The 144,179-nt window shown below is 34.1% G+C and overlaps 3 protein-coding genes across 3 annotated transcripts; 2 read left to right on the top strand and 1 right to left on the bottom strand.

Moving 5' to 3' along the window:
- Positions 1-30,398: 30,398 nt before the first annotated feature.
- On the top strand, positions 30,399-44,805 carry LOC145291364 (synaptosomal-associated protein 47-like). Its single transcript, XM_080137138.1, has 3 exons — positions 30,399-30,516; positions 38,098-39,079; positions 44,369-44,805. Exons 2-3 carry the CDS (start codon positions 38,110-38,112, stop codon positions 44,641-44,643), a joined length of 1,245 nt encoding a protein of 414 aa, XP_079993264.1. The 5' UTR covers positions 30,399-30,516; positions 38,098-38,109; the 3' UTR covers positions 44,644-44,805.
- A 13,872-nt stretch (positions 44,806-58,677) lies between these two features.
- On the bottom strand, positions 58,678-100,590 carry LOC145291365 (dynactin subunit 2-like). Its single transcript, XM_080137139.1, has 13 exons — positions 100,463-100,590; positions 91,244-91,315; positions 86,826-86,922; positions 86,409-86,476; positions 84,955-85,053; positions 82,692-82,852; positions 82,417-82,573; positions 77,649-77,714; positions 75,575-75,613; positions 73,006-73,155; positions 63,389-63,491; positions 60,886-60,977; positions 58,678-60,216 (listed from the first exon to the last, which is right to left on the bottom strand). Exons 1-13 carry the CDS (start codon positions 100,496-100,498, stop codon positions 60,130-60,132), a joined length of 1,227 nt encoding a protein of 408 aa, XP_079993265.1. The 5' UTR covers positions 100,499-100,590; the 3' UTR covers positions 58,678-60,129.
- Positions 100,591-127,125: 26,535 nt separating this feature from the next.
- Positions 127,126-140,437, top strand: LOC145291366 (partner of Y14 and mago-like). Its single transcript, XM_080137140.1, has 3 exons — positions 127,126-127,257; positions 135,913-136,009; positions 138,962-140,437. The coding sequence occupies exons 1-3, from the start codon at positions 127,206-127,208 to the stop codon at positions 139,530-139,532; spliced, it is 720 nt and encodes a 239-aa protein (XP_079993266.1). The 5' UTR covers positions 127,126-127,205; the 3' UTR covers positions 139,533-140,437.
- The last annotated feature ends 3,742 nt before the right edge of the window (positions 140,438-144,179 follow it).

The raw sequence follows: 144,179 nt of genomic DNA on the forward strand, positions 1-144,179 counted from the left end.
TTTTAATCTTATTATCTCAACGAAGGACTTTCATCTAACATGACCTTTTAATCTTAATAACTCCTCAAAGAATTTTTCACCTACTTTGAACATTCTAATCATAATGATTTCTCAAGAACTCTTACTGATCGAACTTTGCTTGTTCATCTTGTTATTTTTGTTGAAAAATAAATGTGGTGCATTTTAAACGAGAAGGAGGTATTTTGTTTTATTCCTTTTTTTTTATTATTTTGTTTGGTGCAGAGAAATTTAATTTCACTTAAACTTCCTTTCCCCGACACAATGCATATATGTTCATATGCGATAAAAAATTAAAAAAACTTATTTAACATCAAAAAAAAAAAGAAACTACTCACACTTTGAGCTTTTTACAGAAAAAAAAAACAGTTCTGGGTCAATGCAGAGAACGTTTGTGTATTTTCTTTGCTTTGTTCTTTTCTCTTTTTTTAGAAGCAGAAGACATTTTTTTTAGCTGTGAGATTTTCTCTCACAAGGTTTTTGCCCTCAGCAGAATGGAAGAAAACCAAACAGAAATTACAACAAGCTCACCTAAAAACTTCAACGTAAATTTTATTAAAGTAAAAAAGGTTCATGTTGCAAAAGATGCATTATCTTCAGCTATCTGCCACTATGGGCTGGTAACGTTCCTGAAGGGAATAATAGTTCGTCTTCGATAAAGGCTGGGTAGAATTCCAGCTGACGAAGTAATGTGTAGGTTGGAGATGTTGAGGTGACTTCCAAGATGGATGCTGCTAGCCGGGCATACACGAGGAGTCCTGTACAGTTAGTGCAATGGCGGACAAAGCAGGTCAAACCATAGACATTAATTTTGTCTTGACAGACATTAAATTGTAGCACAAGCGTGCTGATATAAATTCGCCCTACTTAAGGGCATTGGTAATTTCAATGATAATGTTCCACTCCACATTTGAGCATTAAAACATCTCAAAGCAACAAAGTATTTTTGCTGCCTCGATTCAAGTGAGAAATCCAGTTTGTCCAACTCTGCGTCTTCTCAGATTCTGATCTGAAAAAGGGAATTTGGCGCCGAGAACATTCTCGGCAGTTAGTTATAACATGCAATTTGATTAGTTAAAACAAATCCGTGGGTGGAGAAACCGTCCAATAAAAAGCTTGCTTAATTCTGTAGAATTTCTTACACACTGCCAAGAAAAGGAAGAAAAAGTAATGGATAATCATTACTTTTTTAAACAAAATAATGATGTACTTTTAAAAACTGTCAATAAGTGATGGGTAAGAATTTTGTCCTGAGGGACTTAACATTAATACAAATAATAGCAATGAATTCAATGTGTGTGTCTGCTGCCAAATTCAAAATTATAACAAGTCATTCTAGTCTAACTAGAGAAATTTTCAATGATAAGAAAAAGTGACTTTAATTTGAGTTGGCGACCCCAATAATAGAATATAAGAATTTATTTTGACATTTTGTCCATACAACTCAGACACACCCACTCACCTACGGTGTCCCGCTGGTCAACCCCAACACAACTGAAATGATACCAATTATCGCATAAGTCGTAACACACTATAGGTGTTGTTCCATCATTGGCGATTGAACATGTAGGGCAGAAGAAGGGGCTTCCGTCTTCCGTAAATTCTGCTATTGTAGATTCAGAATTGTGTTTTAACTCTAGGGGATAAATATTTTTTAAAGAATGAACTTGAACACACCCATCCTTCAAAACTGAAGCAGAGTGGACCTTATGGTCATTACCGACTAATAATTTTATTACTTTGCCCAAACCCCAGAAAGGTTGGGACTTATTCAGAGATTTGATAAGAACAATTACACCCTCCGAGACCTTCGGGGGGGGGGGGGGGCGTGATCTTTAATGTTGGCGTCTACTTCTCTAATTGAGAGCAAGTAGTCATTGTGCCAAATACGTCTAAATTTACTGACGAATTCATCCCTCAGTTCAAGGGAATGCAAGAGCGTATTTCTATTGAGAGGTTCTGGGGGAAAGATCCTCTGAACCACAATTATTGATAAGCAGGCGGGGGTGATATCCCATCTTCAAAAACTAATTGGGGGTCAAAATATCAAAACTTTTATCTGAAGCTGAAATAAATGTTAGTGGCCTATCATTTATGGCCTTTTGAACATTCGAAAGGGTGGTTAGGAAATCGAAGTAACTGACTTTCCTCCTACCCAACAACTTTGACAGACATTGTTTAACAGTTTTAATCAATCTTTCCTATGCTCCACCATGCCAAGTAGAATAAAGGGGAATGGTATAATAAACAATAGTAGTTGATTTGAAATGTTCTTTAATTTTGTCAGAGACAAGTACATCTGACAATATAATACCTGACATCAAGAATGATTTAGCATTGTCGGAATACATGTGAGTGGGCACACAGAATAAGTTGGTGAACCTAATAAAAGCTAATAAGAAAGAGTGTGTGCTCATGTCTGGCAGTAATTCCAGATGTAAAGCACGTAAACTCATACAAGTAAACAGTAAGTAGGGTTGGATCAAATACAATTGTATTTGTATTTCAATTGTATTTAAATACAATTTTAATGTAACTGTATTTGTATTTTAACATCACAAGAAAAAGTAATTTGTATTTGTATTTGTATTATGGCATCCAGGAAAATAGTATTTTGTATTTGTATTTATATTTGAGAGAGAGAGCGAGAGAGAGAGAGAGAGAGAGAGAGAGAGAGAGAGAGAGAGAGAAGGAAACTTTCAGAGCTCTAATGATAATAAAATGCAATGAGGACATGATATAGAATGTAGATGTCAAATTTGGAAGGAAATATTTCTTTTCTTTTTCTTCTTTTTTTTTTGCATATTTTCAGATTTCTTTATTACTTTGAAAAAAAAGTTTAAATCAGTTATTGTATTTTTATTTGTATTTTGAGATTGAGGAATAAAAGTATTTGTATTTGTATTTTTAGACTTAGGAATAAAAGTATTTGTATTTGTATTTCTGGTAACCTAAACGAAAGTATTTGTATTTGTATTTCAATTGTTAAAAGTCAGTATTTGATCCAACCCTAACAGTAGGATGTACATTTTGACATCCTGATTATTATTTTTGACAAAAAAAATGTCCAGTAAAGTCCACACCCACATATTTGAAGGGCCGGACAAAATTTACCCTATGAGAGGGCAGTTGAGACCTGGAAGGTGCCTTGTATGGTAAGGAATTGATTCTCCTACATATGATACAGCTACAGAGAATAGATTTCACCGCTTGTCTTCCCTGGGGGAGCCAAAAACCAGATAGCCTCAATTTGCTAAGGGTAGAACTTGCTCCCATATGACAACAATTCAAGTGAGATTCAATAATGACCAATTTGATCAGGTGACTATCTTTTCCTAACAGTATAGGAAATTTTACATCATATGGAAAAACATCGGAGTTCTGAATGTGTCCATGGGTCCGCATCAGTCCATCCTTATTCAGAAATAAGCCAAGGACCGTCACCCTTGGGAGTGCAACTTTATGGACTTGCTTCAAATAAGCCAATTCTAAGGGAAAAGCTTCATTTTGCATATGAGAAAAAAAGCAACAATTTAGCTTTTTTAACGGTGTCAGTCTTTCGGTGTCATAATTTGTCACCGAATCTAGAAACTTTTTCTAAGACATTAATCGCCTTAGTTAATGTGGAGAAATCAGATATTTTAATTGGTAAATGACTCTCGTTTGAATCAGCTTCATCCGAGAACATACATGTTATAATTTTTTCTTCATCAAGAGAAGACAACTTTTTTGTTTCGTCAATACCAATGGAGTCTAGGGATAAAAACTTTCCACTCCACGTTCGACGGCAGAATCATTGAAAAAGGGTTGAAATGCATCTTCGTAAGTAGCTACAGGATATAACACGCTATGAATTAAGTAAGAATGGCATGTAGGTAGTGCTTTAATAACTTGATCAAAGGCCGGTAACTCTTCTTTAACCTTTGCATTGGAATTCAAAAATTTAGACCCCTCGCCGAAGAGAATTATGTACTTGGGGAGTTTCCATGCAGAACCTCCCAAACATTTAATTAACCGGAGATTATCTATCCGTGGAATAAGGTCCAGACCAATTATGCCGTGAATAGCAGACCCATTCAATTCAGAGTATCCAGGACAAAGACGAAAACCCTCTTTAGTCAATTTTGACGTGATCTCATCAAATTTGTCCACTTGAAACTTTAACCTCAAATCATCTGCAAACAAGGCAGAAAAAGGAAAGGGACACTGATGTCCCAATTTAAGAGACTTTTCCAGCTCCCTAACTTTTAATGAATTAGTCCCCACAAGAGTATTAACAGGCATTTCCACTATCCCTGGTTTTAATTTATTCCCGGGACTTAAATGGTTTAGTATTACATCAGAAAAGAAGGATTTCTGGCTACTCGTATCCAAAAGACAGTAAAAATAGACTGGGCACCGTTTCGGCTTCATTGATATTTTGAGTATAGAAAATATACATTTTTCCTGTCCCGATAATGATGTACGTCCCACAAAGGGTTTGGGACTTTGGGAGCACATGATAGAAAAATGGTTCTTAAAGCTACAAACGGCACAAGGATAAGGAAAACCCTTTATTCCCTTGCAGACAGTCTCAGAGTGCTGACCGAGGCACCTGATACATAATTTGAGTTCTTTGGCTCTTATAATTTTTGAGTCAAATTTTAGTCGGGTGATTAGTAACCCTACATAATTTACAAAATTTATTAATCTCACCATTATTAATGAGAGACTTAGAGTTATTATTACTCTTTTTTGAATTAATCTGTTTAGGCTCGGAACTCTTCGCCATATTAGATTTTGAATCCGAAGAAGAAGCCAACATTTTTGGCGGGCTATTTTCCCGCCTCGGCACAACTATTGGTGATGCCATCAATATATCCAAAATGTCGAAAGTGTACAACATGATGGAAGAAAGAGAGGGGAAACGTTCGTTAGATTTGTTCATTAGCTGTCTGCGCACACTGTTCAGAAATTTAGCAAACAGAATGTGCGCAACCATAATTTCAAATGTAGAATTATCCGAAAAAAAATCTGTACTAACGGACTTGTCCATCTCAGTCAATTCAAGCTTAACATGCTCGAGAAGAATTTTAAGGTCTTTAATCAATAAAAATTTCTCTGGTTGAGGAATAATATCCTCAAAAATTTGATTCATAATTAAAGATGGATTTAAAAATTTCCCCTTCAAACAAGCCAAGGCCTGTTCATAATTTTTCATAAATTGGATACAAGATCGAATGCCTTTCCCGTCAATTTAGATTTTAATAATAGTAATTTATCTGCGTCATCCAAATTAGAAGTACAAAATTCAAATTTTCTAAGGAAGCTACGAAATTTGAATTTATTTGAAGTCAGATCCCCACTGCATAGAGGGCACTCTAATTCCATTTTCATAGGAACAATAGCCTTTGACTTTTCCTGGTCAGGTTCGAAACAAACTAAATTTTCCCTAACTCTTGCCATAAATTCCACCGAATCTTGACAAATATTGAATTTATCTTCAACTGAGGATTTTAAAATCAACTGGTTGAATAGGTTGTCCAGTTCGGACATCTATTTCTGAATATCCAGAAAAAAATTTTTTTTAATTTCTCATCTAGCCTTTCTTCCATCCAAGTTAGGGTTGTTGTTATTCAAAATTTCTTTGCTTCTATTCGAGAAAGCAAATTCGAATTAGTCACGATGCAACTGATAATCCAATTAATGAAAAATCAAAATGGCCATTCCCACGTGGAATAATAAAAAAGGTGCGAACTATAAATTACAATTTTCCGACAACGTAAAACTATAGTCATCAAGAAAGAAAAACGAATGAAAATTGGAAACCGAAAACCGGCTAAATAAAATCCAATTAAAGGTGCAAGGGAGGTAACCATGAGGCCTTCGCCAACCCGAGATAATAAATTCGACCACGAAGGACATTAATTTAAAATGAACACATTTAAGCAACAGACAACACTTGAAAAATATCTTCACAAAGAATTAGAATAATGAAGGAAGAAAAAAGATGTCTTTTTTTTCAAGTTACGATTTAATAAGATGACATTTTGTTTTTCTCAGTTACAATTTAAATAGATGGACAATAGTTATTTGTTTATTTAATAAAAGGATATGGTCTTTGTTAATCATTACAATTTAATAAGATGGATGGTGTTTGGTTGCTTACAATTTACAAATTCAAGAACGTCAATATAAAAAAAAAAACAACAGTCCGACAAAAGAAATGTTGACATTTATTGCAAGTTAATGATATGAGAATTTAAACTACAAGTATAAACCAACGTGACTCTTGCAAGAAAAAAAATGAAGAAGAAGGGGGGGGCTATTCTTTAGCAAAAAACAACGATTAGAAGGGGGAAAGAAAAAATGGCAAACTTTTGCAAAAAAAAAAAAAAACGATTAGAAGCGGGGGGGGGGGAGAAAAACTATCTTTTACAAAAGGAAAAAAAAGATTAGAAGGTGGGGGGGGAGACTCTTTTGCGAAAAAACTATGTAAGATTTTCTCTCACAAGGTTTTTGCCCTCGGCAGAATGGAAGAAAACCAAACAGAAATTACAACAAGCTCACCTAAAAACTTCATTTAAATTTTATTAAAGTAAAAAAGGTCCATGTTGCAAAAGATGCGTTATCTTCAGCTATCTGCCACTATGAACTAGTAACGACCCCGAAGGGAATAATAGTTCGTCTTCGATAAAGGCTGGGTAGAATTCCAGCTGACGAAGTAGTGTGCAGGTTGGAGATGTTGAGGTGGCTTCCAAGATGGATGCTGCTAGCCGGGCATACACGAGGAGTCCTGTACAGTTAGTGCAATGGCGGACAAAGCAGGTCAAACCATAGACATTAATTTTGTCTTGACAGACATTAAATTGTAGCACAAGCGTGCTGATATAAATTCGCCCTACTTAAGGGCATTGGTAATTGCAATGATAATGTTCCACTCCACATCTGAGCATTAAAACATCTCAAAGCAACAAAGTATTTTTGCTGCCTTGATTCAAGTGAGAAATCCAGTTTGTCCAACTCTGTATCTTCTCGGATTCTGATCTGAAAAAGGGAATTTGGCGCTGAGAACATTCTCGGCAGTTAGTTATAACATGCAATTTGATTGGTTAAAGCAATCCGTGGGTGGAGAAACCGTCCAATAAAAAGCTTGCTTAATTCTGCAGAATTTCTTACATAGCATAAAGATCTTTTTGGGCTTTACAATAAAGGATGCAAACAATTTCTTTTATAAAAGAGTTTGTTTTTTTCTTTTCTTTTCTTCTTGAAATTTGATGAAAAGTCTATTGAAAATAGTTCTTTTGGCTTCTTTTTTCTTCTTTTCAGAAATCTTGGATGACTGAGGAAATTTTATGAAAAAAAAACAATTCAGGGGCATCCTTTTCTTAGGAAAAATTTGTTAAGAATCTGAAAGGGGAAAATGCTGAAAAACAAAGCCTAAATAGCTAAATATAGCCTTTAATTGTTTTTTTCTTTTAATTTATATTATGAATTATAATTTATATTATGAATAAAAAATTCATTTAAGCTCTAGAATCCTTTCTTTAACTTTCTTTTTAGAAAATACTCTGAAACAATCTTCTTGTTTCATTCTCTTATATTCTTTTGTTATTATTATTCATCATTACGATAAATAATTAATATTCTTTTTTTATTATTCATCATTACGATAAATAATTAATATTCTTTTTTTGTTATTATTCATCATTACGATAAATAATTAATATTCTTTTTTTGTTATTATTCATCATTACGATAAATAATTAATATTCTTTTTTTGTTATTATTCATCATTACGATAAATAATTAATATTCTTTTTTGTTATTATTCATCATTACGATAAATAATTAATATTCTTTTTAACAATTTAGTCACACAGACTACAAAATGTCAGATTTTCTATCCGAAAGATAAATAGTTCCCTCTGGGAAGGGAACCTCCATTCAAAGTTTACTGAAAATATTTTTAATATTTTGGATCTCTTTCAAAATATTTTAAAACAAATATTGCAATATAGCAATTCTTAATATTTTGACTCTGTCAAAATATTCAATTAACTTCCAGGTAGAAAGTTTTTTTCTCTACAATATTTATTTTTTAACCCTTTTTTTTGTTTTGTTTTGTTGGCCATTCTGGAAAATCACCATAAATTAAGTTTCCACACTTTAAAATTACACAAGTTGATAGAAAAATAATTTTTCTTGCATTTGGTATACGCTATTTGTTGTATATTTTGTTTGTTTTAGATTTCTTGACTGTTAATTATATTGCATGATTGCCAGAATTATTTTAGTCTAGGAGAATTTATTTGGTATTATTACACCGTACGCTAGATGATCTCTCCCCCCCCTCCTCCAACATTGAACTCATAATTCTTTTAGTCATTATATGTAAACAGCCTAAAAAGCATAGCAATAAAAATAAATAAGACAACAAAAATCAATAATTCTAGAATGGGAGATCAGTTTTGCATATAAATTTACTGCAAAATAATTAGCCACTTCCTGACCAGATAGCATACTTAAGGACATGTAACCAATTTTGCTTTTTAGTCTTCATTATTTTCTCAATTTCTTGTAAATCAATTGTGTTTGTTGGGGAAATTTTTTGTGTATAGCTATCTTGACTTAGAGTTAGTAGTAGAATTAAGGGAAATCATGTCATAATTTTTATTTTTTTATTTTTATTCCCAAAATTTTAGACTGTTTACATGTAATCCTATATTTCTGAATCATTAACTTTCAATCAATCATTTTTTAGAAATCACTCTTTTCATTTCTTAGAAATATTTTATTATGTACATTATTTAGTCATACATGTAGATTCATATTGAATATTACTGAATATTCAATATTGTGTTCTTCTGTTGTGGTGTGGCATTATAGGGAAAATGAATTGTTTTGAGGAAGAGATGAACAATGTGTGTATTGAATTAAAACTAACTAGAATTTATTTCATAAAGAAACACATGAAAGAAAAGGGTACAGCATGCGTTTAGTTTGGTGTGCGTCTAACATTGTTCACTGGTGAGAAGGAAAGTGAATTGTTGTGAAGAGAGAGAGAGAGTGAGAAAGTCAATCCAGTTTGGCGTGCGTCTCTCGCTGTTAGCTGGTGAGAGGGAAAGTCTATTATTGTATAGAGAGAAAGAGTGAGAAAGTCAATCCAGTTTGGCGTGCGTCTCTTGCTGTTAGCTGGTGAGAGGGAAAGCCTATTGTTGTATAGAGAGAGCATGAGAAAGTCAATCCAGTTTGGCCTGCGTCCCTCGCTGTTAGCTGGTGAGAGGAAAAGCCTATTGTTGTATAGAGAGAGCGTGAGAAAGTCAATCCAGTTTGGCCTGCGTCCCTCGCTGTTAGCAGGTGAGAGGGAAAGTCTATTGTTGTAGAGAGAGAGCGTGAGAAAGTCAATCCGGTTTGGCCTGCGTCCCTCGCTGTTAGCTGGTGAGAGGGAAAGCCTATTGTTGTATAGAGAGAGAAAGTGAGAAAGTCAATCCAGTTTGGCCTGCGTCCCTCGCTGTTAGCAAGTGGGAGGGAAAGTCTATCGTTGTATAGAGAGAGAAAGCGAGAAAGACAATCACAGTGGAAGTGACGTTGCCCATGTATGCATACATGTACGTACATGTGTGTACGTTAGTGTGTGTGTGTATGCACGTGAATGTGGGAGTATTTACGTGAAAGTGAATATATCTATGTGTGTGTATGTGTGCGCGTGATAGGGATGTCCTGTAATTGTTTCTTTGTTATTGCGTCTGTTGTGTGGGAGAGAATATGTATAGGCCTATGTGATTTTGCTCCTCGCGTTTGTTGCAGGGTAATGTCAGGAAACTGTGAAAAATGTTTGTTAAGCTCGAATTTTTCTTTATATTCGGTATGAAGTTGACAGCTCCGTGTTTATTTTTCTGCCGAGTCTGACGAGGGGTTTCGTCATTGTAGTTCACTTGTTTTTCTTTGTTGAAACGTTTGTTTTTTTTTTGTTTTTTTTTGTTTATCAAGTAAAATGCGCATCTCGCTCAAAAGAATTCATTTAAAAAAAGTGGGGTCACCATGCGTGTTCGTTTCACGTCTCGTCGTGGTCGCCAGTTTGTTGCGAGACTTGTAGTATAGAAGGAAATGCGTGTTCATCTCACGTTCGGGTGTCACCAATTTGTAGAAATAGTGCAAAATAGGAAAAATGTATTGTTTTTAGGAAGAGACGAACAACGTGTTTATTGAATTAAAACGAACTAGAATTTATTTTGTAAAGAAACACATGAAAGAAAAGGGTTCAGCACGTGTTTAGTTTGGCGGGCGTCTCTCACTGTTCACTGGTGAGAAAGAAAGTGTATTGTTGTGGAGAGAGAGAGTGAGAAAGTCAATCCAGTTTGGCGTGCGTCTCTCACTGTTAGCAGGTGAGAGGGAAAGTCTATTGTTGTAGAGAGAGAGAGAGTGAGAAAGTCAATCCAGGCCATGGAGATAGAAAACATGTAAGGTGTACGTACTGTCTGTTGACTCTTGCCCCACACAGTAGCAGGTGGCGTGAGCCGTGCGGGTGCGTGCTCCCTGAGAGGGAGGCAGCTGGTTCGCCAACCGCTCAGCTCGGAAGGCGAGTCGAAAAAAGGGAAGGAAACAGCTTGTCTCTTGCTTTTATAGTTGTTTCCGGTGGTCTTTTGCGCATGTGTGGATTTCCTTCAAAGGGGAAGTGACGTTGCCCATGTGTGTGTACGTGTGCGCATATGTGTGCGTACATGTGTGTACGTTAGCGCATGTGTATATGCACGTGAATGTGGGTGTATGTATGTGAACGTGAATATATCTATGTGTGTGTACATGTGTGCGTATGTTTGTGTGCGCGTATGTGTATGACAAGAAAAATGGCTTGAGGTGTGAACACGTGTTTTACTAGAAAAGGCTCACACACTTCTATGTTATTGTAGTGCAATTGTAAAATTGAAATATGAAATTTCAAGTGAAACTAATGGTATCTACTGAATCGTCATGTCACAATTATGAATATATCTAAAAATTATGAAAAATGATGAGGTAGAAAAGTAGTTCTTAATGAAAATAGTTTTCGAAGAGAATTAGCAAACATTGAGTTTTGCAAAAACAGAAACTGAAGAGTTCTAATTGTAACAAAAGGGAGGTAAATATTTCCTGAAAACTGAAAATATTTGGTCAATTTAGCAAAACTTAATTTCTGCTAATTGTCTTCAAAAACTGTTTTCATAAATAATCAATTTTCTACCTTATTGTTTTTTGTGATTTGGGGATATTTTCATTACTGCGACATGACAATTCAGTAGATACCATTGGTTTCACTTAAAATTCAATAGTTCGATTTTCGAATTTTGCTACAATAATGAAGAAGAACCATTGTTGTTGTCTCACAAAAATTATCTCACTTTAACAAAAAATATTTGGTCATATATTCTTAAAACACTATCCGGTTAGGAAATGGGTTATCATTACCACCTGATGAGTGGGAAATCATGGTTTTACGTTAAATTTATATGTGAAATTGATCCCCAACTGTAAATTTTAATATATTTTTCTTTACTTTTCATGGTTTAGCCAAGATTTTCAAACTGTTTTACATGTAATAATCACAGAAAAAAAGTAAAATCTCACTTTTATTTGAGGGTGAATTAGCATGTGATGTAAGTATACAGAATACTATTTCTCCTCCTCTGAGTGCAGAACAGATACTACACGTTGAAATATTTATTGGTACAAAATATATTTTTTTAAATTTACATTTAAACATTTGAACAAATTAGGCACAAGGCGATTTAAAAGTGTTTGAAAATGAGTGTCACTGGTTATCCTTTGTCATGATAGCCAGAAAATGTCTATCTTACTATAATCATTAATCACCAGAATACCACATTTACTCTCGGAGCCATTCTACTTAAAATTTCCAAAATCATTCAAAAACTTTTACTGAAAATAAATAAATATGTCTATTTACAATCATTTCATTGGTGAGATACTACACTTGGATCCAAGCCCAAAGGCTGGAAGCAAATCTGCTGCTTATTATAGTAGACATTTTTTTTTTAAAGTAAAGAATTTAAGAGATTTTTCCGTCCATCACCCTAATTTTTTAAACAAAATAAATATGTTGCGAAATTTGATTTATTTTGAAATATCAGAGATCTTAATTAATTTTAGAAATAGAAATTTTGCATTAATAGTAAATAATAAATTTCCAAGAAATGAAGCGGATGACATAACCATATACAGAAACCGAAACACTGCAATCTTCAGTTTCTAGGTTCTACTAACTGACCTATTTCGACTTTCTTATAAATAGAGCTTAAAAAATTACCTTAACAAAATAATTATAGCTTTGTCATGACATCATAGATTTATGATATATGTTATGTTTCAAAACATGAACTCAAACATAAGCAATAATAAAAAATAAATGGTTAAACATTATCTGTAGTGTTGAAATTAATTTAATAGTTCAAAACAGGTGATTTTGATTTATATTGGTGTAAAAAAAAAAAAACAATTTAATATTCAATGTATACTAGAATATAAAGCCCATAATTCTCATTACATAAAAAAATGTGAAAGAAACCGATGTTCGATTTGTTTCCCTTTTGGGGGATCTGGACTTGTAACAGAGTGTGGCTGCATGTATGCAAATGTATGCGAAATGACGTCACAGGTAAAGAAAAAAGACTTTAAAAAAGAGAAAGAGGACAATCACAGGAGAGATGGGAAGCACGTTCAAGATCACGATGGAGGCATGGGTAACACTTGAAAGCACAGTTGAGAAGACAATCACGTGAGTGATGTCACAGCGGTAACAAAAGAATGAAGAAATAAATGTTGCTTTACGAAAAAACTAAAAACACGTTGAAGTTCTTTTCTATTCTTTGACTACTTTGCAACAATGTGTTGGGTAACATTACAGATTTTTCCTACATAAAAAGATTACCTCATCTAAAATCTAAATCTGCTGTCAGCAGGGAGACAAGTAAATATTAATAGAGAAAAAAAAAAAACAAGAATAAATGAAGAACCAAATTATTAAGTAAACGTAACATTATTACATAGTAGGGAACCAGTAAGTTGCGATTAAGTTTGCTAGTGTGAATTTGAACGAGGGTCACTCTTAGTGCATGTCAGGATAACCCAGCTCTGTAAAACAGAACCGTTCTCAGGGTTTAATGAAAATGGATGACACTGCAAGAACAAGAGATCAAACTCCATAGACAAAACATAGTCAAATGATATGAGAATATATATATATATATATATATATATATATATATATATATATATATATATATATATATATATATATATATCATGTCACGTTTTTGCGAGAAACAAAGCTTTTCAAATCAGATACAGAGATAATCACAGCAAATGTTTCTGATGCTTGTCCGTCTGTGTATAAATTCGTTTTGTTTGATAGAAAGTAAGTTTAACAAGTAAAGGGTTAGTCATTAGTCTCTATATCTCTCCTAAGTTAATTCTATTAAATAAAACCTTGAAGAACTCAGCAAACGTCTGCCTTGTGGCTTTCTTGCATGAGAAGTTTTATTTGTCTTAGTTTAACAGATGAGATCATTGAGAACCGCCAGACAAAACAGTAAAACAGGAAAGATGCGGATAAATAAAAGAGCATGTATAAAAACCGCACAAATACGCATAGAGGCTTTATTTTTATTTCGTTTATTGTTTGCTCGTTGACAAGAATGTAATGACGTTACACTATCGACATGAGAATATTACCTAGCACAGGATTTGCACTTATATTAAAGTAGAGCAGAGTTCTGTTCAATCCTTAGAGACTATTCTCCTAGGCATTATCTTCAATAAGGTTGTTATTTATCGCTGGTCATCTGAGTTCCAATCATAAAATTCCAGTGGGGTTGCTCAGGACAAATTTTGTAATGATTTAGCATCCATGGGGATTACCCTAAAGTGACAATGAATGACTTGTGCCTTGATAAAGAATCCTGTCAAACTTTTGGAACTGACCTTTACCTTCGACTTGAAATGGAAGACCTACATCAAATCCATTGCCAAAATCACTGGAAAGATGGTTGCATCATTCTACTGCTCCAGAAAGTATCTCCCTCCCAATGCAATCTTTTACCTGTACAAGAGTCAAATATGAGCTTAGATCGAGTACTGCTGTCACATCTGGAGTGGAGTTCCTAAGTGTACCTTTTCCTGCCTTGACAAGGTACAAAACCATTTTGGAAATTTAATGGATGATAAATTTTTCACCCCACCCCCTCACAGAAGGGATGTTGCGAGTCTGTCTCTACTCTATCATTACTTTTATGGTAGGTGCTCAACTGAGTTCCAGCCTTGATAAGTGCTGACCCTGCAAGTAAAAAAAAAACACCAAAAAACTTAGAAACTGGAAGTGATAGTTTGAGGACAACTCTTGACTAAAATAAGGATACAGAAAGATATTTTGGGGGAAACTCTTTATCATCACTATTGTTTATCATAGACAGAAGTAAAAGAGAAAATTGCAACTGACAAGACAAAAAAATATTAGAAACTAAATTATATAGTAAAAACCATATAAAAGGAATAACTACCTGGGTAAGATAATCTGAACCATTCATAGGTAGGACAAAAGAAGAACTCAAATGCCTGAAACCAGAAGACTAGGAAACTAATGACCATTCGCAATGTACTACATCCAAAGGATAATGCTGACTGATTCTATGTGAGACAGAGAAAAGAGGGGAAGAAGACTAATAAGTATAGAAGACTATGTGGGTCACACACACACACACACACACACACACACACACACACACACACACACACATAAAAAAAAAAGAACTAGAAAAATGCATAACCTAAAACAGACAAAGGCTGATGATTGCAGCAAGAGGCACTACCAAAATAAACAAAGTAAGGAATCACAAAACTGGAAACAGAAAGAAGAGAAAAGGAAAATGAGAGAAGTTGGATGGGTGATTTATAAGATTGACAAAGGAAGAGATTCATGAAAGCATTTAGACATGACTAAAAAAAAGAGAACATTTCAACATAGAAACAATCGCTGTTAACAGCTGCACAGAACCATGTTACCAAAATCATAATATCGAAATTAAAATATACAAAACCCAAGAAAACAGTAAATATAGATTCTGTGGACAAAGAGACAAAATGGTCAATCACATAATAAGTGAATGCAGCAAACCAGACTAAAAAGAATACAAAAATGTGACTGTGCAAGAAAAGTAATTTACTGAAAACTTTGCAAATCGCGCTAAACACTTTCTCACATCTGAGGCTATTCTCTATTTCTATAAAGCTACTATCAAACCATGTGTTGTATAGCGGTACTTATTGGGCACACATTAACGGGAACTCAGAACAGATGACGATGATAATGAGCGAGACATTTATATCAAACTGGGATGATTCTTGTTAACACATATAGAGAAGGGGAGATACATTATTGATGATGGAGGAGGCACATTACTTGTAAGGGTTGTACAAAGTTCATTACAAGATGATGATTAAAACGCATTTACTTTTTTGGTTGTAAGGAATGATGACATTAGACAACAGTTACAAACATAGTTGGTTTCTTTATTCTTCAACCGGCCGATTGGTGATGTCAGGAATTCAAACTTTGATCTACATGGTCTATTTTCTTCCCTTCGCTTCTAAGGGGCTTTTGAAGCAGAAACAAATAGAACTCTTTTCTTGTGCATCAGTGCCTCCCCTGACTGTGCGATATGGCACATACTGACCAATCAAAGGCATAGCGCAGGGATCTTCCTTACCCCCTTAAGGAACTATAACTGCTTCCGTCCCGGACGAGAAAAACTCAACCCTTTTCCAGCGAGACGTCAAAGAGAGCGGACCTGTTTCCTCACATTCTCTCTCTGCCTACACCGGTGATTAACTACCGGGCAAAGGCAGACGAGTTCTATCCTAGCTATATCTAAATGGCATCATGTCCTTGCTTCAACCTTTACCTTTTCCTTGCAAGTTTACGAAGTCGTTTGTTCGTTTATTCAGTAGCTTGTGTTGAAATATTTATTTTATTAGGGAGTGCCCGAAAAGCATTAACTCAACTCTCTAAACTTTCCTCTCGATTTCTCCTAACTGACTCTCTCTCGTCAACTTTCTAACTTCGAACCCACAGATTCCTATATTGTGAAATCTCCTTTGTTTATGACATCAGAAGTGTGTTTACCAATGTAACTACTATCACGTGGATTTACAAATGTTTGTCCAAACAAACTTTTGGCAAGCAAAGAAACCTCAGTCTAATTGTTTAATATCTAACACGACTGAGACAATTTTTATTTTTGTCCCTTTTCTCCACGTTAAAAAACGACCCTGGTGTCTAACTCTGTCCCATGGGGAGGCATTGTAAATAGGAACAATATTTAACTATTTCTAATTTATAATTAACAATGGACTGAATTTCTAAGATTCCAAATTCCATTATCTTTAACGCCTACAGGGTTCGATTCTATCATTTTCCTAATATCATTTTCACTTATCTAGTATCTCTTCTTACTTACATGAGAAGGGGACAGCCCTCTCATGTAACACATATATGGAGTACTGTTGTCATATTTGGGCTGATGAATTACTGTCCCATTTAAGAATTCTTGGTAATGTGAAGAAATTTAATTGGCTTCACTCTTTCTTCTTCTCTGCAACTTCTCTTTCACAGAAATGATGTTGCTAGTCTCAGTCTTTTCTATAAACACTGTTATGGCATGTGTTCTTCAGAATTTTCTGATCGATTCCCTGCTTCTTTTGCTTCAACTCGTTTGACGCGTTGGTCTCATTGGTTGGCTAGTGATCTTCATCAATTGCCTGTTTTGTTAGCTCATTATAATACAACTTTCCATTCCAGTAGTATTTTTCTAAGAATTGCAAGTTTGTAGAACTCTCTTCCTGCTGACTGTTTTCTCCATACTTTTTAACTTGATCTTTTCAAGACTAAGGTCAATAAGCATCTCTTGTCTTTGCGATAATCATCTTTTGTTCTTGTTAGCTCCTTGCATTAAGTAGCTTCATGCCCTGTCTTAAAAAAAAAATGGTTTTATGTTGAAGATGCAGATAAATGCATAGACACAAACTGGAAACAGTAGTGGAAAACGAAAGGGAAAAAATTGAGACATGGAAGTAAAAACTGGTAAACTCATTCAAGCAAGGAGACCAGATTTGATAATAGTCAACAAGAAGAGAAAATCGTGCCAAATCATATATGTCACTATCAGCAGTTCACACGGGGCACATCAAACAAGGATAAAAACAAAACAAATGAATAGGACTTGCTAGAGAACTGAAATGGATATGGAACATGAAGGAAATCAATATAATACCAATAATTGCAGTAGTACTGGGAACAATCTTCAAAATCTGGTACAAAGGCAAGGAGAAATTGGAATCAAAGGGAATCTCATAAACTGAACTTCCTCTTTTTCTACAATAAAAATATAAAAAACAACACATATGCACACATACACACACACTCACACACAATACACAGACACATACATGCAGGTGACACCAATCTTGGCTGAAACTACAAAAATGGTTATGGGCCAAGGAGGGAGAGCACAAATCAGATCTTTGCTGGAAGAGTGGGGAGAGTAGTAGAAAACTTCTTGTTGACTATTATCAAATCTGGTCTCCTTGCTTGGATGATAGGTTTGTTGCCGCTCAAATTCTAGAGAAGACCAATAGTCTTTAACAGCGAGAAGTCAATGGTAAACAGCTGTTGCAATAAGAAAAAAAAATTATCCAATTATTAGATAAAAGTACAGAATAGTTAACAATGGCTCCCCCTGGATAGTAAGAATGTTGTTTTAATGTTATTATTTCAACACAGTCCATAAACTGTACGTGCGCAGCAGCAGCAACAACAACAACAGCAGCAACAACAACAACAACAACAACAACAGCAGCAGCAGCAGCAGCAACAACAACAACAACAACAACAGTAACAACAACAGCAACAACAACAACAACAACAACAACAGCAGCAGCAGCAGCAACAACAACAACAATAACAAAAATAATAAGAAAAAGAACAACAATAATAATAACAACAACAATAATAACTTAATCAAAAATAATTCTTAAATAATGGATGAAACTTTTATTGAAATGGAGTAATTCTTTATAATTTAAAAATAAATCTGCTGTTTTTGTTTTTTTCATAATGTTTGTTCCAGAAACATCGATCCTTACTTGCGTTTAAGTGTACCTAGATTTCAATTATTTGTTAGTCTCTTAACCGACGATGTTAGAAACCGAAAACGCTAAAACTAAACTATGCACATAGCGTCAGCATTTATTTTGTCTATTTTACCTCATGCGTAAAAATGATGTGTGGCGTTCATTCATTCCATCACAAGACACCACACAGTCACGTGATTACAAGTAGGATGAAACCTAAAAATAGCACACAACCGATTGATTGGAAATTACTGCCAGAAAAATATGAACAATGACAAGAGTTGAATATTGGCCGATTACAACATTTCGTTCTTTTTCCCCCTCTTTCGCGCAGTTCTCTCTTTCTTTATTTCTTTTTGTCCCTCCCTTCCCTCTTTCCCTCCCCCCCTCTCTCTCTCTCTCCCTCCCTCTCTCTCTCTCTTTCCCTTGCCCCCCCTCTCTCGGGTTAAACATATTGGTAAGTAAAATAACAAACTATGAATAACAAAGAGCATATAAATGCAATGCTTGTTGTGTAAACAAGTGGAGCTTCCGGCGTTTGACAATGTTTATCATTGCAATTTCACCTGCTTTAGCAGCAGCGAAATGACCTAGAAGTTATAAGTACCGACTGTCGTCTAGTGAAACAATCTGTCTGTAGATGGCTATCTATTATTATATTAAAACTCTGCATTTGTTTATCACCGTCTCAAATTTGACGCCATGACGTCCTTTCTAGCAAACTTTTCAAACTTAACCAATAAGGCTGGAACGATATATATTTTGGTTTCGATTCTAGCTGATGGCACTAAAGTCAAAATTCATATATATATATTTTTAACTTTTGAAGTCACTACTATATATTAGGTACAATATAATAACCAAGAAAGAATTGCTAACGGAATTTGGAGGTCGTTACCAAAATCCGTTTTCCATGGTAACAAAAAAAGAAAAAAGAAAAGAAACATATAAAGAAAATTTCCCGGAGATGGGAAACTAATAGAAATGAACAAAAGAAATACAAAAAATAGAAAGCAAAAGAAAGAATAAAGACCCTAAATGTGTTTGAAATGATCCAAATTTACTCAAATAAAAGTTATGAATTGCCTTTATTTCCCAAAGCTAGGGTTTAAAAAAAAATCCCCTTAAAGAAACATTTAAAATGAAAAACAAATACAAAAAAAAAAACGACAATTCTTACTTGTAAGAAAGGCTGAAAAGAAAAGAACATATAAAAAACAGAAAATAGTTCTTTTAAGTCCTTGTTTTAAGTTCAGTCTTTCTTTTAACAAAATGTTTTTTCTTTCTTTCTCGAAAGGAATCACAAACAAATAAAGTCTCTTTGACTTTAAATGGAAGAAAATAGATAAAATATTTTTCCTTTCTGAAGGCTCAGATACCTTTAAATTCAAAGGAAAGAAAAGAAAACCATAAAGCCGCTTTGATAGGCTTTATGTGTACAAATAAAATAATTCTTACGTCTGTGTTTCTAGACTGTCCAGGATATCGTGTCTTCCTTACACAAGATAAATTCTGGTATTAATGTTTTTGGGGGGTTTTTTTTCTTTTAAAATAAAAAAAATGGTGTTCTGTGAAGAAAACTTCAGTTGAATGGTCTTCCAAGATGGCCTCTTTCAAGTTCCTTGAACAAAGAGGGAATTTTCTTTCCTGGCGGTCACATGTGCCGATAATCTACTCATCTTCTTCTCAGCAAGCTGGCGAAATTAATTTCTGTCTTTTACAGAAAGGAAATCCCCAAAACACAACCGGTTTCTTCCACTGGTCTTTTTGAGACTAATTTTCCAGTCGATAAAACCTTGTTGCTTTTTAATAACTGGGAATGAAATTACGTTGAAAGTTTAGTAACTATCAAGTTAATTCAGGTGATCATTCATCTCCCTCACAGTACAGGCCAATAAGTCTCCTGTGCGTCATGAGTAAGTTGCTGGAATCTGTGTTAAATAGAGAAGTAATCAACCATCTCAGCAAAAATAACCTGTGTTAGTAACACGCAATATGGTTTCCGTTCTGCTAGATCTACAGCAGATGTGCTTACAGTTATATCTCATAAGATTAGCGAATCTCTCGATGGAGGCTACCTTTCTAGGGCAATTGCTCTTGACATATCAAAGGCCTTTGATAGAGTATGGCATAAAGATTTACTTCACAAGATTTCCAGCTACGGTATAGCTGGAAATGTCTTCTCAATTATTAAATCATTTCTCTCTGATAGGTTCATAAGAGTAATGGTTGATGGGCAGAAATCAGAAGCTCTTAGTATTAATGCTGGAATCCCTCAGGGGTCCATCCTAGACCCAACTCTCTTCCTGATCTATATTAATGATCTTCCAAATCACATCCCTACATCATTCATAGACATCTATGCTAATGACACTACTATCTATGGTAGCACATCTAAGACCGTAAATGACCAAGTTCTCTCATTCTCTCTCCTCTGATCTTGAGCAAGTGGTACAATGGGGAAAGAGGTGGCTTGTTACTTTTAATGCATCTAAAACCAAGCTTTTATCTTTACATCATCAATACTCTGATATCTATTTGGCATCAATTGAAATGAATGGCTCTCGTGTTGGGGAGGCCTCATGTTTTGACAAGCTTCTGGGCCAGATACGTCCAAGGATGGAGTACTGCTGCCACATCTGGGCAGGAGCTGCTAGAAAAGACTTATCCTGCCTTGATAGAGTTCAAAATAGACTTCGTAGCCTTGTGGGGGATGTCCTTTTCTCATCCCTGCAATCTCTTTCTCACAGAAAAGATGTTGCAAGTTTGTCTCTGCGTTATCTTTTTTATTTTCATGGCAAGTGCTCCATTCTATGGTCCCCCCTCGCCAAACTTTCACAAGAAACACCCATCTAGCAGAAAACACTATCACTAATTACCCCCACTCTTTATCTGTGCTTAAATCTAAACGTAGATTCCATGAGCAAAGCTTCTTTCTTAGAACTGCATGCCTATGGAATTGTCTTCCGTTTTTCTGCTTTCCAGCTGACTACAATATGGTTGTCTTCAAGTCTAACGTAAACAAGTTTTTGATGAGCCATTCCATATAAGTTAACAAATTTACCGAATTTCCATTACTAACGGTTACTATATTGTCCAATTTCTACTGTACACTTTTTAACTCTTATCCTCGAGTGGCCTCTTGGCCTTGATAAGTGGTGATGCCTATGTAAAAAAAAACAAAAAACTATCAATGGAGTTCCAAAGAAACGTCTTTTTCTGAAGGAGAAAAACCAGTAACATTATATTTAACGTCAAAATCTTTTTGACGGAGAACGAAGTAAGCCGCCTCCTCGAAGGCCGAGAATACTCGAACTGATGAAAACAAGGAAAGGTCCTTTCTTCCTCCCTTCCTCACCCCCCTCCAGAAGGTGGAAGAGGACGTGACTGCTGGAAAGGAATGATGATGATGATGATGATGATGATGATGATGGAAGTGACCTGCAAAAGGCCAGTACAAGAGTGCGTTCCTTTCACTAAATGTTGAGATGTGGAATATGTGTATATAAAAAATAAATAAAAATTATTTTTTATTAAAATTTCAACATTGGCTTTATAATAATAAATACAAAATCTGCATGAATCAAAATATCATATTTAAGTGCATTTTACAACTGGGTCACACTGAGGAGGGACGCTACTATATATTGAGTACAATATAATAATCAACAGAGAATTATCTCTAATAATATATACGAAATCTGCATACATTAAAATATCATATTTAAGCATATCTTATAACCGGACAATGCTGAGCGCCCTTCTAGTATATATATTAGTGGCCTGACAAGGTTATAAGGTAGACAACAGAAGTAAAACTAAAGCTCACCTGCTAGTACACTAAATGTAGGCAAATTTGGACATATTTTATTGGTTTGAAAATATAAGTTTTTTTTTTACCAATTGTCATAAAATAGAATAGTATTATAATTTTCAAAAAGCCTGCAAATTTTCATGTAGTTTCGTCCCATAGAATTAAAGATATGAGCATTTCAGTATTCAATTTGGTTATGAGTATATATATATATATATATATATATATATATATATATATATATATATATATATATATATAGAGAGAGAGAGAGAGAGAGAGAGAGAGAGAGAGACATCACTTTTTTGGCAATTTTATAAGTTCGAAATCTTGGCGACTATTGATTAGAATTTAACAAATGAAGGTTCGTTTGAAAGCTAATGACCTGAATTGTGCAGTGAGCTATGTGACATTTGATTTTAAGGTCGTATTATTGTTTAATCAAGAGAGGGATCATTTTTCTATATTAATTTAACGTAAAATGAGCACCCACTTTATGGCAACCGTGGCTATTAGTGGGTGTTCATTTTACATTAAATTATTATAGAAAAATGACCCCCCACTTTTTAAAACTATAATTTATTCATATCATTGAAATTACTCGTTTCCGGAGATTAACTGTTGTTTTTTTTGGGGTTTTTTTTCAACACCCTCGAAAACCTATAATAGGGGTAATTTTAAAGTTTTTTGTGGGTGAAAAGATACTGCATGTTTACCAATATTTTAATCATAGTCATTTGTTTTCATAGTTTTGCATATGAATTACAAAATATATCATATTTCCCCAAAACCTCTGGCCTTGATGAAGGGGAGACTAAAACTTGTTGCTATGCTTTCAAATGATCTGAAATAACAGAAAGGGGAGACTTAATTCCAAATATTTCTCGTGTTATGTCTCCCCTCTTTAGTTTTCATACATAAAATAAATTTCACAGTGTATAAGGATTATTTGACACTGGAGATATTCATAATCGTATGCTATTTTCAAAAGAGGGGAGGTATAACATATGAGAAATATTTACCATTGATATGTATCTGATATAAATATAAGAAAGAATAATATAAAGAAATTTTAAATGATATAATAAAAGTTTTGAATCAAATCTCCCTTTTGCTGTTAGTTCAGATCATTTGAAATCATACTAGCAAGTTTTAGTCTCCCCCCCATCAAAGCCAGAGGTTTGGGGGGAAATATCAGATATTTTTGTGATTCATATGCAAAACTAGGAAAAACAAATTACTATGATTGAAACATTTTATGACTGTGAAATGGGGTATATAAATTTGACAAAAAAATTATAAAAAATTTGGAAAAAAAATGGACGTTCTCCTTAATATGTGACACAAAGGGCAAAGTTTACACTTACTATTAGATAAATTAAGCTAAAGGTTGTTCACAAAACCTTAGTTTGTAAGAATCTAATGATTGCTTGCTTATTTCTAAAAGATTTTTTTAAAAAGTGCCAAATATAGGCTCTGGATATTTCCTTTCTACACCCACGCAAATTCAATGGGCATAAAAACTGAAACTCTGCCTTTTCACGCAGATGTCTTCCAAAGCACCTTAGGTTACAAAGATGTTTTTTTTTTTGTTTTGTTTTGTTTTTATCCAATCGGATTATGAAGAAAGCAACTTTCAAATATATTTTTTCTGACAGTTTCTGTGGAGCCGGTTTGAAATCTATAAAAGGGGCAGTCGATGCCAGTACAGCACGCCATAAACAGACAGTTTGACTCCGTCATCGTTGACGTTAAACTCGTGTCCAACCATCATTTGATTCTCGAAGTGGAGATGGACTTTTTACCCTTTTCTGATTCTTGGCTGAAGTAAGCGATGGATTTTTATGTTGTTTGATTATTCCTAAAAAGGACTGGTTATTTCTAACCGAGAACTTTTACTTTTCTACCTCATTTCATTTTATTGCCTCAGTCGCAGGAACTTTTTCTATTTCATTAAGAAACTTTCTGGTCTTCTCTTTTCACTTATTTACGATTTTGAGAAAATAAATTTTGTATAAAATTTATTCTCCGCCTCGGCCATTTTTGTTTGATTGTTCAACTCTATTTTACACATTATTTTCATTTTTTTTTTTTTTTGAGTTTGCGGGACTAACAACGACTTTTTGGAGTAGCTAGACTTTTCCCACATAAAAAAATCATGTGTGTCACTCTGCCCTCGTAGGGAGGTAAGTAAATGGGTCTTTATGATATTGGTATACATATAAAAAAAAGCATTAGGTATTACGTATATTAAAAATAAAGATTATTTTATTTATAACTAGCCTGGGTGCCCAGCGTTCCCCGGGTGTTTGAAGGTGCGTGTTGAGCAAAAAAAAAAAAAAGATGTAGAAGATAGGAAGGCTCGAACCTGCATGATGAAGGAGGAAAAGAACATGAAAAAAACATGCCGCCTTTGCTGTCGCAGCCATTGTCAAACTGGAAATGATATAGGTTTAAATTAAGACTAGACAATCGAAAAGAGGGGATGACTTTTGAAAATATTGGCGAAAAAAGCAGCTATTCCCTGTACAAAAGTGTCCAGTTGAAGGTGAAGGAATTAATGTTCTAAGCGAATTTTTCAATATTTTTTATCCGAAGGGTTGAGCTCCAAAATGATACCGATCTCATGAAAATCCATTGCCTCTGTCGAAAGTTTTAGGCAGACATATAAACAAACATACATACATACATTTAAAAAGACAAGTGAGATTTATATTATAGACTAGCGGGATACCTGGGGTTGCTCGGGTGTTTGAAGGTGTGTGTGATGTTAAATAAAAAAGAAACCGGGGGATGGGAAGGGTAGGATCGAACCCGAAGCCCTGAGGCGAAGTTTGAAAATAAAATTGGCCAGCCAGAATGAGTTACTGAAAGATGTTTGAATTTATTTAAGTAAGAACCAAATTGACAGGTGCGTGCACAGAAGTCGTCGCACATTACGCCGACACTGACATTCAGTAAATGAGGTCAATCACCAGGTTTGTTTGTTATAATCCAAGTAAAAATAGAAAACAACTTTAAAATTTAAGCGGTGGAGGGGGGGGGGGTAATCAAAACATCGAAAAAAAACACAAAAAAGACTAACGTAAGGCAAACGAACGATGTTAAATGTAAAAATCGAAAAAACAAAAAAAAACCAGAAAAACAAACACGTAAAAAATGGCTTAAATAAGTCTGTTTCGATATTAAAATTTAAAAAATCAGTGGGTACCCGGGTGTTTTTAGGTGTGTGGTCGGGGATGGATAAGCGAAGTAAAAAAAAAACAGAAAAACAAATGTTACGTGAAAAAGTTGGTAGGATCGAACCCGAAGCCCTGAAGCGAAGTTTGAAAATAAAATTGGGCAGCCAGAATGAGTTACTGAAAGATGTTTGGATTTATTTAAGTAAGAACCAAATTGACATGTGCGCGCATGGCTATTCAGCAAATGAGGTCAATGACCAGGTTTGTTTGTTATAAGCGAAGTAAAAATAGAAAACAAAGTTAAAACTTAAGCTGGGCGGGGGTAATCAAAACATCTAAAAAAACACAGAGAAAACTAACGTAAGGTAAACGAACGATGTTAAATGTAAAAATCGAAAAAACAAAAAAAAAAAAACAGAAAAACGAACACGTGAAAAATGGCTTAAATAAGCCTGTTTCGATATTAAAATTTAAAAAATCAGTGGGTACCCGGGTGTTTTGGGTGTGTGGTCGGGGGTGGATAAGCGAAGTAAAAAAAAAAACAGAAAAACAAATGTTACGTGAAAAATGGCTTAAATAACACTGGTTCAATATTTAAATTTAAAAAATCGAAAAAAAAAAAAAAGGAAGACATCTCACACCACGATTCGAACCCAAAACGATTAGATAATGAACCAACGAGCTAACCAACTGAGCTAACGCAACGTACATTAAGTTTAGTCAGTTTTTCAAGTATTTAAAGTAAATCAGGTGATGACGTCATTTGACACATGCCTAGAACCGGTCGTCGTTCCGAGAGGACCGTTTTTGTTGACCCCCCCCCCTGTTGAAAGTTGACGATTTCAGGGTGAAAAAATGAACGTTTTTGGCCAATTTTTCGATATTTTTCGAGCGAAGGATGGAGCTTCGATATGATACTGAGTTTGTGAATTTTCGTTGTGACTGTCGAAAGTTTTTAACAGACACACAAACACACATACAAACATACAAACATACATACATACATACATACGTACACACACACATTTTCGCTTTTATACATATAGATTATTATTATTATAGTGAATCAAAAGAACAGGTGACTGGGAGTCAATAGTAAACAGTGTTAGATTGTAGGACTCCAGGAGGGGGCATTACCAGTTGTAGGTACTGACCGTGGAGTTACTAACTTGTAAGGGTGCGAGTTGGATTTCACCATTTAATAATCAGGATGTATCAATTTTTAAGACTGAGGTTTCAGGTGCTGGAATCTTTTGAAGTCAAAAATAGTAGAGTATCCAAGGGGCCGTTAAAGATAAATTTAACAAGATCGCTGATTAATAGAAGGGAGTCACCAGATGACATCCTCACATACATAAAAATAAAAATATAGAAATAACTCCGGAAAATAACGATACCTGACAAAGAACTCAAAATCACTGAATTAATATAAAATAACATTTATTTACATGTTAAAAATATTATTTCAAATTCGTTCCAACGTAAGTGTTTTTGTCATAAGTGTTCATTATGCAGAAATAACAAAGTATGGACTTCGTGTAAATCGCACAAGATTTGAAATTACTGATTTTTATGGTCAGAGTGTTACGTGTGGCTTGGAATTAATGTGATTATTTTCTGAGAAAAAAGTCTGTCATCATGAAAGTGAAAGCATACATTTGTGTTCATCTCGTAAGAACAGTAGGTTGAAATAAATTAAATTCTCGTTAAATGTGGTAACTTTCCATAATGAGTGTTGTTGAAGAGAAAAACTGAAAAATTATTTTTGGGGGGAATTCTCGATGATGCAGTTTTACATCTAAACAGACGGAGTCCAGTGTATGTGATGAGCATGGATAGTGGTGATAGTTACTTGTAGAATTGCATCCTGGACTGTTTGAATTTTGGCAGTTAAATCCTTATATAGTGATGTTCTGGAAAGTTCGAGCCTGTTTGGTGTATCTCTACTAGTGATGGGACGATTCCAATATTTTTGCTGATTCTAGTACAATCACCAATTCTGTACAAAATTCCCAATTCCAATACAATTACCAATTCCAATTCTATAGTTAAATATTTAGAGATTTATATCTCTAAATATTTAACTATAAATTGCTTATTTTGCCCTGATTAGCGTAAAAACACATTAAATGCATATATTTTTTCTCAAACACGCGTGTAAGGGGGATAATCTATAGATTTTAGTTTTACTGGAAGATTAAATCAATAAATCTATATATTAATAGGATAGCATATGTGTTATTTACTTATTTTCTGTGTCACGCTTACATCCGAGTGACTGTCATTTAATTGTTATGGACTTCTATTTCTTGTTATAAATAATTTTATCAAGAATTCTTCATAAGTTTTGGTTTCGGTTTCGATTATAGCTGATGGCACTCAAGACATTTATTTTTTATAAATAATTTTACCAAGAATTCTACATAAGTTTTGATTTTGGTATCAATTAATAAATTAACACGTCATATCTAAGTGTATTTTACGACCGGACTACACCAGGCATCCCTGTTAGCTTGGATAAATATTTTAGCAGTTTTAACAAAAGAGCTACAATAATCAGTGCGTCTCTATTTATACTGAACATCTACAAAATGCCAACATCAATATATTACATATGAAAGAGTATGCTGTGGAATTTCTACAGGTCACACTAGTATTTATTATTTTATTATTACTACTACCAGCAGTGAAAAATCTTTTGAAACAAAATCAAATAAAAAAGATAATTAAAGGAATAGTTTTTGGCATCAGAAGATCGGCACAAATTTTTCCAATTCCGATCTCGATACCCCAAAAAGTTCCGATTTTTCTGATTCTCAATTCTGATTCCGATTAACTGTCCGACACTAATCTCTACACAAGGAAACGTAACATACTTCCTTTGTTCCATGTGTGCGGGTGGTTATATCACAACATTTTGTGCTTGTGCATTCTTCATATGCATAAGCATTGAAACGGTGATTTATATGAAAGTGTTCTTACTGAAGATTTGGACCGGCTGTATATAGTGGTCATTACAAAATAAAAAAATTCGAATTATACTTAATTATTTTTTGCATAAAATAAAAAATAAAATGTTATTGTTGCATTGTTTTGAATTTGTTTTTAATATTATAAAAAAAAAAAAATATTTATTGATTCCCTTTTTTTTTTTTTTTTAGAAAAATAAAAGGTGCTTGTTAACATACATTCGACAGATTGATATTTTTAGATATGTTGTTTTAAGCAAAAACAATATTACATACTTAATTGTCATACTGAAAATAGTAATATATCCAAAAATTATGAAAAATCATTAAGTAGAAATTTATTTCTAGTTAAAAGTAATTCAAATTGGAATTTGCTCAAACACAATGAATTTTATAAAGTTTATGTTCATCCACCACGCACTGATAGAAGTGTCAAGCGGCAGTTGCCAAATCATTACAATACAATAAGTATAATTCTATTCTTTTTACATCGTATTCCGAAATCATCCTACACCAGCACTTTACATTATCAATATTTAATTATGATATTACTATGAGTTACCCTTTGAATGGTAAAAGAAGAGAAAGGTGTAACAAAACGTTATAGTCTCCAATAAGTGGTTTATCTATGAAACAAAATCCTGCTGTCCTTGGGAACCAAAAGTTTTATTCGGTCCTGAATTCTTTCTTTTCATTTAAAATGTGATATAGAACTCCAGCACTTCTGCAATACTGTGTGGTAACCACATTTTTTTTGTTTTCAGTTTGAAGAATATTATTATGAGGACACATTTATTTGATCATCAGTCTCCAGCACTTTTCTCAAATCATCTTCTTTTCATTGACACTGGTTCTATAATTTTGAATAGATATCTTCAATTGCACAAATTACCATGTGGCTAGATGGTAAATTCAATTGGTGACCTAATGATTAAGATTTTTCCAGATAGTGTTCCAAATTACTTCAATGTTTGATGGCTTCATGAAAGAGCAATATTGGCCCCTAGACATGATGCTGTTAATATAAGCAGTTATAATCTTTTGCAAGCGTTATCAATCCATTGATTGTGTTATTAATGAAGATCATGCAGTAGAATTTCCTGTAGAATTCACTACAACAGTCTGGAATGCCATACCATAACTTGGTATTGAATGAAAGAGCTCCCGTTATATTATTAAGAAATATTGATCCACATAAACTGTGTAATAGTGCACGGTTAGCAATAAAATCTTTGAAAACTAAGATTCTGGAATCCATTATAATAACTGGAAATTTTAAAGGTGGAACTGTTAATTCCTCGAATTCCACTGATTCCTTCTGACATGCCATTTCAGTTCAAGTGTTTACAAGTCCTAATAAAAATGAGATTTGCCATGTCTATAAATAATTCTCAAAGACAAAGCTTCAAAGTTGTTGGACTTAATCTTCAGACACCTTCCTTTTTTCATGACCAGTTATATGTTGGTTGCTCACACATTGGAAGTCGTGAAAAACTCTACATTTACACACCTGTTAGAGGTCACATCCAAAATGCTGTTTATGTAGAGGTTCTTCAAAATTAATTCTAAAGGTACATTTACCAGTGTTCAGATATGCACTGATCAAAACTAAATTTTAATTATTTCATTAACAGAATAGTCATCTGTATTTTATCTTTATATATATTGTACATTATACAGTTAAAATAAATAGAGATTTAACAGTTTTCAGATATGCATTATGATATAAAATAATAATTGCAATTCTTACATCATATTTTGAAAGAAGAAAGACTAAAAAAATTAAAAATTAAACTAGAAAAGAAGATTAGGGCTACTGGCGAGACCTCCATAAAATAAAACGCATCTACTGCTCCTACCTCATGGGGGAATGGAAAATAAAGCCTTTATGAATTAATGTTTTGTTTAATCAATATGAAAATTATGTATGAGGACGAAATATTCAAATATATCAAATAGAACCTGGCAACGCCAGGTACTTCAGCTAGTCAGTAATAATCCACTGAAAAAATTTGAAAAAAAAAAAAAGAGAAAAATGTACAGAGGGGGGGGGGCTCGTTCAGGTTCACCAAGCTCTTCATTCACCTGAATGTTTTATGATATAAAAAATCTTTACTTTTAATCTTTATATAGAAAAAAATCTTTATTCTTAATATTGAAATGTTTTATTTTATTTTAAAATGCTAACTTGTGTACATGAAAACACTAAAAAAAAAAAAAGATTGAACAAATCACGTCATCACCGAAAATAGTTGAGATCCGGAATTTATTTAATGAGGTCACTATTTTGCATTGTCACCGCTTTCACAATCCTTTCCTCGTCATTCTTGTGAATGGTTTGCGTTGATGGCACATTTAACTTGGATTTCAGGTTTGTCATATTTTGTAATTATCACCAAAACTTCACGGATATTCTGTTGTAAAAGATGGTATTTTGCTTTATAATAATTTTTATTTTTAAACAGATCAACTCTATGATTATCATCACTGATCGCATTTCTCATCTTGTTCGTGTTGTTATTGTATTTCGCAGTTCATTTTCATTCATGATTAGTAACTTTAATAGTAAAAAAAACAACAACAACAAAAAAAAACGATTACCACATAGATTAATACTATCATTATTAAAAAGAAAATAAATGATTTGAATTTTAGAAATTATTATTATTTTATTGTATTTTTTTTTTCATTCATAATTTGCAATATAATTAAAGTAAAAAACAATGGCTTTAATGACTCATTTTTAAGGTTTCTGGTTCATTATAACTCGTTTTCTATTTTTTTTACTCCTTATTTTAATAACTTTTTCAGACAACTCATGTGTTTCTCGCTTCTGCGTGACTTGCACATTATTATTTTATTATTATTAACTATTAATGGATGTTTTTAAAAATTGAAATAAAAAAAATCTATTTAAAAAAACAATTTGGTTAATTTTTACGACGTGCCCCAAAACCACCCCCAACCTCCCCATGTTAAGAACGGCTTCCGAAATAGCCATCCCCATGTTAAGAACGGCTTTCGAGGTTGGGGGATGTTTATTCCGAAATCCGTTCTTAACATGTGGAGGTTGGGGTGTTTATAATACGCCCTGGGGCACGTCGTAAAAATTAACCAACAAATTAATTACATAATTAAATCCACCAGAATACATAGTTTTTTCTTTTCATGAACAGGTCAGACATTTTAATTTTTTGTCGAAAAAAAAAAAAGAAAAAAAATTTTTTATGCGGGATACCTATCGTGCTAAAACCACAACCTTGTTATTTAGAAACCCATTCTGAACATAGCGAGCGAGCGGCCAGTGGGATTTGTTAACTATTCTGTACTTTCACCTAACAATTTAATAAAGGAAAGATACAGTAAAAATTGAATTTCGTTTTAAAATCCTGTCTGGAAAGAAATATCACTGTCCATATTTTGCAGAAATTATTAAAAAATAAAAATAATAATGACTTTGTGATCCTTCGAACTTTGAAAGGAATTTGTAAGCATTTAAACTATAGAATAAAAACTTATTTACTCTAGATTTAAAATTCATTGCAAATTCTCATTTTAGTGAATGCTTAAAATTTTTGTACATCGAATAATTTTTAAAACTACTCTTTACAAAAACTAGCTATAGTTTATTTTATTTTGAATGCCCAAACGATATTTTTATCATTAAATTTAATTTTCAAAATCTTTTAATTTAAATAATAATGATAATTTGATTAAAAAAGGTATAATTTAGGAATATATATATATATATATATATATATATATATATATATATATATATATAAAACCAAAAGTGAAAGTAACAAAACTCCCGTGCAACGTTGTCGTTGGGGACGGACAATTTTTTATTTATTTTTTTTTTCTAAAAAATAAAAGCTAATAAATTCTATTTAAAAGAAGAAATGTGTAATTTTTATCTAAATATTATAAAATAAGTCGTAAACGAAGAATTTCGACTTGTAATGTCATAACCAAATCGAAAAATAATGAATGAAAAAAAAAGCCATTTTGATGGCGTAATCATCGATATTTTACGATTATCAATATTTTATGATTTCTTTTTCATTTTCTTTTTAAAATGTTAAAATTATAAGAAAATACATTTTTTGCCTATCAAAAATCTTTTGTTTCTTATTCGTTTAAAACCAAAGATAGTAGCAGAGTTGGATGATGTAACACATTTTCGTGGGGGGGGGGGGCAAAAAAAACAAAAATTTTGATTCCTTGTTTCATAGAATCGATTGGACGAGTATTTCTGAGATTTCGTTTTTTTTTTTGTTTTTTTTTTTACCCCAACTCACATCGCAATGTTTCACACTTTATTTTATTTAAAATAAATAATACATTTATATCTTTTTCTTTCTTTTTTTTTAAATAAAACCGCTAAAGTCGTTTTATTTTTAAAACAAAATAGTAATTTTTTGTACTTAAGCACGATACAGACAGTGCCAATATAATAACGTTATAATTTAGAAACCCATTCTTAATATGGGGAGGGGGTGTTTTGTAACTCTGTGCTTTCACATAACAATTTGAATAAACAAAAGATACCGTAATGTTTGAATCTAACTTGAAAATACTATTAAAATAAATAGCACGTTACCTTCTCTGCCTAAGTACCATTTTTTTTTTAATTCAGAAAAAGAAATTCCAATATTTTTAATTAAAAGTAAAAATTTCTAATTTCATTTATAACACTTTATATGGCTAAAAAATGTAATGATTTAATTAAAAATGTTTCTGTGATATTAATTATGGTTTTGGATATAAAATATAATTAGTATCTGCAGTTTACGAACCGTTCTGAAATAATGGCATTATTATTAAGAAACGAAACTTTCATCTCCCACCTTAATAAACAAAGGATACCATAGAAATTGAATTTAACTTGAAAATCCTATCAAAAAATACATCGGTTTGTAAAATGCAGGAATACCGATTAATTTTCTGCTTGTATCAATAATTATATCCTTTGAATTCGTTTTACTTCGAATTATTTTATGAATGGTGCCAAAGTGATGAGGATGGGGTTTATCCGTAGTCGATTAAAACCTTACAAGGTCACGTAGTAACTATTTTTTTTATGAATGAAACAAATTTTTTTCTCTCTCTCAACGTTTCTCTTAATTACTGTAAATCGTTCCGACAAAAAATATCACTGTTCAAAATACCTTCGTCTTCAGAATAATGAAAAATATATTTTAGAAATTCTTTTGACAAGAAATCATCGTTCATGACGTGATTTTTTTTTTTTTTTTTTTTCCGTGGTTGATTTTATTTTTCAATTTATTTTGCGGAAACTTTGATTTCTTGGTTTAAATAAATAAAAAAAAAATTTTTTTTTAATCCAAAACGCACACACACAAAAAAATTATTTTATGTTTTGTTAAAAAAGAAATATTCCATTTTCTTTTACACCGATTTGAACTCTAAAAATCAGGTGATGGTTTTTTGACAGGTTTTAATTTTTATCGCAATTTTTTAACCCGATATAAAGACTGACAAAATATAAATTACTTAATATTTTTCTTAAAAATTCAAATGAAAAAAAAAAATTAAATAAGATTTAAAATCTTTTAAAAAAATGGTTAAAAGAGGTTAAAAAATTGTCGCCGGTATTTTGAGGCAAGGTAATAATGAACAAGTTAAATGCTATTTTGTAGTTAAGGTTGATATCGACGACTATTTTTGGTTTCAAACATTTGCTTCCTTCTCTTCCCACAGACATTGGATGTGACACAAAGTTAGTAAAACATGGATAAATGTATTTTTCTTCCCACACACCACACAAAAATGGGGAACTGGGGATAATTGCAACTTTTTATTTTTATTATTTTTTTTTTCCAGGCGACCGGCAATACGCGCCACGCCTAGAGGTAGAACATTTGAGATCAAATAGAATCATATTCCTTTTTGATATTAGCACGATTGGTTTCAAGTATAAACATATATGCATATGTTTCTACTATTATATGAAAGAAACTTTGTGAGTTGTTCCCTATATACTCGAAAACGGCTGGGCCGATTCTTATGAAATTTCACACAAAGGTACTTTGTGTCTGGTAGTGTTCTTGGATAGGTTTTGTATCAATGTTTTAGATATCAATAATCGAAATAATCCGATGCAAGAAGTAACAGGCGATTTTGCCTAAAGTTAACACCTTACACAGCCTAACATCACAAGTGCATTTAAGAAGCAAGACTCGACATACATCAACAGTAGGTTCTTTGATATAACAACGGCATTTTCGAAATTAATGTTTCTATTTAAAGCACAATTGAAGCATAATACTTGACTTTTGCAGTTTAAACTTTAATTTAATATATATAAAATAATTTCATAAAATCAACAGTAGGTTCTCTACAGTGCAATGTAGACTAAGTCACTGCGGGGAGGTATGTAAAGCTTCATTTCATTACACTGTAGTGGTTCCACAACTAGAGCAGGCAATCAAGCGATTTGATTAAAAATTGGGCGATTTCATGATTTTAAAAATATGGGAGTGTGAAATATTCGCTGCTCATCATCATCATTAGTTTAATGTCAGCCCAGATATGGCATGTATGGTTTTATAGAGATATAGGATATTGGCAGGTGATAGGAGGCCACTTGAAGACTTGGTAATGTCTTTGGTACTTCAAGTAAAAAACATTATGTACGTGCCATGTCAAAATTAGCATAAATTCCAAAAAATAAGATGCATTTTTATCAAAAAATCATTCACAATTACGTTGACATTTTGTTTAAAAATGGCAGACCCTTAATTTAAGTCAAGGGAGATAAGTCAATTCGTCATACTGAATTAATCGCACAACTCTTCCATATAAAAACATACGATAAAACTTGATAATTTGATAAATTTTTTTTTTACTTGTAATTATTATACTGTATAATTTTGGGGGGAATTTATACTAACTTCATCTGAACAGATATTTTGCCTCTAACCAAAAGACCATTTTTGCATGTCATTAGAAAAAAAAAATCTTGAAATGGAAATGTTTTCATTAAATTTTTCGATATGACAGCAGTGCATGAGATAATGTTTCTGTTTGACACAGAAGAGCCGACATTAAAACTTTATTTCAAACCAATCACTCTGTGTATCAGTCAAAAGGCTTCCGATTAACTGCTGAATTATCACAATAATTAACTCGAAGCAACTCCCTTTTAAAATTTTATTGACATTTTTTTAAAATGTCATTCAAAATTCCAAGCAATTTTGTAATTTTGAAACAAAGTGATTTTTGGCTTGAATTCTAATTAGTTCAAAATTCAAGTACTGTGCTTCTAAACCAAAGAAAATTTTATTTTTTTTAATGCATATCTGTCATATCAAAGAACTAAATTCTTTCTCAAATTATTAAATGAGTATTTCATTGATGTTTGTCAAATAAATATGAACAAAAAATAGACCAAATTATTTGTGTGCCTGATTAGAATGATATATGATTCACGCACTATGATGTAGCATAGGAGGACCGGAAGTAAGTTGAAGAGGAAAGACGAGTCGTTGGGCATTCCTTTTCATTTGTAAAAAAATTCATCTTCACCCCCAAAACAAGGCACATTGCCACTAAGATATAATAGACTACTGTGAATTAGGCACCATCTCTTGAGGAACATTCTAAGTAGGGAGTTGAGCAGTGAGATGTCTGTTCACATTACATTCAAATTTCTGCATGTTAGTAGAGTTGTTGAAGCAAGAAACAGGTAGGGAATTTCAAAGTTTAGCAGTTTAAAGTAAGAAACTATTCGAGGAGAAGGTTCTCCAGCATTAGACAACATCTATAGTGAAGCCAGAGTATTTTGCTACGAGTTCATCATGGCACATTCCATTAAAACAATCACAGCGATGCAACATTGCAGTGATGGGACAGGGATTGGAATATGGTTGACAGTTTGGCACATATTAAATTGGAAACTCTTTTTTTTTTTTTTTTTTTTTATGGATCCTTTCAATTAAAGGAAGAGAGACTAGTGGTCGAATACATTTTGGAAAAGTTCTGTCTCGGGAGATGAAGATAAGGCGAAATCTGATTTTCATAACTGAAAATGGATAACATGAAATACTTCAAAAATTATCCTACTCTGGTATGACATCCACCCTGGGTGAGTTGAGCTGGTTTCTTTCTTTAAGAAGGAAGTGTCTAGCGAACATTAAATTCACAAGCACTCCCTCAGTTACATGTATATCTCACTTAGGGTTGATGATTTTGACAAGTAAGGGTCACTGTGCTCCTGTTGCCTGATGATCACCTTCATAGTTGCACTAAAACAGCACAAGTTGTTGATCTACCTCGGTTGAGTTATGTGTTTGATAGTGTCGCATAGTGTAGAAAAAGGAACTCCAAACGTTGTCTGCTGCTAGCTGTCTGGTTACAGCAGTGCCTTGTAATTATTTTGGCCTAATCTACTCTTGTCCAACTTGACTCTGATCTTTCTTGGGAGACCTCTGATCTTGAAACCATTCTTAACTGTTCCAAACTGAAAACTGTCCCAAACCAGATGTCTGCAAACTGCGGCCTGTGGGCCAGATACAGCCTGCCGAAGTCTTTAATCCGACCTATGGAGCTAATGTAAAAATATCCAGGAAAATTTTTTTTAAAGTGGAAATGTGTGAAAATAGTGTGGTGGCTTTTCTTTTTCATTCAGAAAATGATCAAAGGAATGTAGTTTTGGAGAACCAGTCTCATTAAAAAAGCAAAGCTAATGAGCAAAACATAAAGCACGTTCAGGTCATTTTTTTTTTTTTTTTTTTTTTTTTTTTTTTACCTGCATAGTTCTAAAAAAAATTAGCAATATGCAACCCACCCACCTACGTTTGAAAACTTCAGAGACCCCTATCCTAAACTCCTCAATTTATTGATTCAAATCTTTTGTCCAGTCTTTGGTCTAAGAGTAATTGATAAACAGAAAATGACATGCTCTCGATCACTCCTAGCTGACCACCCATTGCAAATTGATCACCAAGCATAAGACGTCTTCCTGTCTCAAGAATTCAAAAAAGACCTCAGCCACTTCTCTTTTTACTCCTTTCACTTCCTTTACTTTTGCTGATGAATCCTTTCTTTCCATGTGTTCTCTCAAGGGTCTATTGTATCACACTCCTACATACAGCGCCTGGTATTCCAAAATGGTCAGCTATCTTGTACTAACCAGACTTGGTATTGCTTAACTTCAATGAGAACTGGTGTATCAGTTAGGTTATTTGATCGTTATATAAAAGTGCTTGATTCAATTACAATTAATAAAATTTATGTTTTTGTCTAAAATTGTGGCAAAATTTTTTTGTCGTCATTATCCGTTTCATTCCAGAAAATTAAAACACTATTTGATTTTATTTATCTTTTGCAGAATTTGAAATTTCCATGATATACATTAGGAATATTTTGTTTTTGTTGTTGAAGATTGATGCATATGCGAATGTGTATAATTCTGATAATTGATTTGATTGTACATAATCGAGTGAATCTCTCTCATTTGACTTGATAAAGTGCAAAAACTTATTTGTAATTTGATTGACCCCACCCTTTCTTATCTGCAACCTCTCCCTCATAGACGTGATGTTGTTGTCTCGGTCTTTTCTATAAATGCTATTATCAGATGTATTCTTCAGAATTGTTTGATTTATTCCCTGCTTTCTTTGTTCAAGCTTGTTTGACTTATTGGTCTAGTGGTCTTCAATTTGTTGTTTTTATACTGCATAATACGGCTTCCTGTAGCTTCTTTCCCAAGAACTGCAACCTTCTGGAACTCTCTATCTATTGTCTTAGTTTATTCAAGATAAAGATCAAAAGGCATCTCCTTGAGGTTTTTTTTTTTTTTTTTTTTTTTTTTTTTGTGATAATCATTTTTTCTTACATCAAATTGCTTTATGCTTTGTCTGGAGTGATTTCCATAAAAAAGTATCTTGATTAAATTTTAATGCAATTTTTTTCTTTTCTTTTAAAGGCATTAACTAGCATGATGAGTTCATCGGATGAATTCATAATACAAACGTGGGAAGCATCCTACTATGACAAAACTGGACATTGGACCTATGGAACTTTGTCACTCTGCTCAGAGTATGTCTTCTTCAAAGGCAAAAGTCCAGAAGAAAAATCCGAAGAAATTACGGTAAACATTCCCTACACGGAAATTGAAAATATCAAAAAGATGCGATCAACCTGGATTTTCAGCTCGATTGTGATATTTGTTAAAGGACCGGAAGAAAAACATTGGATCTCCTCACTTGCCGATCGGAACACTGTGTACACATTCATCAATCACTTCTGGAAGTACGGCTTACACAAAAAAGCAACACCCGCTCCTCCCTTGGAAGGCGAGAAGACAGAGTTGGGTTCTGAGCTGTTAAGTTTGGTTCATGATTCTGAAAAGACACTGTCTAAAGCTTCCGAACAACTTAGTTTACAGGGAGAGCAAATAGATAGTTGTATGGCAACAATGTACGACATTCATGAAGATCTGAAGATATCGGAAAATCTTGTAACAGGCTTAGAATCGTGGATGGGTCAGTGGTCGGCCATTAAGAAGGCCGAGCATGACGCGGACACTGTTGTTATAACAAATAAGGACATTCCAAATGTTTATGAATATGAAGTGCTTTACTGGAAGGTGGATGCTAGTCAAACGCCATTGCATCCCTGCAAGGATGGAATCTTTCAAGTGAGTCGAGAGACGATTGTTCTCATGACGCCATTGCAAGTGGTTGTGGAGAGTTATAAGTGGGAAGATATATCGCGCGTTCGGATTCTTAATCCGTGGGAGATTCAGTTGAGTCAGTATCGTATCGGTGAACCTGATGTGAATTATGTTTTGATCTCCGTGCACGGCTATAAACTGGTGAAAAAAGTTGTTCCACGTTTAGCGGATCGTGTGGAATATATTTCTCCAAAACCATCTGGCAACACATGTACGCAACTAAAGACTCCAGGTAAATTGCGTCATTTTTCATTTTGGTTTTGTAAATGTTTGTTTGTAATTTTTTTTTTTCATCCCAAACAAGGCATATTACTACTTGAAAACATAAAGGGCTACTATTTGGGATCATATCTTACAGTGGGGACTGTGGGGAGTTGAGCAGCAAGATGTCTGTTCACATTAAATTTAAACTTCTGTAGTTTAGTACAGTCAAGGAGGCAGGAAACAGGGAGAGAATTTCAAAGTCTAGCTGTCTGAAAGGAGAAACTATTAAAATAGAATGTTTTCCATCATTTAGTGACCTCAACAGTGAAGAGGTGGGATTTTGCTGTTTGTTGGGTTAGACAGTGGTATGTACGTTGAGGGGGGAGTACAAGTGTTATGAGGTCATCAACACACATTCTATTTAAATACTTGGAAAACGGATGCAGAAATGTGGTAATTAGCCGATAGTGTGAGATCTATTAGATTTGAGAATTTTTTTTGTTTATTTTGGTTTCTTTTTAAGAGTGAGAGACTAATGGCAGATGCACCAGCACAGATATGGCAACAATACTCTATGCATGGGTGAATTGTGCCTTTATAGATATAGAGGATGCTCTCTAGTATGAGTAATTTTCTAGCATGGTAGAGGAAACCCACCTTCTTTGCAGCAACCTTGGCAATATTTTCACTGTATTTGTTCCAATTCATGTTGTCTGTCAAGCAGTTTGAAAGATGGGCTCTCAGGTAGCGTTTTCTTGCAATCATTGATTGGAAATTTTTTTTTTTTTTTTTTTTTGTTATAGGAAAAAAGTTTACTATTATCTGATGCATGTGATTAAATGCCAGCATCATTGTCGCCATTGGCATAACATCTTTTTTATATGCTGGCATGTGTTAGATGGCTTTTAGAAATCAACAAACTAATCTATCTCTGACTACCTGTTTAATTACCCCTCTTTTTGTCAAACCCATTTTTTATCACTTCCTCCCATGATTTTCTTGATCTTCCCCTGTGAACTGAACCTGCTAACTTTTCTACATTTATTAATCTTCATCTATTCTTTCAATATGACCATACACTTTTAAAGTCTCCTGTTCTGTACTGTCTGAACATATGCTTCCAAGGCTGTATTTAAGACTCCCATTAAACTAGCATTACAAGCATATGCTATATTTTTGTGGACATCAGTGGTATTACATACCTAATGTGCTTCAACAAGTCCTATCTTTTTTATTTGTGGGTCAATTTTGAAAAGAATTACATTGATGGAAAGAGAATAGAATAAGCATTCCAATGATGTTAATTTATTTTTCTTTTATGCATTCAATGTTTTTATGCTCCAAGTAAAAATGAAAAAACGGTAAAAAATGACGACAGCAAAAAAGGGAAACTGTTTTTTCAATGTTTACATTTCATACGTTACGTTTGGATACACATGCACGGGGTCCAATTTGATTGGATATTGCTGAAATTTTACAGGCTATATAAGCATAGAAGTCCATCTCTACTGGAGTTTGATTTATATTTTTACGACCACAGGAAGCAAAGTTACGACAGAGCAAAGTTGACAACGAATATTTCAAAATTGATAAAAATAGGTTTGACAAAAAGGGGGTAAAATTGATAAGATAAATCAGTATATATCATGCATTTTCATACAGATAATAGTTTCACAATTATTTTCATGTATAATTTGTAAATATTTGATAATTATTAATTGTGCCGAAATTTCTTTAAAATGTTATCTTTTAAAGAAATTCAAATCCGCTTAATGGGAAAAACAGCTCGCTATACACTAATGCGCTGACCAGCTCAGCTAACTAAAGTCGGCGCATTAACGCATTTCATTTCTTAAAAATAAAAAACCTTTTTTCTGCTTTCAAAACGAAACCAGAAAAATCAGTTTCAATTTCTTATTTTGAGTTTGTCAATTTAAAAAAATATTTTCAAGTTTTTCAAATTTGATTTCCAAACAATACTATTTTGTTTTGTAGTACACATGTACGAAAAGCATTAAAAAAGAAACAAAATGTACTAAGTACATTTTGTTTCTGTTATCATTGTATTTATGACTTCTTACTTGTACTTAAGGTAGAATGGTGTTTTTTTTTAGTGGTAAACAAAAAAACAAAAAAAAAAAACAAATATATAACAAATAAAAGGTACTTGTGCACTTATGCTACCATGCTAAAATAATGTAATTTTTTAGAAACCCATTCTTAACATGGGGAAGGGAGGGTGTTTTGTTAACTATTCTGTACTTTCACCTAACAATTAAATAGAATATATCATGAAACTTGAATTTATTAACTCCTTGTCAAGACCATTTTTTTTGAATCCGTAAAACAAACCAGTTTTTTTTTTTTTTTAACTGAGGATATATAAATAAAAATAATAATAATAATAATTAGGCGATTCAATAAAGAATTTCATTGTGATGCATTTTGTAAATGTGTACCTTGTTTCCAACTTAACATTTTTATTTAAAATGACTACCTTATAAGGTTTTTGAGTATGCTGAAAACGAATATCGCATTTAACTTTTCCGCAAATAAGTAACTTTCCGAATATTAAGCAATGTCATTTCTTATGTTATTGCTGGTGGCCATCTTGGTATGTGTGTTCGTGCATAGTTTCTCGGGGTTATGTTTGCGTGCTCGAGCGTACCAAGATGGCCACCAGCGATAACATAAGAAATGACATTGCTTAATATCTGGAAAGCTACTTATTTGCAGAAAATTTAAATGTGATATTCGTTTTCAGCATACCCTAAAACCTATAAAAGTAATCATTTTAAATGTTAAGGTGGAAACAAGGTAAAAAAAATACAGAGCTATTTCTTTGTTTACATAATTGAATTTTCAGTAAAACAACAGAATAGAAATGACAAAAATTACCATCAACTGGTAAATATATAGTTGTTGCTTATCAGGATTCCTGGTACTGTGAAAGCTACATCAAGGATTCATGTAGAGTATGATTTATGATTGCATCTCGGAAAATAGGGGTATATTTTGGGCCAGATAGAGAGGATTTACAAAATTGAAAATTGGACTGATCCCAAAATGCATAAGTTCTGGCCGACTATGGGAATTTTACAGAAATCCAAAATCTATATGAAACATTTTCTTCGATTTATTTCTGAAATTAGTTCATATCTACTTAATTTTTTTTTCTTTGAAGGGAGTAGTAAATACTGGCCATGATTGCTCTTTGGGCATTCAATGGCTACATCCTAGATTAAACTCTCCTTTGGTGAAGAGGCAGGAAAATGCTTGTTCTCAATAAAGCTATATTATATACCACTATAATTAGTTTTGTTCATGAATAGACACCCACTGTATAATACCATGTGCCAGTTTTAAAAAAATTGAAATTTGTACATCTTAATTTATAATTCATAGCTTATGGTAAAGGGATACATCGGATTTGACTGAATAATCAGAAAGAACACACAATTTTACATAAGAGTGCCAAGTTTCATGAGAATAGCTTGAAAAATAAATAAATGGTGGCAAATTATCGAATTTCTTGAAATATTGAGGCCCGTAATTTAGCCCACTTTTTCTAAAGAAAAATGTCCACGGAAAAGCATAAATTTTGGCACTTAAAATTCTCATAACTTTTGAACTTCTGATGGTATTTGCATAATTCAAACGGTTTTAAGCATTTTTTACATAGCTCTTTTCATGCAAGTTGATAAAATAACAATTATCTAAAAATAATCAACTTGTAATGCTAATTAAACCGTTGTATCATTCTCGTATCAATTTTCGTTCATGAAATTATTCCAATAGTTTTCCTAATTTTAATGTAATTAAAAATTCTATTGTAAATTCCATTTCTGGTTCAAAAATTGCATAAACACTTAAAAATGTAGAATTTCATTTTTAGGGAGAATTTAACTGATAGTTTTTTCTTTTAAATGTAGATATAATTTCCTTTTTAATTTCACAAATTTTGTAATCATTTTCATTCCTGTATTGTATCCAAGATTTTAATAAACTCATTGTGAGGTTTTCACCTGATTTTGTTATTTTAGTTTTACTGGTCGTTTAACATCAAATATTTATCATTTTATTATTAGCATCAGCAATAGAAAATTATGTTTTAAAGAAAACAAAATATTAATAATCGTTTTCAGAATTGGAAATTAAGCACAAATTTATCAAATTCCTATTCCTATACCCCAAAAAGTTCCAATTTTTCTGATTTTGATTGTTGCAATACTAGAATGTCCTCAACCCTTAAAAGCAATATTAATCCATAAAAATATTTTGACAAGAAGTTGTTGGAAGCACAATAGTTTGAAATAAGTTGTTGGAAGCACAATAGTTTGAAATAAGTTGTCGGAAGCACAATAGTTTGAAATAAGTTGTCGGAAGGACAATAGTTTGAAATAAGTTGTCGGAAGGACAATAGTTTGAAATAAGTTGTCGGAAGGACAATAGTTTGAAATAAGTTGTCGGAAGGACAATAGTTTGAAATAAGTTGTCGGAAGCACAATAGTTTGAAATAAGTTGTCGGAAGCACAATAGTTTGAAATAAGTTGTCGGAAGCACAATAGTTTGAAATAAGTTGTTGGAAGCACAATAGTTTGAAATAAGTTGTTGGAAGCACAATAGTTTGAAATAAGTTGTTGGAAGCACAATAGTTTGAAATAAGTTGTTGGAAGCACAATAGTTTGAAATAAGTTGTTGGAAGCACAATAGTTTGAAATAAGTTGTTGGAAGGACAATAGTTTGAAATAAGTTGTTGGAAGGACAATAGTTTGAAATAAGTTGTTGGAAGGACAATAGTTTGAAATAAGTTGTTGGAAGGACAATAGTTTGAAATAAGTTGTTGGAAGGACAATAGTTTGAACTGATTTATGAAGGCAGACAAAGGCAATACAGTGAATACCCAAAAGTAGGACATATGGTCAGCAGGGAGTGACCGAATATGACAGAAGATCTGAACATAGGATTTCTGATGTTGAAATTATATATTTAGAAGTTTTTAATTAGTTTAAGACGGTTTGCAATTCTAATCAGATCAGGGAAAGTTTTAGCAAATAATAAAATGAACTGATCAATCGTTTGAAGATCGTTTATCAAATCCAATCATCAGGCTAGAAATGCATAGTGAATGATGATACGATTTTACTACAAGATGTTTCAGTTTTGAATATTACAAATGTATTAATAAAACAAAATCATTTTAAGTTATAATTGTTTTCCTTCTTTTTTGTTTGTTTATCTTTTTTGTTTGTTTATCTTTTTTATTTGTTTATCATCTTAAAAAATTAGACATTTCTCTTTCGTTTTTGTTCTACAGTCCAGCTGCGTGCTTCATCATCAAATGCATCTCCTTATGCAAGGAGGAGTTTCCCAGCCGCTGAGGTAAGGCAGCAAAAAATTTCCAAGCCTCTCGTGTCCGACACGGAAATCGCTGAGGTAAGCAAAGTGCTGAGCAAATTGAAGTCAATCGCGACAGACATCCATGATGAAGAAGTCAAACAAAATGAGAAGCTCGACATTTTAACCGATTCCGTAGAAAGTGCAGACAATAAAATCCAATCACAAACAAAGCGAATCGATAAACTGTTGTAATTCTTTGCGTGATAATCTTTGCAACGACGTATTGTCGATCGATAATCTTATGAAACGTTACAAAAAATGTTACAATACCTAATTGTGGTCATGTGACTAAATTATACATTTCTGTAAACTTGATGTTTATCTTTTTATTTATTTTATTTTGTAAATGAAAAATTTTATTTTCAATTTATTTTTTTTTTATATATAAATGAAAAAAATTCTGTATACTTTCACCATTAATTATACTTCCACACTTTTTTTTTTTTTTTTTTTTTTGAAAGCGGTGATTTCTTTACAGTTGTGATTATTTTTGAAAATTTTTACAAGGGTTGGACTGCCCTCTTACATTGTGGTCAGTAAATTTTCTATTATATTCAATATGGGTTCTTGTTTAGAATTCAACCTAATTAAAAACAACAAAAGAACAGGAAAAAAAAATCTTATATGTACCCATCACTGAATGAAGATGTCCTATTTCAAAAATCATGTAAAATTGAAATCAAATTTTATTATGAGTGAGCCCCCATGTTATTTTAGAATGTGGTAAAATTCAGGGGCGACAACTCCATTCAACTACCGAGATTTTGTTTGTATTCAAAATGATTAAACCTTGAAAATCGTAAGTTTTTTTTTTTTTTTTTTTTTTGTAGTTTAAAAAAAAAACACCTGATCAATGATTTTTTAAATATATTTTTATTCCGTGATGAGTACGTACATCTTAAAGATTTTTTTTTTTTTATATATATATATATATTTTTTTTTCTAAGTTGAATTCTAAAAAAACAACTTCAATACATAAAAACAATTATCTGAACAGGTTATATTTTATATCATGTCTCATATTGCAGATATCTTTTAACAATTTCCATGTTTTTTTTTAGTATTGAAATATTTCTCAAGTATTGCTTGCATCCAGCAAAACATTGAGAGAAGATAGCGTTTTCATCTTCATTGTTATTCTCACGTTTCGGATGTAATCTCCAAACTTCTTCAAGTGTATCTTGTCAAACTCGGAATGTAGCATGCTCTTATTCTGTGTCAACCATGATTGGGAAGAAGTCTTAAGTAATTCATAATTGTATTCTTAGTATCGTCTGCATTCTAGAAGACTGTCACTCAGAACTGATTATTACTTTTGTACAATATTTATTATGCTATGAAGGTCAAAGGTTACAGTGATCCAAACGTGAAAATAACATCCAGGATGAGAACAGTAATTCAAATAATACAAATTACAAATCCTCATCTTAAAAATTTTGTAATATATACAGATATATTATAAAAGTGAATGTGTGTTTGTGTGCGTGTGTGAGACTACTTTCGACTTTTTGGTTGAGAGACTTGAAATTTGATACATAGGGATTCAGACCTGTAGAAAAAAATTCTATTTGGGTTTTTAGCTGGAAAGAATAGCTGCTAAAGGGTCAAAATAGAAAAAAGAATGGAACTTGGCAGGTGTAAGTTGAACTAATACTTATCCTCTATGTATGTGCAAAGATACATTTATACGTTTAGCTGCTTTAATTTGTTAAGTTTTGATATGCATGTGTCTTTAGCTTAGATGGTAGAAAATACAACTGGAAACTTAAGTGATTTGGTTTCGATTCTAGCTGATGGCACTCAAGTCATATTTTTTAACTTTTGAAATTTTTATTATATATTTGGTACAATATAATAATCAATAGAGAATTGGTACTATAATAATAAATACGAAATCTGCATAAATTAAAACATCACATTTAAGCATATTTTACGACTGGGCAACATGCTATAATATATAACCGTGTGTGTATATATATATATATATATATATATATATATATATATATATATATAATGTGTGTGTGTGGTGTTCAATCTATTATTGGTTGCCATATAATATTTTAGGTGCAAGTCTATAAATGGTCCACTAGTAATCTTTTTTACTATAAAAATCTGAAAAAAAATCTTTATAATGTACGTACTTGTCACTGCATGAAAATGTCATATTCCAAAAATCACGTAAATCGATAGTTTTTTTTATTTAAGAAAATCAAATATTATAAGACATTTTATCGAAAAACTTCACGCCATCTTGTTTTTGAATGATACACTGCTAGCGACACCTATTGGGAATGTTTGGAATATAAGTCAGCAAGGGGCAGACAATCGACTTTCCACACTATAGAAAAAAAAACTAGGAAAATGAAGACATAAGTTTTTGAGGATGTTGAAAACGAAAATAACATTTAAAATTCCAGCAAACGAGTAGTTTCCAAGATATGAAGAATTTTACATAAATTGAGCAATTATTATAGAAAAGTGATTCCCCACTTTCTTTAAACTAACATTTCTTCATATCTTGGAAACTACTTGTTTGCTGGAATTTTAAACGGTATTTTCGTTTTCAACATCCTCAAAAACTTATAAATGTCTTAATTTTCCAAGTTTTTTTTCTATAGTGTGGAAAGTTGATTGCCTGCCCCTTGCTGATCTTATATTCCAGACATTCCCAATAGGTGTCGCTAGCAGTGTATTATTCAAAAACAAGATGGCATGAAGTTTTTCTTCGATAAAATGTCTCATAATATTTGATTTTCTTAAATAAAAAAATAAATTAAAAAAAAAAACTATTTTATCGATTTACGTGATTTTTGGAATATGACATTTTCATGCAGTCACAAGTGCGTACATTATAAAGATCTTTTTCAGATTTTTATAGCAAAAAAGATTACTTGCGGACCATTTATAGACTTGCACCAAATTTTATGCTACAACTTACCAATTCACACTTCCAAAACAAAATCCTTGTCTGATTTGTTTTCCAATCAATTTTATCCCCTTTCAAGAAATTGTTTTTGTACCTTGCCAATCATAGAGGTATATGATTGGAGATATCAAAGAGACAGAATAGTTGCTTTAATGAATTCTATGATCAGTTTTATGTGAAAACTGTTGCAGCATCAACAGTTTTTGATTTGCCTATGAATGAATTTCCCCCCAAATTAAGTAATTTATTTTCAAAATGGCTGACAGGTGAATGAAGACAAGTCAAAACCATCAATTTAGAATGTGGGAGTTATCTCCCTTCCTTTTTGTTAATTCATATACAAAAACCTATTAATAAACCGGTGTGCCAATTTGGCAAGAAAATGGGTGCATGTTCAGAATAACGAAAATCAGAAAATTGAATTTCAACTATAAGCACTGTTATCTACTTAATTGTCATGTCGAAATTAGTAATATATCCAAAAATTAAAAAAAAAATGATAAAATGCAAAATTAATTATTAATGAAAATTGCTTTTGAAATATTTTCAAGTTATACTTGGATAATAAATAAATTTCAAACTATGAATTACTTCCCTTCTTTCAGTTACATTTCAAAATAATGACTGATCATTGGATCGTGAAAGTATTTTATGCAATAATGTAGTAATGTTAATTCCAACATAAGAATTGAGTAGATAACATTGCTTTTAGTTGAAATTCAATTTTTAAATTTTCATTATTCCAAATAAGCACCAGAAAATGTCTGATTCTTCAATTTAAAACCATTCTAATGCTATTGGATGTCAAAAAGATTCCTCTACAAAGTGCCATGTTTATCATTATCAAAAATAGATGCGCATGAAATATAAAACTGGATTATTATATTATAAATAAGACTATTTTTGGGTCATTATTGAGTCACCAATTAAGTTTTAAAAAAAAGTATTTTTCATTCGTATTAAAATATATTCTCAGCAAATTTTCTTATTCAATATATTTTTTTTTAATAACTCAAAAACTGTTACTGAATGATTACGTTTAACAAATTGTTATGAGACTGCATAAATAAAATATTAGGCAAAAATCAAAAAGCTGACCATTGGTATTTCTTGCTTTTTCTTTTTTTTCTTCAAAGTGAAATCGAAAACAGCCTTGCACTTTAACCACCTACCTCCACTCCCCGCCCCCAATATATTTACCCTGTATTTTACTTGAAACTAATCATGCATTTTTCTTCAAAGTAAATAATAACAATTATTTAATTGCACAAAATCCTCAAACATTTCATATGTAATAATGAAGTATTAAATCCCTGCAACAAAGATTCTCTTCTTGTATAAATGTGTACAGTTCTATTTTTGCAGTTTGTGACTGATTTTTTTTTTCCTTTCTTTATCGTTTTTTTTTTTTATATCTTTTATATTTCTTTTCTTTTATTATTCCCCCCCCCTATTTTTCTTTTCTTTATGGCCTTTATTTATTTATAGTTTTTTTTTTTTTAATATTGAACAATTTTTTTTTTTTTTTTTTTTAAATATTTGGGTCTATTCAAAGTAAAAAGTACCCAAGTAAAAACATGCTTTTTTTTTTTTTTTATTTGTAGACGAGATACTGGTCATGTGACCATGTTGTCTGTAAAACTGTTTCTATGTCGAGTTTGGGATAATAATTGCTGCATGATTAAAAAAATATTTTTTTCACTTCATAAATCTAATTGTCTGCAACTTCAAGAAAATAAACACAAGCGTAAAATTGCTATAAAAAAAATAAAAATATAAAGTAAGGAAAACGATTATTATCCCTGTCATAAAATGCTGGCATTGTTTTTGTAATTTTTTTTTTTCTTAACAAAAAGAAAACAATCTTATATATGTGAGAAACAAAACTTATCAGTTTCAAACTTTCTGACACTGTCTCAGCTGCATTTTGTGATAAAAAAAAATCCATACAAATACACATATCAGTGAAAATAGAAAGTGTTATAAGAACTTATGGATCCACCACTGTATTGAACAGAAAAACAAATTGTTTATTATTTTCATAATTATAAAGTCACAATTCGCCCATGCATCAAGTATTGTAACCACATTTGTGCTGGTGCATCTATCACTAGTCTCTCACTTTTAGACAGTCCAAAAAACTTTCAAATCTAATAGGTTCTACATTGTCATCCAAGCTCAACCTCTGTCCCATCGTCACAATGTCACATCCCTGTGCCTGTTTTACAAATAGTTTAATGAAATGTGATCTGATGAACTCATAACCCTTGTACCCCTCTCAACGTATACACACCTGACTAACCCGACAAGCAGCAAAATCGTACACATTCACTGTTGAGGTCCCTAAATGTTGGAAAGCCTTCTTTCCTGACTACATTTAAACTTCTGCAGATTAATAATGTGAATAGATATTTCGCTGCTCAACTCCCCACAATCCTCTGATAGACATAATCCCAAATAGTAGCCTCTTATGTCCCAAGTGGCAATATGCCTTTCTGCGGGTGACAAAAAAAAAATGTATGGGTGAAGATTATTGGTTTTATTCGTACCGACATTGAATATAAAAATTCACCCAAACAGATTCCAAATGTAGTTTGATTTTTAAGTTTTCTTACATACGAATAAATATCTTCCTCCTTGCTATAATTCAAATTCCATTAAATGATAAGGATCGTCTCGGTGCTTTTGTTGTATGCTTGGTGTATGAGTGTACCTTATATGAATGAATGAATGCAAGAATTGATGTTTTCCTTTTAGTGTGAAATTTCTTATTACAATTATCATGATATTAAATGTTAAACTTTAACATATGGCTGGAACATTGTGGCTATGTCAGAAGGTGATGCTATCTAGATTTTCTTTCTGCATAAAATAAGTTTGTTTTCAAAATAGAATAATTTAAAGTAGGCATTCAGTTTGGGCATTGAATAATCCACAAAAAAGGGTTGATATGCCATAAAAGTAGACAACATTAAAGATAAGATAATATTTTTCTATATATTTACCAATTCTATTTAGTTTTTTGTTGCTAGTTGAGGTGTTGGCTATGAAGGAGAGGCAGAGTTCTCCCTCTTAATTGGTCAAATTTGTGATTAAAATGGTGGATATAAACAGAATCAGATTTCAAATTTCAACCAATCTCCAATAACTTTTTATTTGTTAAATTTACAATTTTTAAGTGAAAACTTTTTTTTTTTTTTTTCTACAATGAATAAAAAAGTTTAAAATATTTTCTCACTTTTTTTTTTTTTTTTTTTAAATAGAAAAGAAATGTTTAAATGCAAATCTACAAAGCGGGGAAAAATGTTCTTTCAACGAAATTGCACATCAACGAATTTTCTGCAAATCATTTTAATTTATCAAAATCTTTTGTGTTTTTTGTCATTCTGTAACTGGATTCATTTTGTCATGAAATTTTAAGGAATAAACTATTTTTTATTTGATTTTTTTTTTTTTTTTTTTTTTTTTTTTTCATCTTGTCTGTTCAAACAATCATACATTCAACATTCTTTCGTATGGGAATAAAATACACTTTATAGAAAGGAAGATACAATTTCTCATTGGCTTGGTGTACTTGATCTATACATGATCCATAGTAAGTATACATAAAAATATATACATGCATGCACACACACACACACACGTGAGGATGTTCCAAAAATAGTGTTTCCTATTTTTTGTTTATTTCACCTAAATGGATCAAAAGGGATTGTAAATTGCATTTTTTCTCATGACCTGAAAGTTTCATCTCTATTGCAGATACTGACAGTGCGAAACTCTAAAGCAACTTCTGTCATGGGTGTGTCAGAAGCAGAGATGTGTCATTAAATTCTTGCATGCAGAAAAAATTGAACCAATCAACATTCACTAGCGCCATATATCCTGAAAGGTTTTCAATTTTTAAGCAAAACTTTTAATCTCAAGTCCTTCATTGGAAAATTCCTTTTGTTTGTAAGTCAATCAAGTTTCCATCACTGCATTAGTTTACTTCCAACAATTTACTTGGGTTTCAATATTATTATAGGGATCATTACTATGAACAATTTTTTTCGGGATTTTAAAATATAGTTGCAATTTTCTTTTATGTTTTTGTATATTTAGAAGGTTTCATTCATACCCAGAGATGGAGACAATGGACCAATCAGAAAGCAAGTTTGCCATGTATATTTAATCAACCCTGACATGACCAAAATTTTATTTATTTATCTAATTTTTGACAGAACTAAGCTCTGCTCTTTGTGAACTTAACCTTTTGGATTATTATTACTACTACTATTATTGTTTTGGACTATTCATCTTACCTATCTGCAACTGATATTCAATTTTTTTTTTTTTTTTTTTTTTTTTATTATAAAGAATTTTTATTTTTTATAATTTCCCAACTTGGATCATTTTTGTTCCAAACAAAAATGGCTCTAAAATTAACAAATGTAAAGAAAAAAGGTTTATGGAGAAGGGGGGGGGGGACAAAACTAAAAAAAGGGAGGTAAACCCTTTACTGCTTAAGTGAAATATAAATACAGTACTTGTACAGTTTAATCAAGCCATTAAAAAATGAAAATATCGAAAAAAGGTTATATTGCATGTATCTACTCGACCAAATTAAATGAAATTTTTTTTCGAGATCTTCAGTCCAAAACGGATACGTACAATATAACCTTTATTCGATATTTTAATTTTTTAATGTCTTGATTTGTATTTATGGTACAAGTACCATAAATACAAATAAGCAGTGTTTCAAAACTACTAATATTGCTAATAAAGAAAATAACAGATCTTATATGTATATGTAGTTAACATGAAAAATCAATGTTTTGGACTTGGAATCAAGAACTAGCACTTGCTCGGTATCATAAATTGTTTTTAACTAAGAAAATCTACAAAAGCTTACATTCTTTTGCCAACATTAAACTGCAAACATTTTGCTACAAAATGATTTGTTAGAACTTTAGAGCAGACATGCATAAACATCTAATAACGAAAAACTTTAATTTTCTTTTATAAAACTGATTTATGGTTGTTTATCAAGAACTTGGGTACATACGATTTTTAAGCGTGGATCATGTAGTTGGTGCTGAAATGAATCTGAAACTGAGTTGATCTTAAAAGATTTGCCTGTTCTGATGTCCACGTATTACAATGACGAGTACTTTTTTTTGAGCTGGATTTCCCCACATTGAAAGCCTTGTATCTGACTTTGCCCTCATGGAGGCAAGTAAATCAAGATAATGATGTTGCATGGAAATGTTGCTACAGTTGCCATTAAACAAGTGTCGTCAAATTTGATTTTGACTGAGTTAACAGGTTGTTGATAAAAGTGTACCATTTAGTAGGTTTGAAAAGATCAGATTGGTCTCCTGGGACTTGTCAAATTGAAAAGGTGGTCCTTTTTCTGTCTTTCTTTTATGTGTATTTTGTTTGTTTCTCTTGCAGACATTTACCTTTTCTCTTGTTTTGTTTGCGAGTGAGAATTCAGCAGTTGGTATGTTTTGTTTTTTTTTCTCACATATGACTGACATGCAAGTCAGCTTTTGAGTTTTTGTTTTTAGGAAACCAAAACGAATAAATTCTAATTATATATCATTCAAACACTACCATATTTGAATATATGGTTAAGTGTTAGTTTTACTTACTTACAACTGCTTTAAGGCTTCACCGCTCACACATTTTGCAATCAAATTTCAAACAATTTTTACAGTTCATAGGTCACCTCAGCTATATTTTGAAAAAAAAACTTTTCAATTATCGTTCATTAAAACAAGTTAGAATAAAATTACTGGTGTTCAAAAGTTCCTCAGAATTAGTAAAGAACATGAGACGATTTATTCTGATTGGCTGTTGGTTACCATAGCAACATTTTTGTTGCCAACACCTTCATAAATCATAGCAGAAATGTTGCTCACATGCCATCTTATTTGAGTTATATAGGGAGAGTTAACAAGTGCTGCTCTTTGCCGTGCTAGGGCTGATAATATTTCACTTACAACATCGGCCGTTAATTTTGTTTCTCCTGTTTTTGTTTGTTTTTTGTCCCTTTCTGTTTATTTACTTAATTACAAGTTTTTTTTTTTATTTTAAATCAATTTAAGAAGTTGGTAATAATTTTTTTATGGATTGTTGACAATGCATATGATATTGAACACAAAATAAAAATATTATTTCAAAGCAAAGACTCAAAAATTATGGATTACATAGAAAAAATGTGAGCATGAAAAGTAATATGGTTAAGATTAAGCTTAGAAAAGTAAAAGGACTAGTTGCTAAAACTGGGGGAAAAAAAAAAGACAAGATATTCTAGTAAAACATAGAAAGTTTATAACTTAAAATATTGTAGCATTAATAATTTACTTGTTAAATTGAATTAGAAAATATTTTAATGCTGCAATATTTTAAGTTATAAATTTCTAATATCTTTTTTTTCTAGAATATCTTGTCCATTTTTTTTTTCCAGTTTTAACAACTAGTCCTTTTACTTTTCTAAGCTTAATCTTAACTATATTACTTTTCATGCTCGCATTTTTCTATGTAATATAAAATGGTTGTTTTGTCCAGAAATGGAGGTCCCTTACACGATCTCAAATGACTCCAGATAATTAATTCTCTGGAGAAAATTAATGACTTTAACACACTGAAGAAACCAAATCATACGACAGCAAAATCGCTCATTTGGATTGTTATTGTATTTAAGCTCACATTTTCAAAGGTTATAAATAATGGCATTGGCATTGTTCGAACCATGGAGCTGGTGGTCAGCATCAGGATAAGAGTTCTTTCAGAGATATTCCAACAGCAGACACACAACCCAGCTAATGATAGTGTTAAGATGGTGCCATGACCAGGATACGATAGTGTTACATGTATTAACATCATAGATTTCATTAACTCTTACCCTCAAGTGTTTTTTAGCCTTGATAAGTGGTGACTTATAAGTAAAAATTCCAAAAAAGTTATTGCTTTTAGGCAGAAAAAGAAAAGGAGAGGAAGGAAAATGCTGCTGCTGTTTGTCAAAAATGGAATCGTTTCAAAACTTGCCTATTTATTGACCTGTGATTTCATGTTCCGATAATATTTGCTTTGTTTCAATCATGCGAAGTTCAGACAAAATTAAAATCCATACATTTTTTTTTTTTTTTGCTAACTCTAAATCTAACGTTTACTTCAATTCTGAAATAATATTGTCGAGACTATTTTTTTTTTTATTTTGCTTCAAAACTTAGATGTGCTTAGTATAATACTTATTCTATTCACGTTAAATTTGGAAGTTCATATCCGCTTTTTTATATTCATCTGTTAACAATGATAATGAACTCACCACTGAAAGCTAGAAAAAAGTCTTAAGATTATGTTGCACAAAGAAATTTTTTTTAAATTCCAAATTTCAAATCATGAAATCCAGTGATGCACTGCCTTCATTGCCGATTTGAGTTTCACATCATATTGGCTCAGACAACCATTTGGAGCTGACTCCAGATATGAATGATCATCTTGATTTGAAAGCCATTACTACATGTGCCAACATTGTTAACAAAAAATAAATAAAAAATAAAATAAAAATTAAATAAATTGGTTTCTGACAATCTACGTTTTTTTTTTAATCATGTCAGCAAACATCTACCCATGACTTCAAATAAACAGATATCTGTGAAGGATACAAAAAGAATTCAAAGTTTTTTTTGTTTTTTTTTTTTCTTTTTTATAACTCGTGTTCACCCCTAGCAAGGCATATTGTCATATGGATGTAACGAGCTACTATTTGTGACTATGCCTAGGAAAGATTAACAAGACGTTTGTTTACATTACATTCAAACTTCTGGATATCAGTACAGTCAGGGTAGCAGGAAAGGAAGTTCAAAGTTTAGCTGTTCGAGAGAAGAAACTATTAGAATAGAAAGCTTTCTAGCATTTAGGGGACTTCAACAGTGAAGGGGTGAGATTTTGTTGCTAAGCGAGTTCATCAGAGCACAATCTACTGAAATATCTGTGAAACAAACATAAATGCAACATCACTGCGATGAGACAGGAGCTGGAGCTTAGTTGACAAAGTGAGACCTATTAGATTGAAAACTCTTTTTTGAGCCCTATCCAAGAGGGAGAGGCTAGTGGTAGATGCACTAGCCCAGATGTGGCAACAATACTCCATGCATGGGTGAATGGTGGCCTAGAGGTACAGAATACTCTCAGGTGTGAGTAGTTTTCAAGCTTGATAGAAGGAACACGCTTTTTTTTTTCTTAGCAGCCCTAGCAATGTCCTCAATATATTTATTCCAGTTCGTATTGCTCATGAATGTTAGGTCGACCAGTTTAAAGGAAGAATTCTTAGGTAGGGTGTTATTTTTCATGAATATCGGTGGTTGGAGAGGCACTTGTAATTGTTAAAGGAGAGCAGCTTAGTCTTATTAGCATTAAATGTAACCATCCATTCGCAGCCCCATTCCATTATAGACTGGAGGTCATTTTCTAACGATTCTGCCATTGCCTTAGATTTATGTACATTTGTTATTCCCTCATGCATGTTATAGAGCATTGTATTATTAGCAAATATACCCAACTCAGACAATATTATCAGGGGGTCGTTTATGAATCTCGGGAATAAAAGTGCTCCAAGGATTACCCCCACCCCTTTTTTTTTTTTTACATGGAGTCACCATTTATCAAGGCCCAGGAGCCACTCGGGGATAAGGGTTATTGTGTGTACAGTAATCAATGGGATAGTATCGTAGTAATAGTATTGGGGATTTGATAAGGGGTCATTACTTAAGAGGGTGATTCATCAGGAATTTGTTTGTGTTGGACTTGAAGACATCCAAGTTGAATTTGGGGGAGGGGACAGGCAAGCGGCAGAGAGTTCCACAGCCATGCTGTTCTAAGAAAGAAGCTTTGTTCATGGAATCTACGTTTTGGTTTAGGCACGGAAAAAGAGCGGGGAAAATTAGACAGTGGTTTCAGCTAGTCAGGTGTTTTTCGTGAAAGATTGGCGAGGGGGGACCAGAGAATGGAGCTCAGACGAGCTGAGGCACTCCCGCATTAATGTTATGCTGTTTGGAAGTACGTCCATTAATGATAATCTGGATGGTCCTATTGTCTAAGAAGGATCTAATTATATTTAGTGTACGTCCAGTTATACAATACAATTTAATTTTCATTAATAGCCTTTCATGCTAGACTTTGTCAAATGCCTTGGATATATCAAAGGAAAGCCGTGCAAGCAGCCTCTTGATTGTTTGATAGTGGGGGAATCGTTGACTGCCCATTATTTACTACACTGTTGTAGATTTTCCAAAGTGATTTCAAAAGTAACAAGCCGTGCGTGGTCTCCCTCTGGTGTTGCATGTGAGATGGCACCACAAAAAAATAGTGAAGAAATGATGAATGTGAGAAGTGTGAAGGGCTAATGTTACCTTCACATTTTTGCCAAGTTTCAGAAAAAGCTAATGGATGGGGCAAAAGTTATGGGGTAAAAAGTTCATTTTTTTTTTTTTTTTAAATTTTGGGGCATTTGTGACCTCTTGAGCTCCTGGGAATGCCGAATCCTACTGAAAATGGACAAACGGTGCAGTTTCACACCTTAAGACTTTCATATTTGAATTCAGTACCATGGAAAACAACTATATAAACATAAATATCAAGTTTCTGAGTAATATGAAAAAAGAGCTCTTAAAAGGCATTTTTTTTTTTTTTTTAGCCCTAAAAGTCCCAGAGGGATGCGAACCAGAATTTTGCCAGGGTCACCCATACTGAATTTATATTACTAACAATAGCCTCCACATTTTGGCCCAGTTTCAAGAAAATCTAATGGGTGGATCAAAAGTTAGGGGCAAAATATGTCATTTTTAGCCATTTTGGGTCATTTTTGACCTCTTTTGAGCCCCTAGGGACACAAAAGGAATTTTTGCAAAAAATCTTTTTACTGTGCACATCTATTTAATGAAATACAATTTGTGGCAAAATTTCAGGAAAAACTAATGAACGGTTATCTCCGAACTAACAGACGCACTGATGGATGCCACTGAAAACATAGGTCCCGCTCCGATAAATAAAAAAAAAGATTTTGGTGCCATCAGCTAGAATCAGAATCAAAACATTTACTATCTAGCAGCATTCACTACTATATGACCTAAGAAAATATAACAAAACTTTAAAAATTAATGCAGTTCATCGTATAAATGTATATGCATGGAGGATACACATTAAGTTGAACTATGCCTACCAAATTCCAATTTTGATCCAATAGCAACTATTTTTATTGGATAAAAACAAAATTGAACTTGTTTCACAGGTCTGAATCCTCTATATATCAAGTTTCAAGCCTGTAGATTAAAAATTAACAGAATAGTGTGAAATGGTGTATGTGTTAAATATAAAAGATTTGTTTGGGAAAAGTTCATTTATTGGAACTCTAGATGCACGGGGAAAAAAATTTTTAATTACTTTATTTTATAGATTAGTATTTCATGCTGAGAGGTATTAAAATTTGGTAATAGGTGGAAGAGGTAGATCAAGGAGTTGAAGCAGTAGAAGTACAGTAGTCAGAAAATGATGAGGGAGAGGAGGGCATGAAAATCTTTTTTATACATCAAAACCTCATGAAGTAATTTAGAAGTATTTTGTCTACAACCCATTAAGAGGTGTTAAAATGTAACTTTTTGTAATCTACAAAATATTCTGTCATAGTATAATTTTATGAGGAATTATTTTCACCTTCATTCTTTGTAAAGTTTCTTCTCCATGTCTGACAAAGACAAAAAAAGCAATTTCCAAAGACATGCATACCCTCTTCTCTATGTTCTATAAAGTGCTATTCAACAAAACATCACCACCATTAAACTAAAAACATCTAGCTACAAAATTACGATACATCTTAGAACTTTAGAGCATAATAAAAAAAAAAAACATTCTTTTCTAAAATTGATTTATGATTGTTTATCGACAACTTGGGTACATACTATTTTTAAGTGTGGATCATATAGTTGGCACCGAAATGAATCTGAAAATGAGTTGATATTAAAACGGACCTAACAGACACACGATTGATAATGCCGCAATAATCACCAGGTGAGAAGAAAAGGAAATTAAAGAGTCATTTATATGAATTGAAAGTTGGCAGCCAAATAAGCAATCAACTCTAATGTCATTACCACTCATTTGAATAGACCTTCAAATCATCTATTTTGATGCAAATGAGGTGTAGCATGGTCCAGTTGAAAGGTTTTTTTCTCATGATTTGGAAAATAGAAACAAAAACAAAAAAATTAAAGAAACAAGGAAAAACAAGAAAAAGAAAAACAAAAAGAAAAAAGTTTTAGCTCCGATCTTTTATTGAGTCATACATCGAACCTGACTTGTTAACAATTATCATGAAGGGGGAGGGGCTAACATTTATTAACGCGCATTAATTAGGTTTTAAATTGACAATTATTTTTATCTTTCATTTAATAGTAAGCAGAAATGTTGGATAAGTAGAAATTGAAACACTTGGGAAATGATATCTCGCCCAATACAAATTTTGGTTGTTCTTATTTGACAATTTCAAATGTGAAAGACAAAGCAATGCCAAAGAAACTGACCCACTGCACAGATGCATCGTCTTTTTTCTTACTATAACATGGTCTTCAAGGTTATTAAGCAAACTATTTAAATGTACAACCATTACCCAATCCAGTTTGTTTGAAAATGCAAAAACCAAAACAAAATTACAATATTAAGTCAAGTCACCCTACGGTGTTGTTCATGTAATTTTTATTTAAAAAAAAGAAAAAAGAAAAAAGAAAAAATCCTAAACAATTTGATTTCAAAACGAGAAAAAAAAATTTTTTTTTTTTCTTATATTTTGACAATTTTATATTTTAGTTTCTAGTTTTTAAGATAAAAAAAGTGAAAAATAAAAGATTTTGCACATCTAAGTTGATTATTTTCTTTTTGGTTTTTGACATGAAAAGTAAACTTTATTTTAATAACTTCTTTTTAGAAAGATAACAAAATTATAATTTCTAAGAAGAAATCAGTGGAATAACATTTTAGTCGTGCACTTGGGATTTTTTTTTTTTTTACTTTTGAATAAAACTATAAATAAATAAGAGTAAAATAAATGTATCTGAAATTAAATTTTTCATTAAAAGTTTTTGTTCAGGAATAGATGAAATAAGTAGATTTGATTTTTACATTGTTTTTATTTTTAACATCTGAAGTTATCTTTTTAATGTGGAGAAAGAAAACATTAATTGGTTATAGAATGAAATCTAAACAAATATTGCAAGAGTTAAAGAAATGATTCATCTATTTTTATGATATAATTAATAGTTCGTTTTTTGTGTTTTTAATTAAACATTTTTTTCAATCAAAACATTTTTTTAAGTTTGTAATTAAAAACTTAGCCAATTTCCTTTTCAAGTTTAATAGAAATAAAAGATAAATCCTGCATTCAATTAGTAGAAAGATTTTCACAAACTTAAATTGAACTTAGATTTTGGCATATATTAAAGAATTATGTGTATTTTAAATAAATTAATAAAAAAAAATGTCAAATGCTTTTCATAAACTTTAATTTTATATAAGGATTCTCTCAGAACTAAGACATACAGATAAATACAGATATGAGATGGCATAATTTTTTGGTCTATATGAAAATGAGCAATATCACTTTAAAAATTAAGCAAGCTTTTTTGGTTGCAAATATTGTGATAAATCAAAAGCAAATTGTGCAATGGTAGATTATTACATAAGACATGAAAAAGATGGTTACATTCGCGTGATTACTTCTTCAAAGCTTTTATCCGTTCTTCAAGACTATCACAATTATTTTGGATAGCTTTTGTGTTTAGGTTAAAAGACTCGTCCAACTGAAATGAGAAAAAAAAAATTGATTTCATTGTTAAATTCTTTTCTGTTTTAACAGTTTTAGTTTGCAATTATCAAATAAATAATTATTTTTAATAAAAGTATTCTTTTTTTGTGCATTCAAACATGATACTGTTTAAAGTAGAAATGAATAGAAGAGACATTTTTTTTGTTTTGACAATGACGAACAGGGAGGTAATGGTGGTTCAGTGGGTAATGACTAGAGCTGTGACAACAGCATATTCTTTTCATGGTTTTGACTCTTGAGTATATATCCATTAATATCTTATGTTTTTATAGAGACTGATATGGTTCTTGGTTGACTGACTGTCTTACTGTGTCGGATATATGCTTGAGAGTCAAAAGAATGAAACGAATATTCTGTTGTCACAGCTTTAGTAAAGACACAGACTGACAACCTGGATGTATAAAGTTCAAATCCAGTTTGTTCCACAAAAAAAAAGAAAAGAAAACCCCTCTCACTTAGAGATGTTGGCAACCTTCAAATGATCCCTCCTGCAAGTACCCGATATCCTTCTAGAAAGAATCGGGGGGATACAAATGCCAACAAGAATAAAACATGAATGATAGACAACAACAACAACAACAACAACAACAAACAGAATAAGAAAAAAAACAAATGCGAAAATGCAAGAGGATTTGAAATCTACCTGTTTCATCATGTCATCATGTGAAGCCAATGTCGTCTTGATTTCTTGTTGAGCCGTGTCCAAATAGGCCAGAGCTTGACTAAATTGCAAGGCTGAACAAATACATAAAACAGAGTCAGCATTTTAAAGTATATGCAAATTATTATCTTTATTTTTTTCTATACAAAATACCTGTCATGTGATAATAAAAAGATTTTTCTCTTTTGCTCTAAAAACTCAAAAATGGAATAACAATACGAGAACATATATTGAAACAAGCTTGGTGATTCTAATATTAAGAAAAATAAAAAACTTAATTTCTGTTACTTTTAAAAAAGATTTTTTGCTTTACATTGTAAAAAAAAGTTAAGACAAAAAATTTATCATAGCATGTTTTTAAAAGTGTCTGTTTATTCTATATTTTTCATTATATTCCAAGATGCTTCTACAAGCCAACACATTTTCAACTTCAAATTTTTTTAAGGGAGTCACCATTTATCAAAGCTAAAAGGCCAATCAGCGATAAGGGCTAATGAGTATATGGTGATTACCGAGACACAGCAATCGTTAGTGATGAAAATTGTAAATGGGTAGAATTTAATTATTTAAGGGGATGACTCAACAAGAACTTGTTTACATTGGACTTAAAGATGGCCATATTATCAGCTGGCTAGAAAGCAAGCCAATGGAACAGTTTCACAGGCAGGTAGTTCTAAGAAAGAAACTTTGTTTGTGGAATTTGCATTTAGATTTAGGCACAAATAGAAAGCAAAGGAAATTGTTGATAATAGTTATAGCTAGACACGTGATTTTTTGTGAAAGTTTGGCAGGTAGGATGGGGGGGGTAAACACTAGATTGGAGCTCAGACAAGCATTTACTTTGAAAATAACAATAGAGCAGAGACAGGCTCGCAACATCACTTCTGTGAAAAAGAAATTGCAGGGAGAAGAAAAAGGCATCACTAAGTTTCAAAGCATATTTTGAACTTTGTTGAGGCAAAATAGGTGCTTCGAGCAGATCTTGCCTAGATGAGGCAATAGTACTTCATTTTAGGTTGTATCTGGCTCTTATACAGGTAAACATTGTGTCTGAAATGAGATACCCTATGAAGCAATAAAATAATACAATCATTTTTCCAGCAACCTTGGCAACAGATTTGATGTAGGTCTTTCATTTCAGGTCAGGAGTAAAGGTCAGTGCCAAAAGGTTGTTGAAACAGAAAGCTTCTTTGAGATGAGAGATTCATATCAATTGGAGCTAAGTGGGAATCAGAGTGTTTATGGTGAAAAGAGAGAAGATTAATTTTGGATGCATTAAAATTCACCAGTCATCTTTGCGCCATTGTATCATGTGCTCAACGTTGGAGGAGTAGTTATTGTTGGTCTTTGAAGTATTGCCATAAATGTTAGTTTTGTCTGCATATATGTCAATGAATGAACTTAGAATGTGATTTGGGAGATCACTGATGAAGATCAGGAAGAGAGTTGAGTTCAGGACGGATACTTGAGGCAAGCCAACATTTGAGCTTCGGACTTCTGCTCATTGATGATTACTTATATAAACCTATTGGAGAGAAAAGATTCTATGTTGAGAAGAAACTTTTAGATATTCCATAGCTGGAAATCTTGTAAAATAAACTTTTATGCCAAACCCTATCAAATGCCTTTGATATGTCCAGAGCTTTTGCTCTGGAAATTAAGGCCCTGTCAAGAGATTCACTGATCCTATATGAAATTACAGTCAGTACATCAGCTGTAGATCTCATAGAACAGAAACCATATTGCTTGTCACTGAGTAAGTTGTTTTTGCTGAGGTGGTTGACAATTTCTTTACTCATCACAGATTCAAGCGACTTACTCATGATACACAGAAGACTAATTGATCTGTACTGAGATGCAAAACATCGATCTCCACTATTTTTAAATACTGAGCAAACTAATGAAGTTTTCCAATATGTTGGGAAGCATTTCTCTTTTATGCATCGATTGAACAGCTTTGCAAGAATGAGTGCTAGTTCCGGTTGTAGCTTTTTGAATATTATAACTGGAATATTTTCAAGACCAGTTTCTTTCCTGGCATCAACGTTCTTGATGAGTGTGGCCACATCGCAAACATATGTGGATGTCGTTCAGATTATTTACAGTTTTGGGAGGAAATTCAGGTGTTAGGTGGCCCTGATCACATAAAGTTGAGTTTGATTCAAAGTTCTTGGCAAAGATTTTGGCTTTGAAAAAAAAAACCAACTTTTCTATATAACTTGAGTTCACACATCAGAAATTTTTAATCTAAAAGTTTTGTTTGGATCTTATTTTTGCGGTGAAACATTCCTAATATGGTGATTAACAAATTTGTTTGCTTGTCACGCCTCTTTGAGGATCATCTATTTTAATCAATATTCACACACCAACCTGAATTGAAAACGATTTTTTTTTTAAATACTTAGAATTTTACAGAATACATTATATATATACATGATATATATCATGAAAAAAATCCAAAGTGAAACAAATATTGATAACAAACCTTGTTCATGAATATCTTTCAGAGTGGTTAATCGATCAACAATTTGCGGTAAAACATCAGACATGCTTTCCCATTTCTTCACAATTTCATATAATTCAGACACCTGCAAAGAAAATAAGAGTTTTGATGAAAATAGTGTCGTGAATTATTACTCAACTGGGGAAAATGGTAAATGCGGTTCCTTGGAATATCCAAAAAAATTTAAAAGTTTTAAGTTAAACAAGTTTTTCTAAAAGAAAACAAGATGAAATGTCAAACGCACCGTGACACCATGAATGAAATGTCAAACGCACCGTGACGCCACAAATGAAATGTCATACAGACCACGACGCCACATATGAAACGTCATACGGACCGCGACGGCATAAATAAAATGCCATACGGACTGCGATGGCATGAATAAAATGTCATATGAACTACCACAGCATGAAATGTCATGAACTGAAGCCTAGATGACAGTTCAGGACCTATCAGGTTGGCGACTCTTTTGAACCCTGTCCAGGAGTGAGAGACAAGCAGCAGATGCACCAGCCCAAATGTGACAACAATACTCCATACATGTGCGAATGGTGGCCTTATAGAGGTACAGGATACTTTCAGGCGTAAGTAATTTTCTAGCACAGTAGAGCAGGCCCACCTTCTTTGCAGCAGCCTTAGCAATGCTCTCGATGTATCTATTCCAGTTCATGTTCCCTGTAAACGTTAGGCCGAGCAGTTTAAAGGAAGTACTTGCAGCTAATGTGTTCTTGGCCATTTCTATTGGTGGTAGAAAAGGTTTCTTGTAGTTATTGAAGGAAACAAGTTTAGTCTTGACAGCATTGAATGTAACCATCCATTTTTGTCACCAGTCCACTACAGATTGGAGGTCATCCTCTAGTGTTTCTGCCATTTCCTTAGATATGTGTTCATTTGTTTTCCCCTTGTGCTTGTTATAGAGAGTGGTGTCATCAGCAAATATACCCATCTCCGAAACAATTTTATCAGGAAGGTCATTTATGAATATCAGGAATAATAAAGGTCCAAGGATAGACACCTGAGGTACTCCCGCATTTATATCATATTGTTCAGATGTATGACCGTCGAGGACAACTTCGATTTTTCTCTTACTTAAGAAGGATTTAATTACATTATGTATTTTTCCAGTGATACCATAGGATCTAATTTCCCTTAGAAGACCATCGTGCCATACTCTGACAAAAGCCTTAGATATATTGAAGGCTACCGCTCCACCCTCCCCTGTTTTGTTCAGTGAACAGTATATATGTTCAGAGATTACAGTTAAGATATCTGCTATTGAACGGGCTTGCCTAAATCCATATTGTTTGTCGGTCAGGAGGTTAGGAGCTGTTAGGTGTTGGACAAGGGCTTGATTAACTAAGGACTTAAATATTTTGGCGAAAAGCAGGAGGAGGCTAATGGTGCGATAATTTAGTGGGTCAGTTCTTTCACCAGAATTCTTGAAGACTGGTACCTCAGAAGCGGTTTTCCAGCAGTCGGGAAAGCAAGATTCGTTAAGGCATTTTTTTGTAAAGTTTGGAGAGAACTGGAGCAACCTCAGCAGAGCATTTTTTTAATAGCACAGCCAGGATGAGATCAGGTCTACATGCTTTTGAGGTGTCTAGGTTTTTTATGATACCATGTACCTGAGAAGGGGTAATTCTCAAATTGTCTAGTGTGGTGTCTGTCCGCAAAGGAAAGTTGGGAAGGGAGTGGAGTTACAGGCAAACCGACTGGCAAGCAGATTAGTCTTTTTGGTTGCCGTGCAAGCAACCTCATGATTGTTTGATAGTGGGGGAATCATTGACTGCCAATTATTTACTACGCTGTTGTAGATTTTCCAAAAATCACGGATTCCTAATTTCTGTGCTTCGATGTGTTTTCTGGTGGTTTCAGTGTAATCTGTCTTAGCTGTTGCTATTACTCTCTTACAATTATTTCTAGCTTTTATATACTTCTGTCTGTTTGAACTGGACTTATGTCGCTTGAATCTGCGGAACGCATGTTGCCTTTGAGCAATGGCAGCTGCACAAGCAGAAGTAAACCATTGGGGAGAGTGGGGCTTGCTATAGAATTTCCGTGTGGAAATATGTGCCTCAATTGCAGTTTTGAACCATTCAGTGGTCTCATTTGCACACTGTTCCGCTGGAAGAGAAAAGATATTTCGCCATGGGGCATCTCTGATGAATTCTCTGATGGCTTCCCAGTCAGCCTTTTTGTAATATCTCCTTGTTTTGAGTAGTGGGTCTTCAGTTTTAGGGTGAGAATTTAGGGTGATTTCTACCATTATCACAGCGTGATCAGCATTCCCGAGTGGGCTGTGGGCATTTGTTGAACAATCATTGGGAACTGTTGAAATAGATCTAGAAGTGAGGCATGTTGATCTTGCTGGTCTGGGAAACGTGTCAGAAATGTAACCATCTGAGATAGGGAATGGGATATAGAGAAGCTATGTGTTGTGCTACCAGCTACGTCTGTGTCACTAGAGAATTCAAGCCAGTTACTGTGGTGGACATTAAAGTCACCAAATACATGTACTTGTGCGCTAGTATTGAGGGAGAGTGCTATATCTATGCTGTCAGAGACTTTGTTTATTAGGGTATAGTTCTGGTTGAGGGAGAGCGGTAGAGAAAATACAAGTAGCTAATATTATGTTGCATGTTTAGGCTGAAGCACATAACGGCCTGGTCATCCGATTCTAGTTTTGTTTCTCTAGCCAGGGGGAGGGTGTTACGAATATAGACTCCAAGCCCATGCATATCTCTGTCCGAGTCCCTATGGCAGAGTGGGAGATAACCAGGCATGTTAAAGCGGTTAGAGGGAATGGAGGAGTGTAGGTTGTGCGCTAGTATTGAGGGAGAGTGCTATATCTATGCTGTCAGAGACTTTGTTTATTAGGGTATAGTTCTGGTTGAGGGAGAGCGGAGATAACCAGGCATGTTAAAGCGGTTAGAGGGAATGGAGGAGTGTAGGTTAGTTTCACTTAATGCTAAGATATCCAGGGTGTTTACAAGAAGAAATGATTCAACATCATCTAAGTTAGTTCTAAGCCCAGATATTCGTAAATGCAAGCCTCAAGAGAGGAGGCAGGTTGGTTTTCTTTGAGTTTAGTGCTGGTTTAAACGTAACTTTTGTTTGAGCAGTCATTCCATTTATTTAATTTAAAAGTTTTCAGTTAGGGTGAGTGAGGGGTGCTGGACAAGTGGTTGTGCAGAATATCAGACATGCAATACAAGTAGACCATCAGTTGTCCTCACCTACAGGATTGTGGCCTCAGGAAAGCCTACCGGAGATTAGTACAGGGTCCCTTTCCATGCGCGACATGGCACTACAATCATCCTGATATTATACAACTGTTGATGGAGCAGCCGCTCTAAGCGCTAACAAAGAGTTAGGGCTCCTGTACTATCAGTCAGAAGCAGCAGCCAGGAACTGTCAATCCGGTACCCTCAATCCCTTAGACAAAGGCAGCCAAGTCTAACCGTACCAGCATATATGGCACTGAAGCACCCCCACAGTGTCCAGTTTAGGGGGATTGGATGCTGCGGGAGCGGGGAAAAAACAGCGTTCATTGCCCTAGTCAGGAAACAAAGGCAAGCACTGGGTGATTCTGACGAGTCCCTGTGATAGCACCTCTGGCTAATAGGCAAAGAAGGAGTATGAAAGCCGGGTGATAGACAGAGCCTATCTCCTTAAGCAGTTTAGGTTTGCCAACCGGTAATTTGTTTGAGTTACCAGCTCTAGGAAGGTTGTCGTCCGGGACTGAAGAGGCCTCTCTCCCTTAGGTTTAGCTTCAGAGTTTTCCTTCTACTAGACGGTTGACCTGGGAAGATCTACTGTTCCATCAGTACTAAGAGGGTTTGCCCCACGCCTAATTCAAGTATTTCTGCGACCCCGCATGGGTAGTTAATATTAATCGGTTATTTAGATTAATATCTACTGAAAAATTACACTCCTCAAAGTTGTTTAAAAAGGACATTGCTATGCTTTCCATTTTCATTGTAAATGGGAGAGGGGATAAGTAAAAATTCATGCAGTGGAAGCAACTAAATTTGCAACAGCATTGGTTTAAGAGAGACGAGTTAATGTATGGTTAGATATAGTTTTGTAAGTTTAGGAATAGGATAATATGTTAAAGTATGATTTACTTAATATTAGGAATTAAAATTTGGTGCCCAAACTGAGTATTTAATACGACTGAAAGATAAGATATATGCTCCAGATAGATACAAGAAACATTTGATTTGGAGTTCAGTACAGGTATACCTGAAAGCTATAAGTTATGGCATATTCTGTAAGTATAATTAAATATAGATGGATGGATAAGTAGCATGTTTTCAGTGTATACGAATGTATGGAATTTTAGACATTAAGTATGTTGTCTTCAGACTTCTAATGAAGGAAGATGGTTTCGCCTTTCTCTTAAAAATCGCGTATCGATTACAAAAAGTCAGTCTATTACGGTTAAGGTTTCAGAGCTAGGACCCATCTAAGTTACGTGCAATGCATTAGATTTAATGGCAACTTGGGAAATAGAGCAGTTGGTTAGTTAGTGACCAGGAGAGAGAGAGGTGTTCATCTTAGCTTAGGGATAGAATGAAAATTTAAGGTAAGGGGGGGGGGATCACTTAGATTTATTATTTATTTAATTAATTTTTTCTAATTTTTTATTTTTATTTTATTTGTTTGTTTTGTGCCTTTCCATGGCTGATTATATTAAATATACCTAAATAAAAATTTTTTGTCATTTAAATAAGCTAGCATAAACTGGAGGGGAACCTCCCCCCACCACCACCACATCAATGTAGCATGACAAAAGTTTAGTCAGGAAATTGTTTTAAAATAAGTGAAGTAAGAATGGTTAAAATATGTCTGAGAAATAACAAAAAATAAAATAAAACTGTAGAGAATGATATATACATACGAGAAAATAGTGTTAAAATGTCATATGAACCACAACAGCATGAAATATCATTTGAACTGCAACGGCATGAAATGTTATATTTGAAGATAGAATTGAAATATCAGTTTATTAGGAATGGCAGCTTTCATTTATTTTTTATATCAATAAAAACGATTTTTTCTTATACTGCATTTTAGATCTTATCAAGCATATCTGCCCGGTGTTACCTAGAAAGTTTTTTTAACCACAATTTGATTTTGATTGAGTTCTCAGGACAACAATATCACTTTCAGTGAGAATGTTAGGAAAGCTAGGAATCCTGGATTAGTTTTGGATATAGACCCGTGCATATGTCTGTCAGAGTCCTTATGGCAGAGTGGGAGATATCCAGGCATGTTAAAGTAGTTAGAGGGGATGGAGGAGTGTAGGTTAGTCTCACTTAGTGCTAAGATATCCAGGGTGTTTGTTAGGAGAAATGCTTCAACATCATTTGAATTAGTTCTAAGCCCATGGAATTACAGGCTATAGCTAGTAAGTATTTACCTGGGTAAGAATAAAATAATGCATGCCTTGGCAGTAGAAATGTGTAGATGCTTAGTGATAATGACCTCCAAGTAAATGGTCTACTTGTGTTGCATGTCTGGTATTCTGCATAACCACTTGTTCAGCACCCTTTACCTAAACTGAAACTCTTAAAAACAAAAATGACAGTACAATCTAAAATTACGCTTAAACCAGGACAAAACTCAAAATCAAATTGTCTCCTCTCTTGAGACTTAAATTTACGAACATCCGTGGGTTTAGAACTAATTTAAATGATGTTGAAGCATTTCTTCTAACAAACACGCCGGATACCTTAGCATTAAGTGAGACTAACCTACACAACAGCAGAGTTACTATCTTTAAAAGCATAGCTGAGAAAATTGACCAGGCCCTATCTGCTTATCCTTAAGCTAATATTCATGTCTGTGGAGACTTCAATGTTCACAATGTGGAATGGTTAACTCACTCAAACAAGACCAATGATGAGGGGAGGTTCTGTCATGATTTTTCCATTGCTTATGACCTCACTCAGATCGTTCATGAACCCACCCGTGTTCCCGTTTCTAACGGCCAGTATGCAAGTCTCCTAGACCTCTTTCTCACAACTTGCCCTGAACTGTGTTCAGCTTCTGTTCTGTCTCCACTTGGATCTTCCGACCACTCAGTTGAATCAGTTAGGATACAAATGAAATGTAATAAGTCCCCAGATGTACCTCTCCATCGTACAGTATATCGATACTCTATGGCTGACTGGGATAGCCTCCGCACATTTATATCAAATCTACCTCTGTGTTCCATGTTTAAAAAGGATGTGTCCTCTATAGTATCAGACCTGACAGAATGGTTAATTGTAGATATAGACCGTTTCATACCCTCGAAAAAATTCCAGCAAAAACCTAACAGCCAGCTGTGGTTCTCTCCGGAATGTGCTGCTGCCATCGCGCATAGAAATCACTTTTTCCATTGCTTCGAACGTAATAGACGTACTGAGACTAAAGCCGCTTTCAGAACTGCCAGCAACCACTGTAAAAAAGTATTAAAGAACACAAGAGAGTTGTATGCTCAGTCTGTCAAGTCACAAGTAGCTGAGCAGCGGTTTGATTCCCACCAGTTTTGGCAAATAGCAAACAGAATCCCAACTCTCATAAATGGACCTGCAACTTCTTTCTCACAGAAGATATTTTGCGAGTTTGTCTCTGCTTTATCGTTATTTTCATGGCAGGTGCTCGGCTGAGCTCCATTCTATAGTCTCTCCTCGCCAAACTTTCACAAGAAACACCCGTCTAGCAGAAAACACTATCACTAGTTTCCCCCACTCTTTATCTGTGCCTAAACCTAAATGTAGATTCCATGAGCAAAGCTTCTTTCTTAGAACTACACGCCTATGGAATTGTCTTCTGTTTTTCTGCTTTCCAGCTGACTACAATATGGTTGTCTTCAAGTATAACGTAAACAAGTTTTTGATGAGCCGTTCCATATAAGTTAACAAATTTACCAAATCTCCATTACTAACGGTTACTATATTGTTCAATTTCTACTGTACACTCTTTAACCCTTATCCTCGAGTGGTCTCTTGGCCTTGATAAGTGGTGATGCCTATGTAAAAAAAAAAAACAACAACAAAAAAAACAAAAACAGAAGAGCCATTGCTCAAAACAATGAGATATTATAAAAAGGCTGACTGGGAAGCCATCAGGGATCTAATCAGAGACGCCCCATGGCGAAATATCTTTTCACTTCCTGCTGAACAGTGCACAAATGAGACAACTGAATGGTTCAAAACAGCAATTGAAGCACATGTTCCCACGTGGAAATTTTATAGCAAGCCCCACTCTCCCTAATGGTTTACTTCCACATGTGCAGCTGCCATCGCGCAAAGGCAGCATGCATACCGCAGATTTAACCGACATAAACAGACAGAAGTATATAGAAGCCAAAAGTAACTGTAAGAAAGAAATAGCGACAGCTAAGAGAGAATTTACTGAAACCACCAAAAAACTTATCGAAACACAGAAATTGGGAACCCGTGACTTCTGGAAAATCTACAACAGTGTAGTAAATAATGGGCAATCAACAATTCCCCCACTATCCAACAATCATGAGGTTGTTTGCTCAGCAACCGAGAAGGCTAACATGCTTGCCAGTCGGTTTGCCTCTAACTCCACACTGGACCCTACTAACCACCCTTTCCCTGACTTTCCTTTGCGGACAGATGCCACACCAGACGATTTGAAAATCACCCTTTCTCAGGTACATGGTATCATAAAAAATTTTGACACTTCAAAAGCATGTAGACCTGATCTCATCCCGGCTGTACTATTAAAAAAGTGCTCCGCCGAAGTAGCTCCAATCCTCTCCAAACTTTACAACAAATGCCTTAATGAATCTTGCTTTCCTGCCTGCTGGAAAACTGCTTCTGTGGCACCAGTTTTCAAGAATTCTGGCGTAAGAACTGACCCAGTAAATTGCCGCCCCATTAGCCTCCTCCCACTTTTTGCCAAAATATTTGAGTCCATAATTAACCAAGTTCTAGTTCATCACCTTACAGATGCTAAACTTCTGACTGACCAACAATATGGATTTAGGCAAGCCCGTTCCATAGCAGACATCCTAACTGTAATCTCCGAACATATATACCATTCACTTGACAAAGCAGGGGAGGGTAGAGCAGTAGCTCTAGATATATCTAAGGCTTTTGACAAAGCAGGGGAGGGTAGAGCAGTAGCTCTAGATATATCTAAGGCTTTTGACAGAGTATGGCATGAAGGTCTCAGGAAAATCAGATCATACGGTATCACTGGAAGAATACTTAACATAATTAAATCCTTCTTAGATAAGAGAAAAATCCAGGTTGTCCTCGATGGGCGTACATCTGAACAATATGATATAAATGCAGGAGTGCCTCAGGGGTCTATCCTTGGACCTCTATTATTCCTAATATTCATAAATGACCTCCCTGACAAAATTGTGATGACACCACGCTCTATAACAGGCACGACAGGAAAACAAATGAACACATATATAAGGAAATGGCACAAACATTAGAGGATGACCTCCAATCTGTAGTGGAATGGAGACAAAAATAGATGGTCATATTCAATGCTGCCAAGACTAAACTTGTTTCCTTCAATAACTACAAGAAACCTTCTCTACCACCAATAGAAATGGCCAAAGACTCTTTATCTGAAAGCACATCTTTTAAACTCCTCGGCCTAACGTTTACAGGAAACATGAGTTGGAACAATTACATTGAGAGCATTGCCAGGACTGCTGCGAAAAAGGTAGGTTCTTATACCGTGCTAGAAAGCTACTAACGCCCGAAAGTATCCTGTACCTCTATAAGGCCACCATTCGCCCATGTATGGAGTATTGTTGTCATATTTGGGCTGGTGCATCTGCTACTAGTCTCTCATTCCTAGACAAGGTTCAAAAGAGAGTCGCCAACCTAATAGGTCCTGAACTGCCATCCAAGCTTTAGCCTCTGTCCCATCGACGAAATGTAGTATCCCTCTGCTTGTTCTACAAGTACTTTAACGGTGAATGTTCCGATGAACTGCAAGCACTTGTACCCCCTCAACGTAAATACCCCTGACAAACCCGACAAGCAGTAAAATCCCACCCCTTCACAGTAGAGATCCCTAGATGTAAGAGAGCCTTCTACTCCAATAGTTTCTTCCCCAGAACCGCTAAACTTTTAAATTCCCTTCTGGGTTCCTGCTTCCCCAACTGTACTGACATGCAGAAGTTCAGTGTAATGTGGACCGACGTCTTGCTGCCCAACTCCCCACATAGTTCCCCTGTAGCTTGTGTCTCTAATAGTACCCCCCTACATCAAAGTGGCAATGTGCCTTGTTTGGGATGAAAATGTAATTAAAAAAAAAAATCCATTATCCCCAGCAACTTAGGTGGATCAAACAGTAGACTAAACTCCGAAAAGTTAATTATGCAACCTATCTAGGAGAAAGAAAACTCAAAAATACCAGTCTTTTTCTACTTGTACAGTTTCTAGTCATCCTTCTTTTTTTTTTTTTTTTTATTGGACTTGATCTATGCTAATCCAGGAAAGATGTAATGACGCAACTTTTATCTCACAACAGATTTCCCATGCAAAAGAGTATACATTGTCTCTCTAAACTGAGAGAAGTCAAATAAAGAGAGAGATAAATGTGCTCACCTTGGCTTGTTTCTCTGTACTGTCATCGGCTGTCTTTTTCTCACTAATCTGATTGACCTTCTGCAGCACATTATGCAACCTGCCCTCCACTTGATCGATCTGAGCAGGATCTAACAATGACAATTTGCTGTTTATTGACGACACAGCGTTCTATAAAAAAAAAAAAAAAAGAAACAAAAAGAAACAATGTTAAAGGATATTTCAACTCAAACATTTTTTTCTGATGTAAATATTTTCATAATTTTAACTTTTCACTTGCAGGTTTTACAATTAAAAATTTTTTTTTTATTTTGCAATGATAAGAAAGAATGCTGAATCAAAAAGCAATTCAGGTTTTTTACATATACAGAATTACAGAATTTCTGGCATCATTTTTAAAAAAAACTGTGATTGATTACAAAGAATTAAATTTACTGTTTAGAATTTTTTTAGATAAGGATTGATAATTTTTACAATAGACACATGGTGCAATGGATAAAGTGTTAAGTAATAATTAATTTTAAATAACAAGTTGATGATTCAATCCTCATAACAAGTGAATAAGATTATTACATAGTCATGGCTGATAGAATGATAAAAATCTACCCCCATGAATTAAATAGAAGGTGTGGTTTAAAATGCAATAAAGATTCTTCAGTATGATAAAATTGACTTGAAGACGGTTGGAGGTTACATCGACTGAAACATTGTGAGAATAACATTCACGATGAGAATAGTCTGAATAATTCAAATAAAACGTAATAGCACCTGTTCAACTGTTCAAGCTCTACAAGAATTTTGATCTGTGAAATAATGATAAAGTTCAAATTTGAAAGCAGAGAAAAAATTGAAAACAAAAAAGTGTGACAATCTTAATGGGTTAAAAAAAGGTTGATGCGCCAGAAAGAAACATCAAAATTCAGACAGTGGAAAAGAAAAGAAAGGCAGAGAAAGAAAAGATTCTGTTTTGTTTATAGAAGTCGTAAACAAAAAAAAAAAAAGAATTAATAAGAAATATTCTCTTTTTTTCTCCAAAGAAAATCCTTGAGTTATTTTTGAACCATAAAAAGAAATTGATTTGCCAATAAATTCCCTTTTTGAGGATTTGTGAGATATAAATTGGCTTGCGTTGGTAAACAAAATAACGGTCCTTTGTTCGATCATGTCAAACTTCTCCAATATAGAAAGCCTTGTCATCTCAGGAAGATTTGCGCCTTTTTTTTGTTATCATAAACATCTGGAATAGGACACTGCTGACTGAATTTTCTAAAAAAAAATGTCAAGTTATTAAGAATTGCTTATAATTAAAAACTAAAAAGCCCACCCATATCCATTGCAATGGTTGTTAATTGAATTGCCTGGATTCTTTCCCATGGTTAGAGTTCGGGTGGTTTGAGTGCGAGAGAATTATGACTGTCTCGGGTTTAAACAGCCCCATGTCAGAGTAATCATGGTAGCAGGAAGAGATCAAAATTAGATGAAGAAAGTAAGAAAGGGAATGTTGTAAATCCACTGACCATTCTAGTGTCAGAGTGGCGGATCCTGGAATATTAGAACCAGTAAACGTAGCAAGAAGTTAGAACGATAATGCATTATCGAAAATTACAAATTAAATTCTATTGGTGGAGGGGCAAAGTTATCCCCCAGCAAATTCTCTATGTAAGCCAGTGCATCAGGAGCTTCAGATAAATAGAAAAAGAGAGACTGAATTGGACTGGGTCTAGACTACACCTTGCTCCCCAGTGGACTCTACTTTGCTGAGAGACTGACCCTTGAACTTAGGGTTGATTACTAAACTTAAAAATCGCCCAAGTGTCGTCCACACACAAATATTAAGGGCCAAATTGAGACTGGTAAAGAATCAGAGTGTATGACTTTTCTATGAATAATTATTGTTACATTATCAAAAAAAACCCCAAAAAACAAAGAAAGAAAAAAGAAGTTATCAAAGTGTTATCCTTTTTTCTTTTGGCTTAAATGACTTTTGCTCCCAGTGATACCAGTGCTGGATAATTTGCTCTTTTGATCATTTTATATGGGAGAAGGGGTAATTCACCAGACAGAACCGTTTAACATTCAGGACCTTTGCCAGAGTGACCACCAAGCACCAAGAGATCAATGAGGACTCAGATTAATTTGATCAATTTGACCATCTGATTGTAAAAATTACAATGAAACCTCCATGCACCTCATTTCAATGAAAACTTTGTTTTATATTTAATTTTTATAGCTGCATTTTAACTTAAAGTAATGAAAAAAAACAAAAAAAAACTTATTTTTGTATCCCTTCTAAACTAATTTTCTTGATTTTTTTTCTCTAAAAATATAAAAGAGAGTAAATATATTCAAGCATTTTTAATGTTGCTCAATTGGAGTTCTCTAAAAATTGAGAAAATTCCCCGGCAAAATTCTCGATTATATTAAAAATGTTTGAATGTATTTGTTGTCTTTCACTGATAATTTTAGTAAATCATAAAACATTTTTGGGAATAATTATAATCTGTCTTGGAAGAAAGTTAAAGTTTAAAAATGCGTAAATTTTTAGCATAATGAAAAAAAAAAAAAAAAAATAATGCAGCTAAGCACTTACCAAAAGACTTTTGTTGCTGAGCTCTGCTGTAAGAACATTCTGAAGAAAAAAGAAAATACAAATTGGGAAAGATCAAAGATTCTATTTTGATATATATAAAAAAAAAAAAATAGAATTGCATTTCATTGTGGGTAAATAGACTATGAGAAACTTGATTTTTTAAAATTTCTTTTGTTAATTCTTTCTTTCTTTTTATTGAACTTTTGTTCCCCTCTTTCATCATCACAAGTGAGAAGGCAGTCATTGAAATTCTGTCAGACAGGCAAGACAAACATTTTTATCTAGCATCAGCAATTTGAGTTCTGCGATTTTCAAAATGCAGTGAGAAAAATAAATACTTCTATATCAAAATCCTTGTCCACATTTTATAAAGTGTTCAATTTACAGCTGCTAGGGTCCATTTTCTTGAATTCTAAGTAATTAATTCTCTGCAGAGAATTAATGACTAACCTTACAACTAATTATTACTCATTCAGCCCAACAGTAGATGACATATTTTTGCAGATCTAAAGACAACATATGGACAAAATAATGGTCAACTATTGCTGCCAATGGAGATGTGACCATTGTGGTACCACACCCAGCATGATAAAATTCCACCCGGAATATCTGTTGGAGTAGCAATAACAAAATACACACTTCAAACCAAGATAGTATAACAGTGACAACAGTACTCCATCTTAAAATATTTAGTTCTTGTATGGGTAGAGAACTGCATCAGGAGTGAGGTACTTTCTAAAGTGGTAGAAAGCTTTGATCATTTTTCATACAACCTTAAAAATGGAGTGGATGAGAGTCTTCCATTTTAAGTTCGGAGTGAAGGTTAGTTCTAACAGTTTATTAGTATGAGACTTCTGCAAAGACAAAGCTATTTATTTCAACTCAACTTCAAGGGTTGATGGTGATAGGAGAGAAGCATTGTTCTAGAGGTATTAAAAATAATAAGTCACTTTTGTTCCAATTGCACCACATGCTCTAGATCAAGAGAGAATCAGAAAAATCTTCCAAATGCTGCCATAGACAGTTGTATCATCTATGTTTTTCTTCAAATCCAATTGCAATCGTAATCATCATTTGTTTGCCTCCAGTTATCATTTCAATCTGCCATCTTTAATAACTTCTAACCCTAACTCTATTAATCTCTAATGCATCTTTTCAAAGTTTTGGGTGCTGGTATTGTTGTGGCTTGCTTTCAAACAGAGCACTTCTGATGAATCATATCCTGTACGTACTCAGAGGATACTCAAGGTTTTTTAAGAATTCAAAAAGACACATCACGATCAACTAATTCAGTAAATATTTTGGTAAGAAACGTTTTTAATTCCATTTGGAAAAATGTTGATTATAAATTTCTACAGTTTTATGATTGAAATTTGCTTTACCTTTTTTTTTGTGATCATTTAAAATTTCTCGGTTTAATTTTTTTTTTTTTTCTAGCAAAATTGTGAAAAAAATGTTATCCCACTTGTGTTTGTGACCTTTGTATGCATTATTGCATTGGAAGATGATGGAGCAATTTTATTCCACCCAGCTATTTTTTTTATTGCATCCATATGATTTTTTTTTTACGATACAGGGGATAGATGGAATTCATCAGCTGTAATGAAGGCAATATATCTAGGAAAGAAGGAATTTTGTTGAAAAAGACAAACTGGATAGAAGGAGACAGTTGGCCTTGTACAGCAATCTTCTAATAATAGCGTCTCAAGATTAGAATTTTAACAGTCATGGAAGAAAAGAGGTTACATTTAACATCGAGTTTGTATTAAATAAGAAAATAAATTTTCTACAAAAAGTATAGAGATACTTGATGATCATCCTTCCACAAAAACAAATCCTTTTCTACTCCTTCTGGCAAACAGACACCTGGATCTTGAAATGGATCAAGCATTCATATTTCTTTTTATTATTGCTATTGTGATATTTTGTGTATAAACATTAAAGTTATAACATCTCTTAATTCTAAAGTAATGTTTGTTATATAAACTGATCTTGTCATATTCTCATTAAGTACAGTTGCAATTTGAAGATTTGTGAAATCATTAAAAATTCTTGCAAATTGTTGACCACTAACCATTTTCTGTGGATTGTGCCCAATCACAGCTTCCAAGCGCTCCAATCTTTCTTCAATGTTGGCCAACTATAAAAAAACAACAAAAAAAAAGAAGTAAATTTCTATCATAAATTGTTATTAAACAATTTTTACCTATTAACAAAATAATTTAGTAATATTTCATTTTTCTATGTAAATAAGACATATGTATGTATGGGTATCTGTGTGAAAATATTTAACTAATAAACTCTTAAACTACTGGTCACAAAACACTGAAATTACCAGGAAATAGTAATGATACACCAAGGATGGTTTATAACTAGTAAAATCTTTGTTTGGATGGATGAATAACGCATATAGAAATATGTCTGTAAGTTGAAATGCAAAATGTTCATTTCAACTTGACAACATATTTTTATTAATTTTGCGCATGTGAAAATTCATTCATAGCTTGAAGTAGTTTAATTTTAAATGTTTCTTATCTATCTGTTGATAGCTCAAACAATAGGGAACGCGGCTGGAACACTAAATGTTTTGGTTTCCATTATAGTTGACAGCACCCAAGTCATTTATTTTTAAACTTTTGAAATCAGTACCATGTGTGTGTGTGTGTGTGTAATATTCAACAGAGAATTGGCTCTGTAATAATAAATATGCAATCTGCATGAATTAAAATAGATTTAAGCATATTTTACAACCAGGCAAGCCACCCCTTTCTGATTTTCAATAAATTTGTTCATTTTATTCCACAAATAATTCTAATTGATTTTCGAATCAATCGAGTAATCTAATAAATGGACATAAAATGGACATAATATCAAATATGACGATGATGAATATATAAAATTATGTTGGCTGCATTATAAAAATTAAACCTAAATAGCAGTATGTCTGGCACATCAATATTTGCTGCTGCTTACCATTTTTTTTGTTGATGTTAGTGTATGTTTCTAAGAATAATATATTTTCATCTCTTTGCAAATACAATTTATCTCTCCGCGAAATATTTTTTTTCATGAAAACAATCTTTTTAGAAACAAATGTACATTAAAAATGGCAGATATTTTTCTTTTCAGCTCCAAATGTATGTTCAATTATAACAAAGATAACACATTGTTCTTTTAAAAAAATCATGGAACTAGTACTTTGTTAGTTGATTGAAAAGCATGAATATTGTAATTTTTTAATATTTCCTACCATTGAAACACAGACATATGATACTAACACATCTTGTGTCTTTTCAGCATTTCAATTGCCGATTGCTAAACACGATTATGATTATTGATCGCATTTTTTTTTAATATATTTACTACGAAATGACAAAGGCAATGTTTATATTAATTTTAGTTGAGCAAGTATGTTCATTTATTTTGTATGCACGAGAAAGTAACATATTAATTAAGCCATTAAACTTTCATTACAAAAGGATAATTTTTATTATGTTTTATGATTTTTATTACTTAATGACCATAGGCAATATTTATGGCTTTTATGAACATAACTTACAAAAATGTCTTATATACTTCATTCATAAATTTCATATAAATATTTTAATAAAAAAATTTACTTCCATTCCCAACACTGGAATTAAAAAAAAAAAAAAATAATATATATATATATATATATATATATACATAAATACATGCTGGAAAAGATGACCTGGAACAGCTAGTATTTAATAAAGTAAATTCATATGAATCAGTACAGTACAACTTTGTTGCTTAACTTGATTTTGGGCGACATTCTTGTTGCAAGGGCAGTGTAATAGTTGCCAAAATGAAAGTTATACTATATGATCTGACTTGAACTTAGCACACCCAGGTTGTCAATCCATGTTATCCATTTAAACACTATCACCTCCCTAATATTTAATAATATTAACAAAAGTTAATTAAACAGTTTTTTTAGGATTCTTATTAAGAATTCAACTTAAAGGAAAAAAAAAAAACTACAGAAAAATCTTTATGATGTATGTACTTGTCACAAAATGAAGATGTTATATTCCAAAAATCACCTAAATTGATCAAGTAGTTTCTTGTAAACCAAAATCAAATTTTATGAGTATCTGATAAGTTGTCTCACTGGCCATTATGAAAAAAATGTCAAAAATCTAAAGGGAGATAATTTAACAAGTCAGAACTACTAGATTTATGTTATAATGATGGAGAATTCACATTAATTGATTAAAAATTAAACTTTATCAATTTATATAATTTTTGGAATATGATATTTCTGCTCCATGACAGGTATTAAGTTGGTGCAAAAACAATATCGTTTTCTCACATGTTACTTTTATATATGACTAGCCTGGGTGCTCGACATTGCCCGGGTGTTTGGAGGTGTGTGTTGAGCAAAAAAAAAAAAAAGTAGTAATAGGCAGGCAGGCTCGAACCCGTACTGCGGAGGAAAAACAAAAGTGAAAAAAAAAAAAAAACGTGATGTCTTTGCTGTTGCGTCCCTCACCAAACTGGAAGTGACGAATGTTTAAATTAAGGATAGTCAATCAAAAAGAGAGGATTTCTATGCTAATGAGATAAATGAACTTGTTTCTCGTTGGCAAAAAATGTGTTGATTCTAATGGTTCTATTTCGATTAATAAAGTTTATTATGAAAAGAGTTATGATCTTTTGAAGTTGAATGTCAAAAAATGACATTATTTTTGCACCAACCTAATACATCATAAACATTGTTCTGTTTTTTTTTTTAATTAAGTTGAATTCTAAGCACCGTTTTCTTAGTTTAATTATATGAATGATTTAACATTAAGTAAAAAATTTAACGCACTTGCAGTTTTTCATTTATGCTTGACAAATCGCAAGAAAAAAAATAAGGCTACAATCCAGATAATGACAATGAGATTAAAACCAAACTGAAGAATTTCAACAAATTATTCAATAAAGTGCACTTTTATATAAAGTTTTGATACTTATTTAGAATTAAGCCTATTTTCAAAACAAAAATATGGAAAAATTTTCCAAAAATTAATGTACCAGTCATGAAACAAAAAATGTTTTATTCCAAAAATCACTGCAATTGATCAAGTATATTTTTTTAAATAACAAAATCAAATTTTATTACTAAACGAAATGTAATGCTTTGATCCGTCATCTAATATATATATATATATATATATATATATATAAACAAATAAATAAAGGGCAAAATGTGTGTGTGCATCTTTATATGTCTCACAAAAATTTTCGGCAGAGGCGATGGATCCTGACAAAATCCTTCGAACGACAATATAAAAAAAATGGCCAAAAAATATTAATTTCTTCACCCTAAACTCAGCAGTTTTGTACAAGGAGGGGCACCAACATTTTAGCAAGTCATCATCACTGTTTGATTGAGTTCATTTAATTTCAACACTCAGGGCTTTCGGTTTGGCAATGGAGACATCAGCAAAAACATCATTTTTTTTTTTTTTTTTTGTTATGGGTTCGAGCCTGCCTACCTACTACCACATCTTTTGTTTTTTTATCTGTCCAGCCAAACTTTCTACTGTTGTTTTGATTCCCCCTCCTCTGCTACTACCACTTTTTACAACCCCCCCCTCCAGGTTCCTTACTCTACCCAGGCAACGCCGGGAAATCCCACTACTATATCACTTTTTTTTTTAACGCCTTTTAATCCCCCACACCCACTCCGGGGTTCCTTACTACACCACCTCCACACACCCAGGCAATGCCAAGTAACCCCGCTAGTGTTTTATAAATAAGAGGAGGCAATTCGAACTATCGAGATGAAAATAAGCCTTGTAATGACTATAATTTTTCTATTAAAATCACTAAAAAAAAATCATAAAAAATGATTTTCTATATAAAAAACTTGATCAATTTATATGATTTTTGGAATATGACTTCAATTTATAAAAATATTTTTTGCAATTTAGTTTTTTTTTTTTAAATAAGCACTAATTTTTTTTTAAGTTAAAAAATAAGGTACTTATGCACAGGTACAACTTTTTGGGGTTTCAGATGGGATATTTGGAGAGTGCATAGCAGCGACAGACAAATGCAATTTCAGGACCAAAAAGTTGTTTTTTTAATAAATATACAAAACTTATAACACAAAATATAGATTTTTTTAAAATTTATAATAAAACATGAAACTAAAAAAATTGTACCTATGCACAAGTGCTGAAATGTGTTACAAAAAAAAAAAATAAATAAATATTTGTTTTATTAAAAATAAAAAAAAATATCTTTTGTTAAAAAAAAAAAATCTTTCTCAACAAAAAACATGTATTCAAAAATTTCAGAATTCTGGCTTTGTTATGAAAAAAATCTTTTCAATTCGTTCTGAAATTGCATTTATCTGCCCTGCTATGCACTCTTCGGATGTTCCAACTGAAAACCAAAAAGGTTGTATCTACGCACAAGTGCATAGGTGCCAAAAATAAAATTGTTTTCTTTAAATTTTTTTTTTGTTCAGTTATGAATATAATTATATTTAGAAAAGAAAAATTTAATTCTTTTTCTACAAATAACTTTAAAAATCTTTCTTCACAAAAAAATATGTTTATATACAAATATGAAAATTTAATTCAACAAAATTAAAAATCTTTAAACAAATTCAAAATATCACCACCATATTCATAACTGAACAAAAAAATTTTTAAAGAAAACGTCTGTTGTAAATGTTAACATCAGTGTTTTTCATTAAAAGTTTATCAATAAAAACGATAACATGGTAGAATTATTTTGTTGAAGTGAAACATGCAGAAACACTTTTCCTTCTAGAAATTTATCCGAGATGACAAATAAAACCACCAACTAAAAAGACTTACCTTGGCATTTTTGCTAAACTGAGCCTGTTCTGGTCGATAATAAAGCTCATAGGTGACATGATCTTCAGTTTTCGCAGCTATAGGTTGAGAAGTCGTTCCACTTTTGGCAGGTGCAGTAGTTGGTGGAGTGTAAGTTTCTAATTGAGTTAACAAACGCCTTACAAAAGAGAATGTTAAGAAACATTAGACAAAAAGAAAAAAAAAAGATGGGGAGGAGGGTTGAAATACAATTAAAAATTTAGATTTTGTATAGAAATTCAATTCTAAATACAAACTTTCTCAGAGCGCCTTGCGGATCAGAAAGATCAATTGAGGCTTCAGGTCCGAGTAATTTTTCTAGATGCAAATCAGCCAATTGATGATGAAGATATTCTAACTGCTTTCCAAAATTGACTGGAGACAGGTTTTCACCAGTGGCATCTGTCTTGGCAGCATCCTATGCAAGAGAGAGAAAGAGAAGGAGTAGACACAAAAAAAAAGAGTGTTGAGACGAATCATCTAAAACAACAACAAATGTTGACGTATATTTTAAAATTCAAAATTCATTACGTTTATCAATTTTTGAGGTGAGAATTGATTATTTGTTTTATATGAATTATTTGGATTACTGTTCTCATAGAGTGTTATTTTCATAATGTTTTCATTGATGTAAACTGACCTCCTTCAGATTGTGTCTTTTCAATTGATTTTGAATCTTTCTGTCAAACCCAAGAACCTGCATGGAATTTCAAATGGAACTATTTATTGATGAGAGTAGCATGCTCTCGTTTCGTCAGTCATCTTAAGTAATTCGCAATTGTAATTTTGAGGATTGAGCCTTCAGAAAAGCAACTTTAGAACTGAATTTTACCAAGTATTTTATCCACTATGCCATGGACCCATAATGAATGAAACAAAAGCATGCTACCCCCGTAGATTAAAATAAAGAATTCCGTTCGGAATTCTGTGCAGATTCCTAAGTTCAAGAAAATATACCTGAAGAAGGTCAGAAGTTACATTGACTGAAACATTGTGCAAATAACACTCAAGATGAGAACACTAGTCCAAAGAATCCAAATTCAAATATTCAAAATTCATTTCATTCACATATTACTAGTTGCAGTACCCATTCTACAATGGGTTCCGAATAACAAGACACGCTTGGCAGATACTTTAAAAAATGTTAGAGACAATTGGGCTCTAATTAAGAAGTTATCTGATCTATTCCTTGCTTCCCTTTGTTCCAACTCGTTGGTCTAGTGCTCTTCATCTATTTACCGTTTTGATACGTCATTGTAAGGGGTATTTAGTTCTCTCCCACTGCAAGAACTGTGACATCAGGGTTAGAAAGTGGGATTGAGAGGTCAGCACCCCCAAGGAGGGGCACTCTGATCTGCAAAAAGTGCCGGGGGGCAGCCCCATCGGCATTCCCTGGTGAGGGCGCCTCAGGCGATTAGCAATAAACTAACTCTTTCTCAAAGAGAAAAGGCAAAGCCTAGGAGGGTGGACCTCCTAGAACTGAACAGAACTTAACACCTACTGCAAAATCAACAGGGACCAGGTCATTACAGGAATGGTCTAATCTCTTGATTTTTGTGGGATCCCTGAAATAAAATCCTTACTTTTCTATTTCAGTAACTTCTTTCCAAGGACTTTTCAAGACTAAGATCAATAGGTATCTTCTGTCTTTGCAATAATTATATTTCATCTTTCATTCTTATTAACTTCTTTATTAAGTGCCACGCCTTGTCTGGAGCAATTTCCATAAAAAAATTTTTTTAAATTCACGATTGCTATTTATGGCAAGTCATGTGACATCATGGATATGTCCTCAAAATAACTTTCATTTCTCCTTTAATTGTTTGTAAGCAGCCAATCTCATAATGATAACTAGTAGGACCCGTGGAAATTCCACAGCAGACTCTTTCATATGTAATATATTGATATTGGCATCCTATGGATGTTCAATATAAACGAAGACATCCTGATATTATTGTAGCTCTGTTGTTAAAACTGCAGAAGTATTTATCTAAGCTTAGCAGGGACGCTCAGCATAGCCCAATCGTAAAATATGCTTAAATAAGATATTTTAATTTATGCAAATTTCATATATATTACTATAGAGTCAATTTTCTTTTGATTCTTATATATTATAAAGTTGTGATTTCAAAAATAAAAAATATATCTATATAATTTGAATCGAAACAAACTTATGAAGAAAAAAAATGTATAGATATATATATAACTTGAGTTCCTTTAGCTATAATTGAAACTGAAACCAAAACTTATTAACAATTTTTGGTAAAATTATTTATGACGAGAAATGGAAAGTTATCACAAACGAAAGTCACTTGGAAGAAAAAAGATGTAAGTGTGACACACAAAATAACACACACACTACCATATTAATACATAGATCACTATAATTCATCAACAATAATGAAATGTATGCATTCCTTGAAATTTTTAACAATTAACTAAACATTTATAATGTATTTATACAAAAAAATGCATTGTAGGTAAAAATTAGAAATTGAGTTCCAAATTTATGTCACTTACCGTAACTTTACCAATTTCTTCTGAAAGTTCTCTAATTTCATACTGAAGTCTTTGGTATCTTTGCTGGGGAGATTCTTTTGAATCGCTTCCTTCTTCTAACTGAAATAAACATTTTTCAATTTATCATCATCTTATAAAAAACTTTCTTTTTAAATACATTCATACAAATGTTTTTTAAATTTATACATCTGCTATTAAAGACAAATTGACACTTTATATTTGTATAATAAAAAAATAAATACTGATTAGAAAAATGGTCTCTTTACTACAATTTATGCATTATTTATAATATATATAATCTTGCTAGTTATCATTCCAAAACCAAATGTATTCAATTCATATAGTATTTTATTCATATTTTTATATAAGACATCTTATACATGTTTTGTTGAATAGCAGAAGTCCAGTAAACAACTTATCAGAGACAAATGTCTATTCCTCAGAAAAACAGTTGGAGAGTTTTTTGTTTTCCCTTGAAACAAAAAATATGGTGAAGAAAACATGTTGATAAAAGGAAATGGAGATATTTAAAGTTTGCAAAATCATAAGAATATAAATTATAAATACAAGTTGTTTTTTTTTGCTTTTTTTTTATAAAAGCATGTCTCTTTGTAAATCGGAAGTTTAGGTTACCCGCTGAAGGTCATCAGTTAAGCAAAATAATAGCTTTGTTATTGTTGTAATCATGTAATTTGTTTCTCTAAAATTAAATAAAAATATATCTTGCTCTTTTTATTGAGCACTATCAATAATCTCATTAAATTCATTGTTTATTTTTACTTTTGGATATCTTTAACCTGGATTAATGCCACAATACTGACATAATGTTTTGATTTGTAGTTATTAAAAACTAAGATTATCTCAGCTGAAAATACCTGTCCTTTCCTTTACATGTTCATATTAAAGAAAAAAAAAAAATTAAATTAAGAAAACAAAGGTCACATGATCAAACTCAAAAAAAATTAAAATAAAAATAAAAAACATCTGTATGTTATCAGTTAAAGAGTTTACAAATTTTTATATTTTTAGCATTAACTTCACACTTCATCTAATTTTTTTGCAGGTTGTCGCACTGTATGTTAAATGTATATAATAGACTCAATATTCTCATTTATTGAAAACAAAATATAGCGTAAAATTTGGTTTCTAAATAATATATAACTACTAACTTGAAGTAACCTAAAAAAAAGTATAATGCATCTGTTAAGCTTAAAAAAATAAAATCACTTTTTTCAAATTAAGCCACAGTTTAATTATATTAATTGCATATTATCAGACAATCAAAATAAGTCTGCATATATGCCAGCAAATCACATAAATTTTATCGAAGCTAAAATTTAAATGAAACTTTTTCTATTGTTAGTAAAAGAACTTACTAAGGGAAAAAAGAAAGTTGAAGAAAAAAAAATGAACAATCTACAAAACATTGGAAGAATAAAAAACTGAAAGCTTACTATTTCATATTCGTTTTTGATTACGTCATAACCAGTGTTCTTCTGAGACCGGATTTTACCAGAAAAGTCTGAAAATATAAGAAAAATTTTGCCATTTCAAAATATTCTATTGAACAAACACATTTAAACACAAAAATTTTAATTATTTGTTAAAAAAAAATTATTTAAAGCAAGTCTCATTCTTAAATGTAAGAAAAAAGAAACTAAGAAATGCAATAGTTAAACTTTTTTTCATAGACAAGAGAAATAAAATGGTTTCTTTTGATATGTTACAATAGAAATACAAAATATGTTCAACAATTTTTATGAGAGAATGAAAAAATGCTTAAATACTTTCTCTTTCTTAATTGTTGCATATCTGTTTTATGTGATCATTTGAAAATATCGAAAGAATAAAATTGTAATAAAATATCTCACCAGCATTTGACGCATCAAGAACGGTTCCTTTAAATCTGTTATAAGCAGTTTTGGAATCGAGTTTCACCCGTTCAATGGATTCACTATGAATCTCCTCCTTTACAAAAAAAACAAAATCAAAAAGAAAGAAATGAAAAATACACAAGTTATAAAAAAGTTATTAAAAAAAAAGGTAAAAATACCTGAATATGTTTTATTACCTACAGCTACCAATGAGATGTTAGATACTTAACTGTTTCAATTTGTGTAGGTAATTAAAAAATAAACAATGGTAATTTGTCACTGGTTATTTATACTGTGTTTTTTTTTAACCATCTCAATATTTAAAGTAAACATTTTTAGCCAAATGATTTTCAGAATCTATAAAACTTCTGTGAAATTTTACATTTTGATTAACTGATATTTTGATGTATAATATATACAGGGTGTCCACAAAGTCTGGCTACATTATGTAGCTAGACTTTGTGAAAGCATCCTGTATATATATACATATATATATATATATATATATATATATATATATATATATATACACACACACATACACAGGGTGCCCACAAAGTCTGGCTACATAATCTACAGGATGCTTCCACAAAATCTGGCTACATAATGTAGCCAGACTTTGTGGACACCCTGTGTGTATATATATATATACATCAATGTATAAAATATATAAAACTGTAAAATAATTTAATATTACATTTTTTTAAGTAGATTATTAGGACAACTATTAAAAAAATTTTTTTTAATTTCACATTGAATGAATGTTGCACACTTAAAAAAAACTTTGCATCAAATTCCACCTTTTGTGATAAAACCTTGCCCCAATGTAGGCACCGCCAAAACTGGAGGGGGGGGGGGGGGGTCAGGTAAGTACTTTTTGACGGACCGTCTTTTTAAAAATCTACCAAAAATCAGGTAATTATCCGATCAATACGAAATTTTCAGCGATTATTAAGAAAAGAATGAACTTTATAACAGTGTACTTATTTTTCATAAACGATATTTATATATATATTTTTTTTTGCTTACAACCCTCCCCCCTTGTTTTGAGGGGGTACAAATATGCTTAAAATAATCATCTGAAACTGAACACAACATATTGTGTTGTTGTAAGGGATAGAATTATAGATTAAAAAAAAAAAAAGAAAAATTGTTTGCATGCCTTATTTTGACGTCTGAATATCAGAATTTCGATTGTGTTTAATTATCTCGCTTTTGAGTTTTGAAGTGTGAAATTTGGTGAATATGTTATAAAATAATTAATTTAAGTTAAGCAAAACAAAAAAAAAATTTTTTTAATATTTATACGAAAAAAGCCATTTTAAAATCTTTGATAAATAAATTAACAATTTTTTTTTAGCGAGCCGAATAATGCATGACCATTATTAAACAGGGCATGCTTTGAAGAATCGATATAAAAAAAAAATTCGATAAATATTGTGCCCTTTGTGTTAAAAATAGCATCATTTTTTCGATCCCGTTTAAAAACGTTTGTCGCCTTTCGACTACGGTGGACTAAACGCGCTGAAATAATTTTTTTTTATTCTGCTTTAAATTGCCCCCCCTCCCATTTTGGGGAGCCTGGCCCCCACACACATACACATTAAAAACCAAACTCATACAAATGGCCAGCCTCAGCGTTAATAATACATTGAAATTTTTGTCACTGAAAAATAAGTTTTTTTGGCCTGTTTGGTCTTCCATAGTTTGCTTTTTATCAAATGTAAACATTGTCGATCTAGACTCTAGATCGACGCGAAGTAACTGGTTGCCTATATGAATAAATGGAATTATTTGAAATCCAGGTACTTATATTATAATATTTTTGCATATTCTCTTAGAAAATCATCCTAAATCTTAGTTAGACAACAAATAAATTAATTATTTCAAAAACCTTTTTTTTTTTTTTTTAAATATTTATGTACGTTTTTGTGCAAGACAAAAAAATGTCAATTGTTAACTTTTTGGGAAAATTTAACATTTAAAATTTAATTAAAAATAGTAGAAAAAGTTTTACATTATTCTGTTTTCTATATGATAAAATTCAGGGTTTTATCTTCCTGGAAAAAAAAAAGTTACTCAGAAATAATGGATTTTAATAAATGCAATTTCGTTTTAAAAAACAACAACAACTTGATTTTTCGGCCATTTTTGGCAGTGCCTACCCTAATGACTTAACCCTGCCAGCGATATCCCTATATCTGTCTAGAATGTTGCCAAACTTATCAAGAACTTGAATCCTAATAACATATTACTAAAGAAGCTGCAATTGGAATTAGATCTCATTCTTACAAAGTTGTTCAACTGTTGCTTAAAGAAAAAATACTTCCCAACACCTTTGAAAACTGTCAATCTTCCCAGTATTTATAAATACTGGACATTGGTCTTCTGCATCCCATTAAAGACCAATCAGTTTACTCTATGCTTGAGGGAGTTGCTTGAATCTGATAAATGAAGAAGTTGTCAACCACCTCAGCAAAAACAATCTAAGTGACAAGCAATATGGATTTCATCCTACAAAAATCGATAGCTGACGTACTGACTGCAACATAACACAAGATCAGTGAATCTATTGAAGGTGCTTTATTTCTAGAACAATAACTCAACATATCAAAGGCCTTTCTCCTACATATTTCTTAATCTTCTCCTGTGAACTGGACCTGCTACCTCAACCGTAATACATCTATTGACCAAAATCTAGTCTATTCTTTTAATGTAACCATGTCATTAAAGTCCGTTTTCTTTCTTTTTTTTAATACTCATTTTCACACCAAACAAGGTTTATTGTCACTTAAAATGTAAGGGATTACTGTTTGAGATTGTGTATAACAGAGAACTGAGAGAATTTGAGCAGCAGGATGTCTGTTCACATTACATTTAAACTTCTGCAGGTTAGTAAAGTCAGGGAAGCAGGGAATGGAAGGAATCCCAAAGTTTAGCAGTCCGAGGGAAGAAAGCTTTCTGGTATTTAATGACTTCTACAGTAAAGGGTCTGGATTTTGCTGCTTGTTGTGTTAGTCAGGCATATTTACATCGAAGAGACACAAATGCTATGTGTTCATCAGAGCACATTTCATTAAAGTACTTGTAAAATAGGCACAGGGATGTGACATTATGACGATGGGACAGTGCAGGATCTATTAAATTTGAGAATTTTTTTGGACCATGATTAGTGATAGATGTTCCAGTTTAGATGTTTCACAATACTCCATACACGGATGATATATAGGATGCTCTCTGGTGAGAATAATATTCTAGCACGATAAATGGAGCCAACCTTCTTTGCAGCAGCCTTGGCAATGTCCTCAATGTATTTGTTCAAATTCATGTTGCCTGTGGCCGAGAAGTTTGCAAGATATGCTCTTAAGCAGGGTGTTATTTGCCATGGCAATCGGTGGTTGAAAAGGATTTTATTTTTGTTAAAAGCAAATAATCTTAGTAGTATTAAATGCTATCATCCACTAACGGCATCATTCTACTACAGACCGATGGTGGTTTTCTTAGGTTTCTGTCATTGATATGTGTACATTCGTTTTTCCCTTATGTCTATTATAGAGTGGTGTCATCACCAAATATACTCATCTCTGACACAATTTTATCAGAGCAGTCATTTATGAATATCAGGAATAATAAAGGATATACACCTATTGAGGACAACCTGGATTTTTATCTTGTCTAGAAAAGGATCTGATTAGATTGAGTATGTCCAGAAACACCATAGGATTTAATTTCATACCAAACCTTGTCAGATATATCAAGGTCTATAGCTCTAGCTTCCCAGGCTTCTCCAGTACATGATATATGTGATTAAAAATGACAATTAAATTACCCGCAGTAGAATAAAATATCTGTGCACATCTTCCTATACTATTCAGATTCAACGTTCCTCTCATCAAAACTAAGCTGGTCTTTTAGACACATTACACATCCATCATATCATTCTCATTTCAGTTCTCCATGCAACGCATGTCCTCAACCTTCACTGGCCAGATTTCATTTCCATATATCATTACACTGATAGACTCTTCCTTTGGCCAATAGTAGTAACAGTCTGTTAGTAAAGGCAGAAGTTTCCTAAACTTACTCCATCCGCTCCTGACTCTTGCAATCACACTAGTACCTGCTCCACCCTGTGTTCCAATAGTATCACCAAGGTAACAAAACTTCTTGACAAACTTAATAGCTTCGCCATCCAAATATACTTTGACCATATGAGATTTGATTGATCTCAATTGTCTTACATGTCTTGCAGATAAACTTGATCACGTATAAACAGCAAAAGCAATTTGATAATAGGGCAAGAAGGTCTTAACTTTCTTTTTTTTTGTGAAATACAACTTAAAATTCTAAATTAAGCCCACCACATTGACGTGTGTTAGTAATCTATCATGTAATTAGAAGAGATGCAGTCTTACCTGATCTGTGCGAATATTTTGATCCTCTTCAGGAAGTTCACTCGTTTCATAAACATCAGGTGAATTCAAGTCCTTTAATTCATCAAGAGAAAGAGGAAGATTGGAATTAAAAAAAAATAAATAAAAATCACAATTTAATATTAATTACAAAATTAGAATTTATATAAAAATTTATATAAAAGTTGAAAAACATTGATAATTACAACAATTTTCAAGAGAATCAATTTTGACAAAGCTAAAATTTTAAGTTTATTACCACAAGATCTAGAAAAGTTCTCAATTTCAATAAGTTTTTATTGAAAGTTGGGTTAAAAGTAAAAGATGGTTCTCTCTAACATAGAATAGATCTCTTTGCCTGACTTTTTTCTATGGGGATTTCTTCAAACTTGTCACCAGGATCTTCTAGTACTTCATGGTGCAGTTTTCTATCTTTTTTAAGCATCACTGGTAAGAATTATTGCTTTTCTTCAAAGAATAGAATTGAATAATGCAAGTATCATTTTTTAAATATTTCTTTTACCAAACAAACTTTGTTTATCTTCTCATCAAGTATGAAACCTCCATCTAAACTTGCATAACTTGGCCATTACATATAGCATAACTTGTATTTTCCTCTTTCCTATCATTTTTTATACCCAAATATATTCCTTTCTTCATATTATTTCATCTGCATCTCCTTAGTTTTCAGTGAACTCTTCATCTCTGCCTTGTCTTCATTTTGTATTTACTTGTTTCTGAAACAATGCTTTTATTCCTTTTCAGTTTTACCTTTGCCGAAGATCAATAAACCTGTGTGTAAAATATACTATGCCTCAAAGTCTTGTTGTCGATTTTTTTTAATTTTGAAAAAATCTTAATTTTGATAACATTACAATCTTATCTACATTTTGTCCATTCAACTTTTGCTCTTCAACTTCTATTCAACAAAATAAACATTTTTTGAAAATTGTTTTTGAAAAAAAAGTTTCTTAAAGACGGAATATTTACAAGTGTGGAGTTATCGCCTCATTTTCATTGACTTTTACACTGTTCTTGATAAGCGACTAACTAACATTTAACTGTAAAAACTGAGAAGCAGGGAAGGAAGGAAGAAGTTTAACCAAAACAGCAGAAATCACCTGTTCTGATTCATGATTGCTCTAATGGTACAAGAGGTTGCAAATAGAGATTCTGAGTTCAAATCAAAGTGCATAAGCACTTTTACTCCGATTTTGTCCCAAAATGAACTTAAATATTTCAAATTACAATATTAAGCAGATTATTTATTTTTTTCCTTCCTGTGACAACACTGACTAAGATCTTCTGATCACTCAGTTGTCTCAATAAGGATAAAAACAAAATGCAGCAAAACCTTTGATGTCTTTTTTCCATTGTATTGTGTATTGATACTCGATGATTACAACAACCTCAGATCTTTCATAACAGAAATTCATCTGCATTCCATGTTTTAAACAATCTGTTCTGTATTGCATCTGATTTAACCGATTGGTTAATCATTAGTATTAAGAACTTCATACCATCCAAGAACTTCAACCAGAAGGCAAACTACGTGAGTCTGCTACTAGCATTGTTCATAAAAACCACTAGAAGTTGCCTTTAAGACAGCTAGCAACCACTGCAAAAGCATTATAGAAAATATGCGAATCACAGACGCAGTCCATTAAGTCTGTGGCTGAGCAAGTTTTGGCTAATAACAGAGTATCCAGAACAGATGTAAGACATCTATTCCAAATCCTCATCAGAGGTGATTTCCTCAGTATCAGATAAATCTTACCATTTTGCAAAGAAATTTGCATCAAATTTTACCCTTTGCGATCAGGACTGCTTATCTCCTGAATGTCTCCCTAAAAACGCCAAGTGACATCCAAATATCTGTCTGGGGTGTTGCCAAACTTATCAAGAACCTTGACGCCAGCAAAACAACTGATTCTAACAACATTCCACTCATAGTGCTTAAAAAGATACATCAGGAACTAGCTCCCATTCTTATAGAGCTGTTTAATTGTTTAAAGGAGAAATGCTTCTTATCATCTTGGAAAACTTTGTCAATTTGCCCAGCATTTGAAAATATAGAGATCGATCTTCTGCATTTCAGTCGCCTGTGAAATCTGTGATAAATCAAGTTGGCAATCATCTCTGTAAAAACAATGTACTCTATGACAAGCAATATGGATTTCATCCTATAAGATCACCAGTTGGTGTGCTAACTGTAATATCACACAGGACCAGAGGATTTATCTCAAGAGCAATAGTTCTTGAGATATCATAAACCTTTGATAGGGTTCTGCACTAAGGTCTACTTCACAAACTTTCTAGCTATAGAAAGTCTGGAAATCTTCTTTTAACAATCAAATACTTTCTTTCTGATAGGTTTACAAAAGTAGTTGTTGATGGGCAGAAGTCTGAAACACATATCAACACCAATGTGCTTCAATTCTCTTCCTGATCTTAAATGATTTCCCAAATGATATTTTTAAATTATACAGTGACATTTATGCAAATGACACAAACATTTATAGCAACACTTTAAAGAGAATTAATGATCAAGATCTTCCCGGTTTTCTCTTTTCCATCCTGGAGCATGTGGTGCAATGGGGAAAAAGATGATCGATTACTTTTAATATGCCTAAAAACAAGCTTCTTTCTTTCCACCATCAATACTCGGATCCTTACTTTGCCATAATTGTAATGAATGGCTCTCTCCTTTAGAAATCCTCTTGCATTGATAAACTTTTGGAACCGACCTTCATTTCAAACTTGAAATGAAAGACATTACATTAAATCCGTTGCTAAGCTCATTGGAAAAATGGTTGGATCATTCAACAACATCAGAAGGTATCTCACTTGTGACACAATCCTCTACTTGTATAAAGAGTTAAATATATCACAAGATGGAATACTGTTGCCACATCTGGGGAGGTGCCACTCAGAGTATCTTTTTTTTGCTTTGACAAAGTACAGAACCGACTTCGAAATCTAGTGAGGGATGTCCTCTTCTCTTTCCTACAGCCTCTTTCTCACAGAAAGGAGGTTTTTAGTCTCTATTCTTCTATCATTACATGGTTGTTTTCAAGACCTCTGTAAAAAAAAACAAAAAAAAAACTTGTGTTGGACGGTCTTCTTATATAATCAAATTCTGACCAATCTTTACCAATCCTAAAAGTGCTGTCTCACCGTCCACCTGACAAACTCATTAATCCTTATCAAGCGGCATTTCAATCTTCAGTGACTTGATTGTAAAAAAAAAACTCACAATGTTTCGATTGATGTAACTAACCCCCAATCTTCTTCAGGTGTAACTTGTCAACTTGGGAATCTGAAAGGAATTTTGAATGGAACCCTTTATTTAATTCACGGGGGGTAGCATGCTCTTGTTCCGCAAGCCATGGTGAACTACCTAGGATTTCTATTCAGAAGTAACGCTTGCTGATCTTCACGATATCGGACGTTGGTCATGACTAAAATAGGAATTAATCAATAATCTTATATCCTGTTCTTAATCTATTTTTCATATTAGTTTAAAATCTAATTATTCTTATTTACATAACTTTTCTCCAATGTTTTATATATATATATATATATATATACACACACACACTAGTGGGGGTACCCAGTGTTGCCCGTTTTTTTTGGAGGTGTGTTTGTAAAGGAGGGGAGGTGTAAAGTAAAGAATAAGCAAAGTAATAACCCTGTTTAAATATAAAAAAAACAAAAAAAAAAACGATGTTAAACTTCTTTAAAAAATCGGCAAGACCAAAACAAAAAAAAAACCAGCGAGCAAATGTAAAACTTCTTTAAAAAAGAAATCGGAAAAACAGAAAGCACAAATCAGGAAAAAATTATGGACATGTTCGGAAAAACAAAAACAAAAAACACAGCAAAAAGCGGGGAAAAAAATGGCATAAATAACCCTTTGATTCGGTTAACTCCATGGTGCGTTTCACCCAGTCCATTCCAGTTTTTTTTAAATCAACTACAAAATGAAATGAAGCGAAAAAAAAAAAATGGCATAATAACCCTTCGATTCGGTTAACTCTGGTGCGTTTCACCCAGTAGAATTAAAATTCCACTCCAGTTTTTTGAAGCAACTACGAAGTAAAGAAAATCCAAACTGGTGTTCCTTCGTAACTGTCTCTTGTGGACAATCCCGCAACGGTGTTAAGTGGTGGCAGGCGAAGGAGGAATTTATTAGAGAGAAAAGATTTTACCACTTCCATTGATCTTAACCGATTTTGTAAAACAGGCACAGGGATTATCAAGGAAATGGATCGGTAATAGGCTTATAACACACCTCAGATCCTGTGCTGCAGTTTGTGCACATTACATTTGCATGAAATGTCTTGATTTTTAATCCTATTAAGGTCAAAATCAGAGGGGGAAAAATGAGTTCATTTTATATATATATATATATATATATATATATATAATATAATAATAATAATAATAATAATAATAATAATAATAATAATAATAAGGAAGGATATATTAGATTGAGAAAAAAGTTCTTGTGGAAATTTTAATTTTGATTTCAAATAAGTTTTTGTTATAATTCCTTTACTTTATCTTTTTTAAGAGCATTTTTCGCTCTATCTAATCATTTAAATCACAATCATTTTTAAACAAGTATGTCTTCTTTTCAGAATGTTGAATACAAGATGGAAAGAAAGCAAATTTAGACATTTTCTTATTTCAATTCAAGCTAGGCTGAAAAGCTGCTGAAGCAGCTCATGATATCAATGAAGCATTTGATCCAGAAACCACTACTGAACGCACAGCACAATGATGGTATAAGAAATTTCATGACAGCGACAAGCGTTTTGAAGATGAACGTAGTGGTTGGCCATCGGATGCTGACAACGATCAAATAGCCACCACAGATAACATAAGAAATTACATTGCTTGATATTTGGAAAACTACTTGTTTGTGGCAAATTTTAATGTAGTATTCGTTTATGTTGCACTTCTTGGGCTCAACAGAAACAATTGGTGTGGATTGCCATCTTAGATTGTCAACCCTACTTGAGGAATGTGGCCAGAGTTTCAGGGAAGTGGTTCTGGAAATTGATTTGGGTTGCAGAAACACAGTGACGTCTCCTATTTTGGCAGTTGAGCTGATGGATCTATCTCTTTGACTGACAAACTTGGAACACTTGTTGAGTACATTCCAGAATGCGGAATATTCCTTGGCTAGGAAATTTGAGGCTCAAACTTCATCCCAATCAAAGATATCATTGGCTTGGACCCCCTGCACCAATTAGATCCATTTCAACTTGTCCCCTGCCTGAAGGGATGGGCTTTTTCTATCCCAGCAGGTATTGTTCCCTTTGGAGCCGTAGAATCTTTCTTCTCTAAGGACCAAACCCTTCATGAGGTGGCTCATCTATCATTTAACTCTGTAATTAAACAGTCTCCAAAGTGAATTTCCCCCACTTGTTTTCTTCTCGAGAGACAATCCAGATATCTTAACCCATTGGCAGAGTTCTTCCCTAACAGTGAGGTGCAGAGGGGATTGGAACAGATGTTAAATATGGAGTTTCTGGAGATATATGATGAAAATGCCTTCTTAGACTATGATCATGAACAGATAAGGTGCTTTCAAGATGCCATAGAGTTCAGGGATGGTGCTTACTATGTGGAGCTTTCCTGGCATGCTGACAAGTTAGCCAGAATCTCATCCAATCAGGCTGTGTCCTTGCATATATCGGACTGGGTGGCTAAGACACAATAAAAATTTTTTTTTTAAATGTACGAAGACTATTTGGAAGTGTTCCAATAAAAGGAGCAAGATGGTATAATTGAAATCTTTGTGTCCCTCCACGAATTTAGTAAATATGGATACTGCATTAACCTGTTAAATCTGATCTGATAGTTACGACAAAGATTTGTCCTGTATTTAACTGCAGTTTAAAGACGATTAACGGAATGTCTTTAAATGAAGCTGTTTACTCCAGCATAAACTTCACAGGGACATATTGTATTTATTGATGAGCTTCAGATTTAACAATTGTATTCTGCTGGTGGACATCCGCAAGGCATTTTTAATGCTACGTCTCAGACTTGAAGCAGTTAAAAACAGGTTCTGTTTCTTCCTTAAGGACGGAGAGGTCTTTGCTGTTTTTGATATTCAATTGATTTTCAGATTCACAGCCAGCCCATTTATACTTGAGTGTGTGCTTAAATTTCATGCAGCCTAGTACCCACTAGATGATTGTCGCAGGATGACGAAGGACTGATTTTATGTGGACAATCTTGTTACATCAAAAGCAGATCCACATAAACTTGCCGAGTTGTAATCCTTGACAAAGGAACATTTGCTGAAGGGAGGATTCATCATCCAGTCCTGCAACACAAATGTTGATGCCCTCGGAGGTAGGATGAAGACTCTACAGAAGCAAGAATTTCCAACAGAGACTGAGTACTTGAAGGAGCCTATGGGGAAACTGGAACTTATGCAAGTTTGTGCCTTGGATCTTTTTCTAGACTCAGACGACTCATCCGGTCAAGGGGAAGAATTGATCAATCTTCGCATTTTACTTATGAAGTCAAGAATCTCATTTTGATAGGAAAACATCATCTGGTTACAAAACTTAATTAAGTCTTAGCATCATGTGCTAAATGCAAGCAGTACAACTCCAGACTTGTGCTACCAAATTCTATGGCTAGCCTACCGACACCTCATGCATATTTCAAAGTGCCTTACTAACATACAGGAGTTGATTTTACTGGCCATGTACAGGATGGAAACTTGGACAGGAAAATGTATTTGCTTCTTTTCACTTGTCTGAATGCGAGAGCTGTCCATATAGAGGTCGTTCCAAACATGAGCGTGCTGTCCTTTTTCAAGCTCTTGCATGCTTCACCTAGCAGTATGAAATCCTGGGAGCAATCTACAGCAACAATGCCAAAACATTTGTTGAGAGTGGGAAACTCTTTAGTCGTCTCTGTCTGCTTCATGAATATCGGAGTAAGTTTGGTTCCTGTGCCATGAAATGGAAAACAATTCTCTTGTTTTCACCATGGTATGGAGGGACTTGGGAACGTTGTATTAAAATCATAAAAACCTGCCTCTTTAAGATCATTGGCAGGTGTAGATTGAATTTTTTCACTCTCTTAACAGTGATCTCTGATATCCAGAGATTAGTGAACAATCGCCCTTTGACGTACCAGGTATCTGTGGATTAGCATGCTACTCCTGTCACTCCCAAGATGTTTTTAAAGCCCAATAGCCCTAGGTTATTATTGCGGTTGGGAAAAAAGGATCTTACTATGGCCGTGCCACCCAGCAGGGAGAGACTTATCAGGACCATAGAGCTCAGGAACCAATGGCTGTTGGAGTTTCATAAATTATGATACAACGAATATCTTCTGGAGTTGGGAAGGAAATCTTCAAGAAATTCTCAGTTGTGATCTAAGAACTGCATTGAAGGATGACGTGGTTCATGTTCAGATCCCATTAACATCAAGGCTGTTTTGGATTTTGGAAAGCATTTTGGATCTGATCCATAGCAATGAAGGTGTGGTTAGATCAGTCCGTATCAGAAGAGGGGATGGGCTTGTAGAGCTCCACTTGCTAAAATATCTCTATTCTTTAGAACTTTTATAATGTTGAATTCTCTAGTAATTCATTGAGTTTTATCTGTATGTCCTAACTATTTTGGAAACCATATACTGTTTTATTTGGAGGGCTTTGTCGTTGGGTTCGGCTTGGGGCATTTTGTTCGACTGAAAATACTTTGGGGTACTTGGAAGTTGGTAGGGTGCTCCAGCTGGAGCTTACTTCTGGGTTCCCTTAGAGAACCAACAAAATATTTTGCAATTTTTTTTTTCTCCCTGGGTTTGAATTAATTCGGATAGTTTTTTTTATCCAAAAAAAAAAACCCCGAATGGTGACATGTTTTGTTGAACTCTAGATAGTCAAGAAGTGGGTACTCATTTTACGTTATGTAAAAACTTTTTTTTATTGTTTTATGATAAAACAATAAATGGTTCCATATGGCTTCGTTTTTCGTTCAATGCTAGTAATTTCCATCCTATATTTAAGTAAACCGAGTCCACTTTCGATGTCTTAACTCTGCATACTGAATTTTGGGACATAACCGTTTTTTTTTTCTTATTTATTATCAAGTGAATAATGGCGAAGGTGCAGAAGAATAGTTAACAAAGTCGTCTCAATCCCTACGTTAAGTATGGATTTCTAAATAATAGCAACGTTAATATTTTTTTATTTTTATGTGAGGAGGGCGGGGGTCATTGTTTCTTTGTATTAACCAATTGTAGACATGGCTAAATTTTCAATTTTTTGTTTTTACATGGTGGTCACCACTTATCAAGGCACCGAAACCACTCAAGGATAAGGGTTATTGCGTGTACAGTAATCAATGAGATAGTATCGTATTAATCGTTAGCATTGGAGATTTGATAAAGTGTCTTACTTAAGGGGGCGATTCATCAGGAATTCGCTTATGTTGGACTTGAAGACATCCAAGTTGTAGTCAGGTAGGAAACAGACAAACGGAAGAGAGTTCCACAGGCGTGCACTTCTAAGAAAGAATTATCTTTCTCCGACGAGGAAAATATAGCTAGTTAGAAATAACTCATCCAAATTGATTTTCTGATTAGCATTTATTAAACCCTTTTTTACAAAATTGACTTCTTTAAGAACTGAACTAACGACATCCAGCGTACATAGAACAATTTATAACACGAAAAAAATAAAAACTTTTTTTTAACGTGCTATTGTTGACTATAATAATTTGTTTACGAAAATGCAATTGAAAAAAAAAAAAAAGGTTCGCCTTAAAAACGTAATTGTTGCTGCTACGGTTGTGTCGGTGAGATTTTATTTGGTTTTAATTCTTTATTGACTAATTTTTTTAAAAAATCGCTTATTTTATATCATTAATAAGAAAAGATTTCTTGAGGTCAAACTAATTGAAATTCATTAGTGTTAAAAAAATTTTTACAGTTGTTATATGTTTAAAATACTTTTCTATTTTTTTTTTTTTAACCTCAGCTGACAAAACTGATTACAAATGATTCACCAATACTACTACAACTACTAAACGTAAACGGCATCAAAATTTCAGGGAATATTTTAAGTGTTTAATGGAATAACAATAAATGTCATTATTAAATTTGATGCGATATTGAAAAATCCGTTCCATAAAGTCATAAGCAGACGCTAAATGTTGCGAGATAAATTATAGGTTGATAACTTACGATTCCTGGTAAGTTCGCATACTTAGGATCCGCCATCTTAAATAGGTGTAACTCTCGTTTTAGACGAGATTCTCGTGGAACTTTTCACGTTGTTGTGTGATTTTTAACTTGGCACAAGTTAAGTGAAACTTTTTTTTTTTTTTTTTTTTTTCTTTTAAAATAAAATTCAAATTTTTGAAACAATTTTTGCTTTTACTATAACATAACACTTTGATTTTGTGGAACTTATGTAAAGGCCGGCCTGTTTTTCGGTGGAATTTACGCCGGCAGCTTACGTAAATCGTAATTTAACTGTCGTCTGCTGCATTGGCGGAGTGTTTCGCAATATTTCGGTAGTTTACGTAAGTTGCCGGAATATGCCGACACAACATTCGTAAAAAGAAAAAAAAAAGAGAAGAAAGACAAAAATCGCATGGTTCCCTGCATAAGTACCTATTTACAATGCCTCCCCACGAGACAGTTAGACACCAGGGTCGTTTTTTAACGTGGAGAAAAGGTATTGTCTCAGTCGTGAAGGATTTCTCCTCCATTGAAAGAGAACGAGAAATGGAAGTGCCGCATCTGAAGAACAGATACTACACTTTGATCTTGTTTATATAGTTTATTTCCATAATGAAAAAATTTTACAATTACGTAATGACAAATTCAAAAAATAAAAGCAAAAAGTTAACATTTGTAAACAAACTTAGGCACAAGGCCATACAAGAAGTGGGAGGGGGAGTGTTGCACTGTTGCAGTCTTTGTTACTAAAGTGAAAATGGAGTCTTTGGCGACTTTACTCTTGACTGGCAACATTTACCACAATACCTCATTCACCCTGTGGACTCTAAACTAACTAATGAAAACCCCAGCGTTTTTGCAAAAACGAATATATTTACAATTTCTCTGTCTCTGTCTCTGTCTCTGTCTCTGTCTCTCTCTCTCTCTCTCTCTCTCTCTCTCTCTCTCTCTCTCTCTCTCTCTCTTTCTCTGTGTGCGCGCGCGCGTGTGTGTGTGTGTATTTTTTTTTTTTAATATTAAAATGTGTGCGTGTGAAAAAAGTTCAATTCATTGGAAAATAAAAGGTTCTTGAATTTGAAAGAGAAACAGTTCGTGTTGGGGAGTGGGGAATCTAGAAAAAATATACAAAAAATAAAATTGCCTAGTGCATTGTTAGTAAGGTAGGTCCCTCCCTGAGCTAATCTAGAAATTTAGATCACCTACTGTTATCCGGGGCACCGAAAACAAGCGGAAAGATCCCTAGTGGGGATTGGGAATAATTCTTATCAGGTGTAGGAAGGAAAAAAAAAATTGTCAAAAACAAAAAAGGGGAAGATGGGGGGGGGGGGGTAGGCGGCGACCTTCGAGTAAGGGTTGACCAGGGGGTGATAAAACAAAAAGCTAGGGAGGGGGAGTGGTAGGGTAGCCTCGGAAGGTTCTCTAGTGTCGGAATTTATCTTGCTTCCAGATAAATTCGACGCTAAAGTAACTAAGCTGAAAAAAAAAAAGCATGAAACAAAGGAGGGGGGGTAAAGAATGAAATATAAATGTCTTGCTTTAAAACGAAGAAGAAACTTTATTTACAATAAGTTGCAAATTTTTCCCTTTGCGGGCATTAAACTTAAAACGCCAATGTAACATATAATGAAAAGGTAACATGTAAAGAAAAAATAACGACACTGCTGGTTCTTATAAAGAAGTTGTGCGTATCCATTACGAATACAACAAGAATATACAAAATAGTAGTATCTCCCATTCATTCTCGCATGTGAAGTTAATTTCAGGAGCGTACTCACAATTGAAAGCCTGTTAGGCAATTGGCCTTTTTTCTTTTTTCTGTTTAAAGTTCCTTGAGAATTTTCCTTCCTTGCATGAAAACACGTATTACAGGACCAAGACCTCGTCGCTTGTCCGGATAGGAAATTCCATAATACCTTGTCACGTAAAAGGCATTTTCTTTAAATTTCACTCCTTGTAAAATAATAATAAATAAATACGTGCAGGACCGCAGCCACGTAGTTAATTTCCAGAAGCCTGTCTCGTCACAGCCGGGTATAAATTTCTTGCCGGGTTTACTTCTTTCAAGGAGGGCTCTTCAAAATTCCATCTTCAGCGCCGGGCAAAGAACACGGTCTCTCTCCTCGACAGCAGAATTTCAAAAGAGGGCGAAATACGCGCGGAGCTTGTGACGTCATCACAGAGCTAGCATTTCTCTTTTCTCCAAATTGAAGGGAGTTTCGTACAAACTGAAAATATACGAAACTAAAAAGCATAATGGATACAAAACACAAAAAATCATATATAAAAACCAGATAAACAATAATAAATGTAAACAGGGGGGATGCACCATTATGGGTACAAAAAAAATTCCAACATTCTCCCCCAACAGGAAATGGCAGTCAACCTACAGTTGGATGACACCTGTAAAATTTACAATACAAAATTTTTTTTTATATATACTACACAATGTATGGCCAGGAGCTCTCCAGGAAACGCATATAAGAACAAAAAGCAGAAAAATTTAAAAGCTTATTCTACAAAAATTCACATGAAAACATTCATGTTTAAGGTTACAACAGAGAATATTCTGCCAGGTAATCAACCATTAGCATATAAGAGTAAAGGCTTGAGAAGTTCACTTACCATCCACCCTCCTCATCCTTATATTATCTCTGGCGAACATCAAAATATCTCAGCTCCCTCGTAACCACAAGAGCCCAGTGAGATCAACACTGGTGCTACAAGAGGGACGAATCCAATCAACCCTACGCTTGGAAGAGTTCTTCAACTTGGTGAAATAAAATAAAACTGCAACCCAAATTTTGCACAAATTATTCAAGGCAATTGTAGTTTTAAACGCTTTCATAGCTATATACATATAGCTAAACAAACAAAGTTGAGTATAGGTGTCAGAAACACCTAGGTAGCTTGAGATGTAATATTTATGGAAGACTCCTATCAAGGAGAGATCCAATCTTGTGTTCAGCACTGAAACAAACATCTCAGCATTAGAAAAATCATTTCTAACTAAGTATAGGATGGTTCTGAGCGCCTCAGAAACACCCCTGGACAAATCAAGCTTGACTCCGATAGCTCTTGCAATACTGCAGTAAGCTACGTCAAGGCAGATCTCCACAAAATATTCAAAACAAAAACACCTGCATGTGACTCCCAAGCAGGAACCGTCCTACTTAAAGGAGCAACTTCACAGAATGAAGGTTCTGCAAGTGATTTCTGCACAACATATCCTACACTCCCGTAGGAACTCGGAGAAGCTGAACTACACACCATGTAGTCAGCAAATTCAACAGGATCCCTCATGGGATTCTTTATCGAGTTACACTCAATCTGAATCTGGACGCCCCAGTCCAACTTGAGTTCACGTAACTCTTCAAAAACCATTCTCCTCTTGGTTTTTACACCTTCACAGGTGGATATAGTGCTTTCTGCCCTATACCCTTGATAGAGAATTTCTCTCCCAGTGATAACATTAGCACTTAAAGAAGTGCACAAAGCTTGCACTTCCACACAGGATAGATTCCTGTCCTTCAACCACTGACCATTGTCAGAACCACATGACCGGAGTAATATCCCACCGTCATGATTAAGTTCCTCGGTATTCTGACAAGGTTGTGGAAGATAATCACTTATGCGAGTTTTCGAACTCACATGGTTAGAGGGCAAAACAATTCCAACATCCCATGGAAATCCCTCCATAAATTTCATAATATTCATGCCCACACTTAACAAGTCGTGGACACGAGTGGTATCATTCATGATACCTGGGAATCTCACTCCCAATACCTTCTTTAAAATACTACAGGCGAACTGCCCGCCAGAAAAATCAAACTTCAGCGCCTGACTACGCAGATCCTCTGAAGTGGCACTTGCAACACTGCTTTCAGACTGTGATGCAACATCTTCCAAGCCAAACTTGCCAGAACTCAGCGAACAGTTTTCAGAGTCTGGACATTCGGGTTTAGTAGTCGGAAACTCGCCAAGCATCTCCCTAGGGGTTTCAAATATCTCAGGGTTGCACAAGGAATCACACTCTACACCATCTGCCAACCTCGAAAGAATGAATCGAACCTGGGACGAGAACACTACAACATTAACAGCATCCGCTTCTACTAGCGAACAGTCCACGTCCTCACGTAAGGAACGATCACCCAACAACTCTGTAATATTATCTACCGATGACAACCATTCATCGACATCGGCCTTCATCGTCATAAAATAAGGCTGGGGTAATTCCCTCTGCAACCGCAACAAATCCAAGACGGCGATAACTTTCCCCAAATAAAACTTTCGCTTCCTTACAAGGAATCCGGAAGAACGAGTGACCAACATCGTGCAGCGTTTTTCTTTTTCTTTCAAAAATATGGAATAAATCGAAACAAATACAAATAGGCGTTCGAGAATTATACACAAAAAAATGCACACACAAAGGTTACAAAGATATTTGCATAAAATTCCTTCCTCATAGCATAAACAAAACAAGACCAATACAGCATATTTAGCCGTGAAAATATTAAGGGATACAATCCCCAGTTACAAATTAAAAGAGTCACTATGACTTAAATTAAAATCAAGTGAATTTAAAATTCAAACTTCTACATGGAAGTTAATTCACTGGAAATGAATAATAGCGTTAACACGCTTACAGCAATATCCTCACTGAATACGACCTAGGAAAAAAGTGGAAAGAGAGTTTAAATATACAACTACGTCGGGGGAGGGTACATGCCACTATGTCACATGTGTATCTTCAAAGGAATTCAAATAACCAAATGCAAATACGGGCTAAGAAAGAAAAAGGGGGCTTGTCTTTTCACAAACTCTTAGAATAACAGTCTGCAAAGCAAACGGGTATAAATTCGCTATAGAAAATAATAAATATCTTCAACGTATAAAATATTTCTAATAATGTTGTCCGGTTAATTCACAACCCGGAAACATTTAACACATGTGAGAGAACGCACGAATTCATTAAATCAAATAGTGGAATATATACTTATTCCTTCTTTAATATATTGAGGAAAAATACCAACATATAACTAACACCGGTATGGGACACAGCGTCTCTATTTACTAGGCCCCCCACGGGGGTATAATTAGATAAAAGTCGTTTCTTAAAGTGGGGATTATCTAGCTTCCGAAAAATATCGAACACGCTGAATAAGGACGAAAAATAAAATTACCTCAGTCTAGTAGGATTTCTTATTCGCTGACTAGGGACAGAAAGTGCTATAGTTTCTCCCACCCTAACTCGCAATACCCGTGGAAATTCAACTAAAGCGGGTAGAATATAAATTACATTCCGAAGGTTTACGAAATTTACAACTTCAATTCTAAGGAATAGAAAAAAGAAAAGTGTATACTTATCACTTAATCTTTTTATTAAGAAAAATATTTATGAAAAGTTGTGCGTAAAATATTACTCAGATATAAATAAAGACACTAGACGCACATAAATACTAAATTCGGGAATTTACATTGAGCGAAAGAAAGACGAATGTTGGAAACACTAAATTACATTACACGCTTTCTAAATTCCGGACATAGCAGTCCTCAAATAGTTTAAGGAGAGCGTTAACAGACGCGCTCAATTACAAGTGGGAACGGAAGGTGTCAATAAGGCGTGTTGTGGACGAGGAAGTGATAGAAACGCGTCTCGAAATAGAAGGGGCATACGCGTCGTATCATACAATGTGTATAGTAACTTAGTTCACTGAATTATTTGAGATAACTGACCACTTAGTTTGAAAAGTATTCTGAAATAAAGGAATACGAGTTTGTAAAATGCCTTCAAATAACAGAAGCAATTTACAGTGGTCGAACGAATCTAAGTGACGCTGATAGCGTCAAGTAGCGAAGTTAACAGAAATTTCGGGTTTGTATTACTGTACACATAGATTCGAAAAAGTTGTCACAAAACAAATATAAAACAAATAAATGTTATCAAAGGCAAGATAAGTTACTTTTCTACCTAACTGGATATATTTTTTGTGTTTTTATTCAGTGTAACATGTTTATTCAGCTCGAAAAACATGCAGTGTTTACCGATGTATTGGAAAATTCAAAATGGCAGCCGACTCTCTCTCGGAGAGGGTACGTTTGGGAAAAGGTATTATAAATAATAAACTAGACAAAATACTGTTAGAAATTCGCTCAATATATGTTACCGTGACATAAGTTGACATGTATTCGGTTGTTTTCTAACAGTATTTTGTCTAGTTTATTATTTATAATACCTTTTCCCAAACGTACCCTCTCCGAGAGAGAGAGTCGGCTGCCATTTTGAATTTTCCAATACATCGGTAAACACTGCATGTTTTTCGAGCTGAATAAACATGTTACACTGAATAAAAACACAAAAAATATATCCAGTTAGGTAGAAAAGTAACTTATCTTGCCTTTGATAACATTTATTTGTTCTATATTTGTTTTGTGACAACTTTTTCGAATCTATGTGTACAGTAATACAAACCCGAAATTTCAATCCTAACTCGAAAGAAAGTGAATTAAAGTGTATCTCTATAAGAAAAGGGTACACGATAACGAACAAAACAATGGCTAAATGTATTTAATATAAAGTTTGCAAAATGCATTTACCGAAAGAGACTAGTGTATCTCGATGAAAAAGGAAATATACTTAATTTTCAAAGGGTTCCAAGAAAGGGAATAATAAATTTGCCCAATGCATTTAATATGGGACAAAATTGGCCCAATGCTTTCAAATAAAAGAAATTTCCCAACTACTCTTAACAAAAATTTGCAAATTGTCGGGAAACAATTTGCAAAGTGCCCATAAATAAAGGCAGAAATTTTCTAAACTACCTTTAAATAAACAAAAAAAAATTTGCAAAATGTCGGAATTTATCTTGCTTCCAGATAAATTCGATGCTAAAGTAACTAAGCTGAAAAAAAAAGCATGAAACAAAGGAGGGGGGGGGTAAAGAATGAAATATAAATGTCTTGCTTTAAAACGAGGAAGAAACTTTATTTACAATAAGTTGCAAATTTTTCCCTTTGCGGGCATTAAACTTAAAACGCCAATGTAACATATAATGAAAAGGTAACATGTAAAGAAAAAATAACGACACTGCTGGTTCTTATAAAGAAGTTGTGCGTATCCATTATGAATACAACAAGAATATACAAAATAGTAGTATCTCCCATTCATTCTCGCATGTGAAGTTAATTTCAGGAGCGTACTCACAATTGAAAGCCTGTTAGGCAATTGGCCTTTTTTCTTTTTTCTGTTTAAAGTTCCTTGAGAATTTTCCTTCCTTGCATGAAAACACGTATTACAGGACCAAGACCTCGTCGCTTGTCCGGATAGGAAATTCCATAATACCTTGTCACGTAAAAGGCATTTTCTTTAAATTCCACTCCTTGTAAAATAATAATAAATAAATACGTGCAGGACCGCAGCCACGTAGTTAATTTCCAGAAGCCTGTCTCGTCACAGCCGGGTATAAATTTCTTGCCGGGTTTACTTCTTTCAAGGAGGGCTCTTCAAAATTCCATCTTCAGCGCCGGGCAAAGAACACGGTCTCTCTCCTCGACAGCAGAATTTCAAAAGAGGGCGAAATACGCGCGGAGCTTGTGACGTCATCACAGAGCTAGCATTTCTCTTTTCTCCAAATTGAAGGGAGTTTCGTACAAACCGAAAATATACGAAACTAAAAAGCATAATGGATACAAAACACAAAAAATCATATATAAAAACCAGATAAACAATAATAAATGTAAACAGGGGGGATGCACCATTATGGGTACAAAAAAAATTCCAACACTAGTGCCAAAAAACAAACAATCGGGGGGGGGGCAGGATCTCATTTGTACCACCAGTCAAAAGTCTCTTTACTTTTTATTTGTCTTTTATTTATTTGACAATGTCTAACCTAGCGGCATGGGATCCATAGGACCCAGTAGTACCGCTCAAGCTAGCATCATGCACCCATCTCTTGTCAAATGCCACTCGAGGCAACCTCTTCCAATCGCATCTGATCTTTACGCAGATGTTTAAAGTAGACGATCAGATCCCGATCCGGAACAGATATCCCTTTGCGGACTCGCTTGAGGCGTGTGATCCATATGACCATCCTCGCTACTGCTAGTTCTCCCTAGGCAGTGCCGGCAGCGGCGGATCAATGTTTTCCACAAAATATGACTTGTCGAGTTCAAGCCAGCGCTTCGCTTCGTTTGGCACTTGGCCAAAAGGCCAAGTTGGTTCCCTGCATAAGTAGCGAGGTAGGTACGTGCAAAATGAATAGATGCTTAAAATTTGATAGACATTCTGACCCCCCCCCCTTTATTTAAAAATTCCCCAAAAATCAGGAAATTAATCTATTTTAATGAAATTTTCATTATTTAGCAAATAATGATCACGAAATATAATGAACCCATTATTATTTTTATATGAATCTTAGTGGAAATGTGTTATTTTGATTAAAAAAAAAACAAAAAACACCTTTACTTTTTTTTCAGTTGTAAAAAAAAAAAAATGAATGAATTTATTCTTGTTTTTTTTTTATGAAAATAAAACATCGTAAATTGTAACAATAAAAAACAAAAATCTTTCAGCAGCATTACGGAAAAAGCCCCCAAAGTCTGTATTAATAAATTCGATATAACTCAAAGAAAATTAATTTCTTGAACTAGCGCTATTATTATTGATTGTTTATTTAATATTTTCACATAAAAAATTATAATTGCAAAAAGTATTTCTACTTTTTTTTTAGATTACATGTTTTGCGTAATTTTTATATGTATGATTTTGTAGCGACGCCAGAGATATTTAAATAAATAAATAAATAAATAACATTTCAGTTACGCGCACATTTTCCATATGCACCCACGTAAATTCTGTGGAAATAAAAATTAAAACTTTGTCTTTTCGTGCGGACGTAAGACAGAGCATACCACGTGACAGAGTACCCACTTTCCATCCAATCAACGCTCAAAGAAAAACACATTTCTCAAATCTTTTTCTGACAGCTTCGCTGGAACCACACTACTAGAACTAACCAATTTAACAAATGTTTAATTCCTGTTGTAAATAAATAAATAAAAAAAATTTTTTCTAAAAATATGATGATTGCCTCAGTCGGAGGAGGATTTCTTTTTTCCTCTTATTATACAATTTTTACTCAAGTTCTATCTGACTCTATTGAAGGAATATATATAAAGTCCTCATGCCTACATAATTCCAAAAATCTAACACTTATTTCCAAGAACATATTTCCAAGAATCACGAACATCTCATAAATCATTTAATGACTTATTTTTCTCTCGCGTGTCGATACAGCACACGCGTATAAAATTCAACAAAAAAGATGATTTATCTTTATTATTAAATAACTCTTTATTATAAACATTAAAGTTCGTTTCACGATTATGCTGATTCTAACACCTTTTATTTTTTTTGTTTATGTGGAGATGGGAGCGATTTTTATTCGTGTTCATGTCGCTAATATGACGCTGGCATCGATGAGGATTGGCCATTCCTTGTTATCACACCGGCGACACTTATACACACACCTGAACCTTTACAATTTTACTATTTTCCTTGCTTGAATGAATGTGTAACTTTCAGCGTAACATAATTTTTATATAATTTGAAAAATAATTTTTTTTTAAGAAATCAAAAAGCAGGACCACAGAAAAATAATTAAATTAAAAAGATGGTAAAATCATACAAATGTTCACAATAGGAATGTACACATACACGGCTGGGGGGGGGGGGGAGAAGAAAATCAGCACCCTACTTCCCTTTAACTACCTGACATCATTTTCAGACAGCCTTTTGACTTTTTGTCATTTTTGGACTTCTGTAGAATACATGCTTAGACGACTTTGTTTTTGCTTGTGCAAAGTCAGAATCTCTTGCTTTGGGGGGCTAATTAAGCTATATTTTTCTATAAATAAGGTGATTTTTTTTTTTATTTAATTCAATATCTTTGGACCTTACTTTATTAATTATCTTTGAAAACTAATATTTATCTTTCAAAGGATTTTTACAATGAATTTATTTAACTTCTAAATTTAGCTGAATTTGTCAGCTTCCGAATGTCACCATGAAAACATTTTTCATTATAATTTTTTTTTTTTTTTCACGTGTACAATTTTTTTTTTTTCATTTTGGAAATTAACTTTAGGCTTTAATCTTTCAAATACAATCAAAAAGTGGTTGGAAACGTACAAAAAAAAATTATGATAAACTGTCTTTCAAACTATCTTTTTTCTGCCATTATTGCCCGTACCTAGTACGCAATTTTATTTTATTCCTAAAAGAAAAGATTAATTTAGAGATTATTTCATGTAGATAAAATATAAAGTTTAGGGAAAACATAAAAAAGTCGCCCGGCACTCTTTCAAAACACCTTATAAACATTGTATAAAAAACCATTATACTTAATTGGGGGTGGAGTCACAAGAGTATTTTAACTCACAAGAAGTATTTTGTTTTCATTTTCTGAAAAATTATCCTTGCGGAAAGGGAAGACAATCTTATGACTTATTTTATTTAATTAAAGAATATAATCTTAAAAAAAAAAAAAAAAGAAAAAGAAAAGAAAAAAATTAATAAATAAATAATAATAATAATAATAATAATAATAATAATAATAATAATAATAATAATAATAATAATGATAAGAAGAAGAAGAAGAAGACATGATCTTCTATACATAGGATCAAAAGATCCTAAAGTAAAAAGAAGAAAGAATTTAGCCATGGCATGGATCGACTACAAAAAGGCGTATGACAGAATCCCTCAAGCATGGCTAATAGAATGTTTTCAAATGTATAAAATACCAAGCAGGATCATTAACGTGACTGAAAATGCAATGAGAACATTGTTATACCGTATATCCCTCCATATCTTCATGAATAATCTGGAAACCAGCAATGGCGACGCTAGGACAAATCTGTTCATCAGTATAACGCAAATGAACACAATAAATACACATGACAACTTCAAATCCCATTTCTTTAGATACACATATCATTAGAATAACTCGCACCTTACTTCAACAAAGAAAACCGCCAGAGAAAGCCGCACAGCAAAAGAAAAAAACAAAATACAAAACACAAACACCACAGTAAACGCAACTCCTAAGCACATAAACACCAATATATAATTCACAAAACATTGCAACCTCACACCACCAACTAGATTATATTCACAATTTTATTAGCTTCAAATCGATATAACACATGCATATATACACCAAACAGATGGTTCACTACAACACATTATAGCACGAAAAACAAACACAATCAAAAAGCAAACTCAAGCCAGCGATTAAAAAAACTTTCTTTGCTACATACTACGTCCGCTTCATGACTATAAAAAAATACCAGCCTTTTCGACAACTGACAGATCGACCCTAGCGTGGCGCGCTCTGAACTCACTCTGTCTCAACCAGCATCTGAACCCTCGCCAACGACATCAGACGTGAAGCTTACTATGCACAGCCAGCATCGCCCACTGCTACCATCTCACCTGCGATCCTGATACAAGCCCCTTTCCTTCTTCGGCTGATACCCAAGCATCACCTCTCACCAACCCTGCGCTAAGTGACATCAGCTAACAAGGATCGCCGCACACGCTAAGCCACATTTCTGCCATCACCGCCCCGCACCCAACCAAACACAAAGAAACTTTGATCATTGACGAGTTTATCTCAACGCCTGGCCAGCCATCCTAACGACAACACCTTAAATCTCTGATTTGTTGAGAAATAAAATATATATATATTTAACCTTACTCAGTTGTCTGCATTTTTCTTGCAACCATACGCTTGTTTATTTCAACATGCAGATGATGAACAACACATAACAGAAATTAACGTACAAAAAGACATCTTCCAAGAAGATTCACTTTCACCATTACTGTTCATCATAGCCATGATACCCCTGAACAATATACTGAGAAAGTGTTAAGCTGGATACAAGTTCTCTAACACGGAGGAAAAAATAAACCACCTGATGTACACGGATGATCTGAAACTTTTCGCAAGGACCAAAAATGAACTAGAGACATTAATAAACACCACCAGGATCTTCAGCCAGAATATCCAAATGGAGTTTGGTATGGAAAAGTGCGCACTATTAGTTATAAGAAAGGGAAAACTAGAGATGACAGAAGGCATGGAACTACCTAACCAAATGGAGATGAGGGCACTAAGGGAACAAGACGACTATAAATACCTAGGAGTTCTGGAAGCAGACACCATCAAAGCAACAGAAATGAAAGAGAATTGGAATGGAATACTTCAGGAGAACAAAAAAACTTCTGGAAACTAAATTATATAGCAGAAACCTAATAAAAGGTATAAATACATGGGCAGTATCATTAGTAAGATACTCTGGACCGTTCATAGGGTGGACAAAAGAAGAACTGAGACAGCTCGATCAGAAGACCAGGAAACTCATGACCATGCACAATGCATTACACCTGAAGGATGATGTTGACCTACTTTACGTGAAAAGGAAAGATGACGAGAGGGGACTGGTTTGTATAGAAGACTGTGTGAATGACACCAAAAAAGAACTGGAAAAATACATAATGCAAAACACTGAAAGGATAATCATGGCAGCAAGAGACATGGAAAAAATCAGCAAAACAGAAAACAGAGAGGCAAAGAATAAGACAAAAAAAATGGGAAGAGAAACAACTGCATGGAGGATTCTTAAGAATGACAAAAGATGACAATAACGAAAACACCTGGACATGGATGCAAAAAGGACATGTGAACTAAGAGACTGAATCCCTAATAACTGCAGCATAAGATAACTTGATAAGAACCAACCACATCAAAGCAAAGATCGACAAAACACAAGAAAACAGTAAATGCAGACTCTGTGGCCAAAGAGAGGAAACAATAAACCATATAGTAAGCAAATTAGCCCAAAAGGAATATAAGAACAGGCACGAACAAGTAGGAAGGGCAGTACATTGGGAATTGTGCAAACAACTGCATCTCAAACACAAAGACAAATGGTACAAGCATAAGCCAGCAACAGTAATTAAAAATGATAATCACAAAATCCTACGGGACATGAACATACAAATGGATAAACCCATCCAAGCAAGAAGACCGGTTGTCATAATAATTAACAAGAAAGACTTAGACTTTGTTGTTCCAGCTGATCACAGGATAATTACCAACGAAAAAGAAAAGGAGAAATGAAGCAAATACACAGATCTTGCGAGAGAGCTAAAAGGGATGTGAATGATGAAGAAAATCACGATAATACCCATAACAGTAGGAGCACTAGGAACAATTCCAAAAACCTTTGAAAAAAGAATGGGAGAAATTGGAATCTGAGGAATGGCTGGAAACATACAACGAACAGCTATAATGAAAACAGCTTTGAATGTGGAGACTAATACACAAGCCACATGCACAGGCCAGACGAGCTGCTTCAGAGACAAAACATGAAACGTTACATGGAATCAATAACAATGAAGCTGCATACCTATAAGCACACTATCTCCTCCACATCCCCTCCCATTACCTAATCACCGCCCCGCCTCCCCAAACAATGATGCCAAACAGCCGAGAAGAGTCGTGGAGGATGGAAAGATTGAGGAAAGAGTGCTGACCAGACCTTCAATGGACAAGTGCCAAGAGAACTGGAACCTTGTGGAATCTTATTGTCATTCAAATTCCAATGGAGACCAATGGCTGCTGCTAGCGAAAAATCAATGGTAAGCAGCTGTTGCGATAATGCAAATTCATTTGCAAATGTTATTGAAAGAGGTTAAGAGCACTGGAAATCTGGGAAGACCTGTTGTCACTCAGTTTCCAGGAAACACTACAGGTTGTTATCAAAGAGAGATCCTTTATGTCCTGTGTGAAAGCTCCTTGCGAGCCAATAATGATAATAATAATAATAATAATAATAATAAATAAATAAATGTATAAAAAAGTGGCTCTTCGACACTATTGGGACGACATTTTGGAAATCGTAAAACTGAATTTCACATGAAAACAATGGTATCTATGTGTTTTAAGATGATTATATTAAAAAATTACGAAAATCGATAAGGTAGCAAATTATTTAGTACAGAAAAAAAAAAAAGAATTCGATGGAAACGATCGTAAGACACAGGAGAGTTGAAAAGGGAGATAATTTTCCGTTTCGATTTAAACAAGATGGTAGCAATTTTCACCTGCTACCACAATTAAAGTTGTTTTTTTTTTTTTAATAATTCAGTAATATTCAGGTAATTCTGACTGCATAATTGGAAGCTACTATTGAAATTTATTAGAATTGACAAATAAAATCACTTGAAACCATTGTTTTTTATCTGAAAACTCCATTTATCGACTACAAAATCTCGTCCCAATAGTGTAGAAGCGCCAAAAAGTTATATAAAATAAAGTCCATCCATTACATAATATAAACTGAATGTTATATTTGCTTGTGCATTATAAAAAACATTTATTTTAAAAATAATTATTATGGATTGTACATTTGGCACTTCTACATGTCAGGGACATGAGGTTGAATGTGTGCATTTTAGTTTCAAGAACTGGTCATCGTTTGTTTACACCTGATGATTTTTTTAACTATTTGTATCGACTGACTTCACAGCTAAGTTTAGGGCCACTAGCCCTAACTGTCATGATATCTGTAGTCCTATCAATACGGGCGCTTTTAAATTCACAACATAGAATTTGTTGCAGCCGGCATGTTCCCTCTTGGTCAATGGTTGTTCCACTAAAGGCAATTAACTGTATAGGTGTTGCTTTGAGTGGTACTCTGTGTAGTTTTTTGTATATTTCCTTGGGTAAAAGGTTGCTTATAGCACCTGTATCAACCTTCGCATCGATGTCTACTTGCCTCTGACTATTGCCAATTTTTAATTTAGCATATACCTAGGTAGTGGATGATGGCAATTATGGAATATAGTGGAAAAAAATGTCTTCTCTTGAACCACTAATATTACTTTCACCTTGCGTCACCATGTGGAATTGCCTGTTTTTATGCCACTGTAGCTGTATCATTCTTTTCTGTACTTGTTTTTTATCTCCCATCTTGAAGCCGCAAATGTTAGCAAAGTGTCCTTTTTAGTTGCATATCATGCACGATTTTCCTTTTGCTGGACTCTCCCCTCGAGGATGTCCTTTGCCACAATATCCACACTGTGTTGGCTTTTTATTATTCCTTACCTGTGTTGCATGTGTAGTGCTCTCTGGGGTGCGTATCACTTCAACTTGCTTGCATATCACTTCCTCTGTCTCTACTATGCATAGCGCTCTCACTATAGTCAGATCATTACCTTCTTTGATTAAGTATTTCTGCACTGACTTTAGATAAATTTCAAATATAAAGAGATTGACTACAAGGGTAGCCTCCACTATTTAGTCGTATTCACACTGCTTGGCTATTTGACGAAGCCATTTCAAAAATGAGTGTGCCGATTCATCTGAATTTTGTCTGCACTACAGCAGTTCATGTCTTGCCGCACAAAAATTCGACCTTGGGTTTGCATACTGTCTAAAGTATTTAATGTAGTTTTCATCTGACTTTTCTTTTTTCATGCCGAAAGACAAAGATGTCACTTATTTTTTGTCCTTCAGCACCAGCCCATGACAAAAGATATCTAACCTTGATATCATCATTAACATTGGTCATTGAACCTCCAAAATGGAGCTTGACTTGCCGAATAAATCTGTCCATCGATTTGGCGAGGTTTGCGCTGGATCAATCTAGTGTTAGTAGTGGAACTTTGGATGAAGCTGCCATGCTAAATAATATCGATTTGGTGTAAGATAATTATCTTACCTTTCATGTTTAGCAGCTATGCACATGGTTGTCTTTTTTTTTAACTCGTGTGGAAAAACAAATCTCACTGCTTATTAATTATTTCCAATTTGATTCGTTTTGGTAAAAAGAAAATGTCCTTGTAATCCCACTCTTGACACCATATTATGTTGGGGCTAATGATAGGATGGTTGTGATACAGAATGAATAAGAAAGAACAAGAACTAAAGAATACAGGCTTTATTTACAAAAGACGCCATGACAGTAAGCGTACAAGGAAAGTATCTTTTCCTAACTTCTGATTAACACAGTAGTAGTAGTAGTAGTAGTAGTAGTAGTAGTAGTAGTAGTAGTAAAGGCTACTAGAAGTTCTCACACAGGTCATCATCAGAGATCACTCACTAGCAATAACCTGCAGGGTTTCCTGGAGTTTGAGTGACACCGAGTCTCCCCAGATTTCCAGTGCCCTCAACCTCTCTCAATAGCAGGCACAGATGACTTCAAGTTATCACAACAGCCGCTTATTGTTTATTTCTCGATGGCAATGACCATTGATATTCCCTAGGATTTGAGTGGAATAAAGCTTTCCCAAGGTACCAGTGTTTTCTGCACTCTTTCAGTGGACGTCTGGTTAGTGCTCTCCCTCCTTGGTCTTTTTGAATTTTTCATAAGTCTTTGGTGTGGCAGCATCTGATGTAAATGCCACCATTTATTGTGCGAGGAAGGAGACATAATTAACTTTGCAATTAATTTTGCAGTTTTGGTTTTCTTGGTTTCCTCAGATATTCTATTTGAGAGCAGTAAGAGAGAGGGAAGATGTGCCTTAGGAGCCAAATGTGGGCTTTGAACAGTAGTTTTAATACTTCCCTTCTTGTATTTAATTGAAACAGTATGATTTTTGATTTCTGTATTTATATTTTAAAACATACAAACTCATTTTCCAAAGGTGATGAATGCTAGAAAATAGATGCGTATTCTCTCTTCTGATCTTAAGCACATGGTGCAATAGGAAAAAAGGTGGCTAGTTAATTTTAATGCATCTAAAACCAAGATTCTGTCTTTTCATCCTAATCGCTCTGATAGCCATCTGGTCCTAATTGAAATTAATGGCTCCCGTCTTTGGGAAGCACCATGACTTGACAAGCTTCTGCGACTGACCTTCACTCTTGATCTGAAATGGAACACATACATAAAATCCATCAAATTTCCTAGATCACCAGCAAATGCTCCAGTAGATATTTCACTGCTGATGCAATCCTCTACGTGTATAAAAACCAAATACATCCTAGAATGGAGTACTTGTCACGTCTGGGCAGGAGCTGCACAGCATGCCATATCTGGCCTTAAGAGAGTTCAAAACTAGCATCAAAACTTAGTAGATGATGCTCTTTTCTCTTCCCTACAACCTCTTTCCCACAAAAGAGATATTGCAAACTTGTCTCTGCTCTATCATTATTTTTCATGGCAAGTGCTTATCTGAGTTTCAGTCTACGATCCACCCTCTTGCCAAACTTTCACAAGAAACATTCAACTAACTACAACCACTATCAATAATTTCCCACACTCTCTATCTGTGCCTAAATGTAAATGCAGATTCCACAAATAAACCTCCTTTTCCAGAACTGCCCACTTTTGGAACTGTTCTGATGGTCTGCTTTTCAGCTGACTACAATATCATCATCTTCCAGTATAATATAAACAAGTTTTTGTTGAACCATTCCCTTAAATAATCAAATTCTACCCAATTTCCACTATTAATGATTAATATGTTACTACCTTACACCCATTAGCTCTTATCCTCGATTGACCTTTAGGTCTTGATAAGTGATAACTCATTTTAAAAAAACAGTATTAAAACGTATACAGATAGGTAGAAAAGTTATTTGTTGTATATCGTTATTTTCACCTTTTTGTGTTGTTATCTATAATATCATTGCTGATCGTTAAAGGCCATTTTTCAAGATGGTTACATCTTGTCTATATGGTTACTGTTGGATCATGATCAAATTTTTCTTCTTCTAGAGAGGTAAAATGAATTTTTAGTAAATTGCGAAGGGGTTTCTGGACTAAAAATACAATTCAAGAATAAAGTTGCATATTTGAAAAGTGAGGTGTTGGAGGCGCTGAATAAAAAGCATCTTCTATCACTACCGGATACCAAGATTTTGTTTACCAGTCAACGTGTTCTGTGATGATGTCTGAGCAGTCCTAAAGTCTTTTGCCCCAAGCAGTAGCAGCAGAATCAATAGCCTCCAGCCTAGATATTAGTGTGGCAGCTGAAGTGGATTGTCATCTTGTGTCTGCCTAAACTTTGCAAAATAATCATTGTTAGTGATATTCATCTGAGTGTGAGGAACCTTCTATTTTTATTAAACTTGACAGTGCTAAGAAAGAAGGATAGTAGACTACAACCAATAACCATTAGAAACATGCTCCATTGTCTTGCTTCTAAAGTGGCCACACATTGGCCCTACAATTTTTCCCCATTCAAGAAGAGCTGGGAGAGGATCAGAATGAAAACTCAAATCAAATCCTTAAAATCATCCTGCAACTAACACCTTGCAGTGTGTGGCTAACAGCTTTGCCATCATAAGTTGTCAGAAACTTAGTCGGTAACAATTGCCTCAGATCTGTATTGCTCTGATTTGAAATGTGCAACATTCACAGATGCCAACAAAAATGGATTCCACATTTTTCTATGTAGAAAGAGTGCTGACTGATTCTATGAACACAACACTCTCAATCATATCATCCAAGGATCTAGGTTGTCCTTGATGGTTATACATCCAAACAATATTAATACGGATAATCTCCAGTGGTTTGGTCCTTGGACTTTTATACTTTTTGATTTTTATAAATGACCCCCCCCCCCAATGCAATTGTGTCCGAGATGAGTATATTTGCTGCTGACATCATGCTCTATTTTCAACATGTGGGAAAAACGAATGTACACATATCTCAAATAATAGTCAAATCTTTAGAAAATGTAGTAGAACGAGCTGAAAATGGATTGCTACACTTAATACTAAGACAAAGCTTCTTTTCTTCAACAATTATAAGAAACATCTCCAATCATGGATTGCCATAGTTGATAGCACCTTACTTGAGAGTCTCATATTCAAACTCCTTAACCTAACATTCACAGGTAATATGATTTTGAACAATATATATTCGATTCTTCAAAATCAAATGTTCTTGTCATTTGGCTTCAATGAGAACAGAGATGGTTGTGCCATTTCTTGGTGGTGTAGCCTAGTGTCTCCTCCGTGACATGGGTCATGACATCTCTGATGGTAGTTCAGTGGTGCTCTATGATGGCCTAGGTGTACTACCACCCTCCATCCAGGACTTCAACAAGGTCCTGAAGTGCATGAAGCCCATCAAAGCCCCAAGGTAAAACAAAATCCCACTGGAACTCCTCATTCACGGTGGCTCTGAATTGAGGAACCATTTGATGCTCCTCATATTGAAAATATCAGAGATCAAAATCTCCCCCAGTGACTTCCGCGATGCTAACATCATTACCATTTTTAAGAAAGGGAACAGGGAGAACTGCAATAACTACTGGGGAATCTCACTGCTAAGCATTGCGAGTAAGATTTTTGCTCAGATTCTTCTTGATTGCCTCCTCATCCTCGCAAATGACATCTTACCAGAGTCCTAGTGCAGCTTTCAACCTTCCCATAGGACCATAAATATGATCTTCTGTGTGCAAAAACTACAAGAGAAGAGCCTTGGACAACAACAGCCCATCATGTTCATCTTCTGGGATCCAAAAAAGCCTTCAATAAAGGGCCATGATCTGCCATATGGACTGTGCTGGCAAGGTATGGTTGTCCATCTGACTTTATCAAACTGGTGTATGCCCTCCATAACGAAATGATCAGGAGAGCCTTCCATCAGAACTCTCTCTCAGACTCATTCCCTATCAATAGTAGCCTAAAGCAAGGTTGTGTTCTAGCGCCAATGTGTTTCTTGCTCTTCACGGCAGTAATACTCAACAAGATTCTCCCAGTTACCCTTGATTGATCTACAATTCCGTATGGGTGAAGGTGTTTTCAATCTTGCTTAACTCCATGCCAGAACCAAAGCTACCTTGTGTGCAATGTGAGAACTGCAGTATGCTAATGACAATGTCACCACAAGTCAGATGGCAGAGGATCTGCAGTCATTAGCAAGAGCATACAACTGTGCCTACGAACGTTTTGGGATGCAGGTCAACACAGACAAAACCAAGACCCTCACCCAACATCCACCAGGACTGATGCTCCGAAACCAGAATACCACAGTAAACAACTGTTATCGTTTTAAATTACCCTTGTCCCCCTGCCCCTTTAGCTTTATCCCTTCCAAGGACTCCTAGCAGTAATAAATGACATAGGTTATCCCCCTTGGCCAGAAGCCTTTCCACTATTGCAACACTGTATGAGAATCACAGCACGTGTATTCTTTGTTCGTTAATAGAACCTATATCGGTTTACCAGTCTCTTCTTCCTTCTCAGATATTCTTTTCAGTACATCACAATTTTATTAACTACTAAACAAAACAAAACAAAAAAAATGGACAGACTACTGCAGCCTGATAGCTTCGACATCAAACCTACAGCTTCAAACTTGGAGAAATTATACAAGCACTGGAAACTGACTTTCAAAAACTACTAAACGACCATCAACAACAGGGAAATTGAAAGCCACCACCAGAATTTCTTCACCTTAATTAACACTTCAGCCACTGTCTACGAGATAATGAGTGATGCCACGGACTACAATAGTGTGATAGAAGCCATCGAACCAGCAAACATTGCGTATAATAGACACCAACTCGGCTCAAACTATTGATGCATTCATGCACTGTTGGAAGTACTCAGAAAGTCATACAATTTTCAAGCTGTTACTGCCGAAGAAAACAACAAACAGTACATTCGAGACACCTTTATCAGTGGTATCTCTTCCTCCTTAATTCAACAACACTTGCTGGAGAAACCCTTGCTCACACTGCAAAAAACCTATACAATGGCCAGATCACTGGAACAAGCAAGAACACATTCGGAGAGCCACGAAAACAACCACAACATAGCCACTGCCGTTATTCCTTTGGAAGATGCCCACTTAGCCTCTATAAAGGAGAATGTCCTACCTAAAAGAGTTTGCTTCTTCTGTAAGAACTTGCAGCATCTGCGACTACTATGTCCGGCGCGTAATGCCGAGTGTAGGAAATGTAAAAACAAAGAATTAGACATTGGGCTAAGTTATGTAAATCTCCCTCTTCTACGGCTGCTGTATTATACGACTTTGACTCTCTCCCACCTAGTCTCGTCTGACTAGGGGCAGAAGCAAAAGACATTATGTTCACTAAATGTAAAATAAATGGACATATTGTGAATGCAATGATAAATTCTGGTAGCATGGGAATATTTATCAGTAATAATACAGTAAAAACTGAAACTCTTCAAGATTCCTAAACAAAAAAAAAAAAAATTAAGCTCTGGCAGACCCTAATCAACATGCCAAAATTATTGGCAAAACCATTGTAGGCATTGTACTAAAATATAAGGCTCATCTTGGCATGACAGTGGAAGTGATTAAGGATCTCTTTATCAACATGATCATTGGGATAAACATCCTAAAATAATACAAAAGAGTAACTCTAAAATTTGACGGTCCTGAGGATGAATTCGCTATTGGAGCTATTAACAAGAATAACTCTTTTCCATCTATAAACATTCCTCCCTCTCCTCTTTTTTCTCACCTTTCTCCATGTACAACTCTTACTGCCACTAAATCACGTTGTCACATGATTGCTGACAACAAATTCATAATGGAGGAAACTGCTAGGATGTTGAGAGACGGCATAATTGACCCCTCGTTGTCTCCTTGGCAAATTCAAGTTTTGGTGATCTCCAACAAAAATCACACACAAAAAAAAAAATGGTCAATGATACCAGAAATAGATTTATGGAACTGAATGCTTATCCTATGTCTAACATCAATAAAATGATTGATGACAGAGCGCAGTATAGTATCTTTACTACACTCAACCTGAAATCAGCCTATCACCTAATACCAATAAGTCACATTGATCGGAAATACACAGTTTTCGAAGTGGTAAACTTTACCAATTCACTTGTATCCCTTTTGGTATTACTAATGGAGTAAGTGCATTCCAAAGATGACAGGATACATAAGGAAAACCTAACAGATACTTTTGTGTATGTAGACAACATCACAATATTTGACAGAAATCAAAAAGAGTATGTCCACAATCTTCAAAAATTCTATGATGTAGCGAAAAGATATAACATTATCTTGAATGAAAGCAAAAGCATTATTTCGACTACTACAATCACCCTGCATGGATACAAAACAACCAAATTGCTCCCAACTACCAAAGACTGAAACTATTTCTCGAAATGCCACCACCTTTCAATCTCACATCACAAAAACGAGTAGTCGGAATGTTTTCGTACTATAGCAAGTTTATTCAAAACTTCTCTGGCAAGATACTATTGCTCAATCATAACAAGGAATTTCCACTGCCTCCATCTGTTTTAAACTCTTTTCAGACTTTGAAAAATGACTTTAAAAACGCTACTCTAATAACAGTTGACCCAAATAAAGAATTTGAAGGAGAGACAGATGCAAGTAACTGCTGCATAGCTTTAAATCATTTGCTGCATAGCTTTAAATGCATTAAATCAACAAGGTCGACCCATTGCATTCTTTTCACGGACATTGAATCCGAACAAAATCAAACATCATGCTGTTGAAAAGGAAGCTGTTGCGATCATTGAAGCTCTTCAAAAGTGGTGTCACTCCTTATTTGGCAGACACTTCAAAGTCATTACGGATCAAAAGAGTATTAGTTTTATGTTCAGCAATAGTAGTAAATCAAATATTAAAAATAACAAAATATGTTCATGGCACGTTGAACTGTCACAGTTCAAATTCAGTATTGTCTACCATTCGGGAATGGAAAATGCAGCTGCTGACACATTCTCTCGCATTTCAGCTCTCACTCACACTTTGCAAGACCAACATGATTTGCATATTTGATTATGCCATTCTGGTGTTACATGGCTCTGCGATTTTATTAGAATGAGGAATCTCTCATTCTCTTTAGACCAGATAAAAAGCATAATCAACTTCTGCTCCTCTTGCCAGTATTTGAAGGCCACATTTGTCAGTAGTAAGAAGGGAGCACTCATAAAAGCCATACTACCTTTCCAGCAACTGAACATCAATTATAAAGGCCCATTACCAACTTCTTTACATGGTAACAAATACCTCCTTACTATAATTGATGAATATTCTCGCTTTCCCTTTGCTTTTCCTTGTAAGAATATGACAAGCAAAACAATCATCCGCTGTCTAAACCAGCTATTTTCAATTTTTGGGATGCCTGATATGATACATACTGACCGGCCTACTGACTTCCTTGCACGAGTATTGCTACCTCTAACACAAGGTAATGGACAGGTTGAGAAACTGAACAGCACTTTATAGAAGGCCATTTGAGTAACCTCACACTCTAGCAACATGAAGCTGCCCTTTTGAGAAGACATATTACCTGATGTCCTCCACTCAGTTAGATTGTTACTCTGCACTGCCACTAATGTGACTCCTCATGACATATTATTTAAATTTTTTTTTTTTTTTTTTTTTACAAAGGCATCACCACATTATCAAGGCCCAGAGGCCACTCAAGGATAAGGGTTAAAGAGTGTACAGTAGAAGTTGGTCAATATAGTAATCATTAGTAATGAAAATTTGGTAAATTTAATAACTTATATGGAACGGCTCATCAAGAACTTATTTACTTTAGACTTGAACAAAACCATATTGTAGTCAGCCGGAAAGCAGGAAAACGGAAGACAATTCCACAGGCGTGCAGTTCTAAGAAAGAAGCTTTGTTCATGGAATCTACGTTTAGGTTTAGGCACAGATAAAGAGTGGGGGAAATTATTGATAGTGTTTACAGCTAGACGAGTGTTTCTTGTGAAAGTTTGGCGAGGGGGGACCATAGATTGAAGCTCAGTTGAACACTTTCCATGAAAATAACGATACATCAGAGACAAACTCGCAACATCTCTTCTGTGAGATAGAGGTTGCAAGGAGGAGAAAAGGACATCTCCTACGAGGCTACGAAGTCTATTTTGAACTCTATCAAGGCAGGACAAGTTCTTTCTAGCAGCTCCTGCCCAGATGTGGCAACAGTATTCCATCCTTGGACGTACCTGGCTCTTATATAGATAGAGAATAGCATCAGCAGTGAGATATCTACTGGATCGATAGAAAGATCCCACCATTTTTCCAGCGGCCTTGGCAACAGATTTGATATACGTGTTCCATTTAAGATCAGGAGTAATGGTCAAGCCCAGAAGCTTGTCAAAACTTGAGGCCTCCTGAAGACGAGAGCCATTCATTTCAATTGATGACAAATGTGGATTAGAATGTTGATGATGTAAAGAGAGAAGCTTGGTTTTAGATGCATTAAAAGTAACCAGCCACTCCTTTCCCCATTGTACTACGTGCTCAAGATCAGAGGAGAGAGAATTGGAGAGAACTTGCTCGTTTACTGTCTTAGATGTGGTACCATAAATGGTAGTGTCGTCAGCATAAATGTCTACAAATGATGTAAGGATATGATTTGGAAGATCATTAATGTAGATCAGGAAAAGAGTTGGGCCCAGGATGGATCCCTGAGGGACACCGGCATTAATATTGTGAGCTTCTGATTTTTGCCCCTCAACTACTACTCTTATGAATCTATCAGAAAGAAATGATTTAATAATTGAGAAGACTTTTCCAGCTATACCATAGCTAGCGATCTTATGAAGTAAACCTTTATGCCATACCCTATCAAAGGCTTTAGATATGTCAAGAGCAATTGCCCTAGAAAGATTGCCACCGTCGAGAGATTTGCTAATCCTATGCGATATAACTGTAAGCACATCTGCTGTAGATCTAGCAGAACGGAAACCATATTGAGTGTCACTAAGAAGGTTATTTTTGTTGAGATGTTTGATTACTTCTGTATTTAATACAGATTCTAGCAACTTACTCATGACGCACAGGAGACTTATTGGCCTGTACTGAGAGGGGGATGAGCGATCACCTGAATTCTTAAATACAGGGCATACTGATGAGATTTTCCAGGGAGATGGGAAACTATTCTCCTTAAGACAACGTTTAAACAGTTTTGTAAGTATGGGCGCTAGTTCAGGTTGAAGTTTTTTGAGTACTATAATTGGAATACCATCAGGGCCAGTTGCTTTACTGGAATCAAGGTTTTTGATTAGCTTGGCAACATCACGTACAGATATACGTATATCACATAGCGTGTTTTCTGATACAAGAGGAAATATTGGGGGTTGGCGGTCTTGGTCGCAAAGGGTAGAATTAGCTGCAAAGTTCTTGACAAAGAGTTTGGCTTTGTCTGATGCTGACGAGATTACCTCAGATCCATTGATAATAGTTGGGATGGAGCACACGCTTCTGTTCAGGATTCTGTTTGCTATTTGCCAAAACTGGTGGGAACCAAGCCGCTGCTCAGCTACTTTGGACTTAACAGATTGAGCATACAACTCTCTTGCGTTCCTTATTACTTTCTTACAATGGTTGCTGGCAGTCCTGAAAACGGCTTTAGTTTCCATACATCTATTACGTTTGAAGCAGTGGAAAAAGTGATTTCTGTGCGCAATGGCAGCAGCACATTCTGGAGAGAACCATGTAAATCCTCCTCCGGGACTTTGATTGCTTTTTGGGCAAAACTGGACCCAATATATGTGAGAAATCACACTAGAACTAGTAAGTTTGGCCTTCCTGTTACTCCAGCCACTTTTTTTTAGACTTCAACTCTTACTATGCTCATGTGCAACTACCTTCTGGCACAGAAACTACAGTCAACGTTCGAGACATGGCTCCTAACTCCTTGAATGAAAAAGACTTTTATAATGAAAACAACCCTGCTAGCCCCGAGGCCTCTCAAGAACTATCTACTGATGAAGGTGCGGCCTGCCCCTGGAGAAACCAACACCTCCCAAGAAGTAAATACAAAGGACCTTAATATGCACGAATCAGTATGAAAATTGTCCAGAGTACAAAGACTCCCAAGTAAATTTAAGGATTTCATAACTTGATGCTGGACAGACAACCATTACTGATTCCCTTCATATACTCCACCCCCACTTTTATAATTCTTGAAGGGGAAAATGTTAACATTTTATATTACCCTTGTCCCCCTGCCCCTTTTGCTTTATCCCTGCTAAGGACCCCTAGTGGTAATAAAATGACATAGGTCAGCACACCATGGCACCGTGGATTTTGGGGAGAAGAGGAGAGAGAATGAAGAGGCTAGGTGGAAAAGAAGAAGAGAGCGACGAGAACAACCCTGCCCCTACCCTCCCTTATAAACACTATTCAGGACGCTTCCACCATAGGCATAAACTTAACAGCCACATCATACATAATAATCCACCCCAAAGATAGGAGATCAGTGACAAACCACAGGACCCAATACTCTGACATGAGCGGGAGCCGCCACCAATGTGTATTTGTATTTTTCGGTTTGTTATCTATAGTAATAAATGCCCCAATTCTCAATGATGGACCAATCAGTACCGACACTAATAATCCAAGTGTGGCAAAATTTTCTGTTAGTCCCAGGAGGCTATCTTCCCAAACATTATCTTCTCCGATTTATCACCGTTCGCCTGAGGTGTCTCTGCCTGGAAATGCTGACGTGTCCAAACAACTATCCAGAGTATTCCTATGAAACCGGAGGGAGGAGGAACTGGTATGGTGGCCACGTTTACCCAAATTCGTGCGGCGTGCCACTATTTCTACTCTCCGTGGTAAGAGGAGGGTAAATATTAGCTGATGTGACAGAATTATCTCCCTTCTTTTTAGTGGAACTCTTTAATTTTTCCTCGATTTATAAATGTGATTTTGTTTCGTTACTATTTTCGAAAGAAACATGGCCAGTCTACCCGTAGAAAGAACTGGAGTTGTTCGCGACGAAAAAACTGGTAAATACAGAGTTTCATTAATTTTTGAGTTTACTGGTTTTAATTTAATTTTATTAACAAATTCATTCTTCATCAACCAAATCAAGTGTTAACTTGGGTTGCAAAAATTTCGACAGCATGCCTACAACGTGATCATCGAAGACACTGTTTTTTCTTTAAGTAACTAAAGTTTTGTAGTAAAATCATAAATAAATGTCATTATTTTTAGTTTGTAAATAAAACAGCAATGTTTACACATATGGTAAGGGATAAACATGTGACGGTATTTTTTTACGAGAATATCCAGCGTATTATACACCCCCCCAACCTTCTATGTTAAGAACGGCTTTCGGAATAACCCCCGCCCCAACCCCGAAAGCTTGGGATGTTTTTATCAAAAGTTTAAACAAAACTTTTGCTCATGTAAACTCAAATGCAAAGTTATTTTCATGCTGATTAAACATGAAATAATGAAATATGTTTTGTTTGTTATATAAACAAATCAATTTATGGAAAATGTATTTGGGTACTAATGCAGAATTCGGACTGTGCTGAAATAATATTTAGACAGCCATTCTTCACATGGAATGATCGTTTTGTAACTATTCTATTCTGTACTTTCACCTAACAATTTAATAAACAAAAGATACCGTAAAATTCGAATTTAACTTGAAAATCCGGTGCTTATTCATAATTATACTTAATTTAAAAAATACAGAAAAAAATTGGTAATGTCAAACGTTAATGCTCGGAAAAATCAAGCTGAAGTGGATACGACGGCTGATTATAGAACGGAACGGTGTCACATAGTCAAGACACGAAAAACGAAACCCTAACATTTGTGTTATCAGAAAACAAAAACCCGAGTTTTAAACAAATAACAACAAAAACACTTGTATCATCCAATAATAAAACATTTTATTAAAAAAAAATTTAGTTTTGACACTTATTTTACGAAAAGAAAAACAACAACAATTATTTAATTATATAAATTTTTGTTTTACTTTTTTAAATAAATATATGGTTTCGTTTTTCGTGTCTTGACTCCGTTTCGTTCCATATCCACTAGCTTGACTTTTTTTGCCGAGCACTGATCTTGGACATTACCGAAAAACCTTTATGATGTACATGTATGAAGATGTCAGATTCCAAAAATCATGTTTGATCAAGCACTTTTTTAACTAAGAAAAAAAAAAATACAATTTTTAACTATTTTACTACTAAACCGTATTAAACATAAGGCTGATTTTGATCTTGACACTTGGGATGGAGTCGTCTCCTTATTTCATTGAATTTCATCATAGCCGACAATAGCACTACGACTCACTTGCTCATAAAATTGGATTTTCGTGACTAAAATAATCTACTTAATTAAATTACGTAATTTTTAGAATATGACATCTTTGTTCTGTAATGAATATGTACATCATGCAAACTTTTCTGTATGTTCTTTACTTTTAATTGACGCCATAAGTGCAATTCTGTGAAAAAAATTAATTTTCCCCTAAAAATTGAATAACTGTTCAGTCGAGAAAAGGAAGCAATGTGCACCTACCTTAGGTTGCGGAAGAATTGCCCCCTTCCGCGACGTGACAGTCTGTTAACAATCTCTTGCCAGCAAAGCTGAGGTAATCAAAGAGTAACTTTCCGGCACAAGCCACAAATGCATCTAAAAAAAACTTAAACCACTGGAGAGAAATCTCCTTTTAAATAACCAAAAGGTCATGTGATTAACTGTCACCTGACTTGGGGGAAAAAAAACTTAAAAAAAAAAAAGCTGAGAAGACAAAGCAATCTCATTTGGTTAGTAAGCAAGGTAAGTGCACACCGCCCTCTCTTTCTTTGAGGAATCATTAATCCCTTCTTTTTTTTTTTTTTTTTTTAAACATATTCCCCAGGAAAGGAAAAAAAAAGAAAATGAAGGAAAACAAAAAATATAAAGCATGGCAGGAGGTGGAGATTCAATTCCCACACACTGGAAGTGACACCAGTCGTCACATCCGTCACAACCAATCATGTCCTGATCACCCTGTGGAGAACCACACATAGGACAAAGCCAAATTACTTCTTCATTAGCAGCACTTAAGGATAATTCAAGGGAGAATAGGTTTTTTAACAAGTGGATATGCACCGCACCCTCCCCCCTCCCCACTCTTTTACCATTGCTGACCTGACTACCCCATCCTTTCCGCAAAACATCTCCAAAATGATCCCAAGAACCCAAAGCGGCCTAGGCTTATGTAAACTCCTCACCAATACCACATCCCCAACCTTTTAATCTATTTTGGAAGGGCACTCTAGAACGCTCCTGGGGTTTCTCCTGAAGACTCAACAGGTACTCATTATACTATAGAGTGCAGAAATTCTCCAGGCACTGGTCCTAAACCTGCATAGTCTTGAGCAGCATTTCTCAACTGGGTGGGAAGCAGGAGGCAAAATCCTCATCGTTCAGATCTAAAAGCAACCCAGGACTCTTATTAGGCCACAAAAACATGTTAGGAGTTACTGCCTCTGTTTCTGCAGATTCTCGCTATGTCAGAGGGTGGTTATTGATAGCTCTTTGGATATCTAATATGATGGTAAGTAAAGAAAAATAATCCATCTCACCTCTACCAACCACCTTGTAAAGACAATTCCTGATTGTCTGGATACTCCTCTCCCAAACACCTCCCACCCAAGGTGAGTAAAGTGGAATGGGGCAGAACTTGATAGAACAGGAGCCAAACTTCCGTTGATAATCATGGCTTAGGATCAACCTTTTAAACAACCGACAGCCTCCTGGGAAAGTTTTAGCATTATCACTGTAAATGGCAGGCGGGATGCCATACAGGTTCTTAAACCGCACCAATGTCTGCAGAGAGGCCAACACACTCATGTCAGGTACCACTTCGATGTGTATAGCTCTGACATTGAGACACATGAAGATGAGTAAATACATTTTCACCTCCTTACCACTTTGTCTAACCCAAACATGACCGGTGAAATCCACTCCTGTATGTTTGAAGAGAAACTTCCAGTTCGACACGGAATGCTATATTGGGAGGCAAGACATGTCTGGCATTGTACCTTTGGCACAGAGCGCACGAAGTCAGGATCATCTTCACCGCCTGTCTGTCTTTTGGCACCCAGTACCCACAACGTCTCAGTTCTGCTAAAGTGAACGCATTCCCTAAATGCTGTGCATCCATTATAATAAGCTTGGTAATTGGATGACGCTTTGCCAACAGAATAGGGTATTTAACCTCCCTGCTAAAGTGGAGAGATTTACCAATTCTACCACCTGATCTGATTAGACCTTCATCATCAATAAACAAATCAAGGTCCTGCACCAACCCAGGTACCATCTTGCCTGAGGGATCTAGCAAAAAAATCCAGTTCCTCAACACATACCTGGCATTGCATCATCTGCATAAGCAAAACAGCTGCCAGTTTTTCACTGGTAACTTCCAATCGATGCAAGCGATTGATAAACTTTAGGACTAAGGAAGTCATTTTTAAGAGTTTATTAAATGAAGAGAACCTTTCCAGGGGCAGAACAGTAGGTGTTTCCTCTCCATGGATGATCGCAGCATTCCAAGACACACGAGCTATACCTTGGCTGCGTTTTTTGAGGCATGGCAAGTCTTGAGTAGCCCACGGAGTGGTGCCACCACTCAACCAACCTGGACCATAACACCAGAACTGGAAGCAGGTTTTGAACCTTTCCAGTGTCATTCCCCTTGTGATCAAATCGGCGGGGTTCTCTGTCGTTGGAATGTACCGAAATGAGGGATACAAGCTGAAAGTGGCTTCTAACTCAACGCTCATCTGCTGGATATCCTTCCACCTACTTCTGGCAAACAGGTTCTTGCTCGCGATGGTCCCCGAGATAAGCCAAAAGAGGACCACTTGAGAATCTGTGGCCAAATGAATCTCAGAGGAAGTGAACCCTTCAAAGTTCCTTAGAATCATAGGCAGGCACTTCATGGCCAGGAACACAGCCATGAGCTCCAGAGTAGGAAGTGTTTTCCTTTTCAAAGGAACCACCCTAGCCTTGGCAAATACCAAACAAGATCAACACTTTTGTACCACATATGCCGCGAACCCATAGGCTTCTGGAGAGGCATCACAAAACAGAAAGAGTTCGCGAGGTTCACTCTCATTGAGTGCCTTATGGGGAAAGGAAACGGTCCCCAATCCAGAATGAAGTTTCTTCCATAAGGAAAAAAAATTCAGGTGGAACCAGCACATCCCACCCTAATCCTTTCTCCCAAAGCTTGCTTAGCAGAATACAACCTTGTAATGAAACGGGCAAGCACAATGATAAAGGATCATAGACTCTGGCAGTCTCCCTGAGAATTTGTCTCTTAATAGAAGCACCAGGGTTGCACTTAACCGCAGCCACTTGAAGAGTGTCGGAGAGAGGACAGTACCAATAATAAGTACTTTTTCCCAACCACTGCCATGAACACTCAGTGCACCATGCTCCTCCATCTTGCTTCAAATTCCTACATGGTCAGAATTGCAAGACTGTAGTTCAAAATCTCATTGATGTAACCGCTCCTGAGAGAGTGTATAATCCACACAGCTCCTCTGGACTATAACTAGACATGATGAGATTATCTACGTAAAAGCGATTTTTTTTTTTTTTTTTTTTTTTGCCATTATAAATCTGCAGTTGTTCATGGGAAACTACGCAGCATGATACCGGAGAACATAATTTAACCTAAAGAGACTGGAAGCAAACCCAAAAATGATTGTGTTGTTCCTTAAAACAACATAGTCATCCTATATCCTTAAAAAAAAAACAAAAAAACAGAACCTGTTCTTATCCACCTTCAGGCCTGAAGAGAAGAATCCTTTCGAGAAGGACCAGGCCTTGGCCTTGGCCTTGGCCTAGATGGTACATCCTCAATGACCCCCGACTAGTATTAAGGGTGGAGCCAGGAACTTCATCTTCCTTGACGAGAAGACGTTTAACCGCCTCCCTAGTATCCTGCAAAATGGATGACAAGGCCTTCTTGATGTCTGCCAACACAACATGATTATTGGAGCGGGAAGTGAGTAGCAAATCCAACAGGTCACGTGTTAAGTTTACTCCCTGGTAAGTAGCTTCATTCAAAGATGGAGAGTTCCCAACCTTGAGGCTACAGTTGAATACTGGCCGAATTTTCGTGGTCGAAGTTGGGTCTGATTTCACTACCGATCTATGTGGAATCCAAATGAATTCATTAAATCTCTATTATACCCTCCCGTTCCTGCTGCCGGAAAACCTGCAGATAGTCCTGGTAAAACTGTTTCCTCTCCAGGTTTCGCACTACATGTTCTAATATGCACAAGGTGACAGCATGGTTGGAGGGGACACGCAATATTTTATCTTCCTTCCAGGGCAACTGGACGTAATACTTATCTTTAAACAAGATGGATTGTCAGGAGAGCGCAATCTTCTGTTCATTATAATCTGTTAGTCTTTGTTCTCTTATTCCCAGCAACTCCACTCCAAACATTTTCTCTAACCCCCTTTGCACGTCACTGTCTGGGAAAAAAATCACTAAGTGGATCCTCATACATGCTCTGTGACTCTAGCTCACAACAAAGATGAGAGGGGTTGACTTCAGCCATTGATGCTAGAACAGAATTGAAGGTAGGGCTCTCTGGGTTTGCATCCAGAGAATGGCCTAAGTCAAGGAACTGCTTCACCTCACCAAAGGGAACCAGTCCTGTTGGAGTAATAAAGGCTTGTCCATACAAACAAGGAACCAGTTGGAGAGTTCCCAAGCTTTGAATAAAATCCAATCCAATTATTTCATGAATTGGAATAAAGTTTGTGCCTCTCACAAATCTACCTGCTAGGGAGCAATTATGACATTGGAACCTGTCTAAAAGGGTATCCAACTCCTCAATGCATACAGATATATCCAGGTCCTCCTGTACTAGTACAGGAAAAGAATGAGATCCAACACTAACCTCCAATTTTACTTCCGTAAAGCACCTATCACAGTCTCCAAGTATGGTAGTCAATTTGAGTTTGCAATTCAATCCAAGGGACGCTAAGGGACCAAGGGGTTCTAACACCTTACGCAACAGATAAGTCTGGCCACTACCAGTGTCCAACAAACAGTTGGCAGAAACCTGGTTGCTATCCTTGCCAAAGGTAACACACAAAACAGGGGGAGGCATGAGAAGTTTCCACCTTGAGTGTGACAAGCTGAGTTAGCCTGAAGAGAAGAATCCTTTCGAGAGAGACCAGGTCTTGGCCTAGATGGTACATTCTCAATGACCCCCCGACTAGCATTAAGTTCCCTTCTGAATCTCAGAGTATGTGCCAGAGATTCTTTCTCAATTTGAACCCAGTCTGCCTCCTCAAAACATAACAGCTGAATCTTGCTAACACGTCAACTGCAATCAAATATTCTATAACAGATTTCTGCAATGCAGCAAATGATTTACTAGAAAGTTCATCTTCCATGTGAGCCATCTCTATAATAGTTCTGATTTTGGTCCATAGAAGAGAAATTCTTTTCTGTAAATGTGCCTTGCTTCTATCCATGTTAGTAAGGGCTTCTTCCGCAAAATGTGAAAAAAATTAATTTTTTCCTAAAAATCCAATGATTGCTCAGTCAAGAAAAGGAAGCAATGTGCACCTACCTTAAGTTGCGGAAGAATTGCCCCCTTCTGCGACAGTCTGTTAACAATATCTTGCCAGTAAAGCTGAAGTAATCAAGGAGTAGCTTTCTGGCACAAGCCACAAATGCATAAAAAAAAAAAACTTAAACCACTGGAGAGAAATCTCCTTTTAAATAGCCAAAAGAACATGTGATTAACTGTCACCTGACCTGGGAAAAAAAACCTTAAAAACAAAAAGCTGAGAAGGAAAGCAATCTTTTTTGGTTAGTAAGCAAGGTAAGTACACACTGCTCTCTCTCTTTCTTTGAGCAATCATTAATCCTTTTTTTTTTTTTTTTTTTTTTTTTTTCACATTCTGAATATGCACTGAAATAAAAAAATTTTTTTAAATAGCACGGTCCGTATTCTGCATAAGTACCAAGTTTTGGTTTGAATTCTTAAAATCAAAATTTAATTCGTAACAAATGTTATTTTTTTTGTTTTTTTTAAATTGCTTTTTTCTCATAGAAAAATGACATCCATGTGAAAGTTGTAGTTCCAGAAGGTGGAAAGATCATTCAGTTACACCCCCCCTTTTCAACTTACCCGTTCACACTTCAATGTTTTTTTGGGTTTTTTAAGAATATTGCTTAGCACAAATGATAAAAATAAAGTGTAATGTCAGAACAGATACTACACATTGAAATAGAGTAACTGAAGCTTCTCTAAAAAAAAAAAATGGGGCATTTTTAACTGTACCCATAAACATTATTCCATGTAGTTATGGAAATATTGTACATAGATCATTAATAATGGGAGAAGAATTTTTCCAATAATTTTGGCTCCTTGTTTTTTTACAACAAAGGCACATGCAAGAATTCATTTTTCATTACATTAAGGCACACAAATTAACTGTAATACTTGGCTTTTGTCTTTAAACTTAAACATGCAACAGGTAGGTATTTTTGTGTACTAAATTAATTATAGTTTTTATAAGGTTAACTAAACAGGATCTGTTTTTGTTTTTGGTCGGGAAATTCATTTTACTTGCCCTTCGATTGGGTAGTCTTCTAGTTTTAAAGAAGTTTGAAAGGAGGAAATGAATCTGTTAGCTGGGGACTATGGACTACTGGAAAACACTAGAATATTGGAAGAGCATTGCAGATGAATACTCAAGATGGAAAAAACCCTGCACCAAAATCTGAAACCAGGGGAGGAGAAGTTGGTAAGTGTGGCTAGAGAAAGAAAGGAGAATATTATTGCCAACAACCCAGGAACCACAAGCCTTTGTGACAGTCTGCCATTCTTACATTTCTGGAATACCCTGAAGGTTATGTGAGCTTAAAATTATGGCAGATGTTGATACAGGAAGCATCATAGCAGGTGTTCTGACAAAATTCACTGAAAAACTTTTTTTTAAAAAAGGGATATGATCCATAGGGTTGAAACCAGTCATGTTGCCAGCTTTATTTGTATTCAGACGTAATGGTTAGTGTTCAATAATGGACTAGGGTTCAATTCTTAGTCGAGTCATATGAAAGAATAAAAAAAACTAGTAACTAATGTCTCCTCGCTAAATACTCAGCATTATAAGGGTAAGTTCAGTACTTCAAGGAATAGAAGTGGCACCCTCCCCTACATCTTGGTGTAGTAATCTATGGAAAGACAGCCTTCAAGTCACCTTCAACTATCTACCTCTATTATGTAAATACTTCTGAACTATCTACCTCTATTAATACTTATGGACATAAAACAAAGAAATTGCAGTTTTGTAGTAGCATGCTGTGTTTAGAGTTCTTTCAGTTGACTAAGTATGAATCCATTTTCTCATCTTGATATGGTGACTGGGTGTGGTAGTTCTGCTGGGTTTGGTACACCACTTGCTTTTATGAAAGAATGGTGAAAAGTAACAGCTGCTTTGAGATGTGGTTGCCAACCTTCGATTGTGGACACAGCATAAGAAAAAAAAAAGAAAGAATGCACAACTTTTCCATTTTTTTTATTCGCAAATTTGTTAGCATTTTTTTTTTTTTTGTTTTGTTTTTTAATAGTTTAAAATTTGACTGTGTGCAAATTATCTATTATTTTTAGGTGAAACATTCATTCCTGCTTCAAAAAGACCAGATGGAACCTGGAGAAAGCCACGGCGGGTCAAAGATGGATATATTCCTCAAGAAGAAGTTCCTGTGTAAGCATTTCTACATTACCTTTTTTGTCAAATTTTTTATACCAAATTTGAAAACAAAATAACTATGATTCTTAAATTATTTTATTTAAATTTTTATCTTCATATATATATATAAAAGTGACCATGTCTGTCTGTCTGTCTGTCTGAGGAACAGTCTCTCCCAAACTACTGTCAATTTTTGATGTATAGATTTGAAACTTGATATATAGAAAATTTTCGCCTGTGGAAAATTTGATTTTATTTTTAACCGGTAAAAATAACTGCTGAAGATCAAAATCGAAAAAAAATTTTAACTTGGCAGACATAAGTTGATTAACTGTGTTATTTCTATGCATGCGCAAATATACATTTATACCTTTAATAACATTAAACATTATTTTATATGCGTATTGACTTGGATCAGATGGTTACGAATAAGGCTGAAGAGCTACATGTTTTGGTTTCGATTCTAGCTGATGGCAACCAAATCATTTTTTAAACTTTTGAAATCACTACTATATATTGGGTACAATATAATAGAGTAATGGCTCTATAGTCTATATAATATTTTGGTTGCAGATATCCCCCCTATGGACCAAAGTAACATAGGTTTCCAACAACAGATTCCATATACAAATTATGTCTAGACTATTAGCCACTATCTTATGTAACTTTAGAACGTCATTATAGACACATTTAGTCATTATATTAAAATCCTATGTTACATCCTAGGAGCAACATTATCACAATTGCAACCATCTTTAGAGAAAGTAGTTCCTATTTTTCCCTCTAAATGACAAGGACTCCTACCACTCCCAGTCATCCCCGGGAGCTATTCTCCATTTTGGACAGATGTGAGGTTGCACACTTCATAACTGGATCATAAACTCATTAACATAACATAAATTTCCCTTTTCTGTTACAAAAAATAAACTCTATCCAAAATAATTCCGCTATTTCTGATTGGAAGATCTCTGGCCATTCCTATATTTCAAAATAGCGGTATTAGCATGCTAATCGAATGCTAATGTACAATTCAAACTTCAAACATGGCATCGCAATAATACCTAATTGTGCCCTATGAGTAAATTGCTCACTCATTCACTCTATTTGTACCTTTGTTTCGGTAATTAATTATACACTTTGTGAACATAGTTATGTTTTTTTGTAGGTGATTCATTTATATATAGTTTATATAAACCTGCCCGATCTATTGGATGCTCTCGCTGTATATTCTTCTCAACTCTCTCTCTCTTGCTTCAAAGACAAAAAAAAAAAAAAATTTATTTCTTCTTTCGCTCACTCGTTCACTTAACAATTTACAATTTTCTGAAACAAAATTTCCAGCTTTCCTAAAACTTCTGTGGAGAAAAAAAAATTAATGATAAAAATATTGAAAAAAAATAAAAACTGTATTTACATCTAACAAGTTACACTTACAAATAAAACATTAATCTTTTTTTGAAAAAAAAAAATTATTGATAAATAATTTGTAAAGAAAAACAAATATTGAAAAAAAAAATAAAAAAACAATTATATTCAGTCACTATACGGTAGGTTTTTGTTGTTTTTATTTAGCTTATTTCTATTTTTTTTTTTTTTTTTTTTTCGGTTTGTTTGTTTATTTTGAAATTAATCTGCATCTGTTACTGTGCTTGGCTTAATCCGATGATTGATGGGATATCTTGAGAATCTGGGTCAAATTCTGCAGGATTACCTGTTTAGATATTTTCCATTTTTATCTACTTCTTTCTGACAGACACTGCCAACCCACAATTTTTTTTTTTTTTTCTTACCATTTGCGAGTGGGTATGTCGATAACGATTATCACAGTTTAATATGGGAATTATTTTTTACACCCCCCCCCCTACCAAATAAAAAAGGGGGTTGTCTACTCTGAAAACCGCTCTTGCCATGGGGAGTTTGGGATATCTATTCCAAACGCCGTTCTTAACATGACTATACTCAAAGAAATGAAGTGAAAAAAGTCGTAATTGTTTTATTTTACACATAAGAAAAAGATGACATAAAAATGGAATTTACTGTAATATTATTAGTGGAAGAGTTGAAAAGAAGAGGAAGACTTGAACAACAAACGGAAACAGCTAGGACTGCTACCACTGATTTCGATCACTCTAAATAGTCCATTAACTTCTAAAACTTGTGTTTTTACTTTCCATTATTATTCTAACGGACCAGTTTTTCATACTTTTATTAATTCATACTGATTTATGCATTCCCTTAATTGCTTTTTTTAAATTCAAACAGTACCTGCATGTTATCGTCTATACTTTTTTGCGAGGTGGGGAGGCGCAGGCTTATGTCGTTTAACGGGCCCTGTTAGTAATACCTATGACCAGTTGGGTCACAATCACTACAACTATTTATTCTACTTTGATTTCATTTGAACATTCATTAACTCTGATATCTGTTAAGGGTTCTGTTTGCATAAAAATGATGAGTATCTTTACTTTGGTGATTGTCCAAAATTGCCACCCACTCATATGAAAAAAAAAAAACAAATAAGGAAGAATCTGTATGACAGAAAGAAAATATCATACACCAAAAATCATGTAAATTGATCAAGTAGGTTGTTTTTTTATTATTATTTAGGAAATCAAATTTAATTACAAAATAAGATGGTGTTTTTGAATCTGCTATTGGTTTATAGAGGGGAGACAACTCAATTCGAGCTATTGAGATCAAAATCAGCCTTGTAATGCATACAATTTACTATTAAAATTGCTAAAAATTGTAAAAATGATTTTCTATATAAAAAATCTACCTGATAATTTGCATGAATTTTGGAATATAACATCTTTGTTCTGTGAGTATGTATATCAAAAATCTATCTTAATTTATTTTTTAAGTTGATTTCTAAATAAGAACCAAATATTTGTATCTGGAGGGCTAATATATATTTGTGAGTTTATATTACTCTGAAATAAATTATTTTTCTTTTTTCAATTTTAGATACGAAAGCAAAGGAATTCAGTGGTTAAATAGTATGCCAACTTTACCACCTGGATTAAATCCTGTTGAAAAGCCGGTTGAGAAACCAGTTGAAAAACAAATAAAAATCATGAAAAAACCCAAAAAATCATCAGAATCTCAAAATCAAATATCTATGGAATTTGTTGCTAAGAATATGGATTCTATGAATCTAACCGATTCTAAAACGAAAATAACAGCAGCCAATTCTACAGAAGAGGAAGAATTTAAAGTTGTTACTTCAAAAAAGTCTAAATCAAAAAATGCTACCAAAATTTTGGTTGCTGTAGAAACAAAGCCCAAATCAAATTCCAATAAAAAGAAAAGCAGCAAATCTAAACCTGTGGATAATGTGCCGTGTGAGGTCACTGAGGCCCAGACGGACCCCACAAAGAGATTACGTAATTTGAAAAAGAAAATACGGCAAATTGAAGAACTGGAAGAGAAAATACGATCGAAAGAATTACCAAACCCGAGCCAAGAACAACTGGAAAAAGTTTCTCGTAAAAAGGAAGTCCTAAAAGAAATCAAAAAATTAGAATCAATTATTTAGTCATAAGTTTTTGGGGGTGTTTTGTTTGCCTAAGAATTTAATAGAATTTTTTTATAGATTTATTTCTGAATCTATTTTTAAAAATTTTAATAAGAATCATGCTTTAATTTTTATTGCTGTTTTTTTTTTTTCATATGTATATGTACACCTTTTTATACAACAAAAAATAAACCATAAAAATCTTTTTAATCAGTTTCATACATGTACAATATACACCCCTACACATACACCAAAAAAAAAAGAAACAATATGCCTGTATAATTTTATGCATATTCAATATACACGCAAATACAAAAAAGTTTGTTTTTGGTTTTCTGTTCTAACAATTCTTAAATCCCTTTTTATTTCTTGTTGAAAAAAAAAAATATCTTAAGCTATGAACTGTCCTAAACCCTAATCTTAATCCCAATCCTTCTCCTAGAAATACCTAAAAATAAGTTGCATCTATCTAATTTGCATGCTTTTCAGCAATGAAAAGCAGATTTCAAACAGAAGCATGATGAACAGGCAGTCCATGAGACAAAACCTCTCTGAAGATGCATCTAAAATCCAAACGATCTTTTCCAGATGTAAAACAATGTCTTCGTTTCTTAAACATTTCATCTTCCGTAAAAGTCGAACATTTTCCCGTTATTTTTGTGATTGGTACGAAAGAGAACACAATGATCGACTAATTCTACTACAGTTTCTCTGCTTGGCAGGACTAAATCTTAGGTGTCTTGACAGTTTTGGCAAGCGGAATTACAATCTCCCCTTCCCCTAAAAAGATTACCTGATGTGGAACTTCCTTAAATATGGCACTCTGGGAAACTGTTTTGCCTGTACACTGGGCCGGGACAACTACAGGGAAAATTGTTCTCATCAAATGTTATTTTTTCATTTTAAGTAAATATTTTTACCTGCAATTTGATACATTTTATTTTTCATAACAAAAGTCATCTACTAAAATAAAAGCAATTGAATAATGAAAAGTGTACTTGGATTTTAATAATTTAACTTTCATTATAATTGCAACAAATATTTTTTTTAAATCATTTGACATTATAAGGAAGCCAAAGGCAGCATATAAGTAACACAGGTTTTATAATCGTCTTGAAAAAATTTATGGATATTTTTTTAAATTTTTTTTTTTTTTTTGTAAAACCCTTTTCTTTTTATTTTTAATCTTTGTAGTTTATCTTTAATTTGAAGCTTATATATATATTTTAACTTGAATAAGAATTCTCATTAATATGACAAAAATTTGTATCTAATAAATAAAGTAAAGTTGGTCTCCTTATAGTTTCTTTGTCATCTAAAAAATCAGTATTTGATTCCGGTCTTTCTTGCAACTTAAGAAAAATAAAATATAATTTGATTTCATGCCTTCCAGAAAAATACTTTGTTCGAATAATTAGTTTCAAATGACTGCCATATTCAAAATGAGGGACATAAATCTGTATTATGCAAAATTACTTCCCTTTGATTGAAGCAAAAATATTTTTACAAAGAAAAATCATAGTTAAAAAAAAATGCAAATAGATGACCTCAAAATGCCGGGTGGGCAGAACTAGATCTTAATATATTTTTTTAAAAAGAAAAATAAGAGTGAAGAGTTTGGTTTTAGTTGTCTCCTATGATGTTTGAAGTACCATTGGAGTATCATTAAAATGGTCAAAAAATTATAGGTTTGATGAAATCGTTATTTTTAAAAGATTTAGAGAGTAAACAAATTCCTTGCAGGAAATGTCCATAAATGAAAAATTTTTAAATCTTGTAAGGTTGGTCACCTTTTAGTTTAAATGATTTGGAAGGATTTATATTTTCTGTGGTCATCTGTTATCATGTTTTTTAATTTTTGAGATAAGGATTGATAATTTGGATTCTTTGAAGTACTGTTCTCATCTTGGATATTATTTTCAAAATGTTTCGATTGATGTAACCTCTGGCCTTCTTTAGGTGTATCTTGGTAATCTACGCAATTTTGGAAGGAACCCTTTATTTAATTTACATGGATAATATACTCTCATTTCATCAGCCATGAAACCCTTCTGGATGTTAAAAGTTCAATCTGCAGTGTGAGTGATTTTTAATTTTTTTTTTTATTTATTACATTTTCACCCCAAACAAAGGCACATTGCCACTTTGGTGTAGGGGGCTACTATCAGGGGCAACAACTACTGGGGCACTATGTTGGGATTTGGGCAGCAAGATGTCGGTTCATGTTACACTTGAACTTCTGCATGTCAATACAGTTAGGGAAGCAGGGACCTGGAATGGAATTCCAGAGTCTAGCGGTTCTGGGGAAGAAACTACTGGAGTAGAAAGATTTTTTACATCTAGGGATATAAACTGTGTGGGGGTGGGATTTAGCTGCCTGGGTTTGTCGAGGGTGTCTACGTCGTGGGGCACAAGTGTCTGCAGTTCGTCAGAGCATTCACCATTAAAATACTTGTAGAACAGGCAGAGGGATGCAACGTTTCGTCGATGGGACGGAGGCTGAAGCTTAGATGCCAGTTCAGGGCCTATCAGATTGGCGACTCTCTTTTGAACCTTGTCTAGGAGCGAGAGACTAGTAGCAGATGCACCAGCCCAAATGTGACAACAATACTCCATACATGGGCGAATGGTGGCCTTATAGAGGTACAGGATACTTTCAGGTGTCAGTAGTTTTCTAGCACGTTAGAGAGAGCCTACCTTTTTCGCAGCGGCCCTGGCAATGTTTTCAATATAATTGTTCCAACTCCTGTTTCCTGTGAACGTTAGGCCAAGCAGTTTGAAAGATGTACTCTCAGACAGGGAGTCACTGGCCATTCCTATTGGTGGTAGAGAAGATTTCTTGTAACTATTGAAGGAAACCAGTTTAGTCTTGGCAGCATTTAATGTGACCATCCATTTATGTCCCCATTCCACTACAGATTGGAGGTCATCCTCTAGTGTTTTTGCCATTTCTTTAGATGTGTTCATTTGTTTTCCTGTCATGCCTGTTATAGAGTGTGGTGTCATCAGCATATATACCCATCTCAGAGGCAGTTTTGTCGGGGAGGTCATTAATAAATATTAGGAACAATAGAGGTCCAAGGATAGACCCCTGAGGCACTCCCGCATTTATATCACACTGTTTAGATGTACGACCGTCGAGGACAACCTGGATTTTTCTCTTATCTAAGAATACTAAGAATACAATTGTAAATTACTTAGGACTTCTACTCAATCATTGCTGACTGAACAAGAGCTTCTTGCTATTCCTGTTGATTAAATAAAGGGTTCCATTCAAAATTCTATGCAGATTCTTTAGTTTCATAATAATTCCTGAGTTTGACAGAAAGATTGAACTTTCAACCTCCTGAAGAGTGGCATGACCAACTGAATGAGAGCATGCTACCCTTGTGGATCAAATAAAGAATTCTGTTTGAAATTCAAGTTCAACAGAAAGATTCTGAGTTCGACCAATATACCTGGAGAAGGTCAAAGATTACATTGACCAAAACGTAGTCTGAAGAATCCAAATAATTTAAGTCTTTTGTTATGTCTAAAGAAGAGATCTGTAAATTTAAATACAAATATTAAAATTAATTTTTAATTTTTATCTGAAATTTCCACCTGATGAATGGCAGTTGACAAACAATCATCTTACGAGATAATTTTCTAAAAATTGATCTATTTTTGTTTGAATTAAAAATTTTATTTTTTATATTTAAACTATTGTTTAAAAAAAAAAACTAAAAATAATTGACTATAATCCCTCAAAATTCGAAAATTTATTCAAAAATTTTTTTATTCTTTTACACAATTTCGTAAACCTTCATTTATAGGCCAACACTCTTGAAAATAGAAATCCATTATATTTGATTTGAAAACGTGTTGGCAAGTTTGGAATGATATCCCCCAGGTTACTTTTCAAAACGTGCCACGTGAGCTTGGATTCATAGATTAAGACGTTGCTATTAAATGCACGGACAAAATTTTGAGCATTTGTGAGTGTATTAAAATATTAGTCTTTGAAATTACGGTTTGACAAATTTCCCACTTTTCTAGCGACTCCTCTGTATGGTAAATTGTGTATGCGTGTGTGTGTTTAGAACCTTTGTTTGATTAAAAAAACGATTTCCATCCTTTTATTTCCAAAATTTTTCTACTAGAGTTTTGTTGGTTAAACATTGTTTTCATTTGCCATGTTGAGTGCCACTTGCCTATGATTAGGGACTATTGTCATCACGCATTCATCCCAACCCTTTTTTTTTTTTTTGACATTTTTCATCCATCATTGTACTACAGACTGTACAATAAAAAATTGTAAAAACAAACAAGAACCATAAAAATTTTTGTTTTTTTTATATCAGAAAAAATTTTGACAATTCTCAAGCATTTCCAACAGATGAAAAACATGTGCAAAAAAAAATAACTAAAATAGTCAATGAATAAATGATATCAAACCTGATAAAAGTTACTTTTCTACTTATCTAGATAATTTTTTGTTTTAAAACTTTTTTATATCAATTAAAAAGTTTGGTCAAATATATTCTGTCGGATTGGACAATCTGCGATTATTTCTAAAGGCTAAACCTTTTGTTTTTGTCATTTTCTTTTAATTAGATAAAAAAAAAAGATTATTGCATTTGATACATTTTTTTTTAAACGAGGAAATGACGAAAGGAAAACATTCAG

This window comes from Euprymna scolopes, chromosome 12, assembly GCF_053919585.1.
Source record: "Euprymna scolopes isolate OS-2025 chromosome 12, ASM5391958v1, whole genome shotgun sequence".
NCBI lineage: Eukaryota > Metazoa > Mollusca > Cephalopoda > Sepiida > Sepiolidae > Euprymna > Euprymna scolopes.

Bases quoted from the DNA above. Each gene is read 5' to 3' on its own strand.
- LOC145291366 (XM_080137140.1), top strand. From the start codon at position 127,206: ATGGCCAGTCTACCCGTAGAAAGAACTGGAGTTGTTCGCGACGAAAAA. The intron at 127,258-135,912 runs GTAAATACAGAG...TATTATTTTTAG, and splicing joins TGTTCGCGACGAAAAAACTG to GTGAAACATTCATTCCTGCT. The intron at 136,010-138,961 runs GTAAGCATTTCT...TTTCAATTTTAG, and splicing joins CCTCAAGAAGAAGTTCCTGT to ATACGAAAGCAAAGGAATTC.
- LOC145291364 (XM_080137138.1), top strand. From the start codon at position 38,110: ATGATGAGTTCATCGGATGAATTCATAATACAAACGTGGGAAGCATCC. The intron at 39,080-44,368 runs GTAAATTGCGTC...TTTGTTCTACAG, and splicing joins TACGCAACTAAAGACTCCAG to TCCAGCTGCGTGCTTCATCA.
- LOC145291365 (XM_080137139.1), bottom strand. From the start codon at position 100,498: ATGGCGGATCCTAAGTATGCGAACTTACCAGGAATC. The intron at 82,853-84,954 runs GTAAGTGACATA...TCTCTTGCATAG, and splicing joins AAGAAATTGGTAAAGTTACG to GATGCTGCCAAGACAGATGC. The intron at 60,217-60,885 runs GTAGATTTCAAA...TTCTCATTTCAG, and splicing joins ATGATGACATGATGAAACAG to TTGGACGAGTCTTTTAACCT.